At 41.7% G+C, this 131,229-nt stretch overlaps 1 protein-coding gene across 1 annotated transcript; it reads right to left on the bottom strand.

Annotated features, from left to right (window-relative positions):
• Positions 1-16,490: 16,490 nt before the first annotated feature.
• On the bottom strand, positions 16,491-91,454 carry TBC1D22B (TBC1 domain family member 22B). Its single transcript, XM_010587970.3, has 13 exons — positions 91,256-91,454; positions 77,885-77,941; positions 67,413-67,720; positions 64,056-64,235; positions 63,452-63,522; positions 61,643-61,771; positions 60,254-60,319; positions 56,750-56,864; positions 40,753-40,859; positions 39,953-40,028; positions 37,436-37,563; positions 37,037-37,132; positions 16,491-19,032 (listed from the first exon to the last, which is right to left on the bottom strand). The coding sequence occupies exons 1-13, from the start codon at positions 91,309-91,311 to the stop codon at positions 18,904-18,906; spliced, it is 1,518 nt and encodes a 505-aa protein (XP_010586272.1). The 5' UTR covers positions 91,312-91,454; the 3' UTR covers positions 16,491-18,903.
• Positions 91,455-131,229: the final 39,775 nt, after the last annotated feature.

The following is a 131,229-nucleotide window of genomic DNA, read 5'->3' as shown; positions in this document are numbered from 1 at the left end:
CGCATTGTTATGATAGGACACCTGGTGGTGCAGTGGTTAAGCGCTTGGCTACTAACTAATAGGTGGGCAATTCGAACCCACCTCCGCAGGAGGAAGATGTGGCAGTCTACTTTCACAAAGATTCACAGCCTTGGAAACCCTACAGGCAGTTGTATTCTGTCCTATAGGGTCGCTGTGAGTCGGAATCGCCTTGGTGGCAATGGGTTTGGTTTTAATTATGATGATGATATCCATATTATTTAAAACGATAACCCACTTTTAAACAACCTTTAAACTTGTGATAATGTTAAAATATGTTGTCTGTTCTTAAATAGCATCTGTTTTGCAAGATGTCCTTTTATTCCCGGTTTAAAAAATTATACTGGGCAAATCTCTCGAGGCAGAAAGCAGATCAGTCGTTGCCTGGCGCGCTAGGTGTGGGAGCTGGGGATTGAATGCAAACCCGCTGGGCTTAGAGGGAATTTGGGGAGGGTAACAGAAATGTTCTAAAACTGGGTTGTGGTGACTGCACAACTGCGTACATTTACTTAAAAATCGTTGAACTGCACACTTACAATGGGTGAATTTATGGAAAGTAAATTACCCTCAATAAAGTTAATTCTTCCCTTTGATTTTCCAGTATTGTATGGTACCTGCTCCCTGTAGTGACTACCTCTGTGATAAATTCAATGCCCCATTTTGTCTTTTCAGTTTTCTGATACCTGGTTGACAATTTTCCTATATTAAATTCTGTCAGGAAAAAAATACACGTACACTAAATGAATTATACAGAGCACAATAGTAAATGACTAGTGTTTATTGAGAGCTAAGTGCCAGGTACAAGGTCAAGCATGCTACATACTTTATCTGTTGTTCACAAGTAATATGATGATGATGGCTTCCATTATAATTCTCACTTTAGGGATGATGAGAAAAGAGCTACAGAGAGATTAAATAATCTTCCCAAAGTAATGAACTAAGTGGTGGGGCAGGATGCTAACTTAGGTTTGTTGTTGTTGTTGTTAGCAAGTAACAACATAGCTGCCATCAAATGGAGACCACATACACAATGGAACTAAATGCTGCCTGGTCCTATATCATGTTGTTCTTGTTGTTAGGTGTGATTGAGTCAATTCCAACTCACTGCGACCTTATGTATAGCAGAACTAAACGTTGCCCACTCCTGTGCCATCCTCACAATCATTGCTGTGTTTGAGCCCATTGTTGCAGCCGTTGTGTCAGTCCATCTCATCGAGAGTCTTTCTCTTTTTCACTGACCCTCTACTTCACCAAGTATGATGTCTTTCTCCAGGACCTGGTCCCTCCTGATAACATGCCCAAAGTGAGTGAGATGAAGTCTTTTGCCATCCTCACTCCCAAGGGGCATCGTGGCTGTACTTCCTCCAAATCAGATTTGTTCGTCCTTCTGGCAGTGCGTGGTATATTCAGTATTCTTCACCAACATCATAATTCAAATGCATCAGTTCTTCTTCATCTTCCTTCATATGGGCCAATTGGAAATACCATGGCTTGAGTCAGGTGCACCTTAGTCCTCAAAGTGACATCTTTGCTTTTCAACGCTTTAAAGAAGTCTTTTGCAGCAGATTTGCCCAATGCAATACATCATATGATTTCTTGACTGCTGTTTCCATGAGCATTAATTGTGGATCCAAATAAAATGAAATCCTTGACAACTTCAATATTTTCTTCATTTATCATGATGTTGCTTACTGGTCCAGTCCTACATCATAGCGACACACAGTTCACCAGTGACAGACAAGTGGTGGGCTGTGCATGTGGTGCTTTGGCAGGGAATCAAACCTGGATCTCCCACATTTAAAGCAAGAACTCTACCACTGGACCACCAATGCCTCATAACTCAGGTCTGTTTAATTTCCCAACCATGGTTGCAATCCCAGCCTGGAGCATTTTCCCTGTGTGGCACTGTCAGATCAAGAATTGTGGTCTGTGGTGGCACAGGGGACAAGAAAATTAGAGAGAGCCCATAGCTGCACTCATAGAGATGCTTCCTCAAACTAGGAATCAGCCCTCACTTCACCTAGTATTCTGTCCCAGGAACAGCAAGTGTACCTCGAGGCCGTTCTGACTCTGTTGGTGTAGTGGTTAAGAGCTCGTTTGCTAACCCAAAGGTCAGCAGTTCAAATCTACCAGCTGCTCCTTGGAAACCCTATGGGGCAGTTCTACTGTGTCCTAGATGGTCACTATTGGAATCAACTTGAGGGCTATGGGTTTGGTTTGGGGTTTTATCTCCTTAGGTTTCTTATGGCTGTGACAGTTTCTCAGACTTTTTCAATAACCTTGACAGTTTTGAAGTGTACTGGCCTGGTATTTTATAGCATGTCCCTAACTGGGATTTGTCTGATGTTTTTCTATTATTAGACTGGGGTTACGGGTTTGGGGGAGGAAGACCACAGAGGTAAAGCGCCATTCTCATCACATCATATCAAAGGAGCGTACTATCAACATGGTATCACTTTTCATGTTAAGCTTTATTACCTGGTTGAAGTAGTGTTTGCCAGTTTTCTCCACTGTTAACCTATTCTTTTTCCCCCTTTCCATAATGTATTGTTCGGAAGGAAGTTGTTATGTGCAGCCCACACTTAAGGAGTGGGGTATTAGGCTCCCCCTCCTTTTTTTTTTTCCTGGAGGGCAGAGTATCTACCTTATTTAGAAGTCTACATGGGACATTTGCCTTTTCTCCTACATTTAGTTCTTTATTTAGTCATTTATTTATATCAGTGTGGATTCATGGATATTTATTTTAAACTTTAGGTTATAACCCCATACCACTGTATTTTGTTACTCAGATTGTTCCACCTGTAACCACTAATAGCTCATTCAGTTGGTTACTAAATCCCTTTGACATAATCCCAAAATTGTGTTTTTTTTTTTTAGCACTTCCTTAATTTCTGGCAAAAGATGGCCCAGTCCTAGAATCAGCCATTTCTCCAAGGAGTCCTGGTTCCTTTCATTAGAAAATAGTATTAGAAACCAAGATCTGGGTGCTAGGTATGCTCCTTGCTACTGAGATGTCATTGGTTCTAGGCCCTCTCAGTTGACAGAACAAGGAAATATATGTGTATACTGACCCATGTGTATACTCATATCTATATATATCCATCTGTAAGCTAAACATGAGTTTACGCTGATGTCTTCAACTCGAATCCATTACCATGTGGATCATTCTAGTCATCCCCCATTACTTATCTGTAACGTCCAACTCCAAAAGTGAGAAATTTGGCTCCCGCCATCCGTTTACCTAATTGTTCATTTCCAGTATACATGTATAATGGTTTCAGAATTGTTAATCCATACCCCTATGGGAAACAACTTTATAGACTAGAATACAGTGCTTATGTGCAGTTCCTTTTGTGTTTAGTTTTACAGACTCTACTCATTTCGAAATGCACATTTTCTCCCCCATCCCTTTCAGTGAGATTGTTTCATACGTTTGTAATACAGATATATTCTTTTGTCACAGTTTGGATTCCATCCTCAAATTCCCTCTATCTCCTAAACGATTTTTTTGAATTTGTAAATATTGTTTCACTCTTTCTGCTATAAAGTTCAATGGGTTTCAATGAGTGCATAGCATCATGTAGCCACCATTACAGTATCATACAGAATAATTTCATTACCCTGAAATATCCCCTGTGTTTTGCCTATTCAATCCTCTCCCTTGCATCTTTAATTTAACAATATATCCTGGAAATCACTCCATAGCAGTATATACATATATTCCTCCTTCCTCTTTATAGCCGTATATACTGCTCCATTGTGTGGATTACCATTTTTAATTCAACCAGTCCCTTATCGATACACAGATTCTTTCTAGTCTTTTTCTATTACAAATAGCCCTGCAATGAATTAGTAGTTGCCACTTTTTTTAATTATACACTTTGCGTATATTGTCTTACTTAATCCTCACTACCATCCTGCAAGATATCATTATCCCCATTTTATCCATGAGGAACATAAGACTGCTGGGTTTTCCAAGATCTTGTTGACATAAGCTCCTTGGGGGTTATGTTTTATTTTTCATTGTACTCCTGGCATTTTATTGAATGAATGAACATGACTCAACTAGTAAGTGGCAGTGCAATGACCTGAAGCCAGGGCCATGAGCCTGGGTCTATCTAGCCCAAAAGGTTGCATCCATTGTAACCTAGCAATGGCCATACTCTAGAAACTGCACAAAATGACCCATTTGCTAATGGAAAGAAAATATCAGGATGCCTAATTATATTTTTATCCTGTCCTAAAAATATTCACTTTTGTTAATATTTTATAATTACATGAAATAACATCATAGGGGATATATATAGGTTTTGTAAGGGAATACAGAAATATGCATACATATATATATAAATATGCATACATACATTGTGGCTGTGTTCTCATTGTTTGGCTGCTAAGCATGCGTGATCAAAACAGTTTGAAAATCACTGCCTTCTAAGATTTGGGGATTTTATTAACTCTATTCCTTTATACCAGTGGTTTTCAACCAGGGGTGTTATTGGCCCCCCACCCCACCCTGAGGACATTTGTCAACATCTGGAGACATTTTTTAATTGTCATGACTGGGCTGGGGGTGCTACTGACATTTAGTGACTCAGAGGCTGTTATACTCCCTACAAATCACAAGACAGCCCCATAACATGAATTATCCAATCTAAAATGTCAGTGCCAAGATTGAGAATGCCCATTCCAAGAGTGAGAAATAGAGGGAGAGAGAGAGAGGGATGCAGAAGAGGAAGTAAGCTGTAATCTATATCCGTGGGTCTGACACCTGTCACATTATGTTTGCTCAATTGAACAGAACTGAGGAATGTTAGAGTTGGCTGTGAGAAACACTTGGGGAATGGAGAAGTGCAGTGTGATGGATCGTTTTTGTGTGGCCTTTCTCGCCACGGTCTTGTAAATCCCACCCAAGTGATTGGGTGGAACTGTGCAAATAAGGTAGTGTGGCCCACCAAGGTAATTGGGGAGCCCTGGTGGTGTAGTGGTTAAGCGTTCTTCTGCTAACCAAAAGGTCAGCAGTTTGAATCTACTAGCTGCTCCTTGGTAGTTCCACTCTGGGGAAGTTCCACTCTGTCCTATAAGGTTGATATGAGTTGGAATTGACTGAATAACAGGTTTTTGGGTTTAAGGGGATTGGTCAGTTTTGCCAGCCCGCTAGGCTTAAAAGAGAGCCAATTCCAGAGCAGAAAGAGGATCTCCTGAAATCAGGAGACAGAGAGAGAAAGCTGTAACTCTGAAGACAGCAAGAAGCAGTGGCAGTGAAACATGTCAGAGAAACAAGAGGCAAGAGATAGCATGGTGGGCTTCCTGGCCCACAGAGCAAGAAAGCAGAGTGCCTTCGGGCAGGAGGCTTGCTGGCGGAGTAGGGTGTCTCTGGGCACTTGGTGAAGCTAGGTTTGCCCACCCACTTAGCTAAAGCTGAGTGCCTTTAGGGTGAGACTTACTGGTGAATGGGGTGTCTTCACATACTTGGTGGAGCTAGGTTTGCCGACCCGTGGAGCTAGAGCTGAGCACCTTCGTGCTGAGACTTAGTGGCGGAATGGGGTGTCTCTAGACACTTATCAGTACAGCTAAAAGAGCTTTGTAACACTTGCCCAAGCAGGGCAGAGGCTGAGGGGCCACAGAGAAGTGTGCCTGTGGGCATAGCTGAGAAGAGGCTGTCCTGATAGAAGAACTGTATCCTCAGTGTTCCTGACCCTGAATTGTAACCTGTTACTTCCCAAATAAACCCCATAATCATGAGTATTGTCTGTGAGTTCTGTGTGGCCATTGCAGTGAATTAGCAAACCCAGCAGAGAAGTAGAGAGTGCCGTGGTGGGGATGGTTGGTATTAGAATTGGTAAAGATGGAGAGAGGAGGCATGTCTGACCTCCACCTCACAGGGTCAGCCTTGGGCTATTGATTTTTTTTTTAATTGTGCTTTATGTGAAAGTTTACAGTTAAAGTTAGTTTCTTATACAAAAATTTGGACACACATTGTTATGTGACCCTAGTTGCTCTCCCTATGATGTGACAGCACACTCCTTTCCACCCCAGATTTCCTGTGTCCATTCTACCAGCTCCTGTCCCTTGGGTTGTTAATCTTGATTCTCCTTCCCCCTCATGAAACTGGAGGAGATCAGGTGCTGCTCACGTGCCATTTTTACAAGAAGGAAAAGGATAGGAAGGAGATGAAGCATAGGACAAGAAGAAAGGGAAAGGGAGGAGAGAAATACGGAAAGGAAGGTGAAAACTTATGTTTTCCAGGTGGTTACAAGATCTCCCTTCCCAGGTGACACTGACACTCCTCTCGTTGCAAGATGGGGTCTAGATCCTTTCCCCTTGAATTTAGGTGGGTAGTAAATATTTGAACTAGATACCGATCCTTGGCATAGAAGTGATGCTATGTCATAAAAGATGATACAGCTTCCACCTGGCCTTTTTGGGATGCTCACTTTTGGAACCCAGTCACCATACTATGAGGAAAAGGAGAGGCCACATGAAGGGGCCATGTGTAGATGTTCTGAAGGATACTCAGAACGTATGACTGAGGTCTCAAATGACACCCAGCATCAGCTGCCAGACATGGGAGTAGAGATGCCCCCAGATGATAGCAGTCCCTGCCAATGAGTCACTCCCAGCCTTTGTCTTTCCAGCTGTGGTCCCAGACATATTGGAGTAGACCCAAATCATCCCTGTTGTGCCCCTAAGACAGAGAACAGAGGGGCCCCCAAATCTGTAAACAAAGTACAGGAAGTGGGCTAGGGCACAGAATTAAAGCCATTCCCCAGAACAATGGGGCAGGGTATCAGAAAATACCCCGAAAACTTCTTTAAAGTCGTCTTTCAGAAGCAGCTGGATAAAACCAGCCCCAGGGACAGCCCAAAACATCCACCTGTGACCACTGTGTGACCTTCCACCAGGGGCAGTGAGGGGCTGCAGCAGCAGCTGGGGAATCAAACTCAGGGAGTGAGAGACTGTGCAGGTGCGACACCCCATGATAAGTCCTGCTAGGAATCCCAGAGGCCTCCGGGGTAGGCGCCATCTTAGAAAGCTTCTGTGCCCGCACCGTGGTTAACATATCCCCGCCTATGCCTATGAATAAACATGAATCTTTCCCCACCCAAGAACTTTTAAAAACCCAGGAAAGTCTTTTGTTCTGTGAGATGGAGGTATGTGTTGCTTAGGCCATCCTTGCCTCTGCTTGCAAGCCTCTTCAATAAAGCTTTGCTCTGCATGCCATACGTGCTTATTCTTGACCAGTGAGAGGCAAAAACCTTATTCCATTCCGGCAACACCCTATCTGAGTTCCTGGCCCACAGAGTCTGTGAGCCTAATTTGATGGTTGTTTTAAGCCACTTAGTTGTGGGGTGGTTTGTTATGCAGCAATAAAGACTGGAACAGGAAGAGTGTGGGGATATGCTGGTGGTTCTTGGGCAATGGTTGGTTGTGTGCTTTATGTATTAGTTAAGGTAATGCTAGCTGCTGTAACACACAAATCTCCAATTTCAGTGGCTTAACACAATAGAAGTTTACTTCTTACTCACATAAGTGTACAGTCTAGAATTCCTGGTTATAGGAACCCTGGTGGCAAAGTGGTTAAGGCACTGGTGGCTAACCAAAAGGTTTGCAGTTCCAACCCACTAGCTGCTCCATGGGAGAAAGATGTGGCAGTCTGCTTCTGAAAAGATTTACAGCCTTTGAAATCCTAGGGGGCAGTTCTACTCTGTCCTATAGGGTTGCTGTGAGTTGAAATTGACTTGATGGCAGTGGGCAGTGGGTTTGGGTTTAGACAGAAAAAAAAAAAAAAAACTGAACCAATTGCCATCAAGTCAGTTCTAACTCATGGCAACTGCAGAGTAGAAATGACCATAGGGTTTTCAAGGATGGTGATCTTTAGGCAGCAGATTGCCAGGCCTTTCTTTTGAGGTGCTTCTAGGTATGTTTGAACCACCAACCTTTTGGTTAGTAGGGTGCTTAATACTTTGCATCACCCAGGGACTCTTGGTCTGCAGACAGCCTTCCATTAAGTCAATCAGGAACTAGGGCTATTATCATCCTGTGGCTTCTGTATTCCCCAGCGCTTGGAGTCCTCTGCATCCAGAAAGCAAACAAGGAGAAAGAGAATGGAGACAGCACACCTGCTTCTTAACTGCCTTGTCTCCAAAGTGACACACATCTCCTCTGCTCATTTTATTGGAGAGAACTGGTCATAGGACCCCACATAGACCCAAGGGAGGTTGGGTGTAGGTGGGGTCATATGACCAGGAAGGAAAATTTCCAGGAACAGTTCTACATTATGGAAAGGAGAGCATGAATTTTTGGTGGACAGTTAGCTGTTCTTTTTATCTCCATGGAATAGAGGTGGGGTAAAGGGGTAGAGTACAAGTGACCACATTTTGCCTAATCCATGGCTTTTGTGTGAGGCCAGCCCTTACTCACTTCAGTGGTAAACTAGAGACATGTCAGGTGCGGGGACCATGGAGCCAGGTTGCCAGGGTCAAATCTTAGCTAGACTACTCACTACATATGAGAACATGGGCAAGTTACTTAGCCTCTCCAAACCTAGTTTCTCCATTTGTAAGAATGATGATAATGGTAGTACCTAATTTATACAATTGTTGTGCAGAATAATTTGGTTAATTTCTGTAAGATAGCTACGCTTGGTATGTACACAGTAACCCACTGCCATCGAGCTGATTCTGACTCATGGTGACCCTGTAGGACAGAGCAGAACTGCCGCATAGGATTTCCAAGGCTTTATATTTTTACGGAACCAGACTGCCACATCTTTCCCCCTCAGAGCCACTGGTGGGTTCAAACTGCTGACCTTTCGGTTAGCAGCTGAGCATTTAACAACTGCCCCACCAGGGCTCTTATGTATATAGTAAAAAAAAAATTAAGCAATCAATAATTGTTAACTGCTGTCTTAGTCATCTAGTGCTGCTATAACAGAAAAGCCACAAGTGAGTAGGCAGCTTTAATGAAGAGAAATTTATTTTCTCACAGTTTAGGAGGCTAGAAGTCCAAATTCAGGGCACTGGCTCTAGGGGAAGGTTCTCCTTGTCCCTTGGGTGGGAGGGAGGAAGGTCCTTGTTTTTTTTCAGCTTCTATTTCTAGGTTACTCATAGCGACCCTTGGAATCCACTGGATGGCAACCAGTCTTTTTTGGTTTTACTCCTAGGTTCCTTGATGATTAAAAAAAGATGATTAGGTGGTGTTTATCTTCCCCTCTGTGCTTGCTTGCTAGCTCGCTTAATCTGCTCTTCTTACATCTCAAAAGAAATTGACTTAAAACACACTAACACTGCCTAATTAACATAACAAAGGAAATCCATTTCCAAATGGGATTATAACCACAGGCATAAAAACCAAAAAACCAGTTCTAAAAAAAAAACCATATACCAAAAAAAAACCCTTGCCATTGAGTCAATTCCAACTCTTAGTGACCCTATAGGATGGGGTAGAAGTGCCCTATAGAATTTCCAAGGAGTGGCTGGTGGATTTGAACTACAGATCTTTTGGTTAGCAGACTGAGCTCTTATCTACTGTGCCACCAGGACTCCCCCTAACCACATGTTGTTGTTAGGTGCCCTCAAGTAGGTTAACTGAATAGGGGTTGGGATTTACAACACATAGTTTTGCCTGGTCCCTGGAGAAGTATATCATGCTTGGTAGAGGGTCAGGGAAAAAGAAGACCCTCAGGGAGATGGACTGACACATTGGCTGCAACAGTAGGCTCAAGCATAGCAACAATTGTGAGAATGGCACAGGACCAGGCATTGTTTCATTCTGTTGTACATATGGTCGCTATGAGTTGGAACCAACTCAACAGCACCTAACAACAACAGTTTTGGGGGACACAGTTCAACCCATGACAGCTGCTATTGTGGAAGAATAGTCAGCTTCTCCAGAAGCCACCTCCTGCAGAGTATAAACTCTGTCTCCTGTGCCATTTCTGTGCCCTCTTGCCCAAGATGTTTTCCTCCTTTAAACTAGTGAAGCTATAAAATAGAAATTCCTTCAATCAATTTTAGACTTTTTTTTTATAATGTATCTCCAAGCACGATGGGTTTTTTCAATGTCTAAACCAAATAGTTCCCTCTATGAGCAAGGGTCGATTCACTTTGGGTGCACAGCTCTGCCAATTGATTTAAAGTGTAGCTCCTCTGTGTGAGGTTCAGTAAAGATGAGATGGAGCTTTTTCATTATGTTTATGACTTCATTATGAAGTCTCTTGTTTTCTCCCTATGTGCTTTCTAATCTGGAGATCACAGGCCAACTTTTCAATAGATTGCTGTATTCGGGCATCTTGGGGGCATAGATGGGTTCCTTAGACTTGGAAGAATTCAGGTTGATTTGGGAGAGGTGAAATCCCAGATGGGATGATGCAGTCTTTGTGTGTGTGTGAGTGGTAGGGGGGGTGGGGGGTGGAGGGTGGTGGTGGTGGTGAGGGCTCCACCTTCATTCTACCCTTTTTTTTACTCATTTATCCTATCCCCCTTCTGTAATGTAGCTGGTTTTCTATCACCATCTTGTTTCCCCACCCCACCCCCTGCCAAAAAAAAATACATAGCTATGCTGAAGGAATCAGGGAAAGATGGGTTTTATTTTTGAAAAGGAAATATTTTAGAAAACCAGAAGTAGGTGAGGAGGGAAATAGGGACCATCTGCTTTGGAAACAGCTTGTGTATTAGGTGCTATTTTATACAAACATAGGATTTCAAGTATAGAGTTGTAAGACATTTCTGATACCTTTAATCAAGTTTATTATATTTTGGAAGTACTTATAATGAGTCATTAAGTTTATTATATTCTGGAGGTATCTGTAGTCAGTAATCAAGGTGAGAGTTCTGGAGGTACTTGAAATTAGTATTGCAGGAGACCACCTTATTCTCTTTTGGTTAGTTTATCTAAATCCTTTAACTTGCCAAGGATCAGTATCTAGTTCAAATATTTATTACCCATCCAATTTTATTGAAGGGCAGGGGGAGGGAGTGAGAGAAGGCAGTGAGACTGAGGCATCAATAATTACTGCCTTGTTTTCCCCTTTCCCTACACTGTAGAGTTGGCTTCAGGCTGTTTATTTTGCAAGTAATACATGGTATTAAGTGCCTAATATAAAATCTATTCTATTCTAAAATTTAGAATAGAATTGTATCACTCTAAGCTGAGTTGGCTATTTTTGGACTACAAAAATCACAAGAGCCCTAACTCAGTCCACCTTTGTCCAGGATTGGGGGAGGGGTGGGGAGTGGGAGAGTTTCTCACATGGAGAAACTTGAGTTCCTCAATCCAAGGTTATAATGCAATTCTCATCACATTTTTTGATTCACACATTTATTGGACATCAGCTCTGGCACATATTATTCAGGACTTGTTGAAGTGTGCTTAAATTTGTTTCAGCTGGTAGCAACCTACCTCTCCCACTTCAGTCATAATGTTTAGAGAGGTGTTTTCCAAACTCAGGTCAGCACTCAGTAATGAGTCTTGATCAGTGTTTAAAAATAACGGAAGACAATAGACTAGGTCAGAGGGCATCACACACAGTAAGGTTTTTATTTGCGAAACGTTTACCGTATTTATGTCCGTGTGTGTACTGGGTCTTAATGTATAATGTGTGTGTGTGTGTGTGTGTGTGTGTGTGTGTGTGTGTGTTTACTATAGGTTGTGGTCAAAAAAGTTTGGAGAATTTCTGGGGCCAGGCATGATGAAGCAAGACCATTGCAACCTCTCTCCCCCACTGATAAAACTCTGGACAAAATACAACTGCTTGAGGATGAAAAGTAAACAAGCAGGGGAATTGGGGTAGCAGAGTTAAAGCCTAAAGAAGCAACCTGTATGGGGTAAGTTTCCCATCAGTTTTTCCTCTTTTCTCTCACGGCTTTGACCAAAGAGTAGGCTCCACCTGGGGAGCTGCATGATAGCACAGAGAAATCCCATCCTGTTGACCAGAGGACTGGGGAAAAGGATCTCTGTAAGTCAGACTATGTGGGGGAAAGCCCCATTAAAAAAAAAAAAAATTTTTTTTTCTCTCCTGGACCTGCCCCAAGGGTAGGTCTCAGCTGTGAAGTAATGGCAGCAGTAGCATGGGCAACTACAATTTCAAGAACTCCGTTATTCTGGCTAATGGATTAGGAAAAGGAGCCCTTGTCAATCAGAGAGTGCAGAGGGAATCCTGGAGAGGAGCAAGCAGGAGTAGGGCATCCCCTAATTCTGTGTACGTACAGGCACAAAATTTGCATGGTCAAAACAAACCCAAAGCAGCATGGCAAAGCTTTTGAAAAACTGAACTGCCACTGGAACCACAGTCCACAGATGAGACAGAACTTGCAGTTTGAACTGGGTTGATTGCCTGCTAAAGCAAAACAAAGTAAAATCAACATTTTCTAGAGTGAGAGTAGGCAAACTTTTTCTGTAAAGGGCCGTAGAGTAAATAATTTAGGCTTTGTGGGCCTACAGTCTCTATCACAACTACCCAAATCTGCTGTTGTAGTGCCAGTGCAGCCACACATGATACGTAAACAATACGCTTGGTTGTGTCCCAGTAAAACTGTATCTACAAAAATAGGAGGAGGGCTGGGTTTGACCCACAAGCCGTAGTTGGATGACCCCTGCTCTAGAAGATTTTAATAAAACCTAAAGCCTAATAAGATGATATTCAAAATGTCCAGCATACATTCCAAAATTACTCAAAATACAAAGAACTAGGGATATATGACCAATTTTCTGGGAAAAGACAATCAAAAATGCTAACTCCAAGATTACTGAGATGTTGGAATTATCAAAGTCTTGAAAACAGTTATTGTAACTATGCCAGTTTTACTCTGTCCTATAGGGTCACTATGAGTTGGAATTGACTCAACAGCAACGGGTTTTTTTTTTTTTTAGTATGAGGTAAACAAACTTGAAATGAAGGGAAAGATAGAAGTTCTCATAAGAGAAATAGAAACTATAGAAAGAACCAAACGGGAATTTTTAAAACTAAAGCCTACAATATTGGAAATAAGAATTCACTGATGGGCTTAATAGCAAAATGAAGATGACAGGAGTCAATGAACTTGAAGACAGATCAAGAGAAATTATCCAATCTGAAGAAGAAAAAGGGGGAAAAAAAGATTGAAAAAAGAATGAACAGAGTTTCAGGAACTGTGGGCATAGTATTTGCCTCACTGGGGCTTTAGGAAAAGAGTAAGAAGCTGGTGGGGGGAAAAAAATTGAAGAAATAATAGTTGAAGTTTCCCAAATTTGGTGAAAGACATAGAATCACCAATTCAAGGAGCCCAGTGAACTCTAGACAAGGTAAGTTCAAAAACCAAAATCAACCAAATAAAAATATCCCAGATACATAATCTTCTGAAAGCCAAAGAAAAAAATCTTAGTCTGAGAAAAATGACAAATGTAAAACAATGATTTCAATGACTGTGGATTTCTCATCAGAAACCATAGAAGATGACAGTGGAATAATATCTTCAGAGTACTCAAGGAAAATAACTATATCCAGAAAAAATATCTGCAGGAATGAAAGTAAACTCAGAGAATTGTTAGCACACCTGCTTTAACAGAAGTGCTAAAGAAACTTCTTCAGACTGCAGAGAAGTAACAATACCAGAGGGAAACTAGAAAGTTAAGGAGTGAAGGAAGAACATAAATAGTAAATGTCTCCTCTTAAGTTCTTCAAAATATGAATGACTACTGAGAACAAAAATTATAACAGTGTCTGGAGGGGTTTTCAATGCATGTAGATGTAATTCATACAACAATTCTAACACAAAGGGGGAGGGGTAAAAAGAACCTATATGGGCATTTAGATTTTACTTAAGTGATAAAATATTAACTGGAAATAGACGGAACAGTTATGTCTCTAGAGTAACCCCTTAGAAAAAATATGAAGAGACACTGTTAAAAGTCAATAGGTGAAGTAAAATGAAATAAAAAAAAAATTCAAATAATCCAAAAGAAGGCAAGAAAGGAGGGAGAGAGGAAAAACAGAGGGAGCAAACAGATAAAATGGTAGACCTAAATCCAATCATATCAATAATACTAATTGTAAATGGTCTAAATGTAGCAATTAAAAAACAGATTATCAGATTAGATTAGAGAACAAGGCCCAACTATATCCTGTCTACAAGGAACTCATATTAAATATAAAGACATAGATAGGTTAAAAATAAAAGGATGGAAAAAGTTTGGAGACCAGTGGCTTGAAGAGAAGATCTGGGTTTTCACCTGTTGTATAGCTGGGTGGGGTGGGATAGGTGTAGTGGAGTCACTGCTGAGACAAGTGAAAGTAGTGAGTCCCCAAGGCTGGCTCCCAGATTCCTCACCACAGCTATCACTTCAGGTCAGGATTGTCACACTCACCCCCCAGAAGCCACAGTTCACAAACTATCTGCAGAACCAAACGGAACAGGGGTTCTCCCTGCATCCAAGAATGTGAATTCAGCCTTTGCCAAAACAAGGGGATGCTTTTCCTCAAGGGCATGCTTTGATTTGCCATAGCGGTGGGCGTGCTGCAACTACCCTGGCAACCTGGCACAGGCTTGGAGCAATCTGGTCTCACGGCAATGTACTTTTATGTTCTCTGTTTCTGTGTGAATTTCAACTTTTTCATCGTGAGTCTAAAATCACCTCCTTGGAGTCTACAACAGCTTCCAAAACCGTCTTGTACAAGTGAGTGTTGGAAATCCCCAGGAGAGGTATGAAGGGCATGGTTACTGGGGCTTAGTTTCTGTCTCCCATCCTCAAAGCTTTACAAAGCCGCTCAACATGCAAAGTCCAATCCAAGCCAAGCCAAGTGCTGTCAACAGGAAGTTCTTGCCTTTGGAAGCAAATGAGGCCACTATCTGAGCAATCTGTGCCACTATCCCTTCACAGATGAATGAAAACAAAGGTCGGGTCTATGTAAGCAGAACTTAGAAACTGAGATTGCAGGAACATTGGATAAATTGCAGGTCAGAGTATGCCAGGATTAATCCGAGAGGTTTCATTAATTCTCTAGACATTATCAAGCATATTTCAGAAAATGCTTGGCTTCCCGCATGAATGAAAAACCGAATTTTTAAATGAAGACTAGTTCAGGTCAGTTATTTTCTCTACCAGCCTAAGTAACAATTAATGGCCACAGTTTGAATCGTATCGAGTAGAAATACTATTGATGTTTTATGACAAAGATTCAATTCCAAAGTTATTTGTGAACATTCACTTGGATTTTGAAGTGAAATTTCCCTCTATATGCCTTTGGGAAAGGTCTCTATTTTCAAATTATTTTTATACACTCTTCATGGTAGAGATTGCTACTAGAATCTTAGTTTCTGTTCTCCTCGTCCTCTACAGGAACAGAATCGTGACATTTATCCAGGTGTATGGCTGCCTGGAATAGAGTATGTCTCCCAGCCTCCCTTGCAACTAGGTGTGAACAACTACAGGACTGTGGCAAGTGAGTTGTGAGAGAAGTATTGGGAGGCAATTTCCTGGAACCTTCCTTAAAACACTGCTGGCATGTTTCCTTCATTCTTTTTTTTTTTTTTTTAATAACTTATTTTATTTTTGTTGTTGTTGAGAATATACACAGCAGAACATACACCAATTCAACAATTTCTACATGTACAATTCAGTGACAACGATTACATTCTTCAAGTTGTGTATCCTTCATTCTTGTTTTCCCATCTTTAATCCATCTTGCTACTTGGGAAGTGAATATAATAGCTGGAGTATTAGCTGCCATTGCGGATCATGAAAACCTAGGGAAGAAGTTCAGGGTCCAAAGGACTTTGTGAAACAGAGCCTACTTTTGGACTTCTATGTGAAGGAGAAGTAAATTTCTGTGTTGTATAAGCCACTGTTTTTTTCGATTTCTGTTAGTCTCAGCTGAATTTAATCCTTAGATAGTTCCTAACGAGTGAAATCAAGAAACACTCTCAGATGAACCCTAAGAAGGGGTTACTAGATGGGAAAACCATTTCAATCTATCCTTTGTAGATGAAAAGGGCAACCAACTAACTTCATAGTAAGGCTGCTGTTATGGATTGAATTGTGTCCTCCAAAAATATGTCATAAATCCTAAACCCATATGTTGGTGGATGTAATCTCATTTGGGAATAGGACTTCTTTGTTATGTTAATGAGACATCTGTATAGAGTATGCTTTATGCCAATCATCTTTGAGATATAAAAAGACCAGATTAGGCATAGAGAAGGAAGCACAAATGGAGGGGAAGGTACCCGCTACATGAATATTGCCAAGGGACCGAAGCTGAAAATAGACAAGGACCTTCACCCAGTGTCTAGAGAGAGAGAAAGGCTTTCCTTAGAGCTGGCACCCTGAATTCAGACTTCTAGCCTCCTAAATGTGAGAAAATAAATTTGTTTGTTGAAGCCACCCAGCTGTGTTATTTCTGTTGTAGCAGCACTAAGAAGCTAAGACAGCTGCCAAGAGAAAAACCAAAAAAAAAAAAAAAAAAACCTTAACAAGACCCTAAATGCAGGACCAGTCTTTGAACACATTTTAGTTCTATGAGGTTAGGTGGAAAAAACACCAAATAGGCAAGCTAAGAGGTCCGCCTGTATTCTAGTTCTGACTCTGACAATTCCTTCCTTGGCCTTGGGCTGGGTTTTCATCTGTGAACAGTGAGGTTGTTGAGCTAGGTATCTCTAGGCTTTTGTCCAGCACTGAAGTTCTAGTCCATTTTCTAACCTCTGTTACATTATATACTCTTTTTGGGTAGAAGAAATAATCCACGTAAAGTGCTTATTGCAGTGCTTGGCGTGTGGTAAGGTGCTCCATAAACGTCAGCTACTAGGAACCATGTCATTCATTTTTGTAGTTTCCACAGTACCTTTTACATAGTAGATGCTCAGTAAACATTTGCGGACATCCTCTGAGAATGCTTTTTAATCTGTTGATCCCCTGCTTGCCCTACAGAAGGCTTGTCCCCCATACTTATTAGACTTGCTAATATCAGCAAGAGAAACCCAAGAAAAGGGAACTCCTTAGGTTCCCAGGTTACACAAATCCACGGAAGGAAAAAATCAGCAGATGGAGGAGGAAATACACTATTTATTTACAATTCTTTCACTTTATCCACAATTTCCCATACAAACATAAAAACTAAAAAAATAAAACCACCACTTGGGAACACAAGTGTCTTTCTTTAATTAGTCTGGTTGAGGGAGGGGTCACAAGCCCTCTCACTCTGTGAAGGAAACTATTGAGGCACACTGAAGGGGAAAAGGAAACGGTGAGGAAGAATGCCTGAGAAACAGCTCCAGATGAGAAATGTAACACATACCAGCATGGTGGGGCTTCATCGGCAATGAGGCTCAAAGTGTCATCCACTGGGGTCACTGCTTGGCTTCCCAAGAGGATGACAGCTGCTTGCCACCATCCCCCCACCTCTCCACTACCAAACACCAAAAATCAAACGTGGGTCACAGGTCTCTTGAGCTGTGTGGGGTGTGATGGTGACAGTGGGGGACACAGAATACCTCTCTCTGAGAAGAGCCCCCAAACCAAGGGACACAGGGCAAACTTCTTTCCTTGGCACTGACTGGTCAGTCACAGCTTCTGTCCTGAATAATATGCTGATTTAAAAAACATAAAAACAAAAGCTCTCTCCAGATTCCGGGAAAAGGCAGAGGCTAAAACCATGCAGAAAGGGCATCTGCCGCTACAGTCCCCTCTGGAAGTCTGCTAGGGATGAAGGGCGGAGAGTTCTGTCTTCACATCCTTTTCTGCTTTAGATGGGGAGGGAGCAGGACAGATGCTCCAGAAAGGCCCAGGGAGGAGTGAGAAGAAAGGGGAAGGGAAAAATTCTGAGACACTGACGCTTGGATGGCTGCCGCTGGGTTTAAGAGCCGCTCCATCTGCTCCGCCGTGCTGACTCCAGCAGACTCTCATTCGCTCCCCCCACCGGAGGGCACCCATTGACCAACCTGGAGTTGCTGAAGCTGCTGGCCTGGTAACTTCATCTGTGCTACTGACCTAGATTGCTTTCACATGTTGATGCACATTATAAATATAAAATCATATCTGCTACAAAGAGGACATATATTTGTACATCTTTACCCATATACATAATAACACAATTCACACATAATATCTTGGAGTGGGTCATCATGGAAGAAGGGTTTGGAGAGGTAACGGGCCCCTCCTCTCTCCCCTGCCCTGATCTTTCTCAAGGGACATTTGGACACCTGGTTGCTGGGGCCCTTCCCAGATGGTTTTTGTCAGGCTAGTCTGGACACAGAAATTAAGACACATACCTAAATGCTGAGAGGTGTGTATACGCATGTGCTTACACATGTACACACACACACAGATAACTGCCAAGAAAATAAAAGATAAAATTCCTAGCCCTTGGGTATAGGTCTCTTCCCAGAGTTATAAGCATTAGTGCCTCCTCCACCTGAGAGCACTGGTCTCGAAAAGCTCCCCTCACTGGCTCAGTCTAGGGCAGAAAGGGAAGGGCCAGGAGTCTTAAATGTAAGGCGTTTTTGACCTGTGATCAAATCAAACTATGTCACAAAGAGCAACGGTATCAGTTGGGGCTGGGAGGTGAGAGGCAGACAGTCCATGTAGGGACAATGTGAGTTGAGAACCTGAGCCTTCCCCTTCTTTTGTCCAGTTTCTTTTAGAGGGGCAGATGACCCTGTACCTCCTTTTCTGTCCTCTCCCAGAGCTGGGCCCATCCACATGGCATGGAATACTGACAGTGGTCCAAGAGACACATCCAGAAACATGGAGTGGTGGACAGGCACGCCAAAGTTCAGACCTGGGAGGCGGGTGTGAGTTTTTTACAGCAGGAGTGGTTCCTGGCCGGGGTCCACAGCTCGCACAGTGGCCACAGTGATCAGATTGCCATCAGAGATGGGGGCAGTCTGGGTCCCCACAGGGAGACAGCACCTATCGGCGATAGTGATTGGGGGCGTCTGCAAACATGTACTTGAGTCTATACGCCTCCGCGAGAAGCAGCCCAATCTCTTCATTGCCCCAGTGTATCGTAGGTAGGTTCTGTAGCAGCATGAGGAGGCCCTGGAAAACAAGGGAGGGCTTTTATCATCCATGAACTATAGACCAAGGCCTGGAATGGGGCCCTTCCTCCTGGGTCACACAACCCAAACAGTAGACCCGGCCTCCTGCCTCCCAAACAGGACACAGCTCTCAGCCCCTAGTTCACCTTTAGGAAAAGCCTCTGCTGATTTTCCGATCCACTAACACCTGCCTCTTAAAAAATATTATGAATGACAACAATAAATAATGATTTTTCAAAGAGAGAAATAATCACTCATCATCCAAGTGCATCTCTTTTAATTTTAAAGTATTCCCTTTCAATCTTTTTTCACATGCATATTTCTTTAAATAGTTGTAATCATTATTATGATTTTATATGCTTTTTAACCATCTTTTTTGCTCTAATCTTTGTGTTTTTTTCCACACAACCTTCAAAAATGATAATTCTTAATGTTAGTATTCCATCATGTGGCTATGCTCTAATTTACTCAACCATTTCCCTTTTGTTAGATACTTAATTTGCTGCTGCCTTTTTTTTTTTTTTTTTACCTTTATTGGGAAGACTGCAGCATGTAACCTTTTGTATGTGATTTCTTTCTCCTAATCCTGATGTTCACTTGTAACCACTGTATTTATCCTCTGCCCGTCTCTCCAAAGACTGTCCTCAACCCACCTGTCCAGCTTATCTCTCATTGTTCTCAGTAAACATGCCTCATCCAGCCAGGCCCGTTTCAGCCAGGTTTATCTGTACCTCTGGAGTTTAATTTATGCTGTCCCTTTCACCTAGAAAGCCTTTTTTCTCCTCCACCTATCTAAATCCTACTCAGCTTTCCAAGCACAGGTCCACTTGACTTTGTCCCCTCAAACAGTTCCATGGGGCTAGCCTATTAAAGTGGCTATTAAGAGTCAAAAGTGAACGTGAGGTTTTAGGTTATCTCTGTAATTTAGTTACCCATTCTCTTGCTGCTATTTCATGTTCTTTCTCTGTCTCTTTTTCTGAATTGGGTATTCTTCTTATTTTTCTGATTAGAAAATAGTAGCAAGATACAAAACCCAGAGGCCATAAAAAGATTGACAGGTTTGATTACATACAATTTTGAAACATCGGTACGTTAAAAGATTTAAAAAAAAAAAAAAAAAGTTAAAAGAAACTCACTCTGAGAAAGAATTTTTAATGTCTATGAAAGGCAAAAGGTTAATATCTATAATCAATAAGGAATGCTTATAAACCAGTAAGAAAAAAGGCATACAAATCATAGTGATGCAAATAGGTAATGCAAAGAATGCCACTGGCCCACCCACAGGCTATGATTACTTTTAAAAACCCTGAGCGCTCCAGCCATATTTTGGAGTTTACAGTGTAGAAGTCTTACACATCTTTTCTGACATTTCTTCCTTTAGTAATAGCAGCTCAGCTCAGCACGAAGCTGCCCAGGGCACGTATTACACATGATTACACATGACTGAGTTTTGGTCAATGGGATGAGAGCAGAAATGATAGGGGTAAGTTTGGAGTTTTGCACTAAAATACGTCTTTCTCCCCTTTCCACTGTAGAAAGTGGGTGTAAATGGCAAAATGGAAGCAGTCACTTAGACCCTAAGATTAAAGCTGTGTTGAAGATGGCAGAATGACAAGACAGAAGAAATCAGAGTCCCTGCCACCTACAGCCTATGTTAGCCTTGGACTGATTATACCTAGGCTGCAAAAAATAATAAATATAATTTTTTTTTTGTTGTTGTTAACTGAAGAGAAGTGCGGTGCAGTGAATTACTTAATATGACCCTTTCAGCCAGTGATGGTTCTGTAATCATTGGGTGGGATCATGCAAATAAGGTACATGGAATCCTAACAAGGCAATTGGTCAGTTTTGCCATTCCCTAGGCTTAAAAAGAGAATCCCAGAGCAGAGGGGTGACTTCACTACCACCAAAAAGAAGAGACAGGAGCAGAGCATGTCCTTTGGACCCAGGGTACCTGTGCTTAAAGAACCTCTCAGACCCAGAAGACAGAGAGAGAGAGAGCAGTAACACTGGAGACGGTGTGAGTTGGCAAGAGGTAGTGGCAAAGAAACGGTGGCAGTGAACAAGAAGATCGGCATGAGATGGTGCAGTGGGCTTCTTGGCCCACAGAGTGAGGTGGCTACACTGGGTGTGCCAACCCACGGAGGGAGAGAACTGAGCACCTTTGGGCAGGAGGTTTACTGGCAGAGTCGGGTGCCTTCAAGCACTTGTCAACAGAGCTAGGCTTGCCAAACCACAGAGTGAGAGAGCTGAGTGCCTTTAGGCTGAGGCTTCTTAGTAGAGTAGGGTGTCCCCGGGCACTTACTGGTGGAGCTAAAAAGCTTTGTAACACTTGCCTGAGCAGGGCAGAAGCCGGACAGAGGGGTCGAGGGCCAGAGAGAGGCCTGCCTACAGGCACAGCCGAGAAGAAGCGGTCCTGACTGAAAAACTGTATCCTCAGTTGTGCCTTATCCTGAATTGTAACCTGATACGTCCCTGATAAATTCCATAATTGTGAGTATTGTCTGTGAGTTCTGTGTGGCCAATGCAATGAATTATTGAACCCAGTGGAGAAGTAGAGAGTGCCACGGGAGGGATGGCTGGTGTCAGAACTGGCAAAAAAGGTTAGAGAGAGGAAGTATGTCTGACCTCTACCTCACAGGAATCAGCCTTGGGCTGATGCTGATGGTTCTTCCCCCCCATGAAGTTAGAAGACCTCTGACACCTCCACGCCATTAAACATATATCTTGTTCTAAGTAACTGTTATGTTGGGGTCTTGGTTATAATAGACAAACTTATTATCATTTTAAACAAACATAGGTTGTAGCCATCAAAATTAGAAATGCACATGGCATTTGGTTCAGCAATGCTACTTCTATGTCCCTCTTCTAGAAAGGAATATTCATATGCCTGTAGAAGGGTACTCACAGTATCGCTCCACAAATAGTGGGAAAAAAGACACTAGGAAAGTGTGCATCTGTGTGGGAATGGTTAGATAACCATATAAGGAAATACAAGGTGGGGTCTTAAAAACTTGCAAGTGGCTATCCAAGGCATAATTGGTCTCTATTTACCTGGAGCAACAGAGAAAGGAGAGTAAGGAATAGGAGGAGGATATGGAATGTGTGGCTAATTGCCTCCATCAACAACTGCCTCCTTTGCCAGGAGACCCAGAACTGGATGGTGCCTGGCTATCATTACTGAACATTTTGATCAAGGATTCTACAGAGGAATCCTGATCAAAAGGGTAAAATGCAGAATGGAATTTCAAATTCTCATAGACTCCAGGCTCTCTGGAGCCATGCTGGGTAGATGAACCCTTGAAACCACTGCCTTGAGATAATCTTTAAACCTTAAACCAAAAATATTCCCTGAAGTCTTCCTAAAACCAAACAACAGTTTAGCTTAACTAGTAAAAAATGTCTGCCTTGAGCACTATGCCCTTAAGAACTATATATATGGGATCGAATTGACAATAGCAACTTGAAAGATTAGACAGAAACCTTAGGGGGCAGTTGAGTTTATGTTCATGGGCGGGGAGCAACTTAGAAAAGGAAGATGAGAATCATTGTACAACTCCAAGAATGTAATCAATGTCACTGAATTGTACATGTATAAACTATTGAATTGGTGTATGTTTTGCTGTGTATATTCTCAACAATAACAAAATAAATAAAATAAAAAATACAAGGCAGCACTTACAAAGAATGAAGTAGGTCTACATGTACTAAACATTGAAAGATGCCTAAGATACTTTTAGGAAAAAAGCAAGTTGCAGAAAAATACATACAGTATGATCGCATTTACATAAAAGAGAAAACACAACACCATGTTTGTACACATATATATATATATATGAAACCCTGGTGGCGTAGTGGTTAAGTGCTACGGCTGTTAACCAAGAGGTTGGCAGTTCAAATCTGCCAGGCGCTCCTTGGAAACTCTACGGGGCAGTTCTACTCTGTCCTATAGGGTTGCTATGAGTTGGAATCAACTTAACGGCAGTGGGTTTGGTGTTTGGTTTTATATGTATATAAGTATTTTGAAAGGGTAGGTGGTAAACTGTTGACAGTGAATACCTTTGGAGAGGGGGGACTTTGACTTTTTTCTGTATACTTCTGTATCTTTTGAGTATTTCTGTTTTTAATTTTTACAGTGAGGTCTTTGTATATTACTTGCGTAGTAGAACTTTTTTTCAAGTAAGACGCACTGTGGGAATTTTGTTTAGTAAAAAGAAAAAAGCAGAAAATTATTACCCATAACTGCATAATCAAGATGAAGTCACTTTTAAACTTCTTGGCATATTTCCTTCCAGACCTTTCTCTGCACATTTTATATAGCTGAAATCATTCTTTCTATATAATTTTGAAACCTATTCAGCATTTATAGTAACCATCTCCTCTAATATTAAAAACTCCTTGTAGACATTTTCAATAGCCAAAGAGCTTGCCATAATGTAGATATACCATAATTTATTCTACATCCTCCTGTTGCTGAGCATTTAATTATTTCTAGTTTTTCACCATAATGAAACTCTAATGAACATCCTTGTATGTAATGCCATATTTTGGATTACTATTTCCTTGGGCTAATTTCCGAGAAACCAGATTCCTGTGTCAAAGGGCACAAACATTTCAAAGGTACTTAACAGTCATCAGAAAATGCATTCCAGAAAAATGGCCATTTTCCTAGATCTTCACTAGCATTGAATAGTCTCATTAAACAGACAAGCTTCATTAATTATAATCCCTTTCCCTTAGACCTGAAGCTTGAGAATAGAACACAAAGGCTTAAGTCAAAATGGCTGAGAATCCATAGGAAGAATGTATCACAAAGGAACCGAGCTACATGCTTCTCTACATGTCCATACTTTCCTCTTTCACGGTGGCAGCCTCTTTCCCATACCCTCCAGGTAAGCACCCTTTCCCATCACACCACTATTACTAAAATTCACTCAACCACGGCAGTTACTCAACCGGTTACTGATACTCAACTCACTCAGATGTCATCATCGCTTTTAAAAATCCTGCTCCCCCCAACCCCCTCTTTTTCAGGCTGTAATCTCTTTTTATCAGATTTTTTTTTTAGTTGTGCTTTAGATGAAGGTTTACTGAGCAAATTAGTTTCTCATTAAACAATTAATATACATATTGTCTCATGACAATGGTTGCCAAACCCATAACATGTCAACACTCTCCCCTTCTCAATCTTGGGTTCCCTATTACCAGCTTTCCTGTCCCCTCTTGCCTTCTCGTCCTTGCCCCTGGGCTGGTGTGCCCATTTAGTTTCGTTTTGTTTTATGTGCGTGTCTAATATTTGGCTGAAAGGTGAACCTCAGGAGTGACTTCATTACTGAACTATAAGGGTGTCTAGGGGCCATACTCTCGGGGTTTCTCCAGTCTCTGTCAGACCAGTAAATGTTTTTTTTTTTTTTCTCTGTGAGTTAGAATTTTGTTCTATGTTTTTCTACAGCTCTGTCCGGGACCCTCTACTGTCATCCCTGTTAGAGCAGTCAGTGGTGGTAGCCGGGGCCATCTAGTTATGCTGGACTCAGGCTGGTGGAGGCTGTGGTAGTTGTGGTCCATTAGTCCTTTGGACTAATCTTTCCCTTGTGTCTTTGGTTTTCTTCATTCTCCCTTGGTTCAGACAGGGTGGGACCAGTAGAGTATCTTATATGGCCATCTGCAAGTTTTTAAGACCCCAGACACTACTCACCAAAGCAAGACGTAGAGCATTTTCTTTATTAACTATGTTATGCCAATTGAGCTAGATGTCCCCTGAGACCATGGTTCCCACAGCCCTAAGCCCAGTAATTCGGTCCCTCGGGGAGTCTGAATGTGTCTATGAAGCTTCCATGACCTTGCCTTGGACAAGCTGTACTGGGTTCCCCAGTATTGTGTACTGTCTTACCCTTCACCAAAGTTACCACTTATCTATTGTCTGTTTAGTGTTAAAAATCCTCCTTTTTACCTGATGTGAAATTTCTGTGCTCATTTTCTCAGTTACCAGTTCCCCCTGGTTCTGTGTTAGCCTCAGTTCTACATCTTCCTCAAAGCTTGTTATATACACTATAATAATAAAATACATATATTGCATTATCACAAATTTGTTTTTAAAATATTTTGATAACTATATTTCAATTTTGTTTCCTTTCTGATACTATGTATTTTATTTTATATATTTAAAACCATTATTCTGAGAAGGGAATCATAGGTGTCATCAAACAGCTGACGGGTCTAAGATACAGAAAAGGTAAAGTCCCTTAAAATAGAGATTCTGCCTAACTTAGGATAAAAGTTGACTCCCCGAGGAAGATGCTGGCAAAAAGAGGCTATACTTTTCCTAGTTTGTGTGTATATGGCGTGGCGAGGGATGGGGAAGGTGACACACTAGGAGAAAATGTGGACTCCAGGATAACGTCCCTTAATCTAGTAGCTTGCCCTATTCTGATCCATACCACAGCTAATAAGAATTCTCATTACACTTCACTTCAGAGGCCAGTTTAATACCCAACTGTCCATAGTAACATTAATTTTTAAAAATTTAAAAAATTTATTCACTGGAAAAACTTACTGTTTTTGTATAAATTGTTTTTCATCAGCATAGAATTTCATTTCTACTTTCAACCAACTTGCTGAGTGAGGTCAAAATTGCTATCCTATTTTTTGAGGACATACTTCATTACATCTGAACCAACCTTCTGAAATTATCCTGTATCATTAAGTTTCCCCTGCCTTCCGTGGAAGGGGAGCTGTATCTGAAGGAATGATATTTGCTTAGACTAAGCCAGGGCCCTGGGTCTCCAATGAAGCCTTTGGGGCTTCAAGTGGTCATCTCTCCTGTCATCACAGCAAGTGGTTTCTAACCAGGCTCAGATCTGAACTGACTGGAGGAGCTCTTACAAATACAAGGGCCTAGGCCTCACCCCTGGAGTTTTGGATTCTGAAGACACGATGTGGGACCCAGCAATCCGTATCTTTCAAAAACTTCTCCAGCAATCCTGATAGGCAGCCAGGTTTGGGGCCACCATTAGCGATAAAAAAAAACCCTAGAAAAATTAAAAGCATATTTGGGATGAAGGCCTAACAGCAAGATCCCAAGGAAGGAAACCCCCAGACTTCACATAAACGGTGACCTTTCATTAAACAAATTAAGGTAAATTCGTAAAGTGGAATACCCTGCAGCCAAGTCATTATTTTAATTTTTTCATAATATTTTTTAGCAATAAGCATATACTCATATAGCAGCCCTGACAGCGCAGTGGTTAAGAGCTTGGCTGCTAACCAAAAGGTCAGCAGTTCGAATCCACCAGCCACTCACTGGAAACCCTATGCAGCAGTTCTACTCCGTCCTATAGGGTCACTATGTGTTGTAATCAACTTGACGGCAACGGGTTTTATATACTTACATAATGTGTGAAAAAATTGAAAAATGATGTAAATCTATACCTTCTGACATTATGAACATTGTCTATATTTCACAAAGTGATAAACAGCAGGTTATAAAACAAGATGTACAAAATTACTCCCTTAACAGTTACATGTATATAACATATACTTATTCATGTAGATGTGCATGATGAAATTTCTGGAAGGAAATGTATCAAAGAGATCACGCGGTGTTTACCTCTGTATGGTAATATTTCAGGTAACAAATTTTTTTTTTTTTGGTTTGTCGGTATTTTCTAATTTTCCTATAATGTAACGTATTCTTTGCTGGGATGGAGGGTCTACATATAATTTCCAGTTCTTCTAGCCTTACTAGAAATTTCCCAGAAGGCTCCAAATAATTCTACACCTGGCTAAGTTATCCTCTACACCTCTCCCAAGGGCACTGAGGCTTAGCTGTGAAGAGCCACTCTGCCACCTGGTGGCTGTGGCTCAGAACTACACCTTCCTCCCATCAGCGCTGCAACAATGGGAAGCTGTCCAACGAGCTGATAAATTGGGGAAACGGGTAAAAAAGAAGAAAACAAAATCATGGTCGGAGGAGGAAGGATTTAATCACAAATCAGGTGTTTTTTATCTAGGGGCAGAGGACGACTAAAGATTTGTTACAAAGCCAGCTCATGGGAGCATTAAGCATGACATGTAGTCAAATGAGATACTGCAGTTGGAAGAAGACGGTTTGTAGGGCAAAGTGCAGAGATTCAAAATTCGGAAGGGCAAGCCAGTGAATGGTTCCCATTAATAGAAATGAGGCAGTGGTTTTTCATTGAAGAAAAGCTGCAAATGGCTGAAATAAGCAGAAAAGGGCCTGGTCCAGGTACTTACTAAGAATCCACAAATCCCAAAAGAAAATGGAATTTAACAGAGAAGGAATTCCAGCCATGTGTGCATGTGGGGGAGTCCTGGTGGCGCAGTGGTTAAGAGCTTGGCTGCTAACCAAAAGGTCAGCAGTTCAAATCCACCAGCTGCTCTTTGGAAACCCTATGAGGCAGTTCTACGCTGTCCTACAGGGTTGCTATGAGTTGGAGACGACTCGATGGCAACAGGTTTGGTTTGGTTTGGTGCATGTGGGGTGGGGAGGGAGACAAAGGAGAAGGGATAGTAGGTAATAAGCAAAGAAACTTCAATAAGGGAAAGGTATGGGGAAAACCCATTACAGAATGTACAAAAAATGTTAGAACTGAGAAGGAAGAAAGACATCACCAAGGATAAGAGATGATTACAGTGGCAGCTATCATTTATTGAGCACTTATGACATGCCAGATAAGGCTCTAAAGGTTTTATGAATACTCTGTATTAACACATTTAATCCTCACACCAATTCTATGAGGAAGGTATTATTACTTTCATTTTACAGATGTAGAAATTGAGGTAGAGGCTAAAGAGCATGTCCAAGGTCACAGAGTAGTATTAGACTGGGATTTGAACCCAGACATTCTGGCTCAAGAGTTTGTGCTCATAACCACTATAATGTATACTGTCAGCTCTAAAGTGAGGAGAAAAGTGGGCCATAAAATAGAAGGGGGAAAAAAAAAGTCATAGAAAAGGCTGTTTGAAGGAAATCTTGAAAAATTGATTAATTTTATTTGGCAATGTAGGGCAAATACTGTCAAAGATAGGTAATAATTAACAGCCAAAGAACTTAGATGGCCATATAAAATATACTCTATTAAATAAGACACTGTGGGTAGAATCACTTTGTACTATTGGAACATTCTTTGTGAATGTAAAGTGTATTCAGCACATAAAAATATTTTCCTAGGCAAATATGTACTTAAAAAAAAAAACTCCCCTGTTTTGAGAATCAGTGATGCAGCAAAACATTTCCCCTGGTCCCAATACACCTTTTCAAAAACATGTCCTTGTTTCTGTTAAGGGTGATGGAACAGCCTGGGAACAGATATGGGTGATGGCTGAACAACATGATAAACATAAGTTAACGTCACTGAACTGTAGGTGAAGAATATCGAAATGGCAAATGTTTTGTTACATATATATTTTTTCCACAATAAAAACAAAATAAAGCAAATATGTCCCTTGATATAAACTCTTTGAAAATCAAAATTTTATTAATTCGTTTTCCCTGCTTAAAAGCACTCTAGTGCCGTAGGCAGGAGCCCTGGTGGCACAGTGGTTAACTGCTCGGCTGCTAACAGAAAAGTCAGCTGTTCGAACCCAGCAGTCGCTCTGCAGGAGAAAAGATGTGGCAATCTGCTTCATAAAGATTTATAGCCCTGGAAATCCTATGGGGCAGTTCTACCCTGACCTACAGGGTCACTATGGGTCGGAGACTGTAAGGTGACCAGGCACTTGCTTAGGTGCCTGTTCTCTCTGACCTGGGACACACATTTTTCCTAGATACACTAGGTTTTTGGTTTGTTTAAGTGCATTAGGCAAGCTTTCCCCTAAGAGAAAACCACTCAGGGCTACCTTCAAAGGCTTGCTTTTGTTTACATGTAGAAACTATGCCTTTTTTCATACCAGCTTACTTTGGGTAGAAGGTCTTTAGTGCCCAGGTTCCCTTGGAACCCTTCTTATGAGCAGGATTCAAACTGGCAATTCACCAACTGTCTGTAAAGACAGAGCCTGCGTTTGGGCAATGTTCCACAAATTCCGCCCCTGAGTTCCTGCAGAAGTGGTGGGTGGCTGCCATCTGGTTCACGGGATTTATTTACATTTAGTTTGGTATTTAGGCCTCGAACATCCCACGGGCTTAGCACTATTTCATTTAATAACTTTGACCTGTCTCCTACAAAAGGCACCTTCAGAGTAGAAATCTCTCCAAGGTTTTCTTCTGTAAAGACAGAAGCAAAGAGTTCTCTGAAGGCATCTGATACTTGGCTTGGGTTTAGGGTCTTCAGCTGATTCCATGGACTCCCTTACCATTTCCCTTTTTTTGTATTTAAAGGAGCATTGATTATGATTATTAGCCTTTCCAGTCCCTTGCAGGGTGCTTCTCGAAATCAGTTCTGAGCCAATTGAAGGCCTTGTTGGCACCTGTCCCAACATCTCCGTGGGCTCCCATGTTCCTCTGGGCCCTCTCGCAGATGCTGCTTTTCCTGAGGTGACTTTTTAGATTGTAGGGCGACCAGGCACTTGCTTAGGTGCTTGTTTTCTCTGACCTGGGACACACACTTTTCCTAGATATATCATGTTCTAATCAAATAGTTTAAAAATAATAAATGAATAAGTATTATTTGTCTGAATTATTTATTTTTAGCATAACTCCCCATTCCTTTCTCCCCTTAGCCCCTGGTCACCACTAATCTACTTTAATCTCTATGCATTTCCTTATTCTAGATGGTTCATGTAAGTGGAGCCATATACAGTGTTTGTCCTTTTGTGTCTTACTTTTTTCACTCAATAAGTCAAATAGTTTTCAGGCTTCCTATGGTTTATTCACTCTATTCTCTACAAATTTCAGTCATGTTTTTCTGAGTACCCACAATTTGACACGGTTCAGGTTCTTTTAACTAAAGGGAGTCAGTTTAATGGCTTTTTTACATATGTACCCACCCATGAAACCACCACCTAGACCAAGACAGAGAACACTTCCTGTGCCCGTGGCTCATGCATCTTCCCAGTCAGTACCAACCCCCATTGACCTGACTTCCATTACCATCAGCTTTGCCTGTTCTTGAACATCAGCTGAATGCTTTCCTACAATCTTATCTCAAAGCTATTATGACACTTTTGAACATTTTAGTGGCAAAAACTTGATTTAGCCAGGACTCAAGGATCCCAAGGCTGGGGCAAGAAAAATACAAGATAAGCCTGGAACACCTGTGGTTCCAGAAAGTAAGGAAGTGCTTCAGAATGATAGGGTGGCATGAGTACTGTGCTTCTTTAAAAAATCATCTGTATGAGATCAAATGATCAACAATTACTTTAAAGCAAAGATAAGAAGGTAAGGGGACAGGGAAACTAGATTACTGGAAACAGAACCAGCAGCTGGAAATAATGAAAATGTTAACACATCCTGAAGAACGTAACTGAACAATTTGTGTAGAAGCTGTTGAAACCAAAACCCAACCTGTTGCCATCGAGTCGATTCCAACTCATAGTCACCCTATCGAAGTTGTTGAAGAGGAACCTAATTTGCTATGTAAACTTTTACTGAAAACAAAATATTATTAAAAAAAGAAAAAACGGTAGAGTGGGGGAATGTCAGAAAGACACAAGGGCTAACTTGAAGGAGCTTCCAAAACTAGGCCAATCTGGACAGCAAAATAAATAATGATAATGTTGGATAACCCATAAAATAAAACAAATATGAATTTATATTGATATAAACAAACGGGGGAGAAGGGACAGCTCTTCTTTACAGTAGAATTCCAATTAATAAATGTAGGGGCATGATGAAAATAGAAAATCTCCATTAGGCAAACACCATAGTAATGACTATTGCAAAGCAAGAATCATTAATGGATGTTAAAATTAGTGGGTGAATCCCAAGGTTCACCCTTCAGCCAAAGATTAGGGAAAAAAAAAAAAAAAAAGATTAGACAGGCCCATAAAACGAAACGAGACTAAATGGACACACCATCCAAGGGGCAAGGACGAGAAGGCAGGAGGGTACAGGAAAGCTGAATGAATGGAAATGGGAAACCCAAGGTCAAGAAGAGGAGAGTGTTGACATGTTGTGGGATTGGCAACCAGTGTCACAAAACAATATGTGTATTACTTGTTCATTGAGAAACTAAATTGCTCTGTAAACCTTCATCTAAATTACAAGTAAAAAAGAAAAAAACATAAAAAAAAAAAAACCACTGGGTGAAAGAATGATGAGAAACAGGGTATTTATATAGTCTCAAAGTCTCTCCCTACAAAAAAAAAGGGAAGATGGTAACTTTACAGTGGAGGAACCTGGCAGACCTCACCTTAACCAAGTGCAAGGTCAGCACTAATGAGACACGCCAACATCATTCACCTCCTGATGCAATGTGCTGGGAAGGGCACGGCCCCCCGTGGTACTCTTCCCCAAAATGCAGAACTTCCATCTAATTACGAAAACATAGCCGACAAACCCAAATTGAGGGACACTCTGTAAAATAACTAACCAATACTCTTGGAAAGTTTCTCAAAATTTTCTATGTCATGAAAGACGAAGAAAGACTGAGGAACTGCCCCAGATTGGGATGCTGCATTGGATCCTGGCCCAAAAAGGACACTAACAGTAATACTGGTAAAATAAGGTCTGCAGATTAAACAATATTATTTGTATCAATGCCAACTTCCTGGTTAGATTAACTGTACTATGGCTATGTCAGATGCAAGCATTAAGTGAACATGGGTGGGAATACATGCGAACGCGGCACTATTTTTACAATTTTTCTTTAAGCGCAAAATTATTTCAAAATAAAAAAGTTAAAAAAAGAAGAAGAAGAAAGAAGAACAAAAAGTTTTTAAAAATCTGGTTTGAGTGGAATCCCTCCTTTCCCCAGCCCCTCCTGAGTCTACTGCTCCAGTCTTTGTGCACATTTGAAGCCTGACCTCTCGCTCAGGGCATGGGGGAGGAGGCTCTCGTATTTCCCAGACAGAGGCCCAGACCCCCAGGCTCTGCTCCATGCGCCTGCATTAGTCTCCAGGAACCCTCTGCTGCAGTCAATCCCAGTGACAGAGCCTCTGCTGCTCACAAAGACATGTGTGGTGTGGTGTGGTTTCAAGCTCTCCGTGGGGGAGAGCACGAAAGGGAACCAGGAAGGAGGTCACAGGTCCTTCTGGCAGTGGACGGAGAAAAATCCAGGAGCCAGAATAAGAGGAGATCAAAGGGAGGACCTTGGAGTAATTTTTTTTTTTTTCCAGTTTTAAAACAACCACTATCTCTGAAACATTTACTCTGTGAGAAGAAAACCTGCTACCAGTCAACAAGGAGAGGACAGGGGTGGTGGGGGACAGGGAAGTGTTGAGAGAAGGAGTTGTGGTGTGAGTTTGACTCAAGTGCTCCAGGAAGCATCCAGCTGAAGCCCTAGGTAGAGAGGCAGCTGAGCACAGTGATTCAAAGGTCAGATTCTGGGTCTCTACCACTCACTCCCTGTGTGGCCTTGGCCTAGTGTGATGGTTAAGGTTATGCGCCAAGTTGGCTAGGCCATGACTCTTGGTGGCTTGGCAGACACTATGTAAGAATTCTCCATTTTGTGATCTGATGCGAGCAGCCAACCAGTTGAAAGGGGAGTTTCCTTGGGAGTGTGGCCTGCATCCAATATATATGGATGTTCTGGCAAAGTCCCCTCTCTGGATATCGCATCTGACTCATCGTCCTCTGATCTCTGGTTCTTCGGACGTGAGCCAGCAGCCTGATGTCTGACCCATGGGTTTGGGACTTGCCAGCCTCCACAACTATGTGAGCCATTTCTTTGAAATCTTTCTCTCTCTCTCTCTCTGTGTATATATATATATATATATACTTCACCGGTCTTGCTTCTCTAGAGAACTCAGCCTAAGACACCTAGTTACTTAATTTCTGTGGCTCAATTTCCCCATCTGTAAAATGCGCTACTAATCATGACCTATCTCATAGGATTGTTTCAAGGATTAAATGAATTCACACAGATAAACATTTAGCATAGTGCCTGGAATATTAAAGGTGCTAAGAAGGAGCTATTATTCAATTGAACCTTAAGAAATTGCCAATATTCAACCATTTTGACCTATAAAAACAATCATTTCATATGATATAACCTAATATTATTATCATCATTATTATTACCACACCAGCCCAGACTGAGGGACTGAATTGCCGAGGGCCCTTCTATCATGAAAGAGCCTTGGCCCAGCTCTGTGGAAAGCTCTCATTTCAAGCCACCCATGGGCTCAGGAGAAGCCAGCCATTCTGCCACAACCATGCCTCAGGTCTCTTGCTCAGGTCTCAGGAAGACAACCTCATAAATGATGCCTCATTGTGAGTTCTTGGTCCCCTCTCCCTCCCAGGCAGTGACCCCAGATGGCTGCTCAGCCAGGGAGAAGCAGGTACCCTGCCTTTTGGAAGCTTTCACCACAGCTAGGGCACTGCCTTTTGCCCCTGTGTACTCTGATGCCTCCTGTCAGCCCAGTTTATTCATCCAACTCAGCAGTTTTACCTAGGATTAGCCTAGGATGGTTTATTCAAGTTAAAATACACTTAATTAGAGACTTAGGTTCCTAAAGCTCTGACTTCACTTTTACTGCTTCCCAGGCTGGGGAGTACTCTGCAGGTAGTAATAATTATCAGCTCAATGTGTTGAGGACTACGTGCCAGTAAGTGTACTGTTCTAGCTGTTCACATGTATTAATTTGTGTAATCCTCATAATAGGCCCTAGGAGGTAGGCACTGTTATCCCCATTTTACTGTTAAGAAAACTGAGACACAGAGGGCCAACTTGCTTGTTCAAAGTCACAAAGATAGAGTGGCAGAACTGGGACTGAACACCAGGCAATGCAGCTCCAGAGACTGTGGCTTAACCACTCTACTACTCTGCATGGGCCCCAACTTTGGTAGGAGGGTGGCTGACATCCCCTCAATTGGCTCCCCTTACGCCTGGCTCTTCTTTCCTGCTCTATAAGGGTAACAAATGGCTGGTCTGATGAACTGCCACAACACCCACTTCTCTTTCTGCAGCTACTTCACCTAGTTTTTCTTCGAGCCACTTAACGCAGCTTTTACCTCTCCCAGGCTGGGCCTATTTGGCTTTGCAGGATCCCCGAATTCATTTACAGAGCTGCCTTTGCAGGGATTCAATTACGAGCAGCCCTTTAGCTGTTAGGATGAACGTGCCTTCCTTCTCTGCAGAAATCACGTCCAATATCTCACAATTTGACACAATGTTCTTGGGGCCTTGTCCCTTACTCCCAAGCTGAGCTTCTGTCTCCGAAAGGACCCTGTCTATTCCAGCACAGCCAGGCACAGTGTTTCTTCTATTGTTCATGGAATTAGAGGAGGAACTTTGCAGATATCCAGTCTAATTGCCCATTCTATTTTGTTTAAAGAAAGAGGTCAGACTCCTCCATGAGTAAGATTAACTGAGGTGTAAACAGCAGCAGAGCCCTGATTGCACAGTGGTTAAGCTCTTAGCTGCTAACCAAAAGGTCGGCAGTTCAAATTCATCAGCCACTCCTCGGAAACCCTATGGGGCAGTTCTATTCTGTCCTATAGGGTCGTTATGAGTTGGAATCCACTGATGGCAACGGTTTTAAACACAGCAGCAGACGACAATCCCAGTGTTCTTTAGGTTACTGCACAAAGACCTCAAATCCGTCGGCTAATCTGATGTGCTAACTAGTAAAGGGAAACATCTCTCGGTCTAACGTAGTTGTAAAATCATAGAGTGCCCTCTGCTCTGTCGATACTGTGAATTGCTAAGAGCCATTCCAGGAATCACCTCTACCTCCTGCGCTAATCTGGGAAGCACTTTTTATCACTAAATCAGACTTCCTGCTTTCAGGATCCTGCTCCACCTCAACCACATTATCGAAATTGATAGCTCAGCCGGGCACATGGCCATCCCAGGCCCTCTTCCTCATTTATCCTGGGATGTCACATATACTCTTTGCTGCCAGAAGCCAAGGCTCCCAATCAGTGGCCCGCAGCCTCACACCATAACTAGCACCTATTCATGGAAGCCAACTCCATCTGGTCTTTCCTTTTTCTTCCAAAGCCCTTACCTGGGCAAGCTGGGGGCTGTCTTTCCATCTCTTTGCTGACTAGGCCTCTGTTCTAAAACCATAACCACCTAATACCAATTACAGAGTGCAACTGCGCGAGAAGTGCGTGGAGAAAACACGTACATTATTAGTTGGAACTTAGAACAACACTCGATCTTCTCTTGCTTTTTAAAAGAGAAATATATGGCTATTAAACAACGGCCACCACCGCCAACTCCCAAACACTTTAGAAAAGTACAAATCAGAAAAACAAAAGTTTGCTCCCTCCTCCCCCAAGACATAATGACCACGAGCAACCTTCAGGCCTTTCTCTCTGTGGACTGTAGGGTCTGGCAATCTCTCTTCAATGCCAATTTCCCCCAGTTTGGGGGTCTCCTGGAGTGATGACTGGCATTCACACCTAACACATATCCTTCTTAAGTCTCCTTCACGGGAAGTGCACAGGGACTCTTTGAAGCCCCCACCGAGGGCCTCCAGGATACTGTACCCTCACTGGTCGGTCCATCTCCGTCTGCTCTGCTCTGTCCACCTCTTCTCTTTGACCTGTTAGTGCAGGAGTGTGCCAGGGTGCAGGCCCCACTCCTCTTCATTTTCGGTCTGCCCTCACTTCTTTAGGAAATCTCCAGTTTCCTGGCTTTACGTACCATCTAGCCAACGGCTCCTAGGTTTATATGTCCAGTCCAGACCTCTTTCTTTTGAATTCCAGACTCAAGATTTATTTGTCTACTCTACATCTCCATTTGGATGCCTAATGGTATTTCAAACTCAACTTGCCCCAAACTGGACTCCTGATCTTCCCTGGTGAACCTGACCCTCCTACAGCCGTCTCTATAAACTGCAGAGTCATCCTGACTCATCCCTTTCTGTCATTCTTTATACTCAATTTGTCAGGAAGCGCTGATGGCTTTACATTTAAAATATACTCAAAATATGACCACTTCTCATACTTCTACTGCCACCACCCCGGTCCAAGCCACTCTCCTCTCTCATCTGGAGGACTACAATAGCCTCCTAGGTGGCCTCCCTGCTTCCACCTTTGCCCATACCACACATCTACATAGAAGCCAGAGTGATCCTTTTAAAATATAAGTCAGATCACATCACTCCTCTGCTCAAGATCCTCTCATGTCTCCCTTTTCATTTGGCATAAAAGCCAAAGTTCTTATAGTGGCTACAAAGTCCTTGGTGGTCTGGGTCCTTTGTGACTTCTGATCTTACCTCTTCCTACTCTTCCCCTGAATTGCTCTGCTCCAGACCACATTGGCCTCCATCACGGTTCTTTGAATAGCCCAGGTACGCTGCTGCCCTAAGGTCTTGGCACTGGCTGTCCCTCTGCCCACACACTCTTTCCCCAGATGACTACCTGGCTGGCTCCCTCACCTTCCTCAAGCTTTTCCTCAAGGTCACCTTCTCAGTGAGCCTACCCTATCTTATTTGAAATTGTAACCTGTTCCTTCCCTACCACCTAATAATCCCTTTTACCCTTTCCCACTTTTTCGTTTTGTACATCTCTTATCACCTTCTAACATTCTCTTTAATTACTTATTTACGATGCTTTACTATGTATCTCCCCCCAACTAGAATGTAAGCTCTATGAGAACACAGCTCTGTCTGCTTCACTTCCTGACATGTCCTATGCCTTCAACAGTGCCTAGCACGTGACAGGCAGTCAATGAATACTTGTTAATGAATGAACAAAAGGTCTAGCCCTGCCCAGCTGTCCCACAGCCCTTCTGGGCCCTTTTTGTACCACAAGAACTCTGGGCCCAGTGGCTTCCTGCCAGCTGGGAGGGGCAACCTCTTCAGAGCACCCTTTCTCCTTACCTCCTCCCAGCCAGGTACCTGCTCTGGGCCCTTCTGTCCGTACAGCCCCACGAATGGGCTCATTCCCACCCTGACACTCATTCTCAGCCCAGGCTGAGCTCCTGGCCACTCACCTGAAAGTCCTCCTCATCCAAGATCTCTTTCCTCCACTTGATCAAGAAGGCTGCACACACGTAGAGATGGAAGTGGGAGAACCCTTCGGGTTCAGACTGGGAATGGAAAAAAAAGAAAGAACAGTTAGATCTCCAAGCCCTGACAAGGAGCTGGCTCTGGTCCTCTCATTCCAATCCTCCTAGAAGATGGGAAAGCAGCACAATACCCCTTTTGTGGCTGGGCAAATGGGAGCCAGAAAAGCCTTCAGCAGAGGCCCTTCCCATGATGCTAAGGTAGGCAGAGCAGTAAGAAGGAAATGGAGGTAGGAGGACTTCTCACAGCTATACTCCATACTAGGGCAGGGTGCCAGGCACCTCAGGGACAGCATGGCACAGGGAGGGTGGGGGATCTCTTCATACCTGGTATGTGTCCCACAGGCGGATGGTGCAGCGAAGGGGAAGCTCCCGCATAAGCAGATTGTTCATCCAACGAAAGGCAAACTGTAGGTATTCGACCTCGTACCTCCTGAAGTGATTATGTACCTGCTCTGAAACAGGAAGTGCCATTGGTCCTAGGGATCAGGCCCTGAACGATTCACCAGACCCTGAAAGATTCACATGAGCCAAATATTGGCAGTTTCTACTTCTTATCAGCCCCTCCCCCTGCGGAAGCTGACACAGAGGGGCAGACAGGCCTCTGACTGTCCTTTTTGTTTGAGTCCGACATCTCACAGTAACACTGCATGGTAAACATACACACAGCCTTTAGCTCAGTTCAGCAGATACTGGAATCATTTCAACATCCCACAGTGATGTTCTAGGTGCCTCTCTTCCTTCACAGGCCTGTTTTGGCCATTAAGCAGAAGACATAAGGGTCACTTGTCTGCTTGACCTTATTACTCATCAGAGAAAGAACCAGAATAGAAAAGCACTTTGGAGGGTTCCTTGGCCATCCTCCCACTGGTGAGGAATTCCTCTCCAGCTTCCTTGACAGATGGTCAGCCAGCAGGTTCTTAAACAGTGACAGTGGAAGAGGCTCACTGACTCCACACGAGGACAGCCCCTTCTACTCACACATTCAGTGATTCACCAGAAAGGGCTTCTCCCTATGAAACAGAAACTAGCCACCTCCTAACTCCCACCCCTTGATGACAGTGTGGTACTCTGGAGCAACCCAAAACAAATCTGTTCCCTAGTCTGCTTTACAGCTCTTCAAATAATGTTTAATAATTTTTCGTTTGTTTTTAAATCATTATCCTCCTCAGCTTCCCAATCTATAAAACGAAGACAACCTTTCAGCCCTCAGGGGGTCGGAGAATAAAACAAGAAAATAAAATACAAGTAATGTGGTTATAACAGCACCTGGCACATGGTAAATACTAATAAAATTTTTGGAAGAAGAACTGTAAACAGCGGTTATTTCTGGGGAGAAGGATTTGAGGAAGAGGGAGGATTTTTATTTATTTATTTTTCTGAATTGTTTAAATTTTTGCAATGAGTAATACAAAAAAACCAACCCAGACATGCATTAAAAAATACCTATCCTAAAGAACTAAGCCTTTATTTATCAGGTCTTTGTAAAGGCATAAAAAACAAGGATAGGGCAGAAAGTTGCAGAAACCACAGCCTCTGCTCTCTGGAACCCAACTGATTGTTGGCCTCTGTCAGCAGCTTAGAAGCCCTGCTGAAGGCAGCCCGTCCTGTACCAGGCTCTGGTGAGGGACTCGAAGGACCTGGATGTAGGCCCCACCATTGGGGGAGCCTGACAGCTGGGTCAGGGTGATAAGATACAGAGGAAAAAACATCACATGTACAAAATATGCAAAGGAACTGTGAATAACCAAATCAGCTGGGGAAACTGAAATCCTTAGTCATAAAAGGTAGCTGGAGCAAGTGGGAAAAATCAGGAAAGGTTTTCATGAAGACAGAACCTGTGAAAGGACAGAGAAAACATGCAACTTCTGTATAGGAAAACAAAAAGCATGACTGGATGGAAGAGAAAATCCATGATTGAGAAAACCAGGGAATGAAGTTGATTAGTTGATGTGGTAACTGGTAGAGTCATAAAAAGTTGCTACAAGTGAACTGAGGCTAAAGAAACACCTTAACAGAAGACCTCGCTATTAGCTTCTATGTGTTCTTCAGGAAACTTGATTTTGACTTTTCTCTTTGGACCTCAGGTTTTTCCTTAGTCAATAGTAGGGCTTCCCTAGTTCCCTTTTAGTTCTAACATTCCATGATTCTAGGCTAGAACCAAGGAATTACTGCAATGGCTCCTATTCCTCAAAGACATCCTGTTTCAGGAAGAGCCACATCTCAATTCCTCATCCCAAACAGGTCATCAGGAGCTGTGCAAAGTCCTGCTGGACTATCAGCTAGACTTGAGGGCCCTGTCTTGGTCAAGCCCAGGAGTCCTGAGTTACATCACCACATCAAGAACGAGGTCAGACTACAGACTTGATGCTAAAAGCAACCAAGACACAGAAGGTTTCAGAAGAGAGAGGGATGTGACTAGACAGGTGCTTTAGAAAGATGAGCCCAGCAGCTGTGTGACAGATGGCTTGGAAAAGGAAAGAGTACGGCCGAAGTGAGTTCTAGGAGAAAGTTGCAGAAATCTTGGAATGGCTGGACCAGAGCTGAGGCTAGAGAAATGGAGAAGTTGGGTGAAATTGAGGAGAGGTGCTGAAGGAGAACTGATAAGATTTGGAGAGAGAAAACTAAAGGGGAAGAAGAATTCAAGATAACAGCAGATTTCTCATCTCACTTTCCTGTTGAGATGTCGAAGGATGATGGTGCTGCCAACAGCAGTGAATAAACTGGAAAGGGTCATGGGTAAGAGAGAGGCTTAGGAGAGAACCCACAAGTATTAACTACTTCATGTTGAAGCCGTACGGCGTTATTGCTAGAAAATTCCTCTTCTGCTTCCTCTGAACCTACCATCAATTCGGCTGACAAGCTCTTCCAGAGCCTTGACCTTCTTCTGGATCCCTGGTTGTGCAAAGGTGTAGTTATCCTGCAGATGATACAGAGCCAGGGTTAGTAGGGGCTTCAAACAGTTGTGCTCCCATCCCTCAAGTTCCCTGAAACACATATACAAACACAAGCTGTATTTCCAAAGCTAGTGCCAATGGCCAATGACAGTGTTTTGGGGAACAAAGTAGTAATTTACAGGACGCTGGAGTGTGGGGAAAAGCCTAACAGAGCTCCATACTGTGGAGGTAAATCTATGTGGCTTGAAGTACATAGCAGAAAGGAGGGGTATGCTCTGATGACATCAAAGCCAGGGCAACACATAAAACAAGACAAGACTAAAGGGGCACACCAGCACAGGAGCAAGGACTAGAAGCCAGGAGGGAAAAGGAAAGCTGGTAAAAGGGAACCTGAGGTTGAGAAGGGAGAGTGGTATCATGTCGCGGGGTTGTTAACAAATGTCATAAAACAATATGTGTACTAATTGTTTAATGAGAAACTAGTTTGTTCTGTAAACTTCATCTAAAGTACAACTGAAAGAAAAAAAAGCCAGGGCAACATGGAGATTTCCTTAGATGCCAGGGGACACTAGACCGATGATGCCTTGTGTAAGTTGTAAAGCCAGTTAAAGAAAAAGAGATGGAGAGACCAAAAAGGAAGAGCAGCAGCCATGTTAGGTGTGTGATGTAGAAGAGTAATAAGGAAGCCAAAGGCCTAAGGGGGGGTCCCTGACCCCCGACATCCCCACAAGGCAGGAACAAGCTCACCTGGATTCCATCTAGCAGCTTGCTCATGCACCAAAAGCTGTCAGCTTCAATGCTTCGCAGCATGTCCTGAGACAAGTTGGTGACATCAAAGTTCTCCACATCCTCTTCTGTAAAACAAAAGGTGAAGAAAGTCCAGAGGTCTTATCTAAAAAATGGAGAGAGAAAGATAGAGTCTAGTGTCTTCAATGGAGTCCTTAAAAGGCCAGGGGAGAACCAGGCTAACCTGATGCCAAGGAACGATGGCCTCCCCCTCTCCTCCCTTCATCAGGTGGTGGCTGTGTCCCAGGGAATTTTGTGAGGATTTCATTACAACACTGAACAGGCCACTCTCACATCAATCTGTTGGATGCAACATCTCTTTCCCTTTCTCTGCATTTCTCCATTCAATTTTAGAAACAGATAATTCAGGCCTCATGTTCAATGACCTAAACCTAGCTCTCTGGTGATGGTTTGGAAAAATCTTTGATTTCAGAAGTTCAGTGAGCTGTCTAGCACTGCTATATGTAGTGAGATGAGCTAGGACCAGACAGCCCCTGTGGTTCATTTTAAAGAAGAAATCCCCAAATTCTAACAAGGTAGACTCACGGCCTCAGCACTCAGAAGTGAAGATGTGGAAATGAAGAAGACCCAAACCTGTAGATGCTTCTAGGATTTAATTCCACCAAGTTGGGAGTTCCCAAGATGGGTTCTGCAGAACATCAACCCTAGAGGATACTGTTATGAATTAAATTGTGTCCACCCAGAATGTGCATTAACTTGGCTAGGCCATGGGTCTCAGCATTATGTGACTGTCCACCATTTTGTCATCTGATGTGATTTTCTCATGCATTGTAAATCTGCCTCTATGATGTTAATAAGGCAGGATAAGAGGCAGTTATGTTAATGAGACAGGACTCAATCTACAAGATTAAGTTTTTGTCTTAAATCAACCTCTTTTGAAATATGAGAGAGAACCCAGCAGAGAGACATCCAGACCTCATACCACCAAGAAAGAAGTACTGGAAGCATAGTGCGTCTTTTGGACCTGGGGTCCCTGTGACCTCCTCCACCAGGGGAAGATTGATGACAAGGAACCTTCCCCCAGAGCTGACAGAGAGAGGACGCCTTCCCCTGGAGCTGGCACCCTGAATTCAGACTTCTAACCTCCTAGACTGTGAAAGAATAAATTTCTCTTTGTTAAAGTCATCCACTTGTGGTATTTCTGTTATTGTAGCACTAGATAACTAAGACAGATAATAATAATAAAAAAAAAAAGAGGTTCCATAGACAAGAGCGGTTGAGAAAGGCTGCATAATATATTCCCATCTTGGAGATTCACAAAAGATTATGGGGTACAAAGTACCTGAAAAGTTGTATAAATTCTATATTAAATAAATCTACTTGACTCTGTTTATCTAGCACATTCCAAACTTGGTCAGCCATGGAACATCTTTCAAAGAGGACTATCTATTAGCTTCTCATGGAAACCCCCAAACTAAATAACAGGAGTGAGAAGTTCTTCCCTTGTTCTTCCTTCCTGCCACAGAAAAGAAGATGTAGTAAGAAAGGCACTCCTCGCCCAAGAAGACAGGCTACCCCAACCCAAGGCCACTGTACACCTGTCAGAGGCCACACATGGAAAAACGTTCAGGCCCTTGAGTTCCGCACCAAAGGCAGCTTTTCTCCTTAGGCCCACAGGCCCTATTTTGAACACAGGATGCTCACTGCAGTCCCTTGTACTGCAGGGAGACATAGGCATCTAACAAAACATATTCAGAATCCAGACCTTCCATTTATAAGAATTATTACAAAGACGCATAACCGAATCTCCTGGAGACAACGTGTGACCTGGATGGTTATCCTGTGTAAGGAGCCATTTTTTTATGGACACCAAAGGTGTAAAGAAAAAAAAAAAACTTTTAGGGAGGGTAGGGTGCTTTGTCAGAAAAGCTATGACCCTGAGAACAATCTAAAAGTGCTGCTCAAAGTACAGTCATAGTTAATATATGTAAGGTTCCAACAATACTGCCTGGGGTACAGTAGGTGTTAAAGGAAAAAAGGTGCACAATTATTTATGGTATAATCGTAACTACTGTACATACAATACTTATGTGTATTTATATAAGCACAAAGGAAAGATAAGGTTTACCTTGCTTATCCCTAGGTGGTGGGGATAAAGGATTTTTCTTTTCTTTCAGCTCTACTAGGCCTTTTAAAATTTCTACAATAAGCATAATTTTTATAATCAGAAAAAAAAGAACCATAATTGACTATGTCTGCCTTTTATAACCAAAAAAGAATAGAAGATTTTGTAAACAACACCAAGGTCGTAGAAACTAAGAATTTATTTATAAAGATCATTTGAGAAATCACATAAAAGACCTTCTAGGAAATATCATTTCCCTTTTTCCTAATATAAACATTTATTATATAGTATCTTCAGGTGGCCATACATATATTATTACTTCAGCTAATAACCCATTGCCATCGAGTCAATTCCAACTCATAGCAATCCTGTAGGACAGAGTAGAACTGCCCCATAGGGTTTCAAAGGAGTGGCTGGTGGATTTGAACTGCGGATCTCTTGGTTAACAGCCGAGCTCTTAACCACTGTGCCACCAGGGCTCTGATTCAGCTAATGATACTATGCTATAAGACCCAGTTCAGAATTTTCCTTTTTCTTTGTGCTTTATATTATGTTCCAGAGACCCTTACATGCTGCAGTACGTGCCTTTAGCTTATTGCTCCACAGTGTGCTTCTACTATAGGTCACGCATCCATTCCCCCAGGGATGGATACCCAGATTGCCTCCAACTCCCACTAGCAAGGCCACAAGGAACTCTCCCCTTCAACCCTACACGAGAATTGCTCTGGGTCATAGGTTCATGAGGACCTAATTCACCTGGCACCTCTAGGCCACATGCCAGGACCAGCCTCAGCAGCCTTCACTGACTCCCAACGGCAGTGCAAAACAGTGTACATAGAAGACTGTTGTATCCTTATTTGTAAGCATGGCAGCTCACACTAACTTGTCCTAAGCAACAGCTCCCCCTTTATGAGAATAGGGTTGTAGGAAAATAAGTGAAACCTACAAGGAAGGCTCCAGGCCTTCTCTGATCATGCACAAGTATCAAATGATGATCCCGACCTCCATAATAATTTGAAAAGTGTTTTTCAACTTGGGCATTCTTTGATTCCAGAACATTGCAGCTGGAATGCAACTGGGAACGGAAACCACAGACGGCAAAGCTAAAAGGTAGAAAGAGCTGGAGTGTCCCTGAGGACAATGTGGACCACAGCTGCCGTATCAGCCCTGGCAATCTGTGTGTATGTGTGTGTGTGTTTTGTCACACCAAAAGGCATGCAGTTAAGAGCACAGATTCTAAAGCCAGATTGTATCGCTCACGTCCAAGCTCTGTCACTCACTAGTTACTTGACTTTGGGCAAATGACTTTACCTTCTGTGCCTCGATTCCTCATATGTTAAGGTGGCAATATCAGTACCAAGGTCATAGGATACCGTAAGGATTAAATGAGTTAATATATGAAAAGTCCTAACAGCACCACCTGGCACAAAATAAACCCAATGTAAATGTTGCTTATCGCCATTACTATTGTTATACAATAATAAACTCTTGTTTAAGCCGCTGTTAATTTGGATCTCTATTATTCACAGCCAAACCTAATCTTAACACCATCCCAAATGACAACGAATCCCTAACTACCATCCCACAATGTACCTTAAAAATAAGTTAATTTTCAAAGCTTCCCACTTCCACCTTTCGGTCTTGAGGAGGAAAATGGGTCTGTACTATGTGAAGATCTTTCAGAAAGCAGAAAATCTGACTAGCAACATGAGCTGTTGATAAAGATGCCACTCACAGTAACTGTACCAATTCCAAAGCTTTAGCTGTTCAGGGAACAAAGAGACCAACAGACAAGATGCTCAACCCTATTTTGGGCCCTTAAGTAAGGGGCGGCTGTTATTTCCCCACATTCTGTCCTAACACCTGGTCTGCCCGTTAGTCCTTTGCTTTCACAGACAGCGAGATGGTTCACCAGCATTTCAGAGTAGGAGGGAGGGCTTAGTTCTATTTTTCTGCCTGCTGGGAGGAAGAAATTCACACATTCAGTCAAAAACTGTGAGCTAAGGCACCAGCGAAGAGCAGCAGAGGAAGCGGAGACCAAATGCTATCCGAAGGGCTTCATTCAGCGTAAACAATCTGTTCAGAAGGATCATTAGATGTCCCACTCGAGGAAATTCAACAGATAATTGAAGGCAGAATGGGAAACCAGGCCAGCAGTGCAGCCTTCAGTGACGGCCAAGTCTTCAGTTGTCATTACAGAGCTCACGGCAGCCAGGATTCAGGCCAGAGGCAATGGGATTTTAAGGGATATTTTATGACTATTTGAAAAGGCAAAGCATCCAACAAGAGGACAACCAAAGCTTTTTACAAAAATCAATTCACCTAAAGCACAATTAAAAAAAAAAAATCAAAATCAGATCGCCCACTTAGGGCTTGACAAGAACATGCCAATTTATTAGCTGATAAAATGTACTTAAGTGGCGGTTCCAGCCTGAGAACTCTGAGTTCTGGGCCTGAATCAGCTAAATTTGTACCTCAAAAACTTACCGACAGCTTTGGCAAGACTGGCTTTGCTTCAACTGATGACAGTAACTTGTCCGCTTACTGCTCTAGGAGTTTCCTGGGAACCATCTGTGACCCCAGGGCAATTTCTAGGTTTTATGATCTGTTTGGTCAGAAGAATTCAGCCTGACTGGCAGGACTGAGAGGATTCAAGGCATGAGACTGTGAACAGTGTCTTTATTTTCCAAAGCCTCCAGGTTACCTCATTCATGTCTTTTTTTTTTAAAGCCAGACTCTCATCAGAATACCTTGCATAATATTTTCTGATCGTACAAATAAACTGACTGAGAAAAGGAAAAAATAAACCTTTTTGGCCATATCTCTAAAGAGCTTTATAAAACAGGAACTTAAACATTTCATCCAGAAAAATAGTTTTAAGAAAAGCATTAAGGAATTCATTTGACCACCTGTGTATAATAATGTTTAAGTGGCTCAAGTGCTGTATAACCGTATGGTTGGGTGTTATTTATCTGGCATTTTCAGGCAAGCACTTGGTGGAAGCAGCTGAGGCAATAACACCGTCACAAACATTTAGAGAGGGTGGAGAGGCCACTCAGCTCAATCTGCCCGACAAAGAAAGGAGAATGAAGACAGCTGCTCTCTGAAGAAGAGACTGTCGCCACTCCAGGGACAGGGTCAGAAGAAAGACTTATTCGGAGGTTGCTGGAGGGAGAGGCTGCAGGGAGGTGATTCTGTCTGACGAGGACCATGTTTCAGGCTGTGTCAGAGAAGACGTGCTGCTTTGAAGATACAGAGGAGCAGCTGATCACTTCCTGACACTGTGCGCATCAGTCAGAGAAAGTGACTAAAAGGTAAACATTAACCTGGAATTGTAGAAGAACTCTGGTTGTACACTACTTAGCCGGGGGACGGGGGGTGGTTGGTGTGTATGGTGTGGCACCATACCCTAGTTAAAATTTTAAAAACCAACAATACTGCTGATTTTCCTTGGGTTCCTGTGTTACTTTTCCTTTTATTTAATAAACATTAGTGGCTGCTGGATAACTCAGCCTCTCGGCACTGGCTGTAGGACCCCAGATTATATAAGCTCAAATTATATAAGTATTCAGGTTTTGGGGGAAAGGGTAGGGCAAGGCCCAGCACACTTCCTATTCTAGGTCCTGCCCAAAGGCCACCCACAGAGACAAGCAGCATGTCACCAAGGCATGGTAGATGTGAACAGGCTCTGGGGAGTCCAGGGTACCCAATGCCAATGTCAACCAAAGAGAGGTTCCTCATGTAGGCTCAAACATCTGGAGCATGTTGGCTACCTCAACTTCTGCTCTGTTGCAAGTTCTCACTTCTTCCTGGGTCAGATAAGAGAGAGAAAAAGAGAGCTACCCTGTTCACTGCCAGGGAGAGAGCAGGCTAGGTCTTACAGTCCCAGAGATGACAAGCTACAACTTGCCCTTGGAGAACTTGCCTTCTATAATGACAGGAAAACCAGCACTGGACACTCCACTGAATGCACGCACACACACACTGCTCTCCAGTGTCAGCAGGAAGCAGCTTAGCTCAGCACTCTGGCTGAGCTGTCTCCACATAGATGTCTGTTGCTGGGAAGAGCCTCAAATATTCTTCAACTGTCTGTCAGATATGAGGCTGCTTCATTTATGAAGATGGGGTCAGGGGGCATCTTGAAGAAAGGGTTACAGTCCCAAATTGGGTGGGAACTAAAGAACTCAGCATCAACCCCACTTCCCAATTTCCCCCAAAACCAACAGCATTAAAATAGAAAATGGAATAGCCTGACTATATGATTTAATTTATATAAAGTTTAGAAACAGGCAAAACTAATCTAGGCATTAGAACTCAAGAAGGTAGTTACCCTTGCTGGGGGGTAGGAAGAGGAAGGAACAGAGGTAGGGACTGGAAGGGAACACAAAGGAACTTCTGGAGTGCTGGAAATGTTTCATGTCTTGATATGGGTGCTGCTGCTACAGGTGTGTTCATTGTGGGGAAATTCACTGGGCTGTGCATGTATGATCTGTGCACTTTTCTAAATGTATGCAGCAACATAAAGTTTACATTTAAAGAAGCAAAAAAGGGTGAGAATGTAGAACGGTGAATTGCTGTGAAAAACAGATTGGTCGTTTATCAAAAAAGTTAAAGACAGAATTACCATATGGCCCAGTAATTCCACTCCTAGGTATATACTCCAAAGACTTGAAAGCAGGGATTCAAACAGATACTTGTACACCAATGTTCACTGACGCGTTATTCACAATAGCCAAGTGTCTGTCAGCAGATAAATGGATATGTAAACAAAATGTAGTGCATACATATAACGGAGTATTATTCAGCCACAAAAAATGAAGCTCTGATACCTGCTACAACATGAGCGAACCTTGAAAACATCACGTTGAGTGAGTAAGTCAGGCACAAAAGGATAAATATTGTATGACCTCACTTATATGAAATATCTAGAATAGGCAAATGCACTAGACAGAAGTTTACTAGTGGTTTTTAGGAGCTGGGGGAAGGGGAGGAATGGGGAATTATTGCTTAATGGGTATTAAAATTCTGTTTGGGGTGATGAAAAGCTTTTGGAAATGCATAGCGGTGATGGTTGTACAACATGGTGAATGCAATTAATGTCACTGAATTGTACGCTTAAAAATAGTTAGAATGGTGAATTTTTTTCTTATATATATTTAACCACAATAAAATTAAAAACAAGAGCAAAAAAGGAATATCCTCTTGGGACAATAATGAAAACCCACCATTACTCTGGAAGCTTGTCTAGTTTCATCTTTGGCCTCATATCTACCCAGACAGGGAAGAGGGTTGGTAGAGCAGGTATCACATGCAAAGAGTCAGACATGGGATGGAGAACGATGAAGCCTGCCTGGAACTGAGAGCATAATCCATAATAACCCAGGGTTTATGATCTCGGTATGTGGTGCCGTTACTTAGCAATAACTCCTTTTCTCTGAAAATCTCAGTGTTAACTATCAAAAATAACTGCATGGCTCATCCCCTCACCACCTTCAGGCCTTGGCTCACTACCCTGTTTATAATGGCAACCTGCCTCCCCTTCCCGTCTCTGCCAACACATCATGTCTCTGTCTTCCTTTCCTGCTTTGATTCCTCCAAAAACTTATCATAATCCAACAAATACTTTAGCTATTTTTGTCAATATATTGTCTGTTTCTGTCTACCAGAATTTAAGCTCTAAGAGATTTTTTTAAGATGTAATTTACATATAGTAAACTACACATAACTACATAGTTCCCTAAGTTCTGACACATGTATACACCTATGTAAAAAAAAACCCAGTCCAATGGTGCCCAGCTACCATTACTGAACATTTTTGGTCAAAGATTCTATAGAAGAATCCTGATCAAAATGGGGAAAATGCAGAATAGAACTTCAAATTCTCGTGGACTCCTGACTTTCTGGAGCCATGAGGGTGGATAAACCTCTGAAACTATTACCCTGAGATAATCTTTAAACCTTATACCAAAAATATCCCCTGAAGTTTTCTTTAAACCAAACAATAGTTTAGCTTAACTAGTAAAAATGTCTGCCTTGAGCATTATGTTCTTTTAAGAACTCTCTGTGTGGAATCAAATTGACAATAGCAACTCGAAAGATAAGACAGGAACCTCAGGGGGCACAGAGCTTATGTTAATGAGGGAGGAACAACTCAGAAAAGGACGGTGAGAATGGTTGCACAACTTAAAGGATGTAATCAATGTCACTGAATTGTACATGTACAAACTGTTGAATTGGTGTATGTTTTGCTGTGTATATTCTTAACAACGACAAAATAAAACCAAACCAAAACAAAAACACCCCAGTCCGAACAGAGAACACTTCCATCACCCTAGGAAAGCTTCCTCATGCCCCTTCCCAGGCAATCTCCCACCAGTGCCAACCACTGTTCTGATTTCTACCACCATAGATCAGTTTTGCTGATTTTTGAACTCTGTATAAATGGAATCAAACAATATGTACTTTTTTTAAAATCTGGCTTCTTTTGTTCAATATAATTTTTTTTTTTTTGAGATTCTCCTATGTTATTGCATCTATCAGCAGTTTGTTCCTGTACATTGTAAGATCTGTTTTCCTGTTAGAGCATATTTAGATAGTTCCAGTTTTTGTCTATAGGAATAAAATTGCTGTGAACATTCTTCTACAAATCTTTTGGGGCCTATATATGCTTTCATTTTTGTTGGACAAATACCTAGAAGGAGAAAACCAAAAACCAAACCCACTGCCGTCGAGTCGATTCCGACTCATAGCGACCCTACAGGACAGAGTGAACTGCCCTATAGAGTTTCCAAGGAGGGCCTGGTGGATTTGAACTGCCAACCCTTTGATTAGCAGCCATGGCACTTAACCACTATACCACCAGGGTTTCCCTAGAAAGAGAAGGCAGGGATTTTTATCTGCTTTGATTATGGCCGTATGTCCAGTACCTAGAGAAATGCCTGAAACAGCATAGGTGCTCAATATATATTTATTGAAGGAATGAATGAATGGTGGTACTCCATCTCCATTCCTTAGAAGAGATAGAACTTTTGGCTGGCTCAGCATAGTATCAGAACACTGTAATTCACTGCCCTCTAGTGGCCGATCCCAGGAAGGCTGTTTTAGTTCCTGAATATCTTACATTATCCTGAGATTTTCATTTTGTCATTCATCTAGACATGTGTAGAATGTCTCTTTTGGACACAAAAATAGAAGTACTGGCCTCAAAGAGTCAGAGTCTGCTGGCTGAGGCCAGAGGGAAATACAAACAATAATATCGTAAAGTGCTACAAAAGAAACGCACAGGGTTATGGAAAGAATACTATCTGGGTGGTGGGGGTGGGAGGAGTCTCAGGACAGGCTTCCAGGAGAAAGGGGAGTCTTATAGTATGCACAAGGATTAGCTCAGGGCATAAAGAGATGATGCAGGACAAGGACACGCCAAGTTAGAGAACCTGGACATTCTATCCCATAGGTAATGGGATGCTCCTGAAAGAGACAAATGAGAGATGGGAGAACATGCTTGGTCACCTCAGTAACCCAGGCCTGACCTATGGCAGTCACAGGCGGGAAGAAGCCGACTCGAGAAACATTTAGGACATAAAATCACCAGCGGTTTCTAGCTGACTAGATACAGGGGAGTGAGAGAAGGGAGTCACGAGTAATTCTTAGCGTCTCTGAGTAAGTGACAGGAGAGGCTGCCAATTAAGAGAAAGGGGTGGCTGGGTGTGGAGAGGAAAGGAGTCGGTTTTGGATACACTGAGTATGAGGAATCCAGGGGTAGCAAAGATTGGCGGTTGTCCACTAATAACTGTTTCCCCCTTCCTCCTTGGTGATAGGGCCTTCATGGATTGAACTGTGTCCCCTAAAAATGTGTCAACTGGGCTAGTCCATGATTCCCTGTACTGTGTGACTCTTCACCATTTTTTCATTTGATCTGATTTTCCTATGTGCTGTAAATCCTATCTCTATGATGTTAATGAGGTAGAATTAGCCATAGTTACATTAATGAGACAGGACTCAATCTACAAGTTTAGGTTGTATCTTAAACCAATCTCGTTTGAGATATAAAAGAGAGAAGTGAGCAGAGAGACAAGGGACCTCATACCACCAAGAAAGTAGTGCCAGGAGAAGAGCATGTCTTTTGGACCCAAGATCTCTGCACCAAGAAGCTCCTAGTCCAGGGGAAGACTGATGACAAGGTCCTTCCTCCTGGGCTGGCAGAGAAAAGAAAGGCTTCCCCTGGAGCCGAGGCCCTGAATTTGGACTTCTAGCCTACTAGACTGTGAGAGAATAAACTTCTGTTTGTTGAAACCATCCACTTGTGGTATTTCTGCTACAGCAGCCCTAGATAACCAAGATAGACTCTGTCATGGATTGACTTGTATCCCCCAAAAATATGTGTATCAATTTGGCTAAGCCATGATTCCCAGTACTGTGTGATTGTCCTCCATTTTGTGATCGATATGTTTCTTATGTTATAAATCCTAATCTCTGCCTGCGGATAATGAGGCAAGATTAGATTATGTTAAAAAGGATTAGAGTGGGATGTAACCCCCTTGCTCAGGTCACATTCCTGATCCAATGTAAAGGGAGTTTCCCTGAGGTGTGGCCTGCATCACCTTTTATCTTACAAGAGTTAGGGACCTCATACCACCAAGAAAGCAACACGGGGAGCAGAGTGTGTCCTTTGGACCCACGGTTCCTGCACAGAGAAGCTCCTAATCCAGAGGAAGACTGATGACAAGGACCTTCCTCTAGAGCCAACAGAGAGAAAAAGACTTCCGCTGGAGCTGACACTCTGAACTTGGACTTCTAGCCTTGTTAAAGCCATCCACTTGTGGTATTTCTGTTACAGCAGCACTAGATGACTAAGATAGACCCCTAAGGGTACTGGCCACCTAGAATAAAAACTGTTTTCCACCTTCACTTGCAGCCAGGTGTGGCCTTAAGATACACATTGAAGTTCAGACAAAAGAGAACCAAACCCAAGTATTATGGACAGCTTTGGGAACTGTCCTTAAATGGAAAAGATATGCCTTTCTTTTCTTGTCCTTACTGTCTGGAATGTAGATGTGATGGCTGGAGCATAAGCAGCTATCTTGGATCACAAGAAGGAAACCATATGCTGAGGATGATGAACAAGATAGAGAAGCCTACATCTCTGACACAGAGCACCTGCATCTCTGACACAGAGCACAGAGCCCTGAACTCCTTACCTCTGGGCTTTTAATGTATAAGAAATAAGCTTTTCAATCTTGCTGAAGATACTATTATTTGGGGTTCCCTGTCGCATGCAGTCAAGCTAATCTTAACTGATCATCTATGACATATTCAGGTGGAAATGTCAAACAGGGAACCGGATACATAAGTCAGAGGTCTGCAAAGGACTTCCATCTGAAAATTTCATTGCCATCATGCTCCTAAATAAAACTTGAAACAAAATTCTACTGTGTTGTTTCACAAAAAAGGGGGAAAGAGTTATTTGATACTTGGTATTTCATTTTGCACTGAAGGAAATTGCCAGGCACATTCTTCTTTTGAAAATAGGACACATCATGCTATATGAATAATGAGCTCAGTTTTTCTACATGATTTCCTCATAAACCAACCAACCAAAACCCACTGCCACCTCGACTTCCTCATATGCATCACTTAAATGGTGCTGTTAAGCAGTTTATTTTCATGATGATCACACTGTCAGTTAGGTATCAAATGTATCTCAATATGTTCAGTTAGATGGATAACACCTACCCAAGCCTAAAAGATCTTAGAGGTGAGTCTCTAAGGTGTCTACCACACTTTCAGGGATCACAGTCCAGAGACTGTCTCTCCCCATGGGTGACCCTCCAGCACTGGCATCGCTAGATGCAAACACAGCTGGTTTATCCACAGAGAATTCACTTCTACAGGGGAAGGTGGCTCCAGTAGATAAAGAAGCTGGCTGGGGGCTAGCTCTAGACTAGCTAGAGACAACTTCTCTATCCACTCAGGGGAGTCACTAGACCTTCTGTTTCCAACTATTTTACAACAAACATGACAACGCATGAAGCAAGCTTAGGTACTAACTTATAAAACGGATAGTGGTGATAGGTAAAAGTAGGAGAGGAGATATGAGAGAGGCCAAACAATGCCCTGGTGACACATGGATCCCATACTTCCACTAGGGCAGATGCCCCACACTATGGTTCGGTGAGCTTGGGTGGTACGACAAGGCTGCCTGGTGAGGTCTGCCCAGGATGATGAGGGCAACTGCCTGGCCCGTTCCACGGGTGAAGGATACCTGGAGCGATGGAAAATTTTTGGAAACGGGTAGTGGTGACGATTGCACGACATGGTGAATGTAATTAACGTCACTACATTGTACACCTAAAAATAGCTTAAACAGCAACTTTTTATACATTTTACCACAATTGAAAAAAAAAAAGAATGGCTTCCACCTTTCTAGGTATAGGAGGGGAAACCCTGGTGGCGTAGTGGTTAAGTGCTACGGCTGCTAACCAAAAGGTTGGTAGTTCAAATCTGCCAGGTGCTCTGTGGAAACTGCGGGGCAGTTCTACTCTCTCCTACATGGTCGCTATGAGTCGGAATTGACTAAACGGCAGTGGGTTTGGTTTGGTTTGGTTTTTTAGCTATAGGAAGAGGTGCCAAAGACTCACAGGAAGTCTGTTACAGGGGTGAAACTAAGTCTTGCCAAGACTGGAGCCTAGAAAGGACAGAGAAGCCCACACTCCACTGAGTAAATGCTGTGGGTCAGCAACAGTTTCACTGGTCAGCATGTGGGGCTGATCAACCAACTGCTAAGATTAGAAGGCAGTCCTAGCTATCAAAGGAAGGCACAGAGTGTGATGGGACTAATGGGGTCGAGGTAGCAATGGGATGGATGCCAGCAGAAAGTAAATGAAAACTTGGTATTAAAATAATACCTAATGAGATAATTATATATCCAATCAGACCTGCAGCTTCGAGGATTATTTTTAACCGGCATGATACTGTTACTGAGACTTCATGCCAGCATTTGGCTTCAAATGTAGATTAATGAATGGATTGATACCTTCCTAGGCTTGTGCTTCAGTACTACCTTAGAAAACTACTATTGCAAGAACCTGTTGCCGTCGGCAGTCGATTCCAACCCACGGTGACCCTACAAGACAGAGCAGAACTGCCCCATAGGGTTTCCCAGGCTACAATCTTACAGAAGCAGACTGTCACATCTTTCTCCTGCGAAACTGCTTGTGGGTTTGAACGGCTGACCTTTTGGTTGGCAGCAAAGTGCTTGAATCACTGTGCCACCAGGGCTCCTTTCCTAAACGAAACCCATTGCTGTCAAGTCGATTCCAACTCATAGCGACCCTACAGGACAGAGTAGAATTGCCCCACAGGGTTTCCAAAGCTGGAATCTATGGAAGCAGGCTGCCACATCGGTTAGCAGCCAACCAGTTTAACCGCCGTGCCACTAGGGCTCCTCTATTGCAAGAAGCAACCTCGAAATCTCCATAGATCAGCTGTACTGCTCTCTTAAGAAAAATAACACAGCAGAATTACGCTGCCTCCAAAAGTTGACCTATTAATGTGGGGCTGGGGGGACGAAAAAATCCTCTTACAAAAGCTTAATTTATGATTTTGGAGGCTGAAATTTAACTATTCTTGCCTGCTGCTCAGGATCGCCTGTGGGCACGGACAAGAGCGACCTTTCACCCTCACTCCCAGTGCTACCCTGGTTGCTGCTACTGCACAGGGACCAGGGATTGTGTCATTCATTTGCCTTAACGTCTTTCTTTTATGCCAGGAGCTGTGTTTATTACTTTATAATTTTATTATATTTGCACATAATTCTTAGTTTACTGTTATTTAGGTTTCTCACATTAAATTATGATCAATATCTATAGACCAGCAGGGAATTCTGGATATAATTTAATTGGAAAGAGATTTACATCGCCTTTCTACAGTTTTTCCCCTGAACTTTTCGACACTGAAATTCAGTCCTAAACTATGGTGTTCTTAGATTTCCTTCCAGCCACAGAGATGCTGACAAAAGTTCTGTCAAATACCTACCTTAACTTTGAAGACTGCTATCCCTTTGAGCCCTGTCAGAAAGCTTGAATGGGATGGACCATGTGAGATCTTTCTTACGTTCTCTGTCTTAGTCATCTAGTGCTGCTCTAAGAGAAATACCAAAAGTGGACGGCTTAACAAAGAGAAGTTTATTCTCTCACAGTCCAGTAGGCTAGAAGTCCAAATTCAGGGAACCGGCTCCAGAGGAAGGCTTTCTCTCTCTGTTGGTTCTGGAGGAAGGTCCCTGTGATGTATCAGTCTTCCCTTGGTCTGGGAGCAGCTCAGCGCAGGAACCTCAGGTCCAAGGGACGCACTCTGCTGCCTGTGCTTCTTTCTTGGTGGTATGAGGTCCCCACTCTCTGCCAGCTTCCCTTTCTTTTTATCTCTCGTGAGATAAAAGGTGGTGCAGGCCACACCCCAGGGAAACTCCCTTTACAATGGATCAGGGATGTGGCCTGGTAGGGGTGTTAAAATCCCATCCTAATCCTTTTTAACTTAAAATTACAATTCCACCCTAATCCTCTCTAACATAAAATTACAATCACTAACTCTTGTCTGGAGGGGGGATGGGAGGATAGAGAGAGAGGGAAGCCGGCAAAATTGTCAAGAAAGGAGAGACTGAAAGGGCTGACTCAAGAGGGGGAGAGCAAGTGGGAGTAGGGAGAGAGATGTATGTAAACTTATATGTGACAGACTGATTGGATTTGTAAACGTTCACTTGAAGCTTAATAAAAGTTATTAAAAAAAAAAAAAATTACAATCACAAAATAGAGGACAACCACACAATATGGGGAATCATGGCCCAACCGAATTGATACATACATTTTGGGGGGGACATAATTCAGTCCATGACACCCTCCTTCTCCATGGGGCTCCATTCTCTTCTACTTCTCATTACCCACCCTTCCCCACCATGGCTTCCTCCAAAAGCCACAAACATCCACCACCTCTAAAGAAAGGGGCTCCAGTTCTAGCTCTGCCACTAGGAAGGAGGCAGGGACTCTTATAACCCATCTGTGAGGTGAGGGGGCCAGACAAGAAAATTTCTAAGGTCCCTTTCAACATTCTGATTCCTACGTGAGCTTCTCCTTATCTGACAGAAAAGACAGAACCAAAGCATCAGGTCATGACGGATGGGTTTTCCCGTGAATCCCTAAGCACAAGTGATTAAGGAAACCAAAAAGGAGAAGCAGAGGATCCTCAACTGCTTTTAATTTAGGCTGGCTAGAGGAGGTTTTTTTTTTTTTTTTTTTTGAGGTGGCTGGGATTGAAAGAAAACCTCACTGCCATGGCTGGGTTTTCTAACCACTCTATCCAAAGTGACACTCTCAGTGGGGCAAGAGGTGAAGAAGGAAGAGGAAGAAACCAAGGTCCTGTTGCTCTTCTTGGCCCATTCCATTGCCTCCTACATGAGATGGATCCTGGGGCCACGGCCTTTCCTCCTCTATACGCCCACATTCTGCTTCTAAGATACAGCACGTGACTTGAAGCACGAAAGCCTGACGTAAAACCTCAAATTCCAACTTTCCTGCGTGAGGGCCTGGGTTTGAGACAAGTGCAAAATAATCCTAAAATAACCATCAAAATCTCAGAACATAAATACACCAATTTGGCCATTCTTGTGACACAGCAGGTTTTTTTAGGTGAGAGGTGTGACCATCTCAAAAGATAAATTCCAGGCTGCTGCCGCTGCTTTTAAAACAGATTTAGCTGTGTGTTCCAAAGTCACTGTCTCCTTTTTAGCGAGACATATCCACTGGCTGCACTCTTTGGAAAAACAGACAGATCACAGATAAGAAAGAGCAATAGCTTGTTCAACTTGGTACTCATGCTTCTTACCCACATATTCTGAGAGGAAGACGACAAAGAACGGAGTGACCAGGTCATTAATTCCCTGGACATACCCACTGGCAGGGTGTCGGATGGCCCAAATAAATAAAATTCGTTCGAAGATCTAGAAAAAGAGAAAGAAAAAGACGTGAGGGTTAAATCATGGGGAAACATTCTCCCCACCTTCCATTTATCTACCTCATAATTTATCTTAGGGCTGGTGAAGAATGCTTAGGAAAATTTTAAAATACAGTGGGACAAAGAAGTATATAGATGCAATACGTTTCTAAGACATTAGTTGTTTTCACGCAGGGGTAGATACTTGTTGCCCTTTATCTTTTCAGTATCTGGTCACTCTAATAGGATATTGGGAAAAGGAAAAGAAACAGTGACACAAATAGCTTAGCAAAGGTTTGCTATGGATGCTATTAGTTCAGGCCACCGCACTCTCGTTGTAGATGATGTTTTTCTATGTCCAGGAGTGAGACACTGGAACATCTTAGTTCTGATACCCTTTTCTAAATCGTTTTTGGTCTTTGCGGGATTTAGAAAGGAAATACATTCTCTACTACCCTTCTTCATCTACCACTGAGAAAAAGGAAGGAGATCTAGATCCAAATATAGATTTAGTTCTAACCCAGCTTGACTAGGAAGAAGTGACAGACTGCACATACAGGAAGTCACTTCATATATCAGGATGCAACCCAGATGTTTGCTGAGGACAGGAAGTCAAACAAACTAAATCCTATGGACTCTGACAGCTAGGAATTTTGGAACAGAGATATCAGCCAGGATGCCCATGGGAAAGCCTAGGCTGAGATGAAATGGAAGGCCTTTACGATCCCTTTACAGAGTCCTGCCCTGTCTCAGTCACCTACACTTCCCTCTGCCTTCATTAGGTCCTCTGAGTTTCTCTCCCACCCCTCATCATCTCTCAACCTGATAACACTTGTTCCTAGCTTCACTCTGGGGTGGCCACAACTCCTCAATCAGACACATTCTTAAGACTGTCTTTGACTGGGATGCCTCACATCTCTGTGAACCACACCAGACAGATGGCAGAGGTAATGGTGAATACATACAGGTGGGATAGGATTTTAGAGAGCCTCAGTAGTGGACATGGCCATAGTCATCGACTCAGCAGAGTCCCAGCCAGTCAGTTCTAGCGTCAGATTGAAGAGGCCCTCTCAGAAGCCAAGTGTAAAGGAGGAAAACCTCCCAGGGAGACCAATAAAAAGCAAAGGGCTATATGACTTTGGAGTTGGTTAGCTAGTAATAGGAGAGAAGCAGAAAATCTAGAGACACAATAAAACATATTTTCTGGCTCTCGTGTCATAGATAGCTGAGTCAGCTGCCCAGCTGATTGATAGAGCTGAGTAAACACTTTCACTATCAACACTCCTGCTCTCACCAGCAGTGAGAACAAGGCTCTGCCTCCACTAGACTTTGCCACTTTCTCTGTTGATAAATGACCCCTTTCCCGTTCTTGAAATTGTAGCTCAAGCTAGAACCCACCTTGTTCAGGAAGATCTCAAGGTTTCCCTGTTCCACTCCCTGTGTCCTTGTACCTGTTGTGCCTTGTGCATATCTGTGGTCACCTCATTTGGTTTCTAATCTCTAGTAACATAGCTTTGACTCAATACCTGTATGTCACTGCAGTGGGCATCAGATCAGGAGATGCTGGATGCTGTTAAAAAGTATACTCCTCCAGGTCAGTCCTTCTGAGGACTCATGGGGGCTACTCTCAATCCCTTGTGAAAATACAAATTCTTGATCATTGACTTTAACAATGGCCAAGTGCATGGAAGCTAGCTGTTTAGAATCAGGAGACCTGCAATCATCCTTCTCTAGTAAAGACAGGACAGGGCAGATGGACATATTCACACTGTATGAGTGAAGATGCCAAAGAGATGGAAACTGAAGAGCACCAAGTCTGGTTACTAGGGGAGACCAGTGAATTTTCACAATGAAAGTCAGGATAATCCTGCCTTATAGACAGGCGTGAACGGGATAACCCTGAAGGTTTTTCCTACAACTCTTCTTCTAGTGTGGATAATTCTGACCTAACTGTAGTCAATTCTCAAGTATCTTTCAGGCTTGCAAAGCCAGCCTTTCAGTATTCAATACCACTTTGTTCTCTGTTCCTCAGTTGGCATTTTTACTATCCTTAAGATGACTACAGTCTACTAGATGAAAAAATGATTCAAAAAAACTGGAAAGAATATAGTTCGAGTTTCCTTCTTTGCCTTCAGGTTCCACTACTAGGAAAAGGCTTTTAAGCAAACTTTCCCCACTCCCAAGTTTAGAATACATGCACAAGTAAAAGGTAAGTATCTGCATATCTCCAAGTTAAAGTGAGGAATAAGCAGGACTGAACCACGGGAAACAGAATAGGACTAGCAATGGGATCCTGAATGGGTTTTAAGCTTCCTTTGAGATGAATCTTATAGGTAAAATAATAGTGCTACCCTAAAAATCTTCCAGTGGAGACGTCTATTGAACAGAATTATGAATATAATCCAAAGTTAAATAGAAATCATCTTGGTCATTTTTACCACTGTCGTTCCCTATTATGTGTGGAAACCCTGATGGTGTAGTGGTTAAGTGCTACGGCTACTAACCAAAAAGGTCAGCACTTCAAATCCACCAGGCACTCCTTGGAAGCTCAATGGGGCAGTTCTACTCTGTCCTATAGGGGTCACTATGAGTTGGAATCGACTGGACAACAACGGGTTTTTTGTTTTTTTTTTGGTTCTCTATTATGGATTATGGAGATAATTGAAAGCTCAATTCAAAGAGTGGCCTACCTACAGGAAAGCTGCAAATGAAACCCCTAATCTCGAGGAGTTTAAAGTTATTGTTTGGGTCAAAACACTTTCACAATATAAACAACTAGAAAACAATACCAAACAGAATCAAGGCCCCAGACTCACATTATAGGTGCGCTGTAAGGTTAGGCCTGCATTATCAGGAAGGAGGTAACAGTAAAGGAGGCACTCAAGTTTTCCATGAGGGATGGGAAGGACAGTATTTATAATTTCCTTGCTCTTCCCCTAGTACCTTCACAGCACCTCTGACCTTGACAAAGGTTTGTCACTAAAGAGGAACTAGTCCCACTGAGGCCTTTCACTACTTTGTTATGAAAAGCTTTAACTCCTTAGTTCTCAAAATACCACTACCTACAGCTCGATAAAGTACAGCAAACATAGGAGTAAGAATTCTAAGATGTGGGCTGTAGTCTTCACTCTGCTACCAGATAATCTCAAAACTTGGGGCAAGACTCAATCTCTCTAAGCACTACTCAGCTCCCAGGTTTGCTATTAAGATCAAATGAGAATGCATGAGAAAGTACTCTGATGGGACCAAAGCTCCATAAGTGAATATAAGGTACTATCATGATTAGCCATAAACCTGCCCATGGCTGGAGGGAGGACTACCGCACTCAGCCACACAGAACGGGTACCACAGAGGAAGGGGGGAGAAGGGCCGGGGAATGCTAGGTATTTCCCTCACCTCCTGTACAAGTGGCTGTTGGAACAATGGAATGAGAGGATTCGTCCTTGGAATGTCAATGTGAATCTGAAAAAGAGAAGCAATGTCCAAAAACACAAATGCCAGTTTGTTCTTTTGACAAGTAATTTTAAGAAGTAATTTTCTTAAGAGCTGAGAATCAAGAAAGGAAGAGTTAGAGCACAATTCATCTGTAGAAACAATTGAATGGCACAGAAAAAAATCTAGTTAAACCTACCTGTCCATCTGGAGTGTGTCTCCACGATAGCAATAGCCTATGTCAAAAAGCAATGGGCTTCACAACCTAAGAGAATCAACTGCTTCTTCCTATTGCTCTAGAATCTATGTTTCACTCTGGACTGGCACTTATTTCACAGGTATAGTCAAAATGTGTACCCCTCTTCCAATAGTTCCCAAGAACTAAAAGAGCCCTGTAGCCACAATACTATGCCAGGATAGGGAGAAGGACTTGCTCATGAATCATGATGTCTAAGAAGTGGGGAGGGACCCAGGGGACTTGGCCTTCAGTAACTGCAGCTGAAAGTTCTTACTTCTGTTACCAAAGAAGTCACTATGGTTGGTTTCGGCTTCAGGGGAGAGGCCTTTGGGGATTTCCCAATGTCCAATCTAACAATCCTAAGGACATGTCAACAGCAGCAGAAGCTACTTTAGTTCTTGGGCTGAAAATGACACTCCCCAGTTGTAGACAGCTGCCCACTCCGCAGTCTTTTTCTACCTTCTGTAACCAAGGGACTACTCTCCCTCAACATATGATGTTTCCTGCAGATCTTTCTCAGGCAGTGGGGTACACTCTGAGCAATGACAGGAAGTGCCCCATCGAGGCTGCTGATGGCTACACTCCTGCAGACAGGCAGACTGGGTGCTGAATAGGCACTGCAGCTGCCAAAGAACACAATGATGTCACAGTGCAGAGGGACTGAACCACTGCTGAGTGTACTCATCTTTTGCCTTGTGTCCAATAACCCTCACTCCTCAGAATATGGTCTGTGGACCCGCAGCATCAGCATCACCTAGGAGCTTGTGAGAAGTACGCAGGCCTACTGAATCAGAATCTGCATTTTATCATAATCTCTTAGGTGGGATTTTATCAAGATCCTAGGTGATCTGTATGCATATTAAGTTTTGAGATGCATTGCCAATGACCAGTCCACTCAACCAAAAAAAAAAATTTATATAGGTAGATAGATAAAATTAGAGCTGCTGAATGGAAAGAAAGAAAACAGCAGCGCTGGGGGGGGAAAAAATTCCTAACCAGCATGCTATTGCATGAAGAGTTGGAAAAACCCATACCCTGATAGCATTACCAGGAGATATACCTGAAAATTATCACTATTAAAGAAAGAAAGAAGAGGTAGCAAGTGATGGCTGTACCTGTCTGTAAGTATCCTGGTGATGTTCTTCATTTCGAGAGTCATAATACTGCTCAATGAAGCCAAAATATTCTTCCCGCTTCCGCTGCAGGGTCAGCTTCCTCCTCTCAGTGTTTGCTGGGAGATAGCCCTATAGACAGGACTGCCAGTCAGATGGGGATAGACATTGGTTGGATGAGTCCTTAATTTTTATTTAAGCCTGAGCAGTGGCTTGGAAACGATCAAAGGAACAGCAGACAAGCTGCCAAGGGGACGAGGGTAAATCTTCTTCTGGTTTGGCCACCCAGTTTGCCCTCTCCCCATTCAGTGAGATCCCCATGCGGGCAGATGAAGCCGGGCCGAGTTCCCAGGGCTACTTGCTCCTTTGGCCCCGCACTGCACTTGGAGTGTGTGCGGCTGCTGAGCTTCCAGAGCTGCAGAGTTGGCACAGTACAGCAGTCAGTACAGGTCAGTGGGAGGGACCTGGGCCCGTGTCACGGCCTCTGAGGGCTATGTGTGTGCAGGGCCAGACTCCTGAGAATCATGGGGATCCAGAAACCTCTACAGTGCGTGTTGTGGTGTGCCAAGTAAGTTGGTGCCAGTTACACATTCTTTTCCGCTGAAATGTTCAGAATTTCTAGCTTAGGAAACTGAATGGAACCTCCAACATGGCAGCTACAACACAGAGCCACAGAACTTCTGGGAACAGCCTCCCTCCTGGCCAGAGCTCCAGGCCAGCTTTCATTCTTATCCCTGGTCTAGATTCCATTCTCAGTTCTTTCATCTCCTGTTCCCCTTCCGTTTTCACCAACTCTACTCTGAATAGCATTCAAACTTATTACAAGTGCAAAGGCAATGACTACATGGTTGTAAGACTGAGGCTGTGGGAGGGCAGTCAGGAGAGAGATTCTTTCTCTTGTAGACATTTACGTAATGCATTCTATAGTGAACGCCTGGAAAGCAGGGACTGTAGTTTATTCATTTGTGCATACCCTCACTGCACCTCGCACTGTGCCTGGCAAACAGCAGGCACTTCGACAAATCTTTATCAGATGAACGAATGAATTTTACAGGTTTAGGAAATCCAAGCGTTCCTATTGCCGTGGGTGGCACAGTGCTCCGTACTCAGTGAAATCAGGATGAGCACCGGCTTCCAATGGAGGCCCCTTTATCAACTCCGCACAGTCGCAGAGCTGGTTTCCACTACTCTGGTGATTCACAATGGTCAAGGAGTGAAGCACTGGGAATGTGGGAGCTTGCCCAAAGCAAGCGCTGAGATCACACTGGCTCACTATATTCTTCCTCCTTTCTGTTGAGAAAGTGAGGTCATGACTACAGGAGCAAGCTGTGCTTGTCTACATGTGTGGGAATAAGAATATATTCCCACTCTACATGTGTGGGAATACACTCTCAAGAACATTGCTTTACAACTTGAAAGATTAGATAGGAAACTTGGGCGGCAGTGACTTTATGTCAACGGGGAAAAACAACTCGGAAAAGGAAGGTGAGAATGGCTATACTTGAAGAGTGTAATCAATGTCACTGAATTGTACATGTAGAAATTGCTGAGTTGGCATATGTTCTGCTGTGTATATTCCGAACAACAACAAAAATAAATTATAAAAAACATTTTTAAAAAAGTCTTATAAGCTAAAAACAAAAAAAAAAATGTTGCTTTATGCACAGAATCAGGACCACAACCCCACAGTTCTGTTCATATCCAGCAGGATTAGAAAAGCCTATGGAGAAAGACTAACATGCCCAGACTAACCTCATGAGCAATAAGGGCTGTGTGAGGCTCACACTTCTCTACGGAGTGGGTAGAACTCACCGACAGGAGTCTCCAGGTTACAGGTCGAACCTCCCTGGGAACCCCTGGCCAGCTACACTTTCTCAATTCATCTGCAAACAGACAACAGTCTTATTGGATTAGCAATTTCCATGCATGCCCTAAAACTACCCTCAAGGAGCACTGCCAGATGCCTCCCGTCATTCAAGTAAGACCACCACCACTGCCGCTGCCACCTGCTACTGAGAAGCAAAGGGAAAAAGCCCAAAACAGCAGCTCTGAGCAGCAAAGTGCCAAGGACACAGCTCTGCTGTAGCGATCCAGTCAGCTCAGAGATTAGAGTTAGAGGGGAATTTGAAGACCAGTGGGTGTGGATTTCAGTAAGAATCGCCTGGAAGTAAAGGAGACCAAAGCCAGAATAGTTGCACTATGGTCTACAGGCCACAGAAACCAGTCCCACCTCATTTGGTCCCTAATCTCTAGAAACATACTTCTGACTTAATACCTGCATGTCACTGCAATGGGCATCAGATCAGGAGATGCTGGAAAAGTAAAAGAAGGAAGAATAAAGAGCAATAGCTTCCGAGTCTCTGAGAATTCCAGTCACCAAGAGGTCCTACCTTGCCTGGGGCTCACAGGAACTCACCTAAGTCTGTGTTGTGGCTGGAGAGAAGCTGCCGGAATTTTTCTAGGCGAGTTTTCTCCCGCACAGTCATCGGGGGAGCCCCAGAAGCATTCTGGTCTGAGATCCGGGCAACAAGGGGGATGATGGGTCGGAGTGGGAGTGACTGCTGTTTGTGAAGAGGGTTCCTCAGGCATGTATCACCTGAGACAATTTGGAAGAGAAACATAACAGGCTGTTCGAAGAACACAGATTCCAAGAAACCTTAAACATAACTGTTCAGTATGGTGTCTCCTCTCCCAGAGCTGCCACTGCACAGTGCGCACCGCCTGAAGGTGCCTAGCTGGGGAATCCAGCTCATGCTCCGTCCGTCTGCCCAGAGGAAGGACTGCGTTTTCACCATACATACCAATGCGCCTTGTGTGGTAACAGACACTTCAGATGCTGCAGCAACTATGAGAACTTTCTGGCGACTCCAGAAGAAACTCAAATGTTTTCTTTCTACTCCAGCCTGCAACCTTCCTCTGCGCTAACAGTGAGGTCCGTGGCACTGTGGTCTGAAGCAGTGCTTTCCTTCCCTTTCCACATCACAGAGCACATAACAAATGATGACAATTTAAAGTACACTGCAATGGAAGGAGGTGGCTGCTCTTCAGCAGCCCCAGGCCCCATCCGACTGCCCCAAGGGCCGGGAGGATCAATATCACTGGCACAACTGGAGCCTGTTCTTGGCCCTCCAGTGTGCCCTGCATACCGGTTGAGAAGCTCTGGCCTAAGGCAATCCTGCTTTGGGGTGGTTGCAGTTATTCTGTGTGCCTACATTTCCTGACAAAATGGAAAAAAAAAAAAAAAAAATTTTTTTTTTTTTTTTTACCAGCTTTTAATTCTGCCAGTACTTGACTGAGTTAACAGGAACACAGACTCAAGCTGAACTCTATGTCTGGCTCCATACATGTCTCAACAGATGGTGGGTAAGAGAAATGAGCAATAGAGGACTAACATTTATTGAGAGCTTAGTATGTATAAGGCATTATGCTGGTCACTCACATATGATCTCTCATTTGATCCTTACAACATGTGGTAGGAATTTATTATTGTTTTACAGATGAGGAAGCTGTGGCTCAGAAAGGTTAGGTAATTTGCAAGTAAGAGATAAGATGCCACCTTAGGTATTATGTCTGACAGCAAAACCTTTGTTTATTTTATTGCCCCCTGTTATAGACTGAATTTGTACCCAAGAAAATATGTGTTGTAAATCCTAACTCCTATACCAGTGGTTATAATCCCATTTGGGAATGGGTTTGTTAGGTTTTTGAGGAAGTATTAGTGTAGGCTGTGTCTTAAATCAATCTCTTTTGAGATACAAAAGAGCAGATTAAGCAAGCAAACAGAGGCGGAGGAAGGCAGATGTCATGCAGAGAGAGAGGAAGCTGAAAAGAGAGAAGGACCTTCCCCTAGAGCTGACACAAAGAAAGTCTTCCCCTAGAGCTGGTGCCCTGAATTTGGACTTCTAGCTACCACCTCCAAAACCCCAAACTCACTGCTGTCAAGTTGATCTTGACTCATAGCGACCCTATAGGACAGAGTAGAATTGCTCCATAGGGTTTCCAAGGCTGAAATCTTTATGAGAGCAGCCTGCCACATCTTTCTCCCACAGAGCAGCTGGTGGGTTCAAATTGCCAACCTTTTGGTTAGCAGCCGAGGGCTTTAACCACTATACCACCAGGGCTCCTTTCTAGTTGCCTAAATTGTGAGAAAATAAATTCCTGTGTGTTAAAGCCACCACCACTTGTGCTATTTGTGTTACAGCAGCACTAGATAACTAAGACACCCCTCAACAAAATTCAGTTTTTAATTCATGACTTACATATTTTTTACATATCTGGGTATTAAAAAGTAGTCATCATAACAAGAATTAAACAGTGAATACTAACAAACCAGCACAATGAGGTTTACAGAAACAACTGCCCCAAGGTACCTAGCTGGGAGGTCTAGCGTAACATGGGGCCTAGAAAATACAGACCACACACTGCAAAGCTGAGACAGATGTGTGTCTCTGATATTTACTATTAAGAGGTATTTGCTCATGGGACGGAACCTCCATAAGAGGAATGCTCTGGAAGGCCCTGGCTGCACAAGGGCAGCTCATTAGGAATCATGGAGAGGGTTCCTCCCTCACCCTGGAAACCTCTGGAGACCCTCAATCACGGTGCATAGACACTTTCCACAGCCTGCAGCTGTGGCCACGTGGTCAATCAACAGGGAATGACTGTCTGGACATGGCACTGAAGGTTCAAGCTAGTGCCTGAATCAGCAAAGGAAAGTGACTGCTGAATGATTTTTAAAGGCCTTACAGCCTAATTTCATGACCATATGCTTAGTCTGAAACTATAAAAGGAGAAATCTTCTTACAACATGAGCCAGGATACACTTCAGGGCTCTGATATTTTCTACTTCCTTTTCACCCTTTGGGGCCCTTGTGATGTAGTGGTTAAGAGCTCAGGCTACTAACCAAAAGGTGAACAGTTTGAATTCACCAGCTGCTGCTTGGAAACCCTATAGGGTCATTCTACTCTGTCCTACAGGGTTGCTATGACTTGGAATAGACTTGATAGCAAAGAGTTTGGCTTGGTTTTCGGTTTCACGCTTTACCAGCCTTTTTAGCTTTCACTAGAATGATGGTAACTTCCTTCTCCAGCTCAGAATAACCAACTTCCACAAAACCCCTTAGGGCAACATTAAAACACAACAATGGATGCTAAAAAGGTATACTGAGAGTCTCCAAACGTCTTATAAAACCATCACCACCCCAAGTGGTTATTGAGACCAGTTTCCTAAAAAGAAACAGGCCTGGCATCTCCTCTCACCCCATCCAACCTGATGGGCATGCTTGGCAGTCAGGGCGCCGTGACCCAGTCCCTCAGAAACAGGAAAAAGACAACTTCATGCTAATGGCTGTTCCCAGAGCTAAGGAGGCCCATTAATGGTGCCAAGTGTTTGCGAAATTCAGCCACTAGCAACTTGAAATCCCTTAGTCCATATTCTTAAACCTGACCAGGCTTAACTAAAGCAAGATGAAACAATCAAACCATAAAAGTTTTGGACCCCACCATAGGGAAGAATAGAAAAAGACAAGAATGGCAGGCAACACTTGAGAGTCAGAAGTAAAGTTCCATGTCATAGGGCTAAGCAGCCATCAAGGTTGGAGGGGGCCAGCAGAGCTTATGATCAGTTAGGCTCATTGATGTTGTACTTCTGGGTTGAGCTTACTTATTTATCATCCAATGGAAGATCTGCGTGAGTTCCTAAAGAAAAATCTTTTTTATTTAAAACGCTCTCTGTTGGGACGGCTGTGGCTATGGAGGGGCAGGATGGACTTACTGGAATTTCTGGCCAGCTGGGCATCACTGCTGGATTTGATGACCTTGTAGTTGGCAGCAACATCGGATGTTGTTGACTGGGACCGTTCTGGTTTCACCCTCAGCTTGCTGTGGTTTTCCAGGACCTGGGCTGCAGTTGCCAAAGCAACTTTTGAGTTCAAAGTTTGGAAAGAAGGTGAGGAAAAGTCCTCTTCCTCATCATCGCCAATGTCCCAAGCATCACTGGTATTCCGGGCAAATTCATGAAAACTGGAAGCCTTCTTACTCTTCAGAGGAACTGTGTTGACTTTTGACCGTTCTTTGATGAAACTTTGAGAGAGAAGACACCATTACCAAGGGATAGATAGTCTGATGTATCTGACCATCTTCATTTGCTTAGTATAATATTAATAATATTACAAACTACCCCAAATGTAATCAACCTTCTGCAAATAAAAAACACCCCTATCCATTCCTCATCAAATGCATCTAAACCCGCCGTACTTTGTAGCAGACATAGCAATGTTTACCAAATAATTCATGTGCTTATCTATATATCCCAGCCCTTCTGCTAGGCAAGGCCATATGACTACTTCCGGTCAACAGGTTGAGAAGAGAAGTGAGGCTATCACTTCCAGGCTGAAATATAAAAGAGTAAGTTTGTGGGTTCTGTATAAGCACTCTTCTGCTGTGGTGACTGGAGAGCTTTCAGATGGTGGAGCCCTCAACCTGGGTCACTGAATGACTACACGGAGCCTTTCCTCTACCCCCTGCCTAATCCCATTTTGTATGTGTAATATGAGCAAGAAATAAACCACTGTTGGGTTAATTCACTGAGATTTCAGGGTTAATTTGTTATGGCAACATAACCTAGCCTAACCCTAGAACAGGAGATAATTTTTAGTCCATATATACATAGCATTAAATATTGAATAAAAAAGTTGTTCTTTTTTTTTTATTCTGTTAAAGTCCTTCTGCTAGCCTTGAGGAGAAAGTCTCAGTATGGTGCTACTCTGTCTATAAGGCTGTTTTTTAACAAAGGGAGGGCAGCCTCAGGATCAACACATTTGCAAGCAACAGAATCTGGCTTAGAATTTAGTAAGACTGTTGTTTTTCACTGTGTTGATTTTTAAGGTTACTTTTGATTTATGGCAAGTGATAATGGTTTTCCATTTATAGAATAGTTAATTTTTTAAAATAAATCTGAGTACATAAAATGAGCTTATTTTTTAAAAAAAATGTATTTACTAAATATTAGTATAGAATATAACAAAAAAAAAATTATGAAGGTGGCACATCACTAAAGCTTGGGGAACACAAGATTAACCCAATGAGGAAAAAGAATCCTAAGAATCATGTAGACCATTCCTAATTTCCTGAACTTTTTCTCCACCTCCCCTGGGGACCCTTATTCTGGTTCTAGGGGACTATCTGATTAAGACATTTCTAACTCAGTCTTATCTGGCATCCCTCTCACTCAAACAGGGAAGCAGAAGTTATAGCCTTATGTAAGCTTACAGTACTTGGGGACTAGAATACAATGGGGGTAAAAATACCACTGAAATGTCTCATTGTTCACCTTCTATTCCCCAAACCCCCACAAGGCAAGGCAACTCTAAAGTAGAAATAAGGCTCTGTCAGGAGAAAAAGCTGATATTGCCCCATCTTCAAGAGATGTTTCTATCCTTTCGGTAGAGGTGCCTGGCTTGCTAATCTGTCTCATCTCCCTAGATAAGTCCAACATTTATTCTGAAAGATAGTTATTATTAACAGCATTAAATACAGTCTGATAACTCAGACAGCTCATCATTTTGTCCCTATCATTAACACCAAAAAAGGGGTAAGATATTACCATGGTATTATTTTCAATACTAGTCTCACAGAGAGTAAAGGAAAATAGATCTCACAAAATACAAAAGAGGCTACAAGACATAACAGTTCACATGTGATGGAAGTAAGGTAAAATTTTTCACCAATTAAATTAGCAAAGATTTAAAAAGTTATACTCTTCAGTGCTGACCAGGGTGTAGTGAGGCTAGCTTTCTTACACTGCAGGTCGGGGTGTATGTTGTAAAACCGTTCTAGAAAACAAGCTGGCAATGTATACCTAATGAGCCTTAAAATGGTTCATAATCTCTGACCATAAGAAAATAATCAGAGATGCAGACAAAGATTATCTAAGACAGCTTATACCAGTGTTACTTATTTTGGTTAAAAATTGTAAACAACATAAACACCTACAAATTAGAATTCATCAAATAAGTTATAGTTCCAACACGAAATGAAATGTTATTAAAAATCATGTGTTGGAAAGTTATCTATTAACAAGAGAAATGATCTCAACAGAGTGAAAATAGGACCCAAAATTATACATTTCATATGACCTCTTTTATTAAAAAAAAAAAGTATATGCATAGAAAAGACCAGGAAGAAAACACATCAAAGTGTTGTCATTAGTTGCCATGGAGTCAACTCCAACTAACGGCGACACCACGTGTGCAGAATAGAACCGCTCCACAAGGTTTTCAAGGCTATGATCTTTTGGAAGTAGATTGCCAGGCCCACCTGTGGAATTGTAGGTGATGTTTAATTTCATTTTTATACTTTCCTAAATTATTCAGGTTTTCTACAATAAGCATATTACTTATATTAATCAGTGGAAAAGGTTGCTTTTAAGGTGTTTTATTGGCTTTCACTGATCTCCAGAGAAAGAGTACTCATAAGCCTACTAAATGAACAATCAGAAATGAACCAGAGCCCAAGCCGAATAAAATAAAACAGGCAACACAGTGCAAATATCTACATATGTCAAAAATCCACTCATTGGATAGAAGGTAAATTACTCTTCTGCAGACACACCAATGCTGTGTGTTCTGCACTCATTCACTGTGACCATTTTCTCCCATACAAAAGGGAACCCGGGATCCACCACCTGCAGTACACACCTCAGAGGGGTTGCTGTAAAGAATAGGCAGATGTATAAGAAAGATTTGTCATCTATAAAAAACTACGTAGGAGTGTTTATTATTATTGTTTTCTTCCCTGGAGGGAGGCCACGAGTATATGAGGATTGTAAATGATAAATCTACTTTGGATCCCAAGGTTAACTACTGGTTTCTTTCTAGTTGATGTTTCCTAAATACACTCTTGATGTTTTGGGAATTCTTCAAGTAAGCCATCAAATCAAGACGCTAAATTTTAACTCGGGCCAAACGGTTGACCGATGCTGAGAGTCTAACAGGTGAAGCATTCGCACACCCTGGACTGGACAGAATCACTATAGCAAGAGAAGGGCCAGGCTGACTGTCAGGTTCCAAGAGCTGCTGAGCCTCCTGTACAGACGAAGAAGGTAAATCAGCTGAGTGATAGCGCCATGAGCGTTCGCTACATTTCTTTATACCTTTTCATGATTTAAAATATTTTATTCTATTTTTGAAGGAGATGAAGATTCATTATAATTGAAGTAGATTAAGAATTAGAATTTACTCAGATGAAGACTACTGCCAAATAGAAATCAGAAGGATACACATTCCAACACAATGAAGAGGAAAGAAGGGAGGAAAGGCCATTGTTTCCTATGACAGAAAGACATGTGACTCAAGGCAGACCATTTGGAGGCTGCCAGAAATTATTTTAGGGATATTTGCTCCACAAACTCTAAAACTCAACAAACCAATTAAAAAAGTCAGATCTGCCTTTTTAAAGAAAAGAGGCCTGCAAGGAGGAAGGGGTTGGTATCACCTAGAAAATGGTGGGAGTCTGAGGACAAAACAAGGTTGGTGAGAAACACCCCTGAGAATGAGAGGAGAGCGGAGTGTGAAGAGGCACTTTGCGTCACCACTGAAAGAAGGCAAAACAGTCTGTAGTCCAGGGACAATGCTATGAAGACTTATGGCTTTGAAGCTTTTCAATGTTTATCAATTTTGTTGCCTCCAGAGGAGATACGTAAGTTCACACATACATACATAAATAATAGTTAAAATTTATTGGCTACTTACTAGGTACCAGGCCCTGTGCAAGCTTTTATATATATCCATTTTCTCATTTAATGCTCATTAATAAGGTAGGTACTATTATTATTCTCATGTATAGATAAGGAAACAGGATTACTGAGGCTGGGTCACACAGAGCAGGCAATGGAGTCTGGGCTCAAATCCAGGTCTACTTGACCCCAGAGTCTGAATGCACTAACTACTATACCTAGAAAAACTGGCTAAAAAGAAGAGGGCCAAGGCCGAGAAAGATCTGCAGCTTGGGAAGGGGAATTGCCAAGCAAACTGAGTTATACAACATCACGGCTATAACTTTTCTATGTGTACATGCCGATAGCTCCAACTTTTTCACCTTGTAGGAAAAATTTCCTGTCTACTCAGAATGAGCAATGTGTCCATTCTGAGAAGCCACAACTAGAGATCCCTGGAGAAGCAACATCTCTCCTCTCTTTTGACCCCAGTGGTGCAAATGGTTAAAGCTTGGCTGTAAACCGAAAGGTTGGTGGTTCAAATCCACCCAGAGGTGTCTTAGGAAAAAGGCCTGGCAATCTGCTTCTGCAAAACCAGTCACTAAAAACCCTATGGAACACAATTCTGCTCTGAGGCACATGGGGTCACCCCGGGTCGGAAATGACTCAATAACAACTGGAAAGAAAAAAAAAAAGCCTCAGCAAAAAGTTAATTCAGGTATTCTAGCCACAAGTGCCTTCGCTTTATAGGCTGCCCCATTTTAACATGGTCCCAACTAATCTGTATCTAACCCAAGGTACAACAACGCCACAGTATGGCTGGAAGTTTAACCAAGATTACTGAAACAGAATTATATCAGAGTTACAGCCAACTGGCTTCTGACAGGCATCTTCACCATACTCCCTTAAAATTATATGCCAAATTACAGTCGAGAAAGCACTTTCACAACCACTCTGTGATGCCAGTCTTTTCTCTGTTTTATAATGAGGAAACTAAGGCTCAGTGAGGTTAAGTAATTTGCCCAAGGCTATGCTGCTAGGAAGTGTCAAAGAAAAAGAAATTCAAGAAGCTCTGGTGACACTAAAAATTCTCAAAAACACAATAAATGGCATGTTGAGAGCAACTTGGTTGTTTGGGGAACAGTAACTTGTTAAATGGTAAAACAAACACCTATGGATATTCTGAAAAAGAGTAGCCACAGGTTATACTGGTTAGGAACACAAAAGATAAAAACCAAAAAAAAAAAAAAAAAAAAACCAAACCCACTGCCGCTGAGTCGATTCCGATTCATATGGACTCTATAGGACAGAGAACTGCTCCACACAGTTTTCAAGGAGTGCCTGGTGGATTCGAACTGTCAACCTTTTGGTTAGCAGTCGTAGCTCTTAACCACTATGCCACCAGGGTTTCCACAAAAGATTAATCAGTCTACAATTTGATGATGTTGTTGTTAGGTGTGTGGAGTCAATTCCAACTCATAGCAACTGCATGTGACAGAGTAGAACTGCCCCATAGGGTTTCCTAGGCTCTAAATTTTTTTTTTTTAATAATTTTTATTGTGCTTTAAGTGAAAGATTACAAATCAAGTCAGTCTCTCACACAGAAACCCATATACACACCTTGCTACACACTCCCAATTACTCTCCCCCTAATGAGACAGCCTGCTCTCTTCCTCCACTCTCTCTTTTTGTGTCCTTTTCGCCAGCTTCTAATCCCCTCCACCCTCTCATCTCCCCTCCAGGCAGGAAATGCCAACATAGTCTCAAGTGTCCACCTGATCCAAGAAGCTCACTCCTCACCAGCATCCCTCTCCAACCCATTGTCCAGTCCAATGCATGTCTGAAGAGTTGGCTTCAGGAATGGTTCCTGTCCTGGGGCAACAGAAGGTTTGGGGGCCATGATCACCGGGGTCCTTCTAGTCTCAGTCAGACCATTAAGTCTGGTCTTATGAGAGTTTGGGGTCTGCATCCCACTGCTCTCCTGCTCCCTCAGGGGTTCTCTGATGTGTTTCCTGTCAGAGTAGTCATCGGTTGTAGCCAGGCACCATCTAGTTCTTCTGGTCTCAGGATGAAGTAGTCGCTGGTTCATGTGGCCCTTTCTGTCTCTTGGGCTCTTAACTGCCTCGTGTCCTTGGTGTTCTTCATTCTCCTTCAATCCAGGTGGGTTGAGACCAATTGATGTATCTTAGATGGCTGCTTGCTAGAGTTTAAGGCCCCAGATGCCACTCTTCAAAGTGGGATGCAGAATGTTTTCTTAACGGATTTTATTATGTCAATTGACTTAGACGTCCCCTGAAACCATGGTCCCCAGACCCCTGCCATGCTGGCCTTCGAAGCATTCAGGTTATTCAGGAAACTTCTTTGCTTTTGGTTTAGTCCAATTGTGCTGGCCTTCCCTGTATTGTGTGCTGTCTTTCCCTTCACCTAAAGTAGTTCTTATCTACTAATTTGTGAATCCCTCTCTCCCACCGTCCCTCCCTCTCCCCTCTCGTGACCACAAAAGAATGTTTTCTTCTCAGTTTAAACTATTTCTCAAGTTCTTATAATAGTGGTCTTATACAATATTTGTCTTTTTGCAACTGACTAATTTCACTCAGCATAATGCCTTCCAGATTCCTCCATGTTATGAAATGTTTCACAGATTCCTCACTGTTCTTTATCGATGCGTACTATTCCATTGTGTGAATATACCATAATTTATTTATCCATTCATCCGTTGATGGGCACCTTGGTTGCTTCCATCTTTTTGCTATTGTAAACAGTGCTGCAATAAACATGGATGTGCATATATCTGTTCGTGTAAAGGCTCTTATTTCTCTAAGATATATTCCAAGGAGTGGGATTGCTGGATCGTATGGTAGTTCTGTTTCTAACTTTTGAAGGAAGCACCAAATCGATTTCCAAAGTGGCTGTACCATTTGACATTCCTAGGCTCTAATTTTTATGGGAGCAGATCTCCAGGTCTTTTCTCTCACAGAGCCACTGGTGGGTTCGAACCACCAATATTTCAGTTAGCAGCCAGGCGCTTAACCATTGTGCCACCAGGGCTCCTAGTAATTCAATAATACTACACTATTTTAGTGATATGGGGCTGTTCTACTTAACAGAAATATGACACAATTTTATTCAGAAAAACAATGTTTGATTCTGATAAGGGACATTAAGCATGTGGGAAAATTTAATAACATTCAAATAAACCTAGTCATCTCAGTAATAGTGTGGCTTCATGTGAACTAGTTTTGTAACTCAGAACTAAGACTTATCCTACTTCGGTATCAATGCAGAAAACAATAAATTTAGAACCTTGTCATAACATCAAGTGGCAATGGGGCCACTCTGCAGGAAGAATTGTTTTATCTGAGCAATAAAAATTATTGCAGGTAATAATATCACTAATGGTAATAATTTGGCAAATTGAAGTCAATATACACAGACGGGCAATGACTTACTGTGCTCATGCAGTTCAGATGATTCAAGACCCAATGTAAAGGTTTCCACTCTGATGGGGATTAACCACACAGAAATTAATGACAGTCTGTAGTGGGACAATAATCATGTAGAAGGGAAAGTAATAAAAATGTCCCAACAAAGGTACTAAAATAAGGGTGATAAATGTTTTATAGCAACAATCTGGAATTGTAAAATGGTCCAGAGCAGGCCTAGATGTTGTCCCACGTTGTAGAGTATTAATGCCAAACCACCATGTGCATGAAAAAGGGAAGCAATGAATTCAATGACAATTATATTCCTCCCAGATTGACAAGTTAAGTGATTATATTTACTTAAGTATGATGACAACTCTGCTCAATGATCAGTGAAAAACATTCATGCTTTCACATCATTAATAGGTGGGAAAAGAAGAGTACAAAAGTTTGGCAGTTTGGGATACAGTGATATCCTCAAGACCTGTCCTAAAGACGGACTATGGGAAAACTCAATCGATGACAGATATAGAAACGGTTTGGTGACACTGACCCAAATATCAAATGCGACAGCATACCCCACTACCTTAAGTAGGAGTGGATGGACAGATTTAATCGTTAGCCACATGTTTATCAAAGGCTATTGATTATAAAATGTGCTGGAATAGATCTATTACCAATCAATAAATCCTGGCTGTGATGGGAATGCTTTGGGCTACAAGTAACAGAATACTCAACTATGATGCTTAAATAGTAAAGACCATGATGCCATGGGCTGGTATCTCTGCAATTCTCTAGGCCTTTTCTCAGGGTTATGAGTTAACCACTACAGATTTTAGCATCTCATTTTCACACCACCACATTCAAAAGCAGAAAACAGGTGAGTGGAGTAAAAACAGGTTTTCTTTGCAAAATGATCTCTCTCTGATCACAAAAGAAAAGTTTTACAAGAACTCCCCCTCCCTGCCTTTTTTTTTTTACATCTCATTGGCCAAAACCAAAACAAAACCAAAAACATGTTTACCATGGAATTATTATAAAAGGCTTAAGCCAACCCTGATACCTGCCCTACGTGCACTGCCATCTGCTCAATATCTAAATAAAATCATGGTTCCTGAGCAAGGAAGAAGCAAGAGGAGTGAAGACTGTTGGGTGGATAATCAACAGTGCCTGCCACAGTGGCCAATGATCTATTCTTGATAAAACCAAGGAAATGGTAGAACTCATTCTATTGAATGGAAATATCACAGAAGGCATGCTGCCCTTAAGAAGAAGAGCTAACACAAGGTGTAAACTAAGAAACATTAAAGAAAAGCCCATTGTCCAAGCTAATGAGATAGTTTCATTCCTTCATTCCATAAATGTCTACTCAGTGCTACTGTGAGCCAGACACTGTTCTAGGTGCTCAGGGTATAGCAGTACACAAAACAAATTCCCTGCCCTCAAGGCACTTACACTCTAGTGGTTTCTGAAATATAAATTGTGCATCTAACAGAAGAAAACAGCAATCATGCTTCCACAGTGATTCAGAAGATAGTACCTTCTATATACTGGCTAAATTACAAGAATGAGTTGGTAGAATTATAGTAAATTCACTACACATTATTTTAAAAAACATTAAAGTACTGGTAATGCATATTTAATTAGCATTTTTTTCTAGGTACTCAGAATACTTTAATGCACATTATCTTTACTTCCCTATTGAGTATGAAGGAAGATTACACGGCCCCAAGAGGACGAGAACCTAGGTCTCCTGTACCTCCCAAATCATCCCATTTTCACTATAAACTACAGCTTTTCTAAGAACAAGTCTCTAAGACTAAGCATGCACAAAGATAGAGGCCATAGTTCTTAGACAATCTGAGAAAGAGACCCACCTCCTGACTCATATAAATTCATTGCGGCTGAGTGATGGCCATTGAGAGAATGGTGTGTGCTAAAGTGATAACTGGGGGTATGGATACATGCCCACATACCTTAGATTTAACTAGGGTCTCTGTTGTGTTTGAAAATAATTTACTAGAGTTACTAGAGAAATAGCCTCCGGGGACCTTTTACTCTACTGTATGCCTGGGTTTCCTTGAGTGTGTCAAAGAGAAAGAGGACATAAAGAATGCCAGCCCATAGTATGTTCTATTTGCCCTAGTTCTCCTAAATGAGAAAAAGGTGGCAGACCTAGCTATATTCAGAAGCAATAAGCCCCAGAAACTAGATTCCTTGCTCAAAGAGGGTCATCAATCATTCAGTTTCAAGGAAATATATATATATATTTTTGGATCATCAGTAAATATTTATTGAATAATAAAAATAAAAAAACATGATTTGTCTTATAGTACATGATGAGACAATGGGGCAAAATATTCAGAATCAGTTTGAACCAATGGGACAAAATATTGGTTGTCTTTGAAGAATGGCTTTCCAGGAGTCAATTGCTTTTCCTGTTTCAGGTAAAAGCTTATGAATTTTCAATTATAAATCATACTCTAAAAACCATGCTATAAGTAAGGCTAATTTAAATACCCACTGCCATCAAGTCAATTTCAACACATAGTGACCCCACAAGACAGAGCAGAACTTCCCCATAGGGCCTCCAAGGCTGTAATCTTTATGGAGGCAGACTGCCACATCTTTCTTCCGCAGAATGGCTGGTGGGTTTGAACTGCCAGTCCCTCAACCAGTAGCTAAGTGCTCAGCCACTGCACGACCAGGGCTCCTTTGATAATTTAAATAAATCTATGTAATAATGAGTGCTAATAAAGGCTATGATTTTCAGGGCAATATTTAATCAATATAGACCTTTTGACCAGAACACAGTCTCCCACACCAAACCCTACATATATGAGCTTCCAATGCAGGAAAATACAAAATCTCTGATGTAAGTTAATTTCCCATTTAGTAATAGATCATTTGGAGGTTAAAAAAAATTTGCTTAATTAGAGCAAAGAGAAGCTAGGAAAGGTCAAAGTGGAAAGGCCAAAGGCCAAAGTAGAAAGATCATTTTGACAAATCAGGTCAGGGTGCTGGTGGCGGGGGCAGGGGGTGGGGGGAGGGCAGGAGGTGGTAGTGGGATGTAAGAAGTACATGCATGGGAAAAAAAATGTCTTGACCTACTTTTTGGTGAGCCGAGGGTCCAGAGGAGGGTGCTGTGCTCCATACACAGGCTGGATGCTAAAATCAAGAAAAAAGGAAGAAGCAAGCTGTTAGGAAACTAAATATTGGATGAGTATCATACAAAATTGGAAAGGACGTTGAGAAATAGGTTACTCCCAAGAAGGACTATCCTCCAGCTCATCCCCAAAAGATAACAACCTACTCTTTACAAACAAACAAGTCTTTGAGAATGTTTACCTTCCCTGAGGAAGTTTCAGTGCCTTACTTATCTGATTGCCAGGAAGTCCTATCTGTAAAGAAGGCAGTCTGGAAAGATAACAGGCTTTAGAGTTAGAGAGAGCGGAGTTCAAAGCCAGTTCTGGCATCCAATACCACTGTAACCCTGCACCAAGTTATTCTACTACTTTAAACCTGGTTTCTCATCTGTAAAATGGGAATATTACCTACCTCAAAGGATCACTGGGCTAAAAGACAAGGAAGCAACATTACATAGCAAGGAAAGAGTGGCCCGACAACTCTCACACATTGCTATTGGAGTATAAACTAATATAACCACTTTCAAAGATAGGTTTGGCCATATCCAGGAAAAATGAAATATGTGTACCCTAAGAGCCAGTATTTTCACTCCCCAGTATATATCTTAAGAGAAATATATACATATGTGTATCAGGAGACATGTATAAAAGTATTCATAGTATCATGGATCCTGTTAGACCCAAACTAGAAAGAATCCGTCAACAGTGAATAGAGAAATGAGCTGCAATATGATCAGTTAAAAGATAAAAGAATACTAAACAGCAATGTAAATAAATGAGCTAGGACTACAAGTAACAACATGGATGAATCTTACAAACTCATGTTGAGCAAAAGTATAAAAGAGTAAATGCTGCATGATTCTATTTATATATACTTCAAAACTGGTAAAAATGATTGGTGTTGTTTAGGGATGCATACACAGTAGTAATGTTATAAAGAAAGCAAGAAGTGAATAACATAAAAGGATGTGGTTTTCTCTGGGGAGAAGGAGGGAGGCGTGATAGAAAACAAACACAAGGGACTTCTAGGGTGCTGGTAAAGTTCTAATTCTTGACTTTAGTGGTGGTTACGCAGGTGTTCACTTTGCAATTTATTCATCAGTGATCATACTAAACATTTGTTTTATGCACTATTCTGTGTGTAATATTTCACAATTAAAAAAAAAAGCAACCCAAAAATAACTGACATCAAGTTAAGCTGTTTAAGTATAAAGTCAACAGAAAAACATTTTCCAACATGTAAGAACTCAGGGAATATGGTTTCCTTGACTCCTTCCCGAAGAAACTACTAGAGGACAAATTTCAACTAATCATGAGATCCTAGGAGAAACCATGGCAAAGGAGTAGTGGGAGCATTTAACTGATTTAATCTTAGGACCAAGTCTTTGAGGTTTTATGGTTGCAGAAGATAATGTAAAAATATATATATAATCGGCAAACGTTGAAATGGGAAGGAGGAAAAAGTGTATAAATAAGTATGCTGGTTTCCTTATCTTTTATTGACAGGATTCAAAAGATATTTAAAGCTGATAGCTCAAGTAATAGAGGCATAAGTATGTTTAAATGTATAAAGTAAAACTAAGAAAAATAATATAATCAGCTAAAAGCAGGCGGGAAGGGGAAGCAGCAGAAAATATAACTACTAATTTTATCATTGCTCATGGTAGGGAGTCAATAAATATTTTCTAATGAAATATGGTATACAGTTGTACTTATAAATTCAATCATTAGAATAAAAAGATAAACCTCCCAAATTATCGAATATACTCATGCATGCCCCCCAAAAGCAAACACTGTCCATACATGAAAAGATTTTTTTTCAAAGAGAATATTATACATAGAACTAATACCAAACATATCAGTCATCCCAATAAATATGTGTTAAGCTTATCTATTAAAAGAAAAAGGATTATTATCAACAGGAGACAGGTTAAGCAAATTACAGGACATTTGTTAAAAAGAATGAGCCTGTTCTATACCCACTGCCATGAAATGAACTCTGAGACAGTAACTGAAAGAAGGCACTGAATCATATATATTAAATGCCAACATTTTTGTAAAAATCTTTAAAATACACATACATATTTACATATGATCAGGTCTATATATTCATAGAGTATTTCTGAAAGAGTACACAAGACACAAGTGCCAGTGGTTTGCCTCCAGGAAGAGAAACTGGATGACTGGAGGACAGGGTGCAGAAAAACCTAGTTTTCATTGCTAACCTTTTCAGATCTTTTTGATTTAGTACCAGGTACATACATCACCCTTTTAGAAAATAAACAGTCTTAAAAGGACTGGAAGGTTTAAATGGAATAATGTGTAAAAAAGCCCTTTAGCACAATTCCTGGCAGGTAGTGAGGTAGGTATGCAAACATTAGAATGCTACCTGGCACACATTAAGTGCCCAAGAAATGTTGGTTTTCTTCCTCCCTTACATTTTTGTAATTTAGATCTACCTTACGTGGAGTTCGATGAGCATCCTGGATAGATATCTTCTCTCATCTTTCATGATATCAGGGAAGTTTTCTGCCAACAAATCTTCAACAATTCTCTCTGTATTTTCTGTTATCCCTCCCTGTTCTCGTACTCCAATCACTTGTAGGTTATTTCTCTTGACAAAGTCCCACATGATTCTTAGGGTTTCTTCACTTTTTTAAAATCTTTGATTTTTCTTCAAATATATTGGTGCCAAGTGTTTTATCTTCAACCTCACTAATTCTGCCTTCCACTTCCTCAATTCTACTCCTCTGACTTTCTATTGAGTTGTCTAATTCTGTAAGTTTATTGTTAATCTTCTGAATTTCTGATTGGTGTTTCTCTGTGGATTCTTGCAGCTTATTAAATTTTTCATTATGCTCTTGAATAATCTTTTTGATTTCTTCAACTGCTTTAGCTGTGTGTTCTTGGCTTGTTCTGTGTATTGCCTCATCTTCCTGATCTCGTTCCTGAAGTCTTGAAGAGTTCTGTATGTTAATCTTTTGTATTCTGCATCTGGTAATTCCAGGAAGGCACCTTAATCCAGAAGATTCCTTGATTCTTTGTTTTTGAGAGCTTTTCAAAGGAATCATGGCCTGCTTCTTTATGTGAGTTGACATTGACTATTGTCTCTGAGCCATCTATAAGTTATTGTATTAGTTCATTTTATGTTTGCTTACTATGTCCTAGTTTCTTGCTGTGTTTTGATATGCCCAAATAGTCTGCTTGAGTGAGCTAGCTTGATTATTTTTGCCTTTGAAGCTCTAATGTCCTGTCATCAGATGGCTAGAGGTGTTACCAGGTATCTAAGCCTAGGAGTCCATTCACTTTTCTTGTATGGATTCAGCTAGTTGGTCATCCAGGTATCCAGGTAGCTGGTCATCAAGTGTGTGGTACAGGCTCTGTCCTACAGACTTAGGGGGCAGGGGTGACTGCTGTAGGTATAAGTGTCTGGTTGCAGCAGGGGGGTCACTCTATGAACAAGTCAGGGGGCTGACAACCGTCCCAAGTGTCTGTGAGGAAAGTGTGTCCCTGTTCTATTGAGTGCACAGGTAGGTGGGTTCTGCAGATGGACCATGGGTACCCAATGCTTTTGGTTGTAAGGACTGGGAAGTACCACTTATCCTTGGACCCCTGTCGTGGGTGGCTAGAAGACATGGGTGGAGCCACCAGACCTTAGGCCCCTGATGTGGGTAGGTAAGGACCCTGTTTAATAGGCAAAGTGGCGTCAAACATCAAACACCCACCTCTCCACTGCACAGCTGAAGCAGTTGCAGTCTGCCAACACGGGCCTATTCTCCTGAAATGGGCCCACACAGGTCCATGCAGGGGTGAAAGGTATTCAAATCCACAGGCCATTTATGCCTGAACAAGAGCCACTTCTGTCCTGAGCTCCCCAGCTTAGTGGAGCTGGCAGATTATCTTTTCCCCTAATTGTGAATTTATCCCTTCTCCAAGGCCAGGAAAATGGCTCAGAGCATGCAGCAGGTCCTATTTCAGGCCCAGGGAAATCGACAGCCACTGAAGCCAGCTTGGAGACCGGGAGCGCGGTAAAATAAACGCAAGTACTTAGTTTTTGCTGACAGCTCTGTTCTTCTCTGGTTCTGGAGGTGTGAGTAGACTGTGCGGCTCACTGTCTCTCCCCTCAGGGGAGAACCATGTCCGGAATGCTACTGCCAGCCCTGCTGCAGTCTTTCCAGGGAATGGTGCCTGAGGGTTCCTGGCGATTCAGGTCCAGCAACTCCTCTCCGCTTCTGAAACATCTCTCCCTCCCCCTGCTGCTCAGTCCATTTTCTAACTTTGCCTTTGATGTTCAGGGCTCATAGCTTGTCATAATCATTTTGCTTGTTTTTTCGGGTCTTTGCTGTAAGAGGGATCACCAGAAGCATCTGACTACTCCACCATCTTGGCCCTGCCGCTCACATTTTTGTAATTTAATCCTTACCCAACATTTAAAAACAAGTTTACCAAGTACCTTGTTTGACATAATAGATGTGATCCTAAAGTTGCTTTTAAATAAAAATGTAGCCAATTCAAACATTTTCACATGGATTTCTACTAAGATTTCAGAGGGAATGTTTTTGTGTTCGATCTTTAGTTGTGGATATGGCTCCTTTTTAGCTATAAGAATTCCTACTCCCTAAACCATTACATACACTCCTATAGAAATACAAACTCTGGAAAGCAAACAATGCTACTTTAATGTGTTTCAAGGGTTTCCTAGGCAGAGAGAAAGGAAAGAAAAAAGACGGGTCAAAGGGTAAATGGAAAAGTTTGGTTTAGAGACAGAGAGGACTTAGACAAAACAAAAATTAAAACAAAATGGCCAATGACTTGTATTTCAGTGTTCGCAAATATTCTAAAATGAGCACATTTGAACTTTCCACATCCACAAGTCCTCTTTGTAGTAAAATATAAAGGTCAGGGGATAAACTTTGTGGGGAGATCTCAATGGGCCAGTTAGGTTAGTTGGCTAAGTAGAAAAATGAGAGGACTCATAGATCCTTTCCTTAAATGAGTTTTACCACCTGCCAATAATCCATGCAGGTAAAAAGCTAAGCTAATTGTGCAGGCTTAATCACCATCCAAGAAACAGATCTTAAAATCACAGTAGACTATCTTCTAAATTTATCAGCCCAATGTGCTGGCACAGCCAGAAAAGCCAAGACAAATGATGGACCTCATCAGCAAAGGTATCAAAACCCAAATTGAATTTGTTAACATATTCTTGAAATAAGCCACCATATATTTGTACCTGGAACAATTTGTATAATAATGAATCAGCTCATTGCATTCAGAAAAGGTAGGTGACAACTTAGAAAAGAGAAATCAAGATGATCACAGAGACTAGATGAAGACAGACGGAAAGAGCCCAGTGATTACGGTGCTCAATTTCCTGGCATTCACCAATTAACCTTACCATCCCCACTTCTTCCAGACTCAAACTCAGCTCTGGGGTAAGCTGGTCTCCACTCTGCCCTCCAAATATACCTTTATTACTAAAGCCGGCTCTTCTCCCTATTTGGAATGCTTTTCTACACGTCTTTTCAAAATTGTATCCGTCCTGCAACATTCCCTTCAACTTGTACAACCCATATGAGACTTTCCTGACCCTACCCCCAGCATTCACTAACCCCACCTTCTTTGATCCCTAAAATACATAATCAGGCTTTAAATCACTTTTGTTTAATGAACTATTTTAGATATATAGTTGAGATCATAGTATAAGGCACACCCAGGTAGATGCCCACCACCCAGTTTAAGAAATACAACACTATGGCATTAAAACACCCAGCACGCCCTTATTAGCAAACCACTCTATAAATATCTGGCATTTTTCACCCTTACTTTTGTTTTTATTTTCTATGTATGTATTACTAAACAACGAGCAATATTATCTCACATGCTTTTAAAATTTTATATAAATTGTATCCTTCCTACCCAAGAGATAAACCACTATCCTGAAATTGATATGAATCCTTCCCATCTGTTGTTTTACTATATATTCAAGTACCCATAAACACATACAGTATTTTTTTGTTTTTAAACTTTGTGTAAAAAGACAGCACACTGTACACATCATTCTACATCTTGCTTCCTTCATTCAACAATGTGTTTTTGCCTAGCTTCACTTTTAAGTTTTTTAGATTACAAAATTAACATAAGCTTAGTGGAAATACTGGAAAGACAACAATACACAGCTTCCTCGCCCAGGGGAAACCATAGTGCCAACTAGATTTTCCTCTTCTAGGAAGCAGTGGTCGGGCCAGGTCTTCTCCTGTAGTCCCTTCACTGCCTGGCAGAGTACAACACACATAAACAGGCACTTAGTACTGAATACAGACTGGGACTCTACAAAACCTAACGTCTGCTTAAGCTGCCCCTTCTCTACTTAGACCTAAAACCTAGAGGCAAACACACTGCAGTTCAGATATGGAGAGAAAAGAAATGCTGTGGGATGTGCTGCAACTGGTACCAGAGGGAGCCAAAATCTGTGTCAACCCCCTAGCCATTCTCTTTAATAAAACCAATACCACCGAGTGTATTGGCATGGCTGTTTTATGTAGTTGGAACAGTGCAAAAACCTTGGTAGGAAAAATCAACAGGTGTTTGTTTAGCGCTGATAAAGGAGCTGAAGCAAACATGGGAACAGAGCTATCCAATTTAAGGCCAAATATGTTGGCAACTGATTCAGGTTCACACGCTTGCTCGATGGAAGTCTTCCAGAACTGGGGATCTATGCTGTTTTAGTGATAATTTAGTATCTTCTAGTCACTTTTTCTTTTTAGTCACTTACTTTATCAGGATAACATTTTCAAGCCAAGAATAGGTCGTAATGATCTGACCAGGCAGGCCAGGACCATGACACAGAGTCCACCTATCAGATTCATTAATACTATGAAAAACGATCAAATGACAGAAAGTTTTAGTTAAAAATCTATGAGCTCTTAAGTAATTCAAGTGATTAGACATTTTTATCAACTCCGTTTAATGCTAATAAGCTCTCCTTGACTATTATAAAAAACATTTTTGCTTAAAAAGAGGGAGCAGCCCCTCCCATCAGGATTGGAAATGAGAACGAGCGGGGTGAGCCAGGCTCTGGCTCACATTTGTCTCTCCTGTTCTAAGTCTCGTCTGTCTGTCCACAACAAGTGTCCATACCCTTACAGTGGATGAGATGATATGACAGAGGATATCTTAACCTTAGCAAAGATTGAAAGAAGGGGAGACAGTAGTACAAAGAGCATTGGACCAGAAGTCAAGACATCTGTAGTGTGATTTGGGGCAAGTCATTTCCTCTCTCTGGGTCTCAGCTTCTTCATCTGTAATGGTCTTAAGACTCGAGTTGTAACATTCTACAAGTCTATGACACTCATGTTCAGCAGGGCCAGCAATCTGCTACTTTCCAAAGCTAATATTTAAGGCACAAAACAGGAAAGCCCACCTTCAGCCAAAAACAAAACAAAAAAACCACTCCTGTGTATCAACCATGCCTGGTATAACTGACAGAACAAAAGGGAAATATCCGCTGACATGAATTGGATAAAAAAAATAGAGCTGGTAAATTAAATTCAACACTGAACTTCAGAAGTGGTAAGAGCCTTAGAGATCACTTATCTAAACCTCTCATTTCATGGATAAAGAAATTGAGCTTCAGGTATTTAAGTACTCTGTCCAAAAGCTTGGCTTTTTCTCTCAGGATGATATCACAAGCTACCTGACCACCTAAGCCAGAAACCTGAGAGTGACACCTCATCGGCACCTCCTCCCTTACTCCCTAAATCCAAAGATTTACCAAGTCCTGTTGCTCTTAAACTTGACAACTATTCTCATTTCCACTGCCACTGCCCTAGACCAAGACATCATGGTCTCTTCCATAATTGACTGTAGTAGCCTCCTAACTTGCCTCCTAGGCTCACTCTGATCCTCAGTGGGGCTGAAGCGTAGGGGCTGTAGTGTTTGGAAATGTGTAAGTGTGTGGGTGCAGGGTGTTTGACCCAATAACTGGTAGGCATTCCTGGCATTGAGTAGGTAGGACCCAAGGATGTTAAACAACCCAGAGTGCAACCCAGAGTTAACCTGCCCCAAATACTATGTGTCCCCATCTCTACCTTCATTGAGAAACACTGCTCCAAACAGGGCAGCCAGGATGATATATATATACATTTTTTTTCTTATTTCCTTTTTAAAAAATTGTGCTTTAGGTGGATGTTTACAGAGCAAATTAGTTTCTCATTAAATAATTAATACATAAATTGCTTTGTGACATTTGCTGCCAACCTGCAATGCGTCCACACTCTCCCTGTCTCAACCTTGGGGTCCCCATTTCCATTTGTCCAGTTTTCCTGTCCCTTCCTGCCTTCTCAACTTTGCTTTTGGGCTGGTGTGCCCATTTGAGGATGATATTTTATAAACGCAAATCTCATTGTAATGCATTCCACCACTATCAACCTTTTAATGGCATCCCACTGCTCTTAGGATAAAGATCAAAGTCCTTAACTTGGCCTATTTTTCCAACCATGAAGTGCCTCTGAGAGTTTGGATTTTAACTGCAAATGCAAGGCATGTGGAGGGGCAAGAAGAGCTGCAGGAAGATCAACAGGGAGAATACAGCAGTAGTCAAGGCGAGAGAGGACCTAGTTTGATCCAGGGTTGTAGGGGTGGAAGCAGTGAAAACTGCTCAGATTTGGGATATATCTTGATAAGTCAACAGGACTTCAGGTGAATTGGATATGGCAGTGAGAGAACAAGAACTTGGTGAATGGTGGTACTAGCTGAAGTGAAAAGAGCAGTTTGCAGGGGTGTATAGATGCACAAATCAAGGGTTCTGTTCAGACATACTAAGTTGAGATACCGATTAGACAACCAAGTGGACATGCATTAATTGCTCAAGACCTGTATGGCAAAAGTCCAGCACCAGGACCCAGGTTTCTTTCAGTCTAATTCAGAGCTCTTTTTCCAGTGGTTCCCAAAATGTAGGCCCAGACTAGCAGCATCAGCATCACTTGGGAAATCATTAGAAACTTGACTTCTCAGGCCCCACTCCAGACCTACTGAATCTGAAGCTCTGGTAGGGGGCTCACCAATTTACGTTTTAACAAAACTCATGGAGCCCTGGTGGCGCAGTGGTTAAAAGCTCAGCTGCTAACCAAAAGGTCAGCAGTTTGAATCCACCAGCCACTCCTTAGAAAGCCCATGGGGCAGTTCTACTCGGTGCTATAAAGTCACTATGAGTTGGAATCGACTCAACATCACAGGTTTGATTTGGTTTGGGTTTTAGGTGACTCATACATGCTAAAGTTTGAGAATTACTGCTCAAAATCATGCTCCTCATCACTAATGAATACCTGATAGCCACAGCTACTCAGCATTAGGCTTCTTTGTGCCTCATAAACCCTCTGCCTAATTAGAATGGATGGTGTTTTTTTTTTCACCCAGCGCTTACTAAGGGCTTTAGACACACCACTGATTTAAGTTTTTTTCATTTCTGGTTTCAGAAACAAACTAGAGCAAGGCAGGAAATAAGATAAAATTTGGAACTACTATAACCATAACTGTCAATATAATATTAACTAAGATTATCGAGTGCCTCCTAAGTACTTTCTATGCATTACCTCATTTAATCCTCATAACACTCTCATGAAGCAGATACTCTGACTGTCCCCATGTCACAGATGAGAAGACCAAAGCACAGACAGTTTAAGTAACTTGCCTAAGGTCACACAGCTAGAAAATGCCAGAGGTGGGATTTGAATCCAGGCAGTCAGATTTCAAAGCCTTTATTCATTTTTTTTTTAATAATTTTAAGGTAGAAAAATATATTTAACAAAAAATCAGCCATTTTAACCATCTTTAAGTGTACATTTCAGTGACGTTAATTATATTCACCATGTTGTACAACCATCACCAGTATTTCCAAAAGTTTTCATCACCCCAAACAGAAGCTCAGTGCCCCTTCAGTAATAACTTCCCATTCCCCCCGCCCCTTTTTCCCAGCCCCTGGTAACCACTAATAAACTTTTGTCTATTTCTGGATATTTTGTACAAGTGGAATCATACCATATGTGTCCTTTTGTATCAGACTTATTTCACTTAGCATAAGGTTTCCAAGGTTTCTCTGTGCCACAGCATGTATCACAACTTCACTTCTGTTTATGCTTGAATAATACCTCATTGTATAGATCTGCCACATTTTGTTTATCCATTCATCTGTTGATGGACACTTGAGTTATTCCCACCTTTTGCCTATTGTGAACAGTGCTGTAATGAACACTGGTGTACAAGTATCTGTTTGAGCCAGAGCCTGTATTCTTAACCACAATGGTACATACTGTCTCCCATCTTCCTAGATATCAATATGAAGACTATTTGATGTATTAAGTACCTGGACTTTTGTGAATAACAGGGAAAATTTAAAAGGATGTCTAATTCCATGCATATGACCCAGCGATATCACTCCTAGGTATAAACTCAAAAGAATAGAAAACATATGTCCACCCAAAAACCTGTACACAAATGTTCATAGCAGCATTATTCACAATAGCATGTCAATTGTATTTCCATACAATGGACTATTATTCAGCCATAAAAAGGAATGATTTACTGGCAGATACTACAACATGGACGAGTCTTGAAAACATTATGTTAATAAAAGAAACCGGTCACAAAAGGCCACATATTATATAGATCCCATTTCTATGAAATGTACAGAATAGGCAAATTTATAGAAACAGAAAGTAGATTAGTGGTTACCATGGGCTGGAGGGAGGAGAGAATGGGGACAGACTGCTAACGAGTTTGGGGTTTCTTTTTGGGGTGATGAAAATGTTCGAAGTTAGTGGCGACGGCTGCACAACTCTGAATACACTAAAAAAAGCCCCCCAAAAACCAAAAAAAACCCCATTGGATTATACATTTTAAAAGGGTGAATTCTATGAAATGTGAATTTTATCTCAATAAAGCTTTTTTTTTTTTTTTTTAAGGGTCTTAATTCATTTTGAACTTAGGTTATTTTTATGAAATAAAATTCCTATTTGTTGTCATTAAGGTCTCTGGGTCATGATGCAGGAAACTGAAAGTAAGCTGTCATCACTTTGATTTTGTAACTTTCAATTTGCAAATAAGAATAAACCGTTTCACTTCTAGGTTGCACGGACTACTACCCGGTCATTTGTGCTGTTTCCCACCTAGGAGAAAGTTGGTCTTCACTAAGGCCAAAACAGTACAAGTGCAAAAATTCTATTCTTGAGAAAATGCCCTAACATTTTTACTTAAGACAAAGCACCTTTCCTAAAAAAGCCTTAATTTTCTCCCATAACCAGGGGCTCTTGAGGCTTCCCTGCTAAAATCACAGTGCTGAACAATGTTTCTCTTCAACATTCGAGGTAGCAAAAACTATCGTGAATTGTGGCAACGTTTTAATGCCTTAAGAATAAACAATGAAGACAAACTAGTATTTACCTAGTGTGAGAAATATTATTTTAAATGTTTACTTGCTCTAGTAAAAGTAATATTAATAATTACTATTACTGAACAACTATAATGTGCTAAATAAACATTGATCTAGGTTCTTTACAAATAGACTATTTCATTGAGTCCTCATGATAATCCTGAAGAAGCTATTTTCATCTGAATCTCATAGATAACAGATATCTCAGTAAACTGAGGCCTAGAGAGATTAAATAGGTTATTTGTCCTTGGTCCCAAAGGTAAGAGAGCCCAAACAATAGCCCAGGTCTTTTTGCAGTTAAATGTTCTTTCCTCTATGCCTCCATATTCCTCTCCGAAACAAAAAGGGAAGCCAGAAACTTGAAAAAACTGAAAGAAGACTCTTCTTCCTATCTCACAAAAGTAGTGCTTTCAAAAAGTTGACTGTTCCTAGAGTCCAGTAAAGAAAACATGGAAAACAAAAGATCATCAAAAGTAACCAGTAGTCAGTAGGCACAAAAGAACCATGCCATGTCCCACATCTCATATATTCCTTCCTGATTTAACAGTTTTCCCATGGATTCTAATTATTATTTTAGGATGTCAAAATGTAATGATCTCACTATGGAAAACCCCCAAACAACTGGCAGTTGGCACAGCTGGAGAGCTCACGACTAGACCGGGAAGGAAGAGGGAATCAGTTGGCAGGAAGTGGTGCTAATCTAAAAACATCAAAGGTCTTTAGCATTAACACTGTAATTCCACAGCACTTTAATCTGAACCTATCTTTGCATTCCCTTGTATTATTTTAATACTGTATTACTAAAAAGCTGGCTCCCGCATTATTCTCCATAGGTCTATTAAGATCCTATATAAAATAGGTCCGCTATATATAAAAAAAAAAAAAAAATTTTATATATAGGTACCACTGACCTTCATTTCTCTCTTGCTAAAAGTCACAATTTCAAAGGATTATCCCAGAGGGAAACGGCTAAATCAACTAGGAAAGGTGGCACGTGGGCACAACCAAACATGAATTTCATCACCAGGCAGACGGTGGCTGGCAGAAATCCTAAATGCACAACTAAAACACATTCCTCCTTATACTTTCAGAACTGTGCCCAAAACAAATTGAGACTGTAAACCAACAGCAGGATGATAGATGGGTAATTGCTAAAAGCCTCAACATACACCAAAAAGGAAAAGAAAAAAAAAAAAAAGTAGCTTAGAAGGTCTGCTCTTCAACTAAGCAACTGAAATTGACAGGATTTGGTACATTTGTACAAGCAAGCATTACAGCACAGGAGAGGATCAGATCTCTAGGGCTGGCCAAATCCTTGGGAAATTCTAAAGAAATAGTCCCGATTTTGGGGTCACCTTGTAATAATTCCTAATGGGAAAGGGCCAACTCAAGATAAAGTAAGATCTGGTTGGAGAATTTTGCCCCCGAAGGCGGCCCCAACAGAATCTTTGGAGAACCCAAGTGAAAGATTCGTATGTGTCAAACTGAGGGTTATCCCAGGAAAGGGGCCGTCCTCGTGCAAGCAACCACCTGTGTGGAGACCCCCGAGAGGGAGTTTTGTTTAAAGTGAGAAGCAACCCTCCGAGCCCAGAACGGACTCTGGCTACTCACCCAACTCCACTGCCCCTTAGGTCCGGTCTCTGGCCACCTCCTGACTGAGGACAGCCTCTCCAGAGACCTCCGACCCCAGATTCTGCTCTGCTCCCACACACAGCTGTCCCCCAAAGCTTGCCGCCCGTTCCTCTTCCTGACAGCTGCCCTGCAGCCACAGGCGGTCCCCGCTCCCCCACCGGGATTCTCCAAACCACCCATCCGGAATCTGCGACGCCCCAGGCCCGCGGGATTTAGACCGTAGGATCTGGAGGAGTTTGGTCCAGTCCTCTCTCCCTGTCAGCGTCCTGGGCTCACCTCCCCGGCAGCTTGGCGTTCCTTTTCCAAAACTGCTTGCTGTTCTCGGAGGCCATTGCTCTGGCCCGGGGAAGGCGTTGTAGGCGGGCCGTGGGGGAGCCGGCGAGACGCCCCCAGGACCCCGCAACCGGAGGGCCAACCCAGGCCGCTTCCCCGCCGCGGGTCACCCGCTCCCAGCTCTTGGGGGCGCCATCTTGGAAGTGGGCAACCCCTTACCCAGCGCCGCTGCCATTGGTGGGCTATGCAAGCTGTAAACGGGAGAACCAATCGAAAGCCAAAATCCTGCAAGCTGCTGAAGCCGAACGTCAACGTCAGGGACCGGGCACACAGGTGGACCGGGAAGGCGGAGCTTGGACGAGCACGGAGGCGGAGCTGAAAGTTCCTACCCCTCAGGAGAAGCAGGTAAAGAAAGGGACCTATTGGAAGGAAGAAAGGGTTCCCTTTTCTTTGGGGGATGAAGCCTCTTGGGATCCTGAATCTAATATTTCTTGGAAAGAGAGAGCTTGATAATGTATACATAAATCTGTAACCTGAAAGTAAGGCCCTATGTATTGGTTGCTGCCCGTCTTTAAACACCTGTCAAATTCCCTTCCCCCTTCCTTGTTGGGTTTGGGCTCTGCTTTTTTTTTTTTGATCTGTGAAGGAGGATGATACAGATTCTATAGCCTAGAGCTGCTAACTGTCCAACTTGTGAGTAACGGCTGGTTCTGCACGGAGTATCCCCGGCCTCTGTTAATTGAATACTTGTGCTGTGGGTGAAATTCAAATGACCTAATAATCCCTGTTTCAATCAATAACTTACTATAAGAACCCAGATGCTGACAAACAGTGTATGGGACAGACTAGAACTGACCCATAGGGTTTCTAAGGCTGTAAATCTTTAAGGAAGGACTGCCACATCCTTCTCGTTCAGAGTGGCAGGTGGGTTCCAACCGCTGACCTTTAGGTTAGCAGCCAAGGCCTTAACCACGGCGCCACCAGGGCTCTTCAGTTCAAACTACCAGGTCTTATTTCTTGCTAAAACATAGTAGCTCTCCACGGTGTGAATCACAAAGATTAAGGATGTACCTCTCCCCCTCCCCCACTTAATTTCTCTTATTACCGGTTGAAAACCGTTGTCCATTCCGACTCACAGAGACCCTATAGGACGGAGTGGAACTTCCCCATAAGGTTTCCAAGGAGCGGGTGGTGGATTCAAACTACTCACCGTGTGGTTAGCAGCCAAGCTCTTAACCACTCTGCCACCAGGGTTTCGATTTCACTTACTAATCTAGTGTAAATCTTTCACCCTTAAATTCATTGTCAATCTAATTTTGGCTCAGAATGAGATTTAAAATTAGCTTTTTAAATCCTTTAAATGCCTTTTTGATATTTTGCTCTTTTTAAGTTTCTGTGGTTGTATACCATGGTGATTTACAGAGGGTGGGAGTGAGAAGTAGTTTTTGCCCCAACAAAGATGTTCTTTGCCTCTTTGAAAGTAGAGACTTTTGAGGCGAACCGGTTGTCCCTTCCCCACCCATATTTTACTGCTACTACATGTCCTGTCAAAAAAAACATGTCCTAGCACATGTTGGAACTTACTTAAAGACCTTCCCCCTCCCCAAAGAAGTACATTACCCCCATTTTCAAGCTTCTTTTGTCTCTTAATTCCAGAATTAAGGGATTCTTGTATGAAAGGAGCTATTTTTACCCTCTCCAAATCTTTGGTCCTTTTACAGACTTTCATCTTATCTTCTCTCAGATAGTCACCTTTATGGGCTTTTAATTCATCACACAAAAGGCCCTCTTTTTTTTTTTTTTTAATCATTTTAGCTGCCTTTCTAGGGCTCTTTTCTTTCTTTGGATGCGGCGAGCAGCACTGCACACTGAGCCCAGAGATGTGTGTCCTGAGCTTTTGTTGATGCTGATGTTTTCCTTTACTCTGGACATCCAGAACTTTTGCTGGTCTTTCAGACTTTAGAAGAGCTGATGTCTTGAAGGAATGATCTACAGAGACTTCTAGATTGCTTTCCTTGGTGGTAACTGACAGTTCAGATTTCATTCTCTTAAAGATATCATCTGCATTGTCTTTCCCTACGTGAGCCCCCTTACACTTGTCCACAGGGTAAGACACCTGCCTCTTTCCAGCCTACTCACATGGCTTTAGAAATGTTCCAGAAGAAGCTCCCTATTGACCTGACATTTCGCTATGTGGAAAGCAGAGTATAATTTGTACACCTAGACATGTCTCAAAGTATTCCTTTTTCTTAATCGTTTATGAAATGTTACATAACACTGATTCTCAGGGGATGCTGTTAACATTGTTGAACCCAGAGAAGGCCTTATTATTTCTATTCATTGTCTTCTACATCTAAGACAGTTTCAAATACAAGACAAGAAAAATCCACCCCAGCATCCTGGTGCATAAATTTTTAAATAGTCTTTGGTAGGAAGGTCAAGAATCCCTGGACCCTTTCTCACCACCACCGCCACGACCACTCAAACCTAAACCAACCACATCTTTGCTTGAACCTTTATAGCAGCTTCCTATTAGGCCTGCCTGCTTCTACTGTAGTTTATCCTCCACATAGCACCCAAAGAAAACCTCTTAAAATACAGGTCAGATCATGTCACTCCTCTGCTCAAAACCTAGTAATGGCTCCCATCACCGTTGGTATTAAATCCAAATTCCTTAAAGGCACTACATGATGTGGTGCCACCCACCTCCAATCTCATCTCATTCAACTCTCCTCCCTGCTTAATCTGTTCTAATCACACTGGCATTTTTGCTGTCCCTTGAACACTGCCTACTTCAAGGCCTTTGCATTAGCTGTTTCCTCTGCTTGGAATTCTCTTTTCCCAGATATCTGAATGGCTTGGTCCCTCGTTCCATTCCTGTGTATTCCCAAATGTCTTCACCTTGGAGAAGACTTCCCTGATCACCCATCTTAAATAGTAGGCTCCACCTACTCAGTTTTTTTTTTTTTTAAATAGTGCTTTTTTTTTACTATCTGCCATATCATGTACTTGTTTTTTGTCTGTCTCCACCCACGAAAAGCAAACTCCACCCTCCCCAGGCAGGGACTTGGTTTTGTTCTCCACTATATTCTCATCACATAGATTAGTATTTAGCACATCCAAACCAAACTCATTGCTGTTGAGTAGATTCTGAATTATGGCAACGCCGTGTGCTACAGAGTAGAACTGCTCCACAGGGTTTTCTTGGCTGCAGTCTTTAGGCAAGCAGATTGCCAGGTCTTTCTCCCACAGAGCCACCGGGTGGATTCAGACTGCCAACCTTTTGGTTAGCAGCCGAGCTCTTGACCATTTATGCTACCAGATCTCCTTGTTTGGCACATAGTGGGTGCTTAATAAATATCTATTGAGCTAGAAAACAGAGAGTGTAAACAATTCATGTCTTCTATGTTGTTCATATACATTTCTGGTTGGGAGTGATTATGAAAACCATGTTTCCTAACTCCTAGTAGGATGTGTCCATTTACCAAAGATTCTATAAGCTTGCCCATACCCTTTTTTGAAGAACAGTCTTACACACTTAGGAAAAAGTGTCATTTTCAAACCCTTTTGCAGCTTCTGAGAAATGTCTCTGTACCTAGAGTGATGAGGGAGAGAGGCCACACACCTAACCAGGAGATTAATCAAATCGACCCTGCCCATCAAAGGGGAGATAACTGTGGCAGCCAGATCACCCTCACATCAAGTTTTGCCTAACTAGAGGTAAAAATCACTAGTTTGAAGTTCCCATGGGGTCCTTAGAGCCCTTTTGATGGAGGCCCATAGTGGCAGGCACAGACTGGTCCACTAGACCAGTGTTTCTCATCTGTTAACGTACATATGCATCACCTAGGGAGCTTGTTAAAAGCCTAGATTCTGATTCAGTAAATTGGGGTGGAGCCTATAATCCTGCATTTCTAACAAGCTCCCAGGTGACACCAATGCTGTACATCTGTTAATAGCACTGTATGGCTCCGTGATGAATTTATCCCAGAGGTTTGATTATTTTGAAGCTATACGTAAAGGACTCTCAATGTTGTCTGCCTGCAGGTTTTCACCTTTCCCCTCCTTAACTTCATCTTCATTTATAAAGGGAGTAAAACAACTTTTGTTGTTGTTAGCTGCCGTAAAATTGGCCCCCAACTCATGGCAACCCCACGCACAATAGGACAAAATGCTGCCTAGTCCTGTGCCGTTCCTATGGTCAGTTGTAGATCAGACCACTGTGATCCGCTGGCTTATTTTCAGAAGTAGATCACCAGGCCTTTCTTACTAGTCTGCCTGAGCCTGGAAGCTCCACTGAAACCTGTTCAGCATCATAGCAACACATAAGCCTCCGCTGACAAAGGGTGCATTGGCCTGGAATTGAATTTGGTCTCCAGCGTGGAAGGCAAGAATTCTATGGGACGAAGTAGAGTTAAGAGAAGGAGATATGCAGCGGCTGAATGTGGACTAAAAAGAGGTGGGGCTATCCCACGCCGCAGGGAAAGTTTTATGGAAAAGATAAGCCCTGAGTGGGGACACACAGGAAAAAAAGAGAAAGGCCTGAAGAATAGTATGGAGGTCGTTTTAGAGCAGAGGCTCCATGGGAAGATAAAAATAGAGAAAAAAGCTTTTGGACTTACAAAGAGGTCACAGGCAGACTTTAACTTCAAGCAGTGAAGTGGAAGAAAGTAGACACTGATGAGAAGAAGGGGTAAGAATTCAAACAAGAAGCAGCCCTCACAACGCACTGCAAAACGTTAGGCTGCCAGAGGGATGGTGGGGCCAAGCTGGGATTTAAGAACAAGAGAGCTTTTTCAGTACCTAAGCAACCACAGTCGTTGTTGTTAGTTGCCATTGAGTGGATTCTGACTCATGGTGACCCCATGTGTTACAGAGTAGAACTGCTCCATAGGGTTTTCTTGGCCGTAATCTTTACAGAAGCAGATCACCAGGCCTTTTCTTCCTTGGCATTGCTGGGTGGGTTTGAACTGCCAACCTTTAAGTTAGCAGTCAAGCACAAATGGTGTGTGCCGCCTAGGGTGCTAAACAAGTACTGCTGTTGTTGTCAGTTGCTGTCAAGTCGATTTTGACTCGTGGTGATCCCGTGTCTGCAGAGTAGAACTGCTCCATAGGGTTTCAAGGCTGTGATCTTTTGGAAGAGGATTAGGAGGCCTGCCTTCTGAGGTGCCTCGGGGTGAGTTCAAACCGCCAGCCTTTTGGCCAGTAGTCAAGCACCTAACCATTTGCACTACCCAGGGACTAAGCAACTATTAGGAAGAGCCAAACGAGAGATTGGTTATATCAGAGAATGCAAAGGAATGAGCAGAAGACTGAAGAAGCAAGAGTTATTGGAGTGAAGAGAGGAAGAGAGAGTGATTAGAGTTTGGGGGTGAGGGGAAAGGTTAGATATTTCATTCCTAGGAATTTATTCTAAGAAAATAAGTAAAAAGGAGGGGAAAAATCTCTGTGCACAAAGATGTTCTTTGTTTGCCTTGTAACCAATGGGGGAAGATGAAAACAATATAAAGGTTTAAACATGAGAAGGTGGTTACACAAATTATGGTGTGTGGTTTATAAACTTGATGAACCATATTATAATGTAATATACATTTAAATTTATAAATGTAACTTAAAAAAACATGAATTTATATGCTACGTAGCTCAGGGAAAAAGTTTATGGAAGTGTATAGGGTCTTAAAAGCTTGTGGGCAAAGATACTCCACTGGTGTCGCCCTATCGGGAGCAAGGGAGAATGAAGAAAACCAAAGACACAAGGGAAAGATTAGTCTAAAGGACTAATGGACCACAACTACCACAGCCTCCACCAGACTGAGTCCAGCACAATTAAATGGTGCCCAGCTACCACTGACTGCTCTGACGGGGATCACAATAGAGGGTCCTGGACAGAGCTGGAGAAAAGTGTAGAACAAAATGCTACGTCACAAGAAAAGATCAGACTTACTGGCCTGACAGAGATTGGAGAAACCCTCCGAGTATGGCCCCCAGGCACCCTGTATGAAGTTACTCCTGAGGTTTGTTTACTCTTCAGCCAAAGATTAGACAGGCCCATAAAACAAGTCTAAAGGGGCATACCAGCCCAGGGGCAAGGACTAGAAGGCAGGAGGGGACAGGAAAGCTGGTAATAGGGAACTCAAGGTCAAGAAGGGAGAGTGTTGACATGTTATGGGGTTGGTAACCAATGTCACAAAACAATATGTGTATTAATTATTTAATGAGAAACTAGTTGGTTCTGTAAACCTTCATCTAAAAAGAGTTTATGGAATGATGTAGAGTGGGTGAAAAGTAGAATGCAAAATGTCTTTCCCTGATTTCAATAAAAATATATGGGTTTCGTCAAAGACTGGAAGAAAACATGGAAAAATTAAGCAATTTTTGTTAGATGGTAGAATTATAGATCTTTAATTTTAAGAATGTTTCTTTATGCTGCCATATTTTTATTATTATGAAACATATTAGTCATACAATAAACCAAGATTTGGCAAATTTTTTCTATAAAGGACCAGATAGTAAATATTAGGCTTTTTAGGCCATACAATCTCTGTTGCCACTACTTAACTTAGCAGGGGTAGTGTAAAAGCAACACTGGCTAATATATAAGTGAGTGAGCATGACTCTATTCAACCACTATTTTTATTTATGGACACTGAAATTTGAATTTTATATAATTTTCACATCATGAAGTATTATTCCTTCAATTTTTTCAACCATTAAAGAAATATAAAAACTATTCTTATCTCACAGGCTTTATAAAAACAGCATGCCGGATTTGACCCACGGTGGTATTTTGCCAACCCCTTTTTATGATGAACAATAAAGGACAAATAACATATACACATATTCTATACTCATAACCCAGACTAAGAAACAAAAAACCTTAAGATCTGATTAAAGTCTCCTTTTTGCTCCTTCCTGATCCCATTCCCCTCCCTTCCTCCAGTGGAAACCACTATCCTGCGTTCCATGTTTAGCATTTCCATGCATGTTATAGGCTTTCACTACATATGTGGCTGTCTATAAACAACATGTTTTTCATGTTTTGAAACTTTATAAATACTATCACTCTGTACATACGCTTCAGCAACTGGCTTTGTTTGCTCAACATTATGTTAATACGTGGAGCTCTAGTTTAATCATTTTAACTGCGATATAGTGTTCGATTGTGTGAACATTCCTCAGTAGTTGTTCCCAATGATTTGTTATTTTGAACAGTGCTGTAGTCAACATGCAGCCCTGGTGGCGCAGTGGTTAATAGCTCAGCTGCTAACCAAAAGGTCAGCAGTTCAAATCTACCAGCCATTTCTTGGAAATCCTAGGGGGCAGTTCTACTCTGTCCTATAGGGTTGCTATGAGTCAGAATCGACTTGACGGGAACAGGTTTAGTTTGGTTTTTTTTTGGTGGTCAACATTATTTTTACTCACTGCCATTATTTTTACTTCACTTTCTAGTGAAGGCTTTTTCAATTTTCACCTTGTCAAATATTAGTGAGTGGATATAAATTTAAAGATTGGTGCCTTTAATGAATAAAATAGATAGGAATAATAAAGATCAAAGTCTGTTTCATGGAGTTTGGATAGGTATTGTTTTTGCAAAATCTTTGTTTCAGTTTTATACATACATACACATGCATACATGTATCTATGTGTGTTTATATGTGTATATACATGTGTGTTTGGTTCTGTTGTACATACAGTTGCTATGAGTCAGAATTGACTCAATGGCACCTAACAACAGCAACAATGTTGTTGCTGTTGTTAGGTGCCGTCAAGTCAGTTCCGACTCATAGCGACCCTATGCACAACAGAACGAAACACTGCCTGGTCCTGAGCCATCCTTACAACCGTTGTTATGCTTGAGCTCATTGTTGCAGCTACTGTGTCAATCCACCTTGTTTAGGGTCTTCCTCTTTTCCACTGACCCTGTACTCTGCAGCAACAATATGTGTATATATGTATATATAATGTACTTGGTTGTAACGTGACCCTGTATCCCACAGCAACGATATGTGTATGTAAATTATGCATATATATATAACGTACTTGGTTGTAATGTAAAATGTATTTCTTTATAAGAGGTTGTGGTCAGAAAACTTGAAAACCACTGATTTAATGTATATACCTAGGAAAAGCATTCCTGGATCACAGGATATGCACAAATTTAACGTTACTCAATGTTGCAAAATGCTCTGCAAAATGGATTTTCCAATTTATACCCCTCCTGACTGCAATGAATGAAAGTTTCCATCGTTCTACATCCTCACCTATAATAGAATTTTCTCATAGGTATAAAACATATCATACACACAAAGTAATGTATAAAACTAATGTGTACAGGTTGAAGAATAATAACAGCATTTGAACTCATGTACCCACTCCCCAGGCTATGGATTATAACATTACTCATACCTTAGAAGGCTCTTAAGGGTTCTTTCCTGTGGGCCTCCTCCTTTCTCCTCCCTTCGGGGGTAACCACTGTCCAGAATTTTGTATTAGCCGTCCTCTTGCTTTTCTGTGTACTTTTCTCCCTATGTTGGTATCCTTAAAGAATATAGCATCTATATTAGTGATAAAAGTGGTTAAAAAATAATAGAGGTGTATTCCAGGTCTTAAGAAAACATACTGGGGTGTGGTCTTCTCTGCTTAGGAAGCTAGGAAAGGCCTTGAAGGATAAGTAGGAGTTTACCAGATACACAAGGAGGGCAAAGCATCCTAGGCAAAAGGATGACACATATATGGAACTGCGGAGGTCTACGAGAGAAGTTGCATTTGGGAAGCTATGTAGGAGAGGCTGCCAGTGCCTTGACCTTTCAATGTGTTCAGTGCATCTGTTTGCCTGAAGGCTCTTCCTCCAGCTCCCCAGAACTGCAGAAAGCCATGCTACCCACACCCATAGCATATTGGACATGCCTCGGAGTTAACACCTCCCGGGAGCAGTCCTCAACCAATGACTCTCAGGAGGTGGTGTATAAATACTCCAGCTCCCTCACTCTTCATGTGGAATAATCCTGAGGTGTGGGTTTCCTGGAGTTTCTTTACAGGATTAAGCTCCTGTTGCCCACTGTGGTAATTAGCTTAATAGCTCACCCTTTACTGGCTCCTTCCACCTCTTCCCTACTGGTGTTTCGTCACCTCCCAAATAAACTACTTGAGCTCAAATCCTTGTCCCAGGGTCAGCTTCTGTGAAAACCCAAACTAAATTGTAAGTAGCTCTACATGGTAAGAACAAAGAGTGCAAAAAATGGGATAGAGTGACAGGAGATAATGGGGCAGAGGCCTATCATGGAGGACTTCTAATGCGTTTCAAGGACTGTGTTACCTTTTCCTCTAGGCAATGGGACAGTCATTGAAAGTTTAAGCAGGAACATGGCATGACCAGATTTGCGTTGTAAAAAGACTACTTCAGTCACATTTCCAACCACTAAATGGCTTCTGCTACACTTAGAATGAAATCCAAATCCCTAACCATTCCTCAAAGGTCTTGCATGATCTAGCGCCTGCCTGCCTCCGTACCCTCTGAGAAGTGTCTATTAATTTAGCAATTATGGGCTTATTGTTGCCCGTAATGGCACAGCAGGGTCAGAAGCCAGAGGAAGAGTTGTGATAGTTTGGATTATTGTTCTCAGTTCTTCACTGTCTCTTGCCATGTGAACTTGTAGTGCACAAGAGTATATTTCCCTGCTAGACTTCTTTTGGCCAATGGAAGGTGAGCAAGTGACCGTGTGCCTTAAGAGGCACTGGGTGTTTCCACTCACCTTCTTGTATTCCTGCTGCTTACTATGAGAAGAATGTGCTCTGGGGAGCTGCCGGTCCAAGGAGAATTAAGAGACATGTGGAACAGATAGAAACCAAGCTGAAGCCTGGAGCCAAATCCAGCCAACCTACAGCCTGAAGCAGAGCCACTCAGCCAACCACAGGCCCATGAGTAAGAAAAAGAAAGAGATAATTGTGGTCACAAAAGCCACAGAATTTTGCATCATTTTTGTGACAAAAGCTGACTACTACAGGAGTGAAATGGAGAAGTAGAAAAGTGAAACGGGAGTACTCTCTCAAGAAGCTTAGCTGTGAAGGGAATGAGAGACTAGTGGATACCTCTCTTGTTGTTGTTTTTGTTGTTCTATTTTGATTTTTTAGTTGCCCGTGATATGAACTTCTTTCCCATTGATGGAGAGTTCTCCACTCCATGGAACTTTGTGGGAGGCAGAGCCCACCTCCCAGTTTTGTAGCTGAAAATGCCAGCTACTCATTTTCCCACCCTTCCTTGGAAACTAAGTACACGTTGCAGGCTCTGCTAATTAGATGTACCACCCTAGACTTTGAATCAGGAGGAGCTTGTGGTGCGAACAAGCAAAAACAAAAAAGAACTCATTTAGTGGTGGTCAGTGCCACGGATAGCAGCAGTGCCCAGTTGGGAGGAAGAGCCGTGGTGGCAGCAGCATCCAGTGTCTAGTGCTAGAAGGTTTCTCAATGTAACTGTGGCATTAAATGCTCATCAGTGGCAGTAGCAGTGTCCTGAGTGGCCCAGATCTGCAGTGTGATGTTGATTAGCACCCTGTGAAACAAAACCTCTAAACGTGGTGTGGTAGATTGAGTGCGTTAATGGCTTCAACTCTTCATCTCTCCCTGGATCTGTGTTGTCTTGTAGGACCTTTCCATTCGGACTCTGGACTTACCTATGTGACTTGTTTGGTCAATGGGATGCTAGCACACATTACACAATTGGGACTTGAGAAGTGCTTGTGTAATTGTGCTTGCTCCCACTCTTGCCTCCTGCCATTGCCATTAGAACATGTTGGGGCTAGCCTGCTGGCTGAGGAAAGACACGTGGAACTAAGCTAAGTCTCCCTGAGTTGTCCCAGCTGAGGGCATCTGTACTGATTGTGGTCCCTCCAAAATTCATGTCCACCTGGAACCGCGGAACATGACCGTATTTGGAAATAAGGTTTTTGCTGATATCAGTAGTTAAGATGGGGTCATACTGAACTTGGGTGGCCCCTAATCCAATGACCAGTGCCTTTATATGAAGAGAAAGTAGAGACAGTTACACACATGGGGAAAATGCTAAGTAAAGATGGGGCAGAGATTGGAGTGATGTGTCTACAAGCCAAGGAAGGCCAAGAATTGCTGGCAACCACCAGAAGCTAGGGAGAGGCAGGGAAGGATGCTCCCCGTGAGCTCTCAGAGAGAGCATGGCCTTGCCGATACCTTTATTTTAGACTTCTGGCCTCCAGAACTGTGAGATGATAAATTTCTGTTGTTTTCAGCCTCCCAGTTTGTAGTAATTTGTTATGGCAACCCTAAATACACCATCCTAGATCAGCCAGCAGCCGGTTGAGCTCAGACATATGAATGAGCTCAACCAAAATCAGAGAGTTATCTAGCCAACCCACAGTCCACCCCAGGCACTTGAGTGAGTCCAGCTAAGGTTACCCAAGCCCAGTGCCGTCAGCTGAACCCCACTGACTTGTGAACTAAATGAGTGTTCATTGCTACATGCTGCTGAGGTTTTTGTGGTTGTTCTGTGGCATTAGTGTGGCAATAGACAACTGATATATGTGGTTCTCCAGCCCTCTCTGCAAGTCCATGTGCTATGCCTTTTCTGTTTAAATTCAAGAGTAGGTATTTGTTGCTTGCTCTAACACAGAGAAAGACTGAATTAGAGAGAAACGTGGGGTCAAGGGAAATATTGTTTGAGGTGGAAGAGACTTTAGCATGCTTATAGGCAGAAGATTGGAGGCAGTTATATTTGTTGGATATGAGTGTGGCTGGAAAATAAGTGTTTTAAACAAGATAGAATAGTGTTTCTGTTCATGTAAAAGTCCAAGTGGGTACAGCAGCTCTGCTCTGTGAAATCTTCAGGGACCTAGGATCCTTCTGCCTTGTTGCTCCATCATGCCCTCGTCCAGCTAGTCCAAGATGGCTCCCATCACATCCATATTTCAGCCACTGGGATGGGGAAAAAGAGGACATGACCTTTTCTGTGAATACCCGGTAGTTACATTCATTTCTTCCCTTTCATCCCACACTCAGAAATTGGTCACGTGGACATGCGCAGCTGCAAGGGAGGCTGGGAAATGTAAACTTTATTCTAGCTGATTATGTTCATATCTAAAAATTTAGTTTCTATAGAAGAAGGGGCAAAAAAGATAGTAATAGTCCCTGCTATGTCAGTGGAGAAGGGATAATTAATGAAACAACATCACTATGCTAGATTTTATTAGCCATTTCCTTCTCTCTTGCTTGGTAAGGGGACACTTTTTTTGGAGGGGTGGGGCAACTGTGTTCTCAAATGGTAAATTCATGATTTGTCTAAGCCAGTTATGGCAATCCCATTCTGCTTTGCCAGGAACTTGTTTTCTCAGCCTCCCCTGCAGCTACAGGTGGCTATGTGACCCAGTCCTGACCAATGAGCCATGAAAGGAAGACTACCAGGAGTTTCTGGGAAATATTTTGCTTCCTATGAAAAACACAGAGGAGAATGTTTTATGGTGTACCCCTGCTTGGGAAACTGGTGTGAAGCACTGTGGCAATCAGTTTATGACCACAAAAGAAAGACCAAGAGAAGTACAGATGCCAGGCTACAGCCCTGACACCTTTTTAAGGATCTAAGTGACCCTTGGGAATAAGTAGGGGTGAGCCAGGTGGAGAAGGGGAAGAAATATTTTAGGAAGTGAGAGCATTACATACATGAGAAGGAACGCAGACACACACCTGGAAAGGTGAACTGGAGTCAGGTTATGAGAACTTTGTACGTGGTTTTTTTGACAGCGTTACCTCAGTGAGTTGGAGCTGGTTTCCTGGATGTTGGCTGATTCACTACCAAAGCTTGACAGGCATGTCTTCTTTGCCGGTTCAAGAGGGCTGTTTGTCCCTTCCCTCATTGGAGAGTTAAAAGACTTGTTTTGGAAAGTCTCTGTTCTTGAAGCAGAGATCTAGATTATGTGGGTGGGTAGGTGGGGGGCTGTTGTTTTGAAAAGCTGAGAGAGAAGGGACTGGTTCCCAGGCCTCTACAGCAAGTGGGATTTCCCTGCCCTTGGGGGAATGGAGATGTGGCATGTTGGGGGCTGTGTTCAACTCCCTACCAGCACCTCGGGTGGCATGCTGGCTGTGTGGGCACCTGGCTGGGGCTTGAGCCTTAAGCCCCAGCTTTCAGGGCTATGAGCAATGAGACCACCGAGTCTTAGACATCAGGCACCTCACAGTAATCCCACCAGCCTGAAGTCCAGAGCCCTTCCCTAAGATTCCAAGATTGGGTGACCCAGGGTGTCTACGTGACCCAAGCAAGGAGTGGTAGGGAGAGGCGACAGCGAAACAATCTGATCAAGATAGAATAGCTCTAACTCCTTAAGGAAGAGGGCTGAATGAGATTTTATATTATTTAGAAAAATAAAGAAAAGAGCCACTTCTTTCATTAGAGTGTCCAGTTACAGTGCAAATTCATACTGTGCTGTACAAAGCCAAGGGAATGGGGGTGGGAAAAGGTCATAAACTATCTCAGCAGCCTTTTTTCTTTTTTATGTCAGTGGATTTTTTGAAAGAAAATGTAGAAATTATGTCTCTAAGAAATCAAATGTGTATGTATGTAAAGTATTCATTTTCATGTCTAAAAATCTAATTAAATTGGCCTGCTACTGCCATGCTCGCAACGAATTCAATCTCTGCTATTGCTGGGGGTCCTCTGGCTGCCAGCGATGCCTCAGAATCTGAACATAAGGCCTGGTGCAGGAACAGGGGCAGCCGCTCACCGCAGCCATCACGGGGGCTGCTGACATCCACCTCATGCGAGGCCACAGCATGGGGCATTGAAGCCCACCAGCTCCTGTTTCTAGTTCCATATGAGTTGCAGGCATCTTGATTAAGGTTAGGTTGGGAGTCCCTACTACTTGGGGTCCAGTCCTCCCCTCAGCTACAACACCTAGACGTCCCTTTTGAGGTACTGCCCCCTCCCTAGAACCCTTCCCTAAGAATGCACGGTCTCCACACTCACTACCACCTAGATGGCCACTCTCTTTTTTTTTTTTTGGACAAAGAATAATAACTTTATTATATAAAGAACTCAAACAAAATTGGGTTGGAAAAACACTAACATCCTAATACATGACTGTATTAGGTAAAGGACATAAGCAAATAAGTTGTGAAAAGGGAACTAAAAACTGGTTGACAAATACTTTTAAAACGCCCGCCCTCAGGGGTAATCGATAAAATGCAAAAATTAGTGCATTATTTTCTCACTTTCTACATAGGTTAAATAGAAAGAATAAATCAAGATAGAAAATACTTTTTAAATAACAATACCAAATGCTGCCAAATATGTACTAAAATAGGCATGCATAGATATTTTTGGTGGAAGAGTGAATTAGTAACAGCCATTTGGTGTTTTGTTTTAGTCTAGTGTTTCTAAATTGTTTACTTTTGTATTTTAAATTAATTTTATTAATTCAAATATATGTTTATGTATAGTATGTGCATGTATATGTGTCTGTATATATAGATACATATATGTACTAATATGTGTATATATGCATATATATAATATATTGTAATTGTTAGCTACCATCAAGTGGGCCCCTGACTTATGGTGATCCCAAGCACGACAGGATTGGACCATTGTGATCCATGGGGCTTTTATTGGCTGATTTTTTAGAAGTAGATCACCATTATCATATAATTTAGATATAATAGAATGTATAATATATATATACACACACATATAAATACATAGTGTAGTAGCTAGTCCCCCAGTTGGCCCTCAATAACCCCCACCTTCTGTAGTCTCCTTCCACATTGTACTGGGGTTGAGGTGTATGACTAGTTGAATACAGCTGAAGCGATGGATGTCACTTCTGAGATTAGGTTATAAAAGACACTGCGGCTTCTCTTTTGGTTGTTCTCCTTCTCTGCTTTGGATCACTTGCCCTGGGGAAGACTAGCTGCCATGTTGTGAGGACACTCAGGCAGCCTATAGAAAGACCCACAGGATGAGGAAGGGAGGTCTCTGGGCAACAGCCAACAAGGAACTGAGGCGTCCTGCCCACGACCATATGAGTGAGCTTGGAAAAGGATTCCCTCCCCCAGGTAGTGCTTTCAGATGACTGCAGCCCAGCCAACAGCTTGACTGCAACATCATGAGATGACCCTGGGCCAGGACCACTCAGCTAAGCCACTTCCAGATTCCTGACTCACAGAAACGGTGAGATAATAAATATTTGTTATCACAAACTTCTAATAAACCACTAACCCACTGCCGTTGAGTCGATTCCGACTCATAGCGACCCTATAAGACAGAATAGAACTGCCCTGTAGAATATGTTTGAGGTAATTTGTTACACAGAGATAGATAACTAATATGATAATTTTTTTTTGGGGGGGGGCAGTCATATTTACTTAAAGGCTTAAAATTAAACAAACAACAATAACAACAAAAATAGCAGTGTTCTATTCCACTCCTTAGCCATGCAGGCATTTTTCCCACCGGCCACTGCCCAAGCGCTAGATTACCACTGCCAGACATGTTGTTATAGAAAGAAAATAACTCCCTATTTGTTTAAATACAATTGTTGGATCTCTTTTCCCTACTGCCAAATGCATTCTTAACTGATATAAATGCTTTAGGCTTAAAGCCTTATAATTGCTCACTGTCATTATTATTTTCCTCTCCCTGACACAATGATGTAAAAAGATCTGACTGAAAGGAGCTTTTATCTTCTGCTGGGTTTACAAGTCAAACTGTGACAGCAACTGAAAATATAAGTTTCTTATCATAATTGAGTAAATTTAAGATGCTATCAACTGTAAGAAGCGCCGTTATTTTAGTTACCACTGAGAAAAATAATTTAATTCTTTATGTAAACATACTACATAGTTTTTTAAAACTATGCCTGAGTGCTTTCTTATGACTTCAAATTTTTTATTTTCTGTTTATCAAAATAATTTTTTAGGTTTATTTAGACAGAATTTTTAATCACGTATCAATAATGAGGAATGCTTGAACTCAGTGTAGTCAATGAAATGTAAAAAGTAAGACTCTTTCTTTCAGTGTTACATCCTTAGCGTATTTACTTTTGGCTTCATGCCAGTGCCTCATAGTAACAAAATGGCTGCTGAGGCTCCAGACATCACAACTGTATTCAAGGCAAGAAAACGAAGAAGAAGGGGTGGTGCCAGTCATATAATCCTCTTTTACCAGGAAAAGCAAAAGCCTTCCTAGAGCCTGTAGCAGGTCTCTGCTTGTGCATCATTTGCTAGAACTACATCTCATGGTCACCCTTGATATAGCAAATACGTGTATCTAGAAAAGTAAATATTTTGCCTAGATCTGGGCTCATTGCCATTTTGAACAAAAGCAGACTTGTGTTAGCAAAGAATAAAGAAACACGCATTGGGAAGGAAGCTATTGGTGTCTGCTGCAATGCAGCTTAATAAATGGTAGTTTTATATACATAATAAATAGTAGTTATCTTTGACATAAAGCAAAACCAATGATAGCAAAAATACTATAAGTGCAATGCTTACTATGCTCCAGGCATTGATCTTTTTTTTTTTTTAAATAATTTTTATTGTGCTTTAAGTGAAAGATTACAAATCAAGTCAGTCTCTCACACAAAAACCCGTATACACCTTGCTACACACTCCCAGTTACTCTCCCCCTAATGAGACAGCCCGCTCTCTCCCTCCACTCTCTCTTTTTGTGTCCTTTTCGCCAGCTTCTAACCCCCTCCACCCTCTCATCTCCCCTCCAGGCAGGAGATGCCAACATAGTCTCAAGTGTCCACCTGATCCAAGAAGCTCACTCCTCACCAGCATCCCTCTCCAACCCATTGTCCAGTCCAATCCATGTCTGAAGAGTTGGCTTCAGGAATGGTTCCTGTCCTGGGCCAACAGAAGGTCTGGGGGCCATGACCACCGGGGTCCTTCTAGTCTCAGTCAAACCATTAAGTCTGGTCTTATGAGAATCTGGGGTCTGTATCCCACTGTTCTCCTACTCCCTCAGGGATTCTCTGTTGTGTTCCCTGTCAGGGCAGTCATCGGTTGTAGCAGGGCACCATCTAGTTCTTCTGGTCTCGGGATGATGTAGTCTCTGGTTCACGTGGCCCTTTCTGTCCCTTGGGCTCTTAATCGCCTTGTGTCCTTGGTGTTCTTTATTCTCCTTTGATCCAGGTGGGTTGAGACCAATTGATGCATCTTAGGTGGCTGCTTGCTAGCATTTAAGACCCCAGACGCCACTGTTTAAAGTGGGATGCAGAATGTTTTCTTAATAGATTTTATTATGCCAATTGACTTAGATGTCCCCTGAAACCATGGTCCCCAAACCCCTGCCCCTGCTATTCTGGGCTTCGAAGCATTCAGTTTATTCAGGAAACTTCTTTGCTTTTGGTTTAGTCCAGTTGTGCTGACCTCCCCTGTACTGTGTGCTGTCTTTCCCTTCACCTAAAGTTCCAGGCATTGTTTCTAGTATTTTAAATATATTCATTCACTTAATTCTCATAGCAATTTACTGAGGTAAATGCTGTTATTATCCTTGCACTTTTTTTTTTTTTGGTACCTCATATGCTCACAATTAGATTTATCATAATCTTTGGTTCATAACGTATTCCTCATTGGTCTATGCATTTTTTTTTCTATGCATAGCTCTCTTTTATTTACTTTTCAAATATCAGTTATTTTAATAATGTAATGAAACCCATTGCCATCGAGTCAATTCGGACTCATAGTGACCCTACAGGACAGGGTAGAACTGTCACATAGGTTTTCCAAGGAGCAGCTGGTGGATTTGAACTGCTGACCTTTGGGTTAGCAGAAAAGTTCTTATTAAACATAGTAGAACTGTGTCAGAAGCGGGATATATATTTAATAGGTACTCTAGAATTCTCTACCCCAAATAAAAGTTAGGATCTTGTTTCATCCCAGCAGCTCCACATGAGAAAAGACCTGGCGATCTGCTCCCATAAAGATTTCAGCATAGGAACTCTAGGTGTCAGTTCTACTCTGTCCTGTAGGGTTGCTATGAGTCAGAATCAACTCGACATCACACAGAACAACATATATAGTCCTAAAATGTGTGTGTGTGTGCGTGTGTGCGTGCATGTGCGTGTAGTATATATGTATAGTTGTTTTTAACTGTATGCCTTCTTTTGGTACTTACTTTTTTCACTTAATTTTACGCTGCTAACATTTATCCATATTGTTATGTGTAACTATAGTCATTCCTTTTAGATAACCATTAACATTCCATTTTGTGAATTTATAGCTGTTTGTTGTTGTTATTTGCTATCAAGTTGGCTCCAACCTATGGAGACCCCATATACAACAGAAGGAAACATTGCCCAGTCCTGAGCCATCTTCATGATTGTTGATATGCTCGGATCCACTGTTTTGGCCCCTGTGTGTTCTGAGTACCTTCCAACCTAGGGGACTCATCTTCAAGCACTTGTGTGATTCAGAGGATTTTCACTGGCTAATTTTTAAAGGAGAGCACCAGGCCTTTCTTCCTAGCCTGTCTTAGTCTGGAAGCCGTGCTGAAACCTCTCCATCATAGGTGGTCCTGCTGGCAGCAGCATCACTAGAGTTGGTGTCACCCAACGCAATAACTCATGGTGTCACCCTCCCCATGCTAATTACCACAATATTGTAGCTAAAATACCAGAAATTTTGACAAAATCAGCAACTGTAAAAACACCGGCAACAACAAAAAAACAGCGCTCCTTGTAGCACATTCCCATGAAACAATGTGATTCAGAGCATCATTGTAATTGAGTACTGACAGCTCTGACCTGAGCGCATTAGAAAGTTTGAAAAGGAAATTAGCGTAGAGTTTTAGTCTTGTAGGTATCAATATACCTAAGCTGATACATGTAAGCTGGGCTTATGAAAAATTTTTTGTGTTGTTAAAGCTAACCACAGGGATATATTTATTAAAAATTATAAATTTCTACTGAAACACTGCACAAAAATTTTATAGACAGTTATTTTGGTGTCACCCCCTCTAACAGGGTCACTTGGTGCAGTCTGCACCCCCCACACTCCTCTAGTGACGCCACTGCATGCTGGTATTTGAAATACCAGTGGCATAGCTTCCAGCATCATAGCAACATGCAAGCCACCACAGTATGAAAGATGGGTGGTGGACAGGGCAGTTTATTCACCCTCAAACCATTCTTTGTTAAAGTGCCTATTAATTTTTACTGATTTTCTGTTTTCTGGTTATAAACTCAGGGAACCCTAGTGGAGCAGTCGTTAAGAGTTTGGCTACTAACTAAAAGGTCAGCAGTTTGAATCCACCAGCCACTCCTTGGAAACCCTATGGGGCAGTCCTACGCTGTCCTATAGGGTTGCTATGAGTTAGAATCAACTCAACAACAATAGATTTTTTTTTTTTTTTTTGGTTTACCAGGAAGAGGCTGGTGACTTGATGCACAGAGAGACCCCTTAGTTCAGCCAGGAAGGATGTTTATGGTGGGAGATGTCAGCTCATTGGTGAATATTTCCTTGTTATGATAACTTTTGCTTGCCTGCCCACCCTGACAAACATGGGAACTTGAATCCAGAACACTCAGATAACCAAAAACCCCTGCACCTCAGTAGATTCTTTAACATCCTTTCCACAAAAGGGGGAGTCTGATTCCTCCCCCTTAAATATGAGTTGGTCTTTGTGACTTGATTCTAAACAACAGAGTGCAGTGGAAGTGGCACTGTGGAACTCTTGAGGTTAGGTTAGAAAAGGTGATATATCTTCCACTTTGCTCGTTCCTTTTGGGACACTGGTTCTGGGAAGGGCAGTGAACATGCTGTGAAGAAGCCCCAAAGTATCCCACACAGAGAGGCTACATGGAGAGACCCACTTGGAGAGGAACCGAAGCCCCCAACCAATAGCCAGAAACAACTGCCAGGTGTATGAAGCCCCAAAATTCGTGGGCAGTGACAAGTCATCCTGGACATGCCCTGTCCAAATTCCCCACCGTGCACCTAGTTAAGCTAACCACGTGTGCCTTGTTGTCTTATGCCACTAAGCCTTGGAGTAACTTTTCATGCAAATTAGTAGAAAAAAAAAAAAAACACTCAATTTAAAGATGCAGAAGCTGAAGCCTAGAAAGTCTAAGTACATAGTAAGTGGGGAAGCCAGGATTTGAACTCTGGCCATCTGACTGTAAAACTTGCTGCTCTTAACCTTGATACTGCCCTTATAATTGTCTATAATCTATCTCTTCTCTTGCATTTTCAGGATACCCTTGGTGGCTCAGAACACAACTAATTAACTCACCCCTTCACATGAGATAGAACCTGGGAGGACAGTACACATAAAAAACAAAAACCCACTGCCGTTGAGTTGATTCTAACTCATAGCGACCCTGTAGGACTGAGAAGAACTGCACCATAGGGTTTCCAAGGATAAATCTTTAAGGAAGCTGACTGCCACACCTTTCTCCCGAGGAGTGACTGGTGGGTTCAAACTGCTGACCTTTTGGTTAGTAGCTGAGTGCTTTAACCACTCTGCCACCAGGGCTCCTTGGGAGAACAGTAGTACCGCCAAAAATATACATACACCCATGACCTGAAAATAGCCCCCTCAGAAAGGACTAGGCTGATGTGCAGATTGACAAATGAGACCTGCCCAAATAAGAAAAGCTTGGTTACAGACTAAAAAACAAAGACCATTTTAAAACAAACATTACATACATTTATATATGTTGATGTTGAAGTGAGGTGGAAAGATTTAAAAAAAAAAATCTTCATTTTGCAATGTTTTATTCTATTAATAAATTACTTTTTATTTTTCTGGTATGAATATTTTAAATCTACATAAGAAAAAAAGATCATTAATTTAAAACTAATCAAAATATTGTAAACATTCAAAGAGGGAATCAGGTCACTTCTCATGGTGTAGCATTTGAGATAATGTATCATTCTGAGAAATTTTCACAAATAAATAAAAACAAACAAAAAAGGCTTAGCACTATTCCCAGCTACTTTCTGTGATAACACTTTTAGCTCCTGGTTCCTGCGTTATGACAGTTATCCAGTTGTCCCTCCACAATGCGAGCTTTACCCACCTCTGAGGCTAAGAGATACTGTATTAATGAAAGCCAGTGGGTTTTATTTAATGATCTGGATTTATTAGGAACTCATGAAATGATTGCACTTTCAAAAATATTTTTTAATTTTTATTAAAAGCATATACGTGTGTAGTAATAATACTTACAGGCTTGTAACAAAAAACAGCAGTCTTCTGCTTCCCGCATCCTACCCCTGGTCACACTTCCCAAAGGCAACCACCTTCCATTCTTCTAGTTCCCCTCCTATTTACCTCTTTGTCTCTAACTTCAGTAACGGCCTGAATGGAGCCATCACCATCTTCCCCGAAGCAGCAGGCTTCTATCTCTCCTGCAAAATCAGGAATAGGCTTTTTGTGTGTTTGCATTTTCTGTTGCTGCTATAGTTGCTATAGCCCTTGTTGGCATTAATGGCAAAAGAAAAGCAAGAGATGCTGCGATCATGCAAAGAGAAGAAAGAAATACCATCAAGAAAGATACAAAACTAGTATTAAACACCATCAGGCGGAAATGTTAAAAGTGAAAGCCGTGTAACCTCTATCCAGTTATTACAACTGTACTGCAAGTTAAGAGTGTGCAAACATTCACCTGTATCTGCATATCCCACCTTTCCAAGAAAAGTGTGCCAAAAACCTAACATTAGGAAATTAAAATATTAGTATGGCTTAAAAATTATGTACAGTAAGAACTGAAATCCATGTAAGGCAGAAGTCTGTCAGAGAAGGAAAACACAAATATTTTCCACTAGTAGAGTAAGACTGCACCCTGTCAAAGGCAGAAAACTTGTGAGACCCAGAAAAACAAGGCAGTCCCATCGAGTTCCAGCTACCACAGGTTCCACCGTACTTATACTAATTTGCTGTATAAACCTTCACCAAAAACACAATAAAATATCCTTCAGCCAAAGATTACACAGGCCCATAAAACAAACAATACACGAAGCTGAACCATGTATGTGAAAAAAAATGGGTACACCAGCCCAGGGGTAAGGACGAGAAGGAGGAAGGGAACAGGAAAGCTAGATGAATGGAAATGGGGAGGGAACCCAAGGCGGAGAAGCGGGGAGTGTTGACGCATCGTGGGGTTGGCAACCAATGTCACAAAACAATATGTGTATTCATTGTTCAGTGAGAAACTAATTTGCTCTGTAAACCTTCATCTAGATCACAATTAAAAAAAAAAAAAACTTTCAACGGCTTTGAACCCTCTCAGGTTGGATGTTAAGAAATTACCATTAAGCTTTTTTTGAAGTGTGGTAGTGGTATTTTGACCCTTTTTAAAAATAAAGAGTTTTCATCTTTTAGAGATTTAAAAAAACACAATAAAATATTACTTAGAAAGAAGAAGAAAGAAGACAGTGAAGGTGTTTGAGAAGGGGTAACCTGAGGAAAAAAAAAAAACCTGAGAGGTAGGATTAAAACAAGGTGAGTTTGGCACCATAAGCCAAGGGAAGATGCTTAAAGGGACAAGGACTGGTCAAGTGAAATGAAAGAACAGTTAGAAAGTCATGGAAAAGAGCGCCTTTGACACTAGCATTCAGTGGTGATGTTAGAGTCATTTCAGTGGCCTGATGGCACCTGAAGCCAACTGAAGGGGTCTAAGGAGTGATTCAGAGTCCCGAGTGCCACAACAGGTTAAGAACTAGACTACAAAGGTCGGCAGTTCTAACTATACCCAAAGATGCCTTAGAAGAAAGACCTGGTGATCTACTTCTGAAAGGTCACAGCCTTGAAAACCCTAAGAAGTGCAGTTCTACCTTGCACACGTGGAGTTGCCACGAGTCAGAGTCAGCTCAAGGGATGGCAACTGGATTTTTTGGTTTAAGGAGTGGGTTCACCACCTGTCTGTCAGCTTGGCAATATTGTGGTGGCTTGTGTGTTGCTATGATGCTGGAAACTATGTCACTGTTATGTCAAATACCAGTACGGTCACCCATGGTGGAGCTTCCAGACTGAGTCAGACTAGGAAGAAAGGTCTGGCAATCTACTTCTGAAAATTAGGCAATGAAAACCCTATAGGTCACAACAGAATACTGTCCAATATAGTGCTGGAAGGTGAACCCCGTGGGTTGAAAGGCACTACACAATAGCCATAACAATGAACTCCAGTATATCAACAATCATGAAGATGGCATGGGCCTGGGCAACGTTTCATTCTGCTATACACGGAGTCACCATGAGTCGAAGCCAACTCATCGGCAAATAAAAACTACAAAGGAGTGGTTTGGGAACTGAAGAAGTACAATGAGAAGGTGTAGACAACTTTCACAAGTATGACTGTTAAAAAAAAAAAAGGTAAGAGAAAACAGTAGCTGGAGAAGGTATGGGGTCAAGAAATTTTTTATTTTTGCTTTTTAAGATGGTAAAGAATTAAGCATGTTGAGCTGCCAGTAGGAAAGTTTCAAAAGAAAAAGAAAGGTTCCAAAAAAAAAAAAAAAAATTCAGTTGCTGTCGAGTGTATTCTGACTCAGTAGAACTGTGCTTTATGGGGTTTTCAGTGGCTGATTTTTCAGAAGGAGACCATCAGGGCTTTCTTCCAAGGTGCCTCTGGGTGGACTCAAACCACCAGCCTTTCAGTTAGCAGCTGATTGCGTTAACTGTTGGCACCAACCAGGGACTCCACAAGAGAGAGCTTCTTAACACAGGACTGCAGACGTAAATAGGAGTGGAAGGGTCCTGACAGGGCAGGAGACATGGGTTCTGGAACACAGGTAACAGTAGAGGGAGAAAGATACTGCTCATTGTAACAAAGGAAGGGGGAGTGTGTGGAAATGGGATTTGTAGATGTGGGGCCAGAAGTTTTGGAATAGTTGTTGCAGAGAACAGGAGAGGACGTTGACCAGAGAAGTGTAGTAGGATTTCCCAGTCGTGTTGAGGGTCCCATTGAAACTGGTGATTGTGAATTACCAGTGGTACAAAATACATCCTAGGGTGACTTTTCCTTCAGCTTTATTCAGCTACCCAGTTTCAGGCATGGAGAAGGCAAATAATTAGTTTCATCCAAAGCTGGGATTTTTGCAAGTTTGAGCCCTATCCCCAGAGATTCTGATGTCGACAGGTCTAGACTAGGGTTTAAGATTCTATAATCTTTTTAAAGCTACACATTCAGGAAGACCTAGGAAGCAGGAGTTTGAGGAGGAGTTATGGTCTAAAGGGGTCCCTGGGTGGTGCAAATGGTTAACCTGATAAGCTGCTAACTGAAAGGTTGAAGAGTTGAGTCTTCCCAGAGGCACCTTGGAAGAAAGGCCTGACTATCTACTTCTGAAAAATCAGCCATTGAAAACCCCATGGAGCACAGATCTACTCTAACACATATAGGGTTGCCATGAGTCAGAACTGACTTGATGACAACTGGTTTAATGGTCTGGAAGTGGTAAGAAAATCGAGGAGCACAGTACCCCCCCCCCTCGGAGAAAGTCTTTCCTTGAGAGGCTGCAGGGTGGGTGGATGGGGAGGCCAGGTCTTCAGGAGGTGGAAAGAATGTACCAAGATATTTCCCAGGGAGTCTATCTTATGTTGGGATCCTACCCTTAGCACATCCATAGTCCTGGTTCCTCCCAACCCCAAACAGGCTTATCCAAGTTCTCCGCTTTTAAAAACTCAGTCAACGTGATAAACATTGCTGAGTGCTAATGGGTTCAGATGTCAGTTCACCCCTTGCTTGATAACTGTAATTTTTAAAAGGCCATTTAGAGACACGAACTTTATCCAAAGGGGGTTTCCAGGACTGTGGAAGGACTGAAGGTGATGTACTGGGGGAAAGTCCCTATCAGTAACCTTTGTATCAGATTGTCCCCTGTTAAGGCAGGCTCTGAACTTCACCTCCTGAGAATGAAATCTATATTTCTCTCTAAGTTGGAAAAAAATATGTACTAAAGTTAGAATGCCCAGAGAGTAGGAGCTTTCTGTTGACTTCTTAAAAATTAAATTGAATTGTACTGAGAGGTAATTTAACTTGGGGCTTAAATTAATTTGGTTAAAACGAATCCATTTTTTCATTATGGGAATCGCACAGCTTAACATAAAAAAAAAAACCCAAAAGTAGTTTGTATTGTTATGTTATTTTCATTAAAAAAAAAAAAAACTCACTTTTTTTTTTAATGTTTCGTAAAGAATCTGCTCAATTATTGATAGGTAATTTACCCAGATCCAAAGAATTCAAGGACCATTTATGACTGTGGTGGGCATAATTTTGGCCCCTATGACTTTTTGCCCCCTGATATCAGGGTGGTGAATGTGGGAAAAGGGACTATGCCAATGTAGTTAAGGTTACTCCTTGTCATCAATTCGATTCCAGTTCACGACAACCCCATGTGTTACAGAATGGAACTGAACTCCATAGGGCTTTCTTGGCTATAATCTTTACAGGAGCAGATCACCAGGCCTTTCTTCCAAGCCATCACCCCTTCAGTTAGTAGTCAAGCGCTTAACCATTTGTACCATTTGTACCCCCCAGGGACTCCTGTTGGGAGAAAGACGTGGCAGTCTGCTTCCCTAAAGATTTACAGCCTTGAAAACCCTATAAACAAACAAACAAAAACCAAACCCCTTGCTGTCAGGTCGATTCCAACTCATAGTGACCCTATAGGACAGAGTAGAACTACCCCATAGGGTTTCCAAAGAGCAGCTGGTGGATTTGAACTGCCGACCTTTTGGTTAGCAGCTGAGCTCTTAACCACTGCATCACCCTATGGGGTAGTTCTATTCTGTCCTGTAGGGTCACTATTATTCATAATTAACTACATAGCAGTGGGTTGTTTTTTTTTTTTTTTAGGGACTCCTGTAGTTAATATCGTTGTTGTTAGTTGTCGTTGAGTTAATTCCAACTCGTGGTGACCCTGTGTGCAGAGTAAAACTGCTCCATGGGATTTTTAAGGATGTGGCCTTTCAGAAGTAGATTGCCAGGCCTGTCTTCCAAAGTGCCTCTGGGAGGGTTTGAACCACCAACCTTTTGGCTGGTAGTTGAGCACTTAACAGTTTTCACCACCCAGGGACTCCATAGTTAAGGTTACAGACCTTGAAATATGAAGATTATCCTGGATTATGGAAGTGGGCCCAATTTAATCACACGGACTCTTAAAAGAAGAGAATTTTCTCCCCTGGAAGCAGAAGAGATGTGGTAGAAGGGGAAGCCAGAGAGGATCCCAAGCAGGAGAAGGATTCTACACACACTTGCTGACTCTGAGATGTAGGGGCCCATGTGCAAGGACTAGAGAGGGTCTTCAAGGAGCTAAGGGCAGCCCTCAGCTAACAGCCAGCAAGGAAATGGGGACTTTAGTCTTACAACTGCAGGAAACGGAATTTGGCGAACAACCTGAAAGAGTTTGGAAGCTGTTTCTTCCACAGAGCCTCCCAGTAAGAGCCAATACTTCGTTTTCTGCCTGTGAAGTCTGTAGCAGAGAAACCCAGTTGAGCCAACCAGCACTTCTGACCTATAGAACTGTGAGATCATAAATTTGTATTGTTTCAAGCCATTAAGTTTGTGGTAATTTTATTATTATTTTTTATTGTACTTTAGATGAAGGTTTACAGAGCAAACATTAAACAATTAATACACAGTTTTGCGACATTGGCTGCCAGCCCCGTGACATGTCAACACTCTCCCTGTCTCAACCCTGGATTCCTCACTACCAGCTTTGCTATTCCCTCCTGCCTTCTCAGCCTGTCCCTGGGAGTTTGTGGTGATTTGTTGCAGCATCACTAGAAAACAAATCAATGACCAACGAGAGAGTCAGCAAACTAAAGGTGTAGAAAGTAAAGTTGACTGGAAATTAAATCTAAAGGTGTCTCTAACTTGGAATGAGCTGAATAAGAAAAATGAATCAAATAAAGTAGTAATACTGAAAAGTTGCTAGGGTGAGGAAGCTGATTCTTTAAAGACCTGCTGAAGAATCAGAAAATTAGCAGAACTTCCTACAGAGCAGCTTACTCTGTTCGGTCAAATTGGAGCCAAATTCCAGATGGTTGTCAGTAACTGTGAAAGATTCCTTTCCTGATTGGTAGAAACCTACACTGGCTGTCTGAATGAGTAAATAATACAAATACAGCCCCCTGCCTCCCTCACCACTATCAACAAAGATATGAATACATACTGTTACAGCTATACTCCTAAGACTGTTGGGAAAGTCTAGCACAGTGCCTAACACAAAGTAAGTTTTTAGTAAATATTTATTATCATTATTGCTACTATTACTTCGTTTTATTTTATTGGTATGTTCATGAGAAGTACTTTTTTTCAGTTTTCAATTTTTAAAAAAATGTGGTCAAATACATATAACGTAAGATTTGCAAGCAGAAACTTAAAAAAAAAAAAATTGTCATCAAGTGGATTCCAACTCATCGCAACCCTACAGGAGAGAGTAAAGCTGCCCTCATAGGGTTTCCAAAGCTGTAATCTTTACGGAAGCAGACTGCCACATCTTTGTCCTGCGGAGCAGCCGGTAGGTTCGAACTATCAACCTTTCGGTTTGCAGCCGATTGCATAACCATCAGGACTTCTTTTTGCAGAAACTTAGAATTCATTAAATAATAATTTCTTATTCCTCCCTCCGTGACTGCTGGTGGCACAGTGGTTAAGTGCTTGGCTGCTAACCAAAAGGTCAGTGGTTCAAACCCACCAGCTGCTCTTCGGAAGAGAGATGTGGCAATCTGCTTCTGTAACAACTTAGAGCCTTGGAAACCCTGTGGGGCAGTTCTACTCTGTCCTATATAGTCACTATGAGTCGCAAGTGACTCAACAGCAATGGATTTGGCTTTTATTCCTCCCTCCCCCATCCCCTGGTAAAGACTAATCTGCTTTTGTCTCTATGCATTTGCCCGTTCTAGAAGTTTCTCATAAGTGGAATCATACAGCATTTGTTCTTTTGTGTCTGACTTATTCACTTAGCATAATGTTTTCAAAGTTCATCCATGTTATATCATGTATCAGAACATTTTATGGCAAAATAATATTCTGTTGTATGTACATACCACATTTTTGTTTATCCATTCATTTGTTGATAGATACGGTTGTTTCCACTTTTTGGCTATTGTGAATAGCTGCAATGAACATTGGTGTACAAGTAACTGTTTGACCCCTGCTTTCAATTCTTTGGGGTATATATTAATACCTAGGGGTGTAATTGCTGGATTATATGATAATTCTAAATTTAACTTTTTTAGGAACCACCAGACTGTTTTCCACAGTGGCTGCATTGTTTTACATTCACACCAGCAATAGATGAGGGTTCCAATTAGTCCACATCCTCATCAGCATTTGTCATTTTCTGTTTTTTTTAATAATAACCATTCCAGTGAATGTGAAGTGGTATCTCATTGTGGTTTTGGTTTGCATTTTTCTAATGGCAGTGATGTTGAGCATTTTTTCATGTGCTTATTGTCCATTTGTATATCTTCTGGAGAAATGTATATTTAAGTCCTTTGCCCATTTTTTTAATTGGAATGTTTGCTTTTTGTTGTTGAGTTGTAGGTGTTTATATATATATATATATATATATATATATTCTGGGTATTAAACCTTTATTAGATTCATGGCTTCCAAATATTTTCTCCTCTTCTGTAGGTTGTCTTTTCACTTTCTTGATAACGTCCTTGGATGCATGAAAGTTTTTAATTTTGATGAAGTCCAATTTATTTTTTCTTTTGTTGCTCATGCTTTTAGTGTCATACTTAAGAATCTGTTGTCAAAAACAAAGTCCTGAAGCTTTTCTTCCAAGAGTTTTATGATTTTACCTCTTATATTTAGGTCATGGATCCATTTTTAGTTAATTTTTGTGTGTGGTGTGAAGTAGGGGTCTAACTTCATTCTTCTGTATGTGGAAGCCCAGTTGTCCCAACACTGTCTGTTGAAGAGACTATTCTTTCCTCATTGAATGGACTTTGCAACTTTGTAGAAAATCAATTTGCCATATATTATGAGTTTATTCGTAGACTATCAATTCTACTCCATTGGTTTAGATGTCTATCCTTATACCAGTACAACATTGTTTTTATTACTGTAGCATTGTAGTATGTTTTGAAATCAGGAAGTGTGAGTCCGCCTACTTTGTTCCTCTTTTTCAAGGTTGTTTTGACAAGTAAATACTTTTGATTTGCAAGTTAAACAAAATTTCCTATTGAGAATAAATCTTACCAGAGATGTAAAAGACTTATACAAAGAAAACTACAATACACTTTTGCAAGAAACCAAAAGAGACCTACATAAGTGGAAAAACATACCTTGTTCATGGATAGGAAGAGTTAACATTATAAAAATGTCTATTCTACCAAAAGCGATCTATACATCTAATGCAATTGCGATCCAAGTTCCAACGACCTTCTTTAATGAAATGGAGAAACAAATCACCAACTTCATATGGAAGAGAAAGAGGCCCTGAATAAGTAAAGCATTACTGAAAAAGAAGAACAAAGTGGGAGGCCTTACTCTACCTGATTTTAGAAGCTATTATGCCGCCACAGTAGTCAAAACAGCCTGGTACTGGTACAACAACAGATACGTAGACCAATGGAACAGAATTGAGATTCCAGACATAAATCCATCCACATATAAGCAGCTGATATTTGACAAAGGCCCTAAAACAGTTAAATGGGGAAAAGACAGTCTTTTTAGCAAATGGTGCTGGCATAACTGGATATCCATCTGCAAAAAAATGAAACAAGACGCATACCTCATTCCATCCACAAAAACGTGCTCAAAATGGATCAAAGACCTAAATATAAAATCTAAAACAATAAATATCATGGAAGAAAAAATAGGGACAATGTTAGGAGCCCTACTACATGGCATAAACAGTATACAAAACATTATTAAGAATACAGAAGAAAAACTACATAACTGGGAGCTCCTAAAAATCAAACACCTATGCTCATCCAAAGACTTCACCGAAAGAGTAAAAAGACAACCTACAGACTGGGGAAAAGTTTTTAGCTATGACATTTCCGATCAGTGCCTGATCTCTAAAATCTACATGATACTGCAAAAACTCAACTGCAAAAAGACAAATAACCCAATTAAAAAATGAGCAAAAGATATGGACAGACACTTCACTAAAGAAGACATTCAGGGAGCTAACAGACACATGAGGAAATGTTCACGATCATTAGCCATTAGAAAAACGCAAATCAAAACTACAGTGAGATTTCATCTGATTCCAACAAGGCTGGCATTAATTCAAAAAACACAAAATAATAAATGTTGGAGAGTCTGTGGAGAGACTGGAACACTTATACACTGCTGGTGGGAATGTAAAATGGTACAACCACTTTGGAAATTGAATTGGCGCGTCCTTAAAAAGCTAGAAATAGAACTACCATACTATCCAGCAATCCCACTCCTTGCAATATATCCTAGAGAAATAAGAGCCTTTACACGAACAGATATATGCACACCCATGTTTATTGAAGCACTGTTCACAATAGCAAAAAGATGGAAGCAACCAAGGTGCCCATCAACAGATGAATGGATAAATAAATTATGGTATATTCACACGATGGAATACTACACATTGATAAAGAACAGTGAGGAATCCGTGAAACATTTTATAACGTGGAGGAACCTGGAAGGCATTATGCTGAGTGAAATTAGTCAGTTGCAAAAAGACAGATATTGTATAAGAGCAATATTATAAGACTCGAGAAATAGTTTAAATAGAGAAGAAAATATTCTTTGATGGTTATGAGGGAGGGAGGGAGGGAGGGAGGAAGGAAGAGAGAGAGGTATTCACTAATTAGATAGTAGATAAGAACTACTTTAGGTGAAGGGAAAGACAACACACAATACAGGCGAGGTCAGCACAACTGGACTAAACCAAAAGCAAAGAAGTTTTCTGAATAAACTGAATGCTTCGAAGGCCAGCGTAGCAGGGGCAGGGGTGTGGGACCATGGTTTCAGGGGACATCTAAGTCAATTGGCATAATAAAATCTATTAAGAAAACATTCTGCATTCCACTTTGAAGAGTGGCATCTGGGGTCTTAAACGCTAGCAAGCAGCCATCTAAGATGCATCAATTGGTCTCAACCCACCTGGATCAAAGGAGAATAAAGAACACCAAGGACACAAGGTAATTACAAGCCCAAGAGACAGAAAGGGCCACATAAACCAGAGACTACATCAGCCTGAGACCAGAAGAACTAGATGGTGCCCGGCTACAACCAATGACTGACCTGAGAGGAACACAGCAGAGAACCCCTGAGGGAGCAAGAGAGCAGTGGGATGCAGATCCCAAATTCTCATAAAAAGGCTTGACTTAATGGTCTGACTGAGACTAGAAGGACCTCAGTGGTCATGGCCCCCAGACCTTCTGTTGGCCCAGGACAGGAACTATTCCCAAAGCCAACTCTTCAGACATGGATTGGACTAGACAATGGAATGGAGAGGGATGCTGGTGAGGAGTGAGCTTCTTGGATCAGGTGGACACTTGAGACTATGTTGGCATCTCCTGCCTGGAGGGGAGATGAGAGGGTCGAGGGGGTTAGAAGCCGGCAAAACGGACACGAAAAGGGAGAGTGGAGGGAGAGAGCGGGCTGTCTCATCAGGGGGAGAGTAACTGGGAGTATGTAGCAAGGTGTATATAAGTTTTTGTGTGAGAGACTGACTTGATTTGTAAACTTTCACTTAAAGCACAATAAAAATTACACGTAAAAAAATTTTTTTTTTCCTCTTGATCCCAGTATATAACTTGAGAGAGATTCGGTCATACAGGAAAAAAAAAAAAAAAAATTAGCCAACACTAAGGTTTAAAAGTCACAAAGAGGAATACAGAAAATTATTAGCAATAATATGTTAATGTTACAGAAAACTTGCTGCATCAAAATGAGATCAAGAGACTTCCAAAGCAAGAGTCTCAAGCTCCAAGGCCTTCTGGGGCCAGACAAGTAAAATAATGAGTGAAATTAAGGAGTATAAAGATAATAGGGAGTGAAGAGACTGTAGCAAGAGGACAGTGTCTACTCTGCCTAAAAGCATTTTAATTCAAATTTCTTGAAAAGATTGTGCTGTTTAAACAAAATATGGTTGAGCGCCATATTGCAATTTTTTGCTCCCTGCACTTCCTGGTGTGTAACACTTTCCCAACTTAAAAACCATTGCCTTCTCTTAGAGCAACCAAGAATGTACTCTCATCACAAAATCCTGGGATGTGTATAGACACGATGTGAGTTCTGTCCAATGAAGAGATTCAATGAAGTGTGGGTAAATAGCGGGAGTAACTATGACTCTCTGACATCTAATTAGTGACACACATGAATGGATAAACAAAATTCCCACTGTCCCTATATATTATCCAGCAAAACCACAGCCAAGGGAATGGGCTTGGTAGAATCAATGAGGGAAGAGGACCCTGTTGAGCTCAGCTCTAGTCTGGCATACTGAAGAGTTATGGGAGGTGTAAAAAAGTAAAAAAAAGAAGAATATGCCTTAGAAGTTGTGCTGTGTGGGAATGAAGAAAGAGAGGGAAGGGAAGAAAGGAGAAAAACTACGGGAAAGGAGAAAAGGAAGAAGAACATAATGGCCCTAAGAATTACTGAAGTCAGATGATTAAACTGAGAGGTGGTGGTGGTAAACAGCCAATATTTTTAAGAGTCTGCTCCAGGCAAGCCCCTGTGGTATGAGCTGCGATCGAAGCTCTGGGCTCAGGGATCTCACAGATCTCTGGGGCAGATAAGGTACAAGTGAGTTTTGTCTTAGTTATCTAGTGCTACTATAACAGAAATACCACAAGTGAGCACTTCTGTTACAGTAGCCAACAAATTTATTTTCTCACAGTCTGAGAGGCTAGAAGTCCAAATTCAGGGTGCCGGTTATAGGGGAAGGCTTTCTCTCTCTATTGGTCCTGGGAGAAGGGCTTTGTCTCTTTTCGTCTTCTGTTCTTGATTCCTTGGTGATCTTCATGTGGCATGGCATCTGTCTTCCCCCATCTCTGCTTGCTTAGTCTGCTCCTTTTAGATCTCAAAAGATATTGACTGAAGACACACCCTACACTACTACTGCTTCCTTAACATCACAAAGAAAATCCATTCCCAAATGGGATTATAACCAGAGGTATAGGGGTTAGGATTTACAACACCTATTTTTGAGGGAACGCTTCAATCCCTAACAAGTATTAAGATTGATTTTTAAGCTAGACAGATGTGAGTTCACATCCTGATTTTGCCACCGACCACATGCACAGCCTTAGGCAAAACTACTTAACATCCTTAACTTTTAACGTCCTCTTTCCTGGCCATTACGATGATTATTATGTTGTACTGGGTTGAATAGCATCTCCCAGAAATTCATGTCCACCCAGAACCTGTGAAGGGGACCTTATTTGGAAATGGGATCTTTGCAGATTTATTCAAATTAAGATGAGGTCATACTGGATTAGGGTGAGTCCTCAATCCAATCATTGGTGTCCTTTTAAGGAGAGAGATTTGGAGAAACAAAGACACAGAGGAGACTCAGGGAAAAATGTTATGTGAAAATGGAGGCAGGGATTGGAGTTATGCTGCCACAAGCCAAGGAATACCAAGGATTGCCGGCAATCACCAGAAGCTAGAAAAAGCAAGGAAATATTCTTTCCTGGAGGCTTTGGAGGAGCATGGCCCAGCTGACATCTTACTTTTTGACTTCTACCCTCTAGAACTATCGGGAAATATATTTAAGGGGAGGAGAGGCTTGTTTCTTTTCTTGTTTTTTCTGTTGTGCTTTAAGTGAAAGTTTACCGTTCATGTTAGTTTCTCATACAAAAATTTGTACACACAGTGTTATATGACCTAGTTGCTCTCCCTATAATGTGACAGCACATTCCTTCTTTCCACCCTGGATTTCCACTGTCCATTCAGCCAGCTCCTGTCCCATTTTGCCTTCTCATCTTGCCTCCAGACAGGAGCTGCCCATTTAGTCTCATGTATCTACTTGAGCTAAGAAGCATTCTCTTCACAAGTATCATTTTATCCTTATAGTTCAGTCTAATGTTTGTCTGAAGAGTTGGCTTCAGGAATGGTTTCAGTTCTGGGCTAACAGAGATTCTGGGGGCCATGTCTTCTAGTGTCCCTCCAATCTCAGTCAGACCATAAACTCTGGTCTTTTTAACTAGAATTTGAGTTCTGCACCCCCACTTTTCTCCTGCTCCATCAGTGACTCTTTGTTGTGTTCCCTGTCAGGGCAGCCATTGATGGTAGTTCTTCTGGTCTTAGGCTGATGGAGTCTTCGGTTTATGTGGCCCTCTCTGTCTCTTGGTCTAATATTTTCCTTGGGTCTTTAGTGTTCTTCCTTCGCCTTTGCTCCAGTGAGTTGGGACCAACTGATATACCTTAGATGGCCACTTGCTAGCTTTTCAGACCCCAGATGCCACTCGCCATAGTGGGATGCAGAATGTTTTCTGAATAAAACTTGTTATGCCAATTGACCTAGATGTCCCCTGAAACCATGGTCCCCAGACCCCCACCCATTCTACTCTGTCCCTCAAAGTGTTTGGGTGTATTCGGGAAACTTCTTAGGTTTTGGTTTAGTCCAGTGGTGCTGACTTCCCCTGTATTGTTTGTTGTCCTTTCCTTCACCTAAGATAATTCTTACCTACTTATCTAGTTAGTGAATACCCTTCTCCCTCCCTCCCCAACCTCATAACCATCAAAGAATGTTTTCTTCTGTGTTTAAACATTTTCTTGAGTTCTTATAATAGTGGTCTCATACAGCATTTGTCCTTTTGCGACTAATTTCACTCAGCATAATGCCTTCCAAATTCATCCATGTTATGAAATGTTTCACAGATTCATCGTTGTTCTTCATCATTGCATGGTAATCCACTGTGTGAATATACCATCATTCGTTTATCCATTCATCTGTTGATGGGGACCTAGGTTGTTTCCATCCTTTTGCTATTGTGAACAGTGCTGCAATGAACATGGGTGTGCATATATCTATTCATGTGATGGCTCTTATTTCTCTAGGATATATTCCAAGGAGTGGGATTGCTGGGTCTTATGGTACTTCTATTTCTAGCTTTTTGAGGAAACACCAAATTGATTTCTTACGTTCCCACAGCAGTATATAAGCGTTCCAGTCTTTCCACAACCTCTCCAACATTTATTATTTTGTGTTTTTTGGATTAATGCTCGCATCGTTGGGACGAGATGGTATCTCATTGTAGTTTTGATTTGCGTTTCTCTAAAAGCTAATGGTCGTGAGCATTACCTCATGTCTTCTTTGGTGAAATGCCTGTTCATATCCTTTGCCCATTTTTTAATTGGGTTATTTGTCTTTTTGTTGTTAAGGTTTTGCAGTGTCTTATGGATTTTAGAGATTAGATGCTGATCAGATTTGTTGTAGCCAAAATTTTTTTCCCAGTCTGTAGGTTGTCTTTTTACTCTTTTGATGAAGTCTTTTGATGAGTGTAAGTGTTTGATTTTTAGGAGCTCCCAGTTGTCTAGTTTCTCTTCAGGTGTTTGTGCATTGTTAGTAATGTTTTGTATACTGTTTATGCCATGTATTAGGGCTCCTAGCATTGTCCCTATTTTTTTCTTCCACGATCTTTATCGTTTTAGATTTTATATTTAGGTCTTTGATCCACTTAGAGTTTGTTTTTGTGCATGGTGTGAGGTATGGGTTTTGTTTAATTTTTTTGCAGATGGATATCCAGTTATGCCAGCACCATTTGATAAACACACCGTCTTCTCCCCAATTGTTCATAGATGGATGCGTTTGCGTCCAGATTCTCAATTCTGTTCCATTGATCTATGTATCTATTGTTGTGCCAGTACCAGACTGTTTTGACTAACGTGGTAGTATAATAGGTTCTAAAATCAAGTAGTGTGAGCTCTCCCACATTGCTCTTCTTCAGTAAGGCTTTACTTATCCAGGGGAGGCCCTTACTATATGAAGTTGGTGATTTGTTTCTCCATCTCATTAAAAAATGCCATTGGAATTTGGATCACGATTGCTTTGTATCTGTATATCACTTTGGGTAGAATAGATATTTTCACAGTGTTGAGTCTTCCTATCCATGAGCAAGGTATGTTTTTCCGCTTATATAGGTCTCTTTTGGTTTCTTGCAGTAGGGTCTTGCAGTTTTCTTTGTATAGGTCTTTTATGTCTCTGGTTAGATTTATTCCTAACTACGTTATCTTCTTGGAGGCTATCATAAATGGTATTGATTTGGTGATTTCCCCTTTGAAGTTCTCTTTGTTGGTGTAGAGGAATCCAACTCATTTTTGCATATTTATCTTGTATCCTGATACTTTGCTGAAATCTTCTATCAGTTCCAGTAGTTTTCTTGTGGATTCTTTAGGGTTTTCTGTGTATAAGATCATATCATCTGCAAATACAGATACTTTTACTTCTTCCTTACAAATTTGGAAGGATTTTATTTCTTTTTCTAGCCTAATTGCTCTGGCTAGGACCTCCAGCACAATGTTGAATAAGAGTGGTGATAAAGGGCATCCTTGTCTGATTCCCGTTCTCAAGGGGAACGCTTTCAGACACTCTCCATTTACAATGATGTTGGCTGTTGGCTTTGTATAAATGCCCTTTATTATGTTGAGGAATGTCCCTTCTATTATTTTGCTAAGAGTTTTTATCATGAATGTGTGTTGGACTTTGTCAAATGCCTTTTCTGTATCAATTGATAAGATCATGTGGTTCTTGTCTTTTGTTGTATTTAGGTGATGGGTTACGTTGATTGTTTTTCTAATGTTGAACCATCCCTGCATACCTGATATGAATCCCACTTGGTAATGGTGAATTATTTTTTTGATATGTTGTTGAATTCTATTGGCTAGAATTTTGTTGAGGGCTTTTGCATCCATGTTCATGAGGGATATTGACCTGTAATTTTCTTTTTTTTGTGGTGTCTTTACCTGGTTTTGATATCAGGGTTATGCTGGCTTCATAGAATGAGTTTGGGAGTATCCATCCTTTTCTATGCTGTGAAATATCTTTAGTAGTAATGGTGTTAACTCTTCTGACAGTTTGGTAGAACTCTCCAGTGAAACTGTCAGGACCAGGTTTTTTTTTGGGGGGAGGGTGAGTTTTTAAATTAGCTTTTCGATCTCTTATTTTGTTATAGGTTTATTTAGTTGTTCTACCTGTTTGTGTTAGTTTAAGTAGGTAATGTGATTCTAGAAATTTGTCCATTTTCTCTAAGTTTTCGAATTTGTTAGAGTACAGTTTTTCATGGTATTCTATTATGATTCTTTTAATTTCAGTTGGGTCTATTATGATATCATTGCCCATGTCATTTCTTATTCAGGTTATTTGCTTCCTCTCCTGTTTTTCTTTTGCCAATTTGGCCAATGGTTTATCACTTTTGTTGACTTCTCAAAGAACCAGATTTGGGTCATGTTAATTCTTTCAGTTGTTTTTCTATTTTCTGTTTCATTTAATTCTGCTCCAATTTTTATTATTTGCTTTCTTCTGGTGCCCAAGGGCTTCTATTGCTGCTCTCTATTTGTTCGAGTTGTAGGGTTAATGTTTTGATTTGGGCCCTTTTTTTTGTATTTGTGCACTTATTGCTATAAATTGACCTCTGAGCACTGCTTTTGCTGTGCCCCAAAGGTTCTGGTAGGATGTGTTTTCATTCTCATTTGATTCTGTGTATTTGTTTATTCCATCCTTAATTTCTTCTATAACTCAGTAGTTTTTGAGCAAGGTGTTGTTCAGTTTCCAGATGTTTGATTTTTTTTGCTTTGCTTTTTCTGTTTTTGATTTCTCCTGTTATGGCTTTATGGTTCGAAAAGATGCTTTGTAATATTTTGATGCTTTGGATTCTGTTAAGGCTTGTTTTATGGCCTACTATGTGGTCTACTCTGGAGAATGTTCCATGTGCTTTGGAAAAGAAACTATACTTGGCTGCTATTGGGTAGAGTGTTCTGTATATGTCTATGAGATCAAGTTGGTTGATTGTGGCATTTGGATCTTCTGTGTTTTCATTGCACTTGTTTTTGGATGTTCTGTCCCTTCACCGAAACTGGTGTGTAAAAGTCTCCTGGTATTATTCTGGAGCTGTCTGTCTCCCTTTTCAATGCCGTTAGAGTTTGTTTTATATATTTTGGAGCCCTGTCATTGGATGCCTAAGTATTTATTATGGTTTTGTCCTCCTTGGCAAAATCCTTTTATCATTATATAGTGTTCTTCCTTATCCTTTGTGGTGGATTTTACTTTAAAGTCTGTTTTGTCAGAGATTAGTGTTGCCACTCCTGCTGTTTTTTGATGGTTGTTTGCTTGATATATTTTTTTCCACCCTTTGAGTTTGATTTTGTTTGTGTCTTTAAGTCTAAGGTGTGTCTCTTGTAGGCAGCATGTAGACAAATGGTGTTTTTTTAAATCCATTCTGCCACTCTGTTGGTGCATTTAGTCCATTTATATTCAGTGTAATTATGGATAGGTATGAGTTTAATGCTGTTATTTTGATGTCTTTTTTTTGTGTGTGTGTTGTTGACAGTTTCTTTGTTCCACTTAATTTTCTGTGCTGGGTCATTTTTCTTTATGTATTTTCATTGTTGTTGATTTTGTATTTGCTGAGTCTTTGTTTTTTATTTTGATGTGTAGGATTGTTAGTTTCCTTTGTAGTTACCTTAATATTTACCCCTATTAGTCTAAGTTTAAACAAATCTTTTATTCCTTTATATTGCCTTGAGTTCCTCTCCATATGATAGATCTATGGCTACATTTTTTAGTCCCTATTTTCAGAGTTTTAGCTTTGATTTAGTTTTGTGACTTCCGTATCTGGGTTTATATCTGGTTGCTCTGTCCTGTGTTCTAGTCTTCGGTTGTTATCTGATGTTATTGATTTTCTAACCGAAGGACTCCCTTTAGTATTTCTTGTAGTTTTGGTTTGGTTTTTGCAAATTCCCTAAACTGTTTATCTGGAAATGTCCTAATTTTGCCATCACATTTCAGAGACAGTTTTGCTGGATATGTAATTCTTGCCTGGAAATTTTTTTCCTTCAAAGCTTTATATATGTCATCCCATTGCCTTCTTGCCTGCATGGTTTCTGCTGAGTAGTCTGAGTTTAGTCTTATTGACCTTCCTTTGTAGGTGACTTTTTGTGTATCCCTTTTCTTTCTTTTGTGTATCCCTAGCCGCTCTTAAAATTCTCTGTTTATCTTTGGTTTTGGCAAGTTTGATTATAATATGTCCTGGTGACTTTCTTTTGGGATCTACCTTGTGTGGAGTTCAATGAGCACCTTGGATAGATATCTTTTCTTCTTTCAAAATATCAGGGAAGTTTTCTGTCAACGAATCTTCAACAATTCTCTCTGTATTTTCTGTTATCACTGCTGTTCTGATCCTCCAATCACTCGTAGGTTATTCCTCTTGATAGAGTCCCATATAATTCTTAGGGTTTCTTCATTTTTTTTTAATTCTTTTATCTGATTTTTCCTCAAATAAGTTTGTGTCAAGTGCTTTATCTTCAATCTCACTAATTCTGACTTCCAGTACCTCAGTTCTGCTCCTATGACTTTCTTTTGAGTTGTCTAATTCTGATATTTTATTGTTAATCTTCTGGATTTCTATTTGTCTGTTTATGGATTCTTGCAGCCTGTTAAATTTGTCATTGTGCTCTTCTATAATCTTCCTAAGTTCCTCTATTGCTTTGTCTATGTTCCTTGGCTTGTTCTGTGTTTTGCCTGATCTACTTCCTGATCTCTTGAAGAGTTCTGGATATTAATCTTTTGTATTCTACTTCCACTAATTCCAAGAAGTTCTCTTCCTCCGGAAGATTTCTTGATTCTTTGTTTTGGGAGGTTGCTGAGGCCATCATGGTCTGCCTCTTTATGTGATTTGGTATTGACTGTTGTCTTCAAGCCATCAATAAGTTATTATATTTATCTTATGTTTTCTTTCTGTGTCTGAGCTTCTTGTTTTGATATGCCTAAATAGGCTGCTCGTGTGAGTTAGTTTGATGATTGGCACCTTTGAAGCTCTAACATCCTGTCACCAGGTGGTTAAATCTGTT

The sequence above is a fragment of the Loxodonta africana genome, chromosome 1 (genome assembly GCF_030014295.1).
Source record: "Loxodonta africana isolate mLoxAfr1 chromosome 1, mLoxAfr1.hap2, whole genome shotgun sequence".
Taxonomy (NCBI): Eukaryota; Metazoa; Chordata; class Mammalia; order Proboscidea; family Elephantidae; genus Loxodonta; species Loxodonta africana.
The sequence above is the reverse complement of the archived record's forward strand: the minus strand, read 5'-3'. Positions and strand labels throughout refer to the sequence as shown.

What these genes read in the sequence shown, in the direction of transcription:
- TBC1D22B (XM_010587970.3), bottom strand. Translation starts at nt 91,311, where the DNA reads ATGGCCTCCGAGAACAGCAAGCAGTTTTGGAAAAGGAACGCCAAGCTG. An exon ending in GCTTGTCAGCCGAATTGATG is followed by an intron (nt 37,564 to 39,952) that starts GTAGGTTCAGAG and finishes TTCCTGTTTCAG; the next exon opens with AGCAGGTACATAATCACTTC. An exon ending in TGGATGAGGAGGACTTTCAG is followed by an intron (nt 19,033 to 37,036) that starts GTGAGTGGCCAG and finishes CTTGTTTTCCAG; the next exon opens with GGCCTCCTCATGCTGCTACA.